We start from the raw sequence: 144,179 nt of genomic DNA, 5'->3' as shown, positions 1-144,179 counted from the left end.
TACTTTACAACCACCAAGTGGATCTCCAATGGCAGCATCAAACCCGGCCGAGACCAAAACTAATTGAGGATCAAATTCATATGCGATTGGCATTATAATATGCTGGAAGGCCATAATGTATTCTAAATCGCCCATGCCTTTCTGTGAGTAGCAAATAAAACCGATTATACAAAAAGTTCAAATGATGGTTTGTTTACAAATCTAACCTTATTCCAAGGAATGTTTACATTGAACCCAACACCAGCACCTTTGCCAACACAGTCATAGTCGCCATCTTTACTCTTGGGAAAGAATGTGGCATTGTCATAACGATGTATACTAATATATAAAACTTGTGGGTTTCCTTCAAATATATGTTGGGTTCCATTTCCGTGATGTACATCCCAGTCAACAATAAGAACTCTTTTCAAGCCATGATCGCGAATTGCGTATTGAGCAGCAATGGCCACATTATTGAAAATACAAAAACCATGTGGTACATCGGGTTCGGCATGATGTCCAGGAGGTCTGACAATGCACACACCACTACGTGCCTCGCCCGTGACAACCTTATCTACAACTTGCAGCACTGAACCCGCGGCAAGTGTGGCACATTCAAATGTTTTGGGATGGAAATAAACAGAATTGAACTTGGCACCCATATTCTGCAGTTCATCCTTTTCTCCTATGCGTCTTATGGAATTTAAATGTGATCTTGTGTGAGCCAAACAAACTTCATCGGTTGTTGCCGAACGGGAAGGCAGTTTTTGCATGCGATCTAATAAATTATAGTCTTGGTGCATTTCGTAGATTTTTTGGATACGTGCCGGTTGCTCAGGATGTCCTTCTTCATAGGTGTTGGCATGTTGCAGCATAAGTTCGTCATATACATAGCAGACTCGAACTTTCGGCGAAAATAGCTTAGTTTCTAAAAGCAAAGAAACAAAGGACTCTAACTACAAAGACTTTTGAGGTGATAATGCATTCAAAATACCTGTTTTTAATCGTTGTAATCGTTGTGCATTACATTCAATCACATCTAATGGTATTTTGGGAGCTGTATCTCTGGTTGGAAAACGCTCTGGCAGTGGTGGGCCGCCAATAAATGCACGGCTTACCTTGTGCAAATTGACTTGAGGATTAACATTGTTGATATCTTCCATGGTATATGTGCCTTGGGCTTGCAAGCACTTCCAATAAGAACGATGGGCAAATATACAATTAAGAATTGACTCTTGTATGGAGGGGCATGGTGGTTCCAATTTCTCAACTAAGGCAGGACATGGTTCGCCTAAAAGAGCCCTCAATGTTAAGGCAGCACCTTCGGCTAAGGAATCCAAACAATAACCACCTTCCAAAACTACAGCCAGGCGGGAGTTTGCCAACTTCAAAAGCGGGTTTATGAGGTGGCTATAAAAGGCGGGTGTAACTTCCATTTCGCCTTCGGGACATCCCAAAGCCGCATCATAGCCGGCCGAAACAATTATTAACTCTGGTTGAAATTCACAGGCTACGGGAATTAAAATTTGTTGGAATATGGCCAAGTAGTCACCATTAGTCATGCCGGTTTTATTCAATGGCAAATTGAAATTATAACCCAAACCGGGACCATAGCCGATTGCATCGAAATCTGATTCCTTAAGATTAGGCCAAAAGGTGCCGTGTTCAAATCGATGAATGGAAAAATACAAAACTCTGAAAAATAATAATTTGTTATTTATTGTTGGTGATTTGGTCAATTTAGGTTTTTTGTTGTATTTTTTGATTAAGCTTTAAGACCTCAGATATTTTAAGCAAATAAAACAAAGATTTTATTGCTTTTTTCTTCCCGACGTTCCGTCGCTTTTTTGGCGACTTCTTCTGGGGAATTCGTCTATTTAAATAAGATAAATTTATTTTTGTCAATCAAATTAATTCACAATAATAAACAGCCTTAAACTTACGATATAATTTTAGAGGTGTTTTACATTAAAAATAATAATAATAAAAACGCCTGAAATTGATATCTCCCACTGTTTATTTGATGGCAATCCCATAGCACGAACTGATGTTGTCGGTATCTTCTTTTAGATTCATGGTTTTCTCGATGTTTTGCTGTATTCGCAAACTTTTCCCAGAAGAAGTCGCCAAAAAAGCGACGAAACGTCGGGAAGAAAAAAGCAATAAAATCTTTGTTTTATTTGCTTAAAATATCTGAGGTCTTAAAGCTTAATCAAAAAATACAACAATAATTTGTTATTTTTTGGGTAAATTGTAAAAAAAAAACTTACCGTGGGTCATGGTAGAAAAATCTTTGAGTTCCTTGGCCGTGATGAACATCCCAATCAATAATCATAATTTTATTTACTTTCAGTATATCTAAGGCATATTGTGTAGCTATAGCCACATTATTGAAAAAACAATAACTACAGGAATAAACAGGGTAAATAACAATGAGCCTCTTTTCAGAAATTTCTTTAGAACCTACCCATTAAATTCGGCTTTCATGGCATGATGTCCCGGTGGTCGTATTATTGCCATTCCATTTTGTATATTTCCACTTATAATATTTTCTACTAAATCTATGGTTGAACCTGCTGCCAGTAACGACAATCCAAATGTGGTCTATGTTAAACAAGAAAAAACAGAAATATAAATAGATGGACATCTTGTGGCAAGAATTTTTGGCAAATAAACTTACTGGATGTATATAAACTGAGTCATAATGTGAACTAAAATCTTCCATTTTCTCATCATCGTTTACTCCTGATGTCTTCTCTAAAAGTTTATAATGTTCCTCACTGTGCAAAAGCATGACCTCATCTTTTGTTGCACGTCTCGATGATATAAGCTGGCATCGTTCGACCAAATTCAATTCTCGACAACTGAAAATAATTACGGAAATTGTCTTAACATGCAATCATTGGTTGATAAACATTTTATAGAATATGTATATTTTTGGTCGATATTTTGGAACATATTCATAGTTGGTTAAAAAAGTGGAAGTTTAACAAATAGTACGATTAATGGGTTTATAAACCTTTTTATAAACCGTTTAATTTTTGACACAACATTTGGTGCAAAAAAGAAATAAGATAAGAAACATTCATTAAATTCAGTACTTACAAGAAGTACTAAACAACTAAAACAATAAACCTACACATGTTTGTACGAATGTTAAATGTTCATTATAAATGCTAATCAACTACACATGTTCATGCACATTCCAGTAGAACTATAACGGACTTATTAAGAAAGAGTAATAAGCTAATAAAAAACTTAAAATAGAACAAAATAAAAAGAGGTATGTGTGTTGGATGTGTTGGTGTGAAGAGTTAATAAAATAACACCATTTCTAACTAAATTTTGCAAATAAGACATGACATCAGTGTCTCTGGCGGCAAATGGGAATAGTTGAAAATTCTATTTTAGAAAATGTTAACACTCGATGTAATTAGTACCGTGAAACACCTCAAAATAATGATTGGCTAGCAAACAACACATGTGATGATGGCAAAGGACCCTTGGTAACCAGAAATAATTCGATAGGCCAATCTGTGGTAAGTTGTGTTAGCCAATGTGGTCTGCTAATATAAGCGCAACCTAGTAAAAATATACAAACTTGTCAAAAAGCAAAGTAAGAACAGGATATCTTATTATGCCCTCATTCGGTCACCTACATGAATAGATCCTTCCTACGCATATATCGTCATAGCACAACAGCAGAACTCGCTTGGTTGTTGTAGCAGATACCATTCATGCTACCAAGGCACGTAAGGAGTGGTACTCGTAGTATAGAGAGAACTAAAAATCTGATTTGAGGACGCAGAGGAACGAAATGAAAGGATCTTCCCATATTTTTGTGGACTTATTAAGAACATACATATTCTCATAAAAATCATGTCTATAAAATTTATATAATCGGATCGAAACTGAATCCCGAAAAAAAAGGATTGCGACATTCTTTCAGAGGTGACCACAATGGTTTACACACAGTTAAAGAAGAAGGGGGAGTTGTGGATGTTCTTACCGAGATTCTCTTGAGATGCCATGAGCATTCATGTCGAATCACATACCCTGTGACAAAAACTCATACAAAGCGATACTCAGCACTGCCTATAAATAAATAAATATACTCTAAGTCCATAGCCAGGCAAAAAACGGCACGTGAACTAACTCTGAACTAACTCAAAACGCACTGACGAGGATGTACCGCTTATAGATTTAACAGGGATATGCCCAGCTAGACAGTGATCATGGTCATATTTTGACGTTTTTTGTATATTTTACTCACAAAAACGTATGCTTGAGGTTCTTGCACATAACTAGTCTATGGAATAATGTAAAGGCAACCTAAGTAGTACCCAAAGCAAGAAACCGAATCACACGTTACATTAAGACCATATACCGATTAGCCTTTCTCAGTTTTTAATTATGCATAGTTTTAATTTATTTTATTTAAAAATACGGTACCCAGCCCACAGGGCCAAAACGGTTCTAAATACAATAATAAAGTTAATACTCCGATAACTTATAACTAATATAATGCCTGCTCCAGAATCTGCAACTTTTTACTACGACAACAATTTTTCCTTTATGATATCGAAAAAATAGTAAAAATTAGTAGATTCTTGCAGTTCTGGAACAGACCAATTATATGTATATAATGTAAATGAAAACACCAGGAACTAGTAATTAGGACATAACTAGTCTGTAAAATCTGCCCTGCATGAAGTGGATGGACAAATGGAGAAGAACATAGAGAATTCAAAACTATCCTTTAAAAAATGTAAAGCTTGAATCTATCCGCTATAACGCTCTCAATAATTTAAGAATTTTTCTATACTTATGGAGTGGATTGATGAGATGTTAAAAAGCAGGAATATCTTTTCATACATAGGAGAAAGCTCCTTGAGGAAACCCGAAACCTATACTTTGGCTTCTACACCATTTTCATATGTAAGGGCGAAACCTATAACTCTGCGTTTCAAATTGAAATACAAGTATTTTGTTTTTGTATTTTTGAACGCACACGCAACACGCAGAGTTATAGGTTTCGACCTAAATCGAATAATTTCATTTGTAACTCGAAACATTTCGCTTGTAATCTGAAAATTCCAATTGGATTTCTTATTATTTCGTTTGTAATTTGAGAATTTCATTTGAAATTCGAATTACTTCATTTGTAATTTGAGAATTCTATTTGAAATTCGAATAATTTCATTTGTAATTTAAATTCTTTTCATTTGAAATTCCGAATCAATAACTTCGATTTACAAATAGAATAATACAAAATACAAACGGTAAAATTCAAATTTCAAATGAAATTATTCGAATTTCAAATGGAATTCTCAAATTACAAATGAAATAATTCGAAATTCAATTGGTATTCTCAAATTACTAGTAAAATGTTTCGAATTTCAAATAAAATAATCAAATTACAACAGAAATTCTTCGAATTACATGTGAAAATGGTGCAGTAATAAATTAAATTCTTGTGAGCTTCGGCCACCTGAAATTTAGGATGGTGGATTACGCTGATGAAGTAGTACTGATAAGTGGTAAATTCTTACCAATCTTGTCTGACATTAGTACAAATTGTCATTGGAGGAGCGGGCAAACCAAGGTCTTATAATAGCCCTCTATTCCGGCAATAATTCCATCCATCGATCCTGGTTCTTCAACCTCCGGATATCATGCTTCAATTCAAAGCTCGAAGATTGATGGCTTTGAAACTTCGAAAGTCAAAAATGTATCGAGTTTTACACGAAGGTTCTAAATTTCACTGACGTTCAATTTGAGAATATATGCCCTCCTCAATCAATTTTGACTTATTAAACGTAAACCCTCTCTGGACAGGTCTGGCAATACATACAGACTTATTTAAAATAGAAGAAAGCACAGGCACTAGTGGAAAAATCCAGTCATTAAAAACGCATGTATCTAAACGACAACAACATCTGCAAACTTTGTAATGTTTGCGTCGAAAAGGCGGACGACCTCAGATGGTATATTGAATCTTGATGCAGAATTTTCAAGGCAATCTGACCTGCGATCTCGCAACGTAGAACCAACCTTCTACACCCACTCGATAAGCCAGGGATGAATTTTATTGTGGGAATCATTAGGTTAGATCTCTAGCTTAGTCTAATGTGGAGATGCAGAAGAGATAGAAATGGTGAGCCGTATCCATACTATGTCTTTGTTGGTAATGCTATTATTTATCCAATTGCACTTTCGTATCGGGTGCGTTTTTTAATATTTGTCTAGTGAACGGTATCTTTACATTCATGCAATCTTCCTTTTCGTTCATTTTCAATTTCTATACTTTCTCGAAAATTACTGAGTGGCACAACAACTTACCGGTCCAAAACTCGTATAAAGCGTTCTGGGCACTCGGGATGTTTGTCATCCCAAAGGCAACGATGTTGAGACATGGATTCATCATACACCAGACCCGTGGGACGTTGTTTCATATATTTTGCATTAACAGCCTGTAGTGATTAAAAGAATTACACCAATCATTAATTATAAAATAAGACATTAGTTTGTCTATATGAATATACTTACATTTTGGAATATATCTTTAACGGTGCCATCTAATTGTGTCGGTTGCTGCATTTTCAATAGCTTTGCTTTCCGTTTTGCCTCCAGCAATGCTGCATTGGGCTTGCGATTCTCAACTGATGATTTGACCATTGCTCTCGTTTGTATTTTAGCTTTTTGTGCTCCTCGTCGTGTGACAATTGGCGAACTCTGATAAGAATAAAAATAAATTAGTGTCAACAATAAAATGTTGCTCTTCAGAAAAAATATGCAATTGATAAGATTATTTCTGTTTGTAAATCTATATTAAAAAAGTTGTAAAATAACGGTGAGAAATAAACGGTTTAGTACACCTTGTATTGCTGCCGACTATCATCAAAAGCATACAGCTCTGCTTAAAAGACGCCTTCAAACTGATTCATTCATCAAGAAAATGTTTCTTTCAATCCAGTTCAGTTTACCTTGTACTTCTCATGCTCCCACATAAATGTGAATGAACAACAGCTTAGCCGCAAGTAGTGTATTTTGTTTTGCCGCAAAATATACACAACAACTTATTGTTTGGGAGTTATGGCGTTTTTAGTTGTATTAACATTTTATTTTGTAGAGAAGTAGATACATATGTATGTATGAATATGCATATGTGTATTAATTTTAATCATCTAACCGTTACCGGTAAGTTTTCGCACTAAGAACTATAAACATTTTATTTTCCAATGTCTAAAACTGGTAGCTACTATTTTGACGTCATTATATTGTTACAGTTTCAGTGTAGTGAACATGATTAATATTCAAAATGTACGTAGATTTGTGTAGAATCTTAGTACAAATTTTGTTAAATATCTTCTAATTAAGGAATTTTGTATTCAAACAACATACAAACATATTGTCGGCGTCACGCTAAGGTGTTCTGTAATCCGCGGAAAAATGGTGCAAATATTGTGCACATGTGTATATTTTTGAATTATAGGTTTTATGGTCATTTCTTAGAATAAGAAACAGTTGATTTATTTCATAGGTATCCAACCGGTTTTATTTATTTTTTTTTGAAAATTATACCGCTTGGAATAAAATGTGTTATATTTAAGTAAAATCTCGTAATCTGACGACGATACCGAGGAAAATTTTTGATATAATGATCCGACATAGACCCTATCGCCATAGTTTCAAGCAAGCGGACAGAGCCGGATAAACCCTTGAAGTGAACCAACCCCCGGCGTCTATTGCGACTCACTGAATTTTGTTTGTACTGGGTGTCAGTTTGACAGCCGGTTGGTAGACTTTGCACCAAACGCGGGGCAAATAAACCTATATGGTTTGAACCTACCTGTAGTAACCAATACTGCCGAGTTAGAAATGCATAAAGTTTATATATCGCAGACAAAAAACTGTAGTCTACCATATACAGTGTCGGTCACAGAATTAGCACACCCCTTTGGCGAAAAATTATTTCAATCAGCTAAGAATTTTGTTGGGACAAAATTGTTAGGGCAAATTGAAATTTGTATACAAAATCCTTTTCTATAAATGTACTTAACAGATTTAATGATATAAGTGAATAGTATTATCAGCGGTTTTTTGAAAATAAAAGTTTTGTGAAAACACACACAAACTATCAAGGGGACATATAATTAGCACACCCTAAAATTTTTTAATTCAATTAATATAAAAACATTAATTTATATTGAAGTTAATTCTTATTCAAAACGAATTGAACAAATCATTTTTTGAAAGAAAAAATAATTTATCACCCCGGAATCTCGAAAAATATCCTAATAGTGGATAATATTTCGTAATGTGCACTTAAATTTCAGAAAGTCGTCAAAACTTTAAAAACAGATGTACAACTGGATCTGAAATTATTAGAATTGCTAACCGATTACCGAAATTTAAATATATAGTGCAAAAACTTTTTAAAAAGTGTTTAAGGTCGATAATTCATTCAAGAAAATGATCGATTTGGTAGGGGTTTATAGAAAGAAGATCAATAAATTTCACCCTTATGTGAAGAAGGATCAAGTTATAGCACCATTTGTAATTCAAAATTACACGTCTGAATAACACCAAAGACCTATCATTACAAAACTGCCAAATAAGCACTAAATAAACACGTAGCACATGGGTATGTTTAAAGGTAGCAAATGGGTATGTTTCTGACCATAAAGGATTTTGAGGTTTGCTGAAATTGGTTAAAATCCCTGAAAGTATACATACACTATTCAAGATAAATGTTTTCTGGATTACTGATTTTAAATTTAATTTTTTTGAGCTCCGGGTAAAATATTATATTGCTATCTAAACGATCTTCTATTCATTCGCGTATGTTTTGAAAGTTAATGAAATGGGCATAGGTCCCATAAAGATGACCACAGATTTTTCGTGATATAAAGCATGAAGTATCATTAACATTAAGTCAAGACGGATCAGAATTTACAAAATCAATAGTTTAAACCATCATATTACAGTTTTTCAAAAACAAATGACAAATTATGTGTTAAACGGAATCTACTGTTCCATGCTGCTGGCGGATACACATCACTATTCGTAGAACTACTAAGTTGAAGAAGATTATGATGTTTCAAATAGATCACTATGAACTGCATATCTCAATCAATTTGTGCACATCTGCAAAGTTCAAAAAAAAAAAAAAAACAATAAAAATGTTAAATTTTTATCAGTCCTTGGGATCCGTCCTTATTCCCGATATAATTCTCTTCTGTCACTGAAATTTCGGTGACTGGTGGAGAACAAAACCAACAAATGGATAAAAGTATTAAAAATTATCGCAAAACTGACCGACACTGTATGTCCAACATAGAGTTTCTGGTCGGGAATTCCCGGCCCGGGATTTCCCGGGAAAATTTTTTGAAATGCCCGGGAATACGGGTATTTGTATTTTCATGTATAAGTCATACATTATTTGCCTTATAGTTATTTAATGTTTGAAATATAGTAGAATGGCTATAATTCGTGCTCCGATTATTCGTAATTGCGGACCCATTGGAAAAATCGCCTTAATCGTATAAAATATGTATGTATTGGTAGTCTCGATAATTGGTGTTTGTTTCTGGAAATCGAAGTCTGTATAACCTCCTTTTTATTGGTGGCATTCTGGAAGGATATTAATTGGCTAAGATATGAAAGCTGTGATCCATTCGAATTTTTGTTTTCCCCAAAGTTATTGTTTGCAATATAAAACACTGTATACTGTGTAAGTGACAAATAGAGCATATTAGGATTGGAAACCAGTAATAACAATGGTATGTATGTTCATATAAGTACTACTCTATATAATTGGAGCCACCGTGTTGCCATTCTGAAGCCGTGTACTCAAGAGGTCAGACGTGTAAAAATTCGTTATAAACGGATTTGTTATATGATCAACACGCATTTCAAACCATAAGAATAACATACGATATGGTTGACTTTAAAAATATAATCGGACAGCACTCTTTGATATCAAGGAAACTTTGCTAGCATGGTAGTTGTAAAAATATATTTTATATAACCTCCGCTAATTAGTCAGGAATAATTGGATTATGACCATATATATAGATATTCTTGAACAGCTGCCATATGTCATATATGATTTATTGGTTCTTTCAAGATTTTGGCACAACGTCGTTTAAGATGTTTGCTATTATTTTTGACTCTATTGCTATTTTACCCTTAATATTGTTCCAAAGAGATAACTAATGACACAACTACACACAAAGGGAGTCGGTATTTCATGTTTGCTTACTCTCTGTCACGTCTATGCCCCATGAATTCGATTTACTATAGCCCCGGGAATTCCCGTGTTTCCGGGTATGAGAAATCGGGAATTCCCAAACTCTAGTCCAACATCACCTCACGCTTTTATGCATATCACGAGTTGTGGGATTCCGTCAAACCTAGTGACCAGAGGAGTATATCGTTGGCAGAGCATATTGATAGCTCCACTAATGAGCACGTCCCCACCAAAATTAGCCAGACCACCTGAGCAGAGCATGTGATACCCTACACCACTACCCCTGTGCACAAGCTTTTCACTGGTAAACATTTCATGTAGGGAATATAATCCGACTACCACTAGACATAAAATTCCTCTTTCTCTCTGGGACCCCCATAAGCAACCAAAATTTCGTGACCTTCCGATCAAAATTGCGACATGTAGCGTGATTACAAAAAATCGAAACATTGGATATATTACTGACTTTTGCGATATCTCGTTTGTTTTCGCACTTACGCCAACATACTTTGATCAATATAACGGAGATTTTGTCATCTTCCATTGACAAGCTTTCCTTTTGGAATACTCCTACCAGAAGCGGAGATATTCGCATAAGAAAAAACGTTGACTTTTCTCCACATAAGCTTTTTGATTATTCCGACTCCTGAATATTATACGACCATCACCAAACTTAGTATACTTCTTCCTCTGTGGGACCCGCACCAACTCTCGAAAAAATCGTGACGATCCGATCAAAATTGCGATCTGTAGCGTGATTTCAAAAAAATCGGAAATTTGGATGCATTACCGACTATTACGATATCTCTGTTGTTTGAACACCTACGACAACCTACTTTACGTCGTTGTAAAGGTGATATTTTCTACTTTCCTTGCCAGGTTTTACTTTTTATATACCTCCTAAAGAAACAAAGATATTGACTTTGAAATAAAACGTTGACCCTTTCTCCAAATAACTTTTTGCCCATTTCGACCCCTGAATATTATCCGACCATAATCAAAATCAATAGGCTTCTTCCTCTGTGGGAACCATTAACCCCCAAAATTTCATGACGATCCGATCAAAATTGAGACCTGCAGCGCGATTTCGAAAAAAAAAAATTAAAAGGGATGTATTATCGACTATTGCTATATCTCCGTAATTTGGGCACCTACGCCAACCTACTTTGCATCATTGTAAAGATGGGATATTCTACTTTTATAGTCAGGCTTTGTTTTTGGAAGATCCCCAACCGAAGCTGTGATATTCGTCATTATAATTAAAATCGCAAAAATGAAAAGTAGGGCTGTATTAGCGACTATTGCGATATCTTCGTTGTTTGACAACCTACTATACATCGTTGTAAAGGTGATATTTTCTACTTTCATTACCAGGTTTGGCTTTGATATACCCCTTCCCTTATAGATGTGAAGATATTCGCTTTGAAATAAAACGTTGATTTTTGATTTTTCCAAATAAGTTTTTTGCCCACTCCGACCTCTGAATATTATACGACCAATCAAAAGTGTTCTTCCCCGTGCGGGACCCTCATCAACACCCAATTTGGTGACGATCCGATCAAAATTGCCTGTAGCGTGATTACAAAGTTTAGATGGACGGACGGACACACATGGCCAGATCGACTCAGCTCGTCGAGACATTCATTTTGGTATATATAAGTATGGGTCTACGACCATTATTTCGATGCGTTACAAACTTTTTGGCCAAAACCAACTTATAATACCCTCCCCACATAGTGGTGTTACCCTACACATCCACTGTTCAAACTTCCGAAAATATAACGTACTTTTCAAAATACATCATCACTGCTGCAGCCGTTTGCCACATACCTGCAATGTCAAATTTCCCAGAGGCGGTGGTGCCTGCAAATTCTAGGCCTCCAGACGTAGCTTTGTTCGGTCCAGTCGTATCCAATGAGGAGAAAGACTCTGATTTCATATTTAACCCATTGATTTCCATACCTAAGAGTTCCACAAAAATGTATCGGGTTTCAAACACAAATTCTAAATATTACGAAAGCAACCATATTGATTGGGGATCTTGAAATTAGCATAATTCTTAGACCATAAACTGCAGATCTATACGTGAAGGGTTTGTTCTGATTCCAATGATTTATTATTTTCTTCTTGGAAATGTATGTATACTTCCCAAAATATGCGAAAGTTGCCTAAATACCCATAATTCCCTCTAGTTGGAAATCAGTAACATGGACAGGGACAACGACTCTTCTATCTCAGTCACCAATATCTCGTCGCTACCTAAGTACAAACACAACAAGGGAATTTTCGGAAGTTCAGAGGTCCATATACCGATGGACAGGAGCAAATTTCGGCTACGCAAAAAAGATTTTATTTTAAATAGTAAATTTTTTCCAAGTAAACAAGAGAATTTTCGGATCTTTAGAGGCCTATAACTCGTGAACTATACATTTCCGAAACAAAAATAATACATCGTTGGAATCGGTGTGAAAGCATAGTATTTTAAATTTTTCATAATTTTCTGCGTTGGGTCGGTAAAGGAAATATAAGCGGAAAATTTTAGAATTTTAGAAAATTTTATTTAGAGAGAAATATCTAATTTGCCACAATTTTAGACTAGGGCCACAAAAGCAATAGATCATTGGAAACGGGATAAAAATCACTATCTGGGGTATTTTTTTTAATAATTTTCTGCGATGTTTTGCCAAAGTTATAGGTTAGGGCCTTTGTGGATCTTTGGAGGCCCATAACTCGGGAAGTATACATTTCCGCAACAAAAGCAATACATGGTTGGAATCGGGATAAAAAGCACTATCTGTGGTAATTTTTTCATAGTTGCGGAAATGTATACTTCCCGAGTTATGGGCCTCCAAAGATCCCCAAAGGCCCTAACCTATAACTTTAGCAAAACATCGCAGAAAATTATTAAAAAAAATACCCCAGATAGTGTTTTTTATCCCGATTCCAATGATCTATTGCTTTTGTGGAAATGTATACTTCCCGAGATATGGGTCTCCAAAGTTCCACAATGGCCCTAGTCTAAAATTTTGGCAAATTAGATATTTTTATCTAAATAGCCGGCCTTCGGCCGGTATTTAAGACTTTCTCCTATGGACAGGTGCAAATCTCGGGAACGGGAACAAAATTTTCTTTTACATTTAATATTTTTGGAGGCCTATATCTCGGGAAGCATACATACCCTCCAACAAAATAATACATCGTGGAAATCAGTATAAATATCACTATTTGTGGTAATTTTTAAATAATTTGCTGCGGTGGTTTGCCAAAGTTTTAGACTAGGGCCTTTGTGGAAATTTGGAGGCCCATATCTTGGGAAGTATATATTTCCGCAACAAAAGCAATACATCGTTGGATTCGGTGTAAAAAGTACTATCTGTGGTAATTATACCCTACACCACTATGTGGGGAGGGTATTATAAATTGGTTTTGGCCAAAAAGTTTGTAACGCTTCGAAATAATGGTCGTAGACCCATACTTATATATACCAAAATTAATGTCTCGACGAGCTGAGTCGATCTGGCTATGTGTGTCCGTCCGTCAGTCCGCCCGTCCGTCCGTCTGTCCGTCTGTCCATCTAAACCTTGTAATCACGCTACAGGTCGCAATTTTGATCGGATCGTCACCAAATTTTGGGTGTTGATGAGGGTCCTGGAGGGGAAGAAGCCTATTGATTTTGGTGATGGTCGGATAATATTCAGGGGTTGGAATGGGCAAAAACCTTATTTGGGGAAAAAGTCAACGTTTTATTTCAAAGCGAATATCTCCGCATCTATAATGGGTATATCAAAAGCAAAACCTTTACAACGATGTATAGTAGGTTGTCTTAGGTGGTCAAACAACGAAGACATCGCAATAGTCGCTAATACAACCCATCTTTTTATTTTTGCGATTTGAGCTATAGTGACGAATATCACAGCTTTGGTTGGGGATCTTCCAAAAGCAAAGCCTGACTATGAAAGAAGAATATCCGACCTTTAAATGATTCAAAGCGGGTTGGCGTAGGTGGCCAAACAACGAAGATATCAGTAGCAAATAAAACCCCAATTTTCGTTTTTGCGATTTTAATTAAATCGACGAATATCACACCTTTGGTTGAAAATTTTCCAAAAGCAAAGCCTGACTATAAAAGAAGAAGATCCCGTCTTTACAATGATGCAAACTAGGTCGGCGTAGGTAACCAAATAACGGAGATATCGCAATAGTCGGTAATACATCCCATTTTTCTATTTTTTTGGAAATCACGCTACAGGTCGCAATTTTGATCGGATCGTCACGAAAATTTGAGGGTTAATGGGAGTCTCACAGACCGTCACCCTATTGATTTTGGTGACGGTCGGATAATATTTAGGGGTCGGAATGGGCAAACACTTAACTGGAGAAAAGTCAACATTTTATTTCAAAGCCAATATCTCTGTTTCTTTAAGAGGTATATCAAAAGCAAAACCTGGCAGAAAAGTAGAAAATATCACCTTTACAACGATGTAAAGTAGGTTGTCGTAGGTGGTCAAATAGCAAAGATATGACAATAGTCGATAATACATCCCATTCTTCAATTTTTTCAAAATCGCGCTACTGGTCGCAATTTCGATCGGATCGTCACGAAATTTTGGGAGTTAATGGAGGTCCCACACAGGACGAAGCCTATTGATTTTGATGATGGTCGGATAATATTCAGGGGTCGAAATGGGCAAAAACTTATTTGGAGAAAAGGTCAACGTTTTATTTCAAAGCCAATAGCTATGTTTCTTTAAGAGGTATATCAAAAGCAAATCCTGGGGCAAGGAAAGTAGAAAATATCACCTTTACAACGATGTACAGTAGGCTATCGTAGGTGGTCAAACAACAGAGATATCGCAATAGTCGGTAATGTATCCCATTTTCCGATTTTTGTGTAAACACGCTACATGTCGCAGTTTTGATCGGAGTTAATGCGAGTCCGAATAAGTCGGAATAAGCAAAAAGCTTATGTGGAGAAAAGTCAACGTTTTTTTCTTATTCAAATATCTCCGCTTCTTGTAGGAGTATTCCAATGGTAGAAGAAAAGATCTCCTTTATATTGATGCAAAGTATGTTGACGTAAGTGGGCAAACAACCGAGATATCGCAAAAGTCAGTAATATATCCAATTTTTTGTAATTTCTTGTAATCACGCTACCGTTGGGAATTGTGATCGGATAGTCACGAGGTTTTGGGGGTAGATGCGGGCCCCACAGAGGAAGAAGCCTATTGAGTGTGGTGATAGTCGGATAATTTTAGGGGTCGGAATGGGGAAAAACTCATGTGGAGACAAATTCAAAGTTTTATTCTTTGTGAATATATCGGCTTCTAGTGGGTGTTTTCCAACGGCAAAGGCAGTCAATAGAAGAAGAAAATATTACCTTTAAATTGGTGTAAAGTAGGTTGGCGAACGACGAATGGAGATACCACAATGCATCCAATTCTTCCATTTTTTTTTTTTGTAATCACGCTACAGGTCGCAATTTTGATCGGATGGTTACGAAATTTTGGTTGCTTATGGGGGTCCCGAGAGAAAGAGGCATATTATGTTTGATGGTATTCGGATTATATTCCCTAAAAGAAATGTTTACCAGTAAAAAGCTTATGCACAGGGGTAGTGGTGTAGGGTAACACATAGTCGGCCCGTCCCGACTATAGCCTTTGCTCACTTGTTTTTTAATAATTTTCTGCAGTGGTTTGCCAACATTTTAGACTAGGGCCGTTGTGGAACTTTGGAGGCCTATATCTCGGGAAGTATACATTTCCGCAACAAAAGCAATACATGGTTGGAATCGGGATAAAAAGCACTATCTGTGGTATTTTTTCATAATTCTCTGAGGTGGTTCGGTAAAGGAAAGATAAGCCTTTGCGGCTAAATACAAAAAAAATAATGCTAAATGTAGCTGCAAAAATGCTAAAATGGCCACACTGATTATTGTGCCATGCATGGTAGATACTTCATATTAACGTTCACTGTATAATTTTCTTTAACATGTTTGTCGTTTACCAACACTGAATTTTACAAGAACAAAATACAAAAACAAATTTTGGTGACATCAAAACAACTAAGAAATAGGACAAAATTATAGCTATTTACATATTTCTAAATATTTTACATACACATGCACATAAGTAAAATTACTTACCATCGTGTGAAAATTTGTTTCTTGTGCGTTAATTAAAAACAATCCAGACTGGCAGGAGGAGGCTGGCAAAATGGCAGGTGATTTGTTGTTGTTACTAAATAGAAATTATATTGTAAACACTCAGCACGTTTCTTAACCCGAATCCAATCCATCAACAACCACTAAACATTGACTATGATTCCTTTTGATTGCAAAAATTAGGAGAATGAGATATTTGATATAATTTAAAATCAACGCGTTTGAACTATAAAAAACAATGATTTTATGGGTATGTACGATGCAGCAAAGAGATTATTGATTTTGTAAGTTTTTTTGCTTGCTTTCTTTAGTTACACAAAATTTTTTTACAATATGATCACAAATTTTTTTAATCACAATAAAATATTTATCTTTGTATTTTGTTTATTTATTTTGGAGATTTTTGTTGTTTGTAAATTTGTTCTTAGCAACCGTTTATTTTTTCTGAAAGTTTTTAATTGTAATTTCTTTGCTTATCCCGGAAAATTCTTATACACTCACTCACTCACTCGAGACAAAACTGAAACGAGGCCGAAAGAAATGAGAAACAATAACGACAGCAAACAGAACACAACAAAGTCGTTTGTCGAATGTCACTGTTTTTTGCGTAAAACCAGACGTAAAGTGAAAGCTTTTTTAGTACGTTAAATCTAATTAATTACAAATTATTTAGCGATCCATTTTATAAATAGTTATATTACAAGCGGAATCTATATACTCCATTTTGTAGAGAAATAAAATATTGAAAATAAAAATATCACTATGCTGTTGCCTGTCAAGCTGACAGAAATCTTAAAAAGCGCCAAACGCCAAGTTGTGTTTTCAGCAAGTATGACATAATTATCAAGGTAGATGAATGGCCCGATAAACAAGGTCCTCTTTAACACAGTAGACTTCAGTGTTGAGTTTCTTGATTACCCTTTTGGATTCAATCGTATTTTTTGTAAGCAGGGTTGAATTTTGGTGGGATTTTTGTGCCAATCGCACTGTTTTACCTAAAGCGGAGATAAAGGAGCTCCTTCACCTCCGCTCTCTCCCAAAAGCTGTGAAAGTTTCGTATGACAGTTTCAAAGTGCTGCTTTAGAGTATGTGATTTCATTCACAATAGTGCATTTTGACAGCTCGAGGGATTTCATTGAAAACTTTCATGCAATTAGGCGTTTTTAGATCGAGTTCCCCACTACGGAACGCCTAATATCATGCAATTTTTCAATGAAATCGCTCTAGTGGGTTGGCACCTAATAGCCTGTTTATATTATAGTGTATGCAGGGTTAACATTCTTTATTAGGATTTATTTGAAATACCCAGCAAAAAGTTTGCATCCACGGATGCAGTTAAGTCACTAGAACTATTGCCGCTGGAGTACATCTTTTTCTATGAATTCACCTATGAATTTTACAAGAGAGCGCGCAGCTAGGATGCACTCCATTTTGCTTCCACGGAACACAGCTAGGATGCACTTCATTTTCGATCCAAATCACATCCTTTGAGGTAGTGTTTTGGATTGACTATAAAATGCAAATATCCCAAAATAAATAAAATACATTGCTTATTCGTTTAAAAAAAGAATATTAACTTTATTACATTAATACAAATTAAAAAAACCATCAATTTAATGGAGAAAATTGATCGTAATGCTTGGTTTACATTTACGAAATCCACTCGATTTCAACTGTCAATTCCATTGATTAAACATCAAATGAAATCCAATGGATTTCAGATGAGTTTTCGTTTGACGTATACACAAAGGAAATGACAGTTGAAATCGAGTGGATTTCGTAAATGTAAACCAAGCATAACTGAGTTTACTTCCTTTGCTCTGCTTTTTATGACACCGCAACTGATATTGCTTCATCATCCAAATGGTTTTTCATTTTTCCTCCAACTCTAATTCAGATTCACAAAAAAAAACTCCAACTCCACTTCAAAAATAATTTGCGTCTTGTGAATTACAGCAATGTTCGTATCTTTAAGCTGAAAACACATACAACGTTCGAGTAAAGTTTTGCGTTGGGCGTTGACAAAAAAACAACAACAACAGGGCGATGCCAACACCAAAGTCCGGCGTTGATGTGTTTGCCGGCATATAATTCAAATGAATTTGAATTTTTCGGCATCATGCCCAACAGTGTAAAAACGGCCAAAACGACACAAAACTTTACCCAAACGTTGTATGTGTTTTCAGCTTTAGTTTGTATTTCTTTATTTTTTTAAAACAAAGTCTTATAATTTTAGAAACTCTTTCTTGTGTTCAGAAAAAAAGCCTGCGACTGTAGGGATCAAAAAATTGGTTTGCTTGGCTAGGGATCTTTAAGCGAGTGCTTCTAAAATGTATCGAGCGGAGTGCATTTTTCATCGAGTCATCGAAAGATGTATTGAAATCCTAAAGGCCTGCGTACATAAGCTGCCTTGCTTTCCAGCTTCATTTCTAACATAATAAAAATAAAAGAATAAAGAGGGCCGAGCATATTTCGAACTGGGTTGCCCTTTTCTTTTTTATTCTTTTATCAGAAGCAAGCAAGGTAAGCAGGCACGGCAGCTTATGTACTCACCCCTTAACTGCTTTTACATCTAACATGAGCTCTGTTCCAGAACTAAAAAGTTTTTACAATTTTTACCACTTTTACACATTTTGCGTTTCCGTACACAAAATTTATAAGAAAATCGTTTGCGACTTTTACAACTTTTACGACTTTTACCACTTTATAAAGTACGGGAACAGGCCAATGGTTTATAAAACATGCGTCATTTATAGCTTTGTTTCTTTATGTCCAATTTACATTAGCAACGTTTTCGTCATTTGGAGCTGTTTCGTCATTTATTTGCTAAAACAGGCAACATTTTGCGTCATTTACCATACAAAAATAAATGACGATAGTTGCGTCATTTATTCTAAACAACGCACGAAAACACCATACTATTATAAGCAGCCCTGCTTTTTTGTCATAAACTACCAAAAATGCAACTGTTTTATGACATCTTTGTTTGTTTGTGTGTGTTGTAGAAAAACAAAAATACTCAAACGATGACAAAAGTGAAAATAAATGTTTAAAAAACTTGCAAAAATTATGTTTTTTTGTTTTTAGAATTAATATAAGTAATTTGATACACATTTGTGTTGTGAAATTCCTATTTCTCTGAATAAATATATTGTGTGCGTGTGTTTGTGTTATTGTATAAGTGTGTATGTGCGATTGTGTACGTAAGCAAATGACGCAAAAAAACAGATGTAAATACACTTCATTTGATTCTAGGATTTCGTAAAACGAAATCATTTAAAGTGCATATGTAAATTGGACTTTACTTTTTAATGTTAAAAATTGTAAAATAGAAAACGGTCAAAATTGCTCAAAATCGCTCTCTCATGAACAGTTTTACCAGAAAAGTAAAGGAACGAACAAATGGTAGATGGGTGAATATTGCGAAAATACTAGTTCCTGTGTCCCGTGTCATTTAAGCTGAAAACACATACAACGTTTGAGTAAAGTTTTACGTTGGGCGTTGACAAAAAACAACAACAACAGGGCGACGCCTACACCAAAGTCCGGCGTTGATGTGTTTGTCGGCATATATTTTAAATGAATTTGAATTTTTCGGCATCATGCCCAACAGTGTAAAAACGGCCAAAACGACACAAAACTTTACCCAAACGTTGTATGTTGTACTATGTTTACATTTACGAAATCCACTCGATTCAACTGTCAATTCCATTGCTCAAACGTCAAATGAAATCCAATCGATTTCAGATGAGTTTTCATTTGACGTATACACAGAGGAATTGACAGATGAAATCGAGTAGATTTCGTAAATGTAAACATAGTATTGGTCTGTTCCAGTGCAGCAAGAAACGACTAATTTTTACTATTTTTTCCGATAACATAAAGGAAAAAATGTTATCGTAGTAAAAAGTAGTAGCTTCTTGCAGGTTCTAGAACAGAGCATGTGTTTTCAGCTTTAAGCTGTAAACAGATACAACGTTTGATTAAAGTTTTGTGTCGTTTTGGCCGTTTTTACACTGTTGGGCATGATGCCGAAAAATTCAAATTCATTTGAAATATATGCCGACAAACAGATAAACGCTGGACTTTGGTATCGTCGTCGCCCTGTTGTTGTTGTTTTTTTCTCGACGCCCAACACAAAACTTTAATCAAACGTTGTATCTGTTTTCAGCTTTAGGGTTACAAATATTGAAAAAAATTAAATATTTAAGTAAAACAAATTGTCCTTTAACGAGGTCCAAGAAACAAAATAAAATATTTTACATATTCATATGCAAAAAATTGGTCGCAAGGTGCAAAACGTCCCAACCGTATTGTGTTCAAAAAAACACTGATATTCATTAATTTATTAAAATAATTTATATAAATGAGTTACGCCGAGTTATTCTAGAAGAATGAACCAAGTCAATTTTGGTTTCATAAATATAATTTTATTTTTTGAATTATGTTTTTGAGACATTTTAGTCGTGTCCCATTTTTTTTCGTCATTCCCGTGCGCCAATGTGTTTATTAAGAAAAAAATCATTTAAACCGGTGTTTTGTTTATGTGTAACCTGGCAAAGTAATGCTTGGTTTACATTTACGAAATCCACTCGATTTCAACTGTCAAATCCATAGGTTAAACGTCAAATGAAATCTCATCTGGATTTTTTAACCTATGGATTTGACAGTTGAAATCAACGCCCAACGCAAAACTTTACTCAAACGTTGTATGTGCTTTCTGCTTTAAACGTTCACATTTTCAACTAAGTCCCGGTCCACACTAGCGTGAATTTCATTAAAAAATTTCATGAAGTTAGGCATTCTTAAATCGAATTCCCCACTACAGCAATTTTATGATTTTACTCTACTATGGAAGTCAATCTAGAGACGCATAATTTCATGCAATTTTTTCAATGAAATCACTCTAGTGTGGACCGGGACTAAGGAGTCATCTCGATCGAACGATTCTTTTATCCAAGTGAGTTCTAAGTAGGAATCAAAGGATCGATTTTTGATTCCTACGTAAGAATCGAAAATCGATTTTTGAGTTCCAAATAAAAATCAAAAGATCGAAAGATCGATTCTTGAGTTCTAAATAAGAATAAAAAAAGATCGAAAGATCGATTTTTGTTTGTTTACGTATACATACAAAATAACTAATAAAGTCGTGTGTTACACTTTTACAATTTCTCGTATGAGATATCGTCCCCTCTTTGCTCATATTGGTATATTTTAAACACAGGGATACATTTTTTGTATCATGGTATCAATCGTATTAAGCAAATAAATCCTCATGAAGTGGGTTAACCCGGCAAAAAACTGTAGTGTAATGCTTGGTTTACATTTACGAAATCCACTCGATTTCAACTGTCAAATCCATAGGTTAAACGTCAAATGAAATCCAGATGAGAATTCATTTGACGTTTGAGCTATGGAATTGACAGTTGAAATCAAATGGATTTCGCAAATGTAAACTTAGCATAACAGTGCTATTCTGCAAAGCGATCCTTAATAGAGTTGTGCCAATTGAACTATATTGAACGATCTAGTTCACTACCTAGTTCAATGGACACCGGCCGTTTGTATGAACAAACTACGTATACGTAATATCACACGTTAGTTTGTATGACGTTACTCATACGTTTTTGAACTAGGACAGTGAACTAGGTCGTTCAATTGCCCAACTCTAATCCCATGATACAATGATACAAGGTAGTCTTACGCTCACAACTCACAGAGTTGTATTCGCTATGCCGTCCCTTCATTGACAAAATGATTTTGACAAACTTTGTATGTATATGTTAAAATATACATACGCATGACAGTTATATTTGAATTTTCAAATTCAAAAATATTTTTTTCTTGTATGATTTTTTTATTTTGAACGGAAATTCACAAAAAATAACATGAAGACGTGTGTTTTATGTAAAAAAAAGAAATGTGGTGGTAATGGTTCTTTTTTTACCATTCCGAAATGCGAAGACCTAAAAAGGAAATGGTCAGAGGCATGTGGAATGAAGTTCACAGGTAAAGAATATATATGTGGAGACCACTTCTTACCTTCGGATGTTATGAATTTTACAAAACGGAAATGCTTGCAGTCAGGTGCCTTACCCTTTGTGGTATCAAGGACAGATGAATCCGAAGTCCAATAGTAAGTTTTTGGAAATATTTTATTTCAGTTACTGTTTAATGTATTTGCAGTATTGAAGATGTTGTGGGCTCCAATGATTATAATGAACGATTTGAAATCCCGACCATTCCTGGCAGATCTGAGTAAGATTTTATTAAGTTTATATACAATACATACGTGCTGTACACATACAGAAGGCAGTGTGAGTCAGACAAGTTTGTTTAAGCAATAGTGCTCGTTTACCAATACAGATCTTTGCCAGATATGAAGCCATATATGGGAAGAAATTAGCCCAGTCGTCGAAATCGAATATTTTTTATTATTTATTAGACATTAATTTATGTTCGCTGTCGAAATCTAAAATAATTGGGTCAATATAATGATGAAAAATGTTTTTTGTCTTTCCGCCGCTTCCTTTAAAGAAGAGAGTGGGAACACTCATGGGGAATTTACATCCAGAATAACCCCCATTATGTTTTGAAGTATTTAGCTGCTTATGCAACACCTTCGCCATCTTGCAAGAGACCTAGCAGACTGAGGTTTCAATCCGTATGTATTCGTCCTCCCACCCAGTGCATGAATTCTCTTAATACGCTGTTCAATTTCTGCTATATCATTGTACTTCAGGTAATTACTTGCTAAAATGTCCCTTCAAGAGTGTTCTCTTGTCATTTTTTGCACTTTTACTAAGTTCGGCTTCCATCTTTTGTTATATCACACTTCTGTTGTGATCCTTGCCTGTAAAAGAAAATGGTAAACGTATTCAGCTCCTTCCGTCTATCACAGGACGATCTTGTTGCTGTGGTTGTAACCGGGTTTTTATTTAACGTTTCTAAGTCGATTTCCTGCTTATCTGCCTGAGTTCAGTAGGTTTGAAAGGACAGTTGAAATAGTGCAATGTGTTGTGGGGGCCTGTGCCACATGCTGAGCATATGCTTTGCACGGTGTCATCAACCCTTGCCCTACAGGAATTAAAGGGGCTTCACTATCCCTAGCGTAGTTTAGCCAAAACCACTCTGTTTGGTCGTGGCAGCTGCGATAGAGAGTTGTTGATGACATCTGCGACTACATCAGTGCGAATACTATTTAAACCTGCTTGATAGGCTGAAGTTCCTTCCTGGTTTAGTTGTTCGATATGGAGACAGTCATGTGACCGCAGTTACAGTCTGTCACAAAAATTAGTATACGACGTTGAAACCAAAATGTATTAGGGATAAAAACACTATAACTAATTGAAAACAACAAACAATTTATTTTTTTTTTTGATAGACACGAAGGTTGTCTTCGGTAATAACAATTAAAAGTGCGCAATATTTGCATACATTAGGAAATGTACTTTTCGAACCCAAAAATACCAAAATTTATATCGCAAAAGTTGGTATACAACAGAGAATCCTCGTGAAACTGTAAAAATATTTTTGATATTTTTTAACAAAATGAAACCAAATCTGTATTTAAGATAATCAATGACAGTTGATAATGACAGTTATAGTACTTATAGTGACAAGTCCAACCTACACTGGATCGTGAAACCCACAAAAATCGGTAATCTACAAATACAACAACTGTAGCGACAAAATTCCATGTGTTATGTCCTTTTATGAATTCTAAAGCCAATATGGGGTGATCTTGATCGAGTTTCAACTTGCCCTGTTTGGGAATTTCTTGAAGGAAACCTATACGTTTAGGGCCATTGTCCTTTTTCATATTCCCAACAAAAATAAATAGTAGGAGAATCTCAAGTTCTGTTGTAAGCCCTACAGTGATACTCCATCACCACAGACGGATATGATAGCTTTCTCTGCAGTTATAACGCATCGATTGTGCAAAAATCTTCTGAAAAGCTGTGTTCGCTTTACTTAGGACAAAAATACAACTAAACGAATCAGTTAGAAGTAGTTCATCAGACATTAGTATTACATTAGACACTGTGGACACGGGAAACGTGTCCGATACTGTTAAAAGGCAGTATAACTGTAGCGCTTACAGCGGAACTTAAGGTGGTGACAAGTGACACAATTTGTGAGAAGATTAACTCAAAACATACAAAATGCAAAATACATATGATTAAAGTCCACACGTTTGATCTATTCGACTTTACTTACACAGATCATCAAATTCAAAGTGCAAAAAAACTCTATTGATATTTCTTAATACATATCTAGGCAACAAATACGTTAACAGCTTTTCACTTTCCACTATATTTACTTACAAACCTATTTATATACGTCCATAACAATTAATTCTAGAATCGTTGCTTATGAAAATCGGATCAATGTTGAAAGCAATTCTAGAATCTTTGCTTATGAAAATCGGATCAATGTTGAAAGCAAGGAAGTTCAAACTGAGTAAGTAGAACCACTATATAACAAGCAAATTACGGACGAAATTTGCTTTTGGGGACAAAAGCCCTTGGCGAGTATATAAAGAACATCCGAAGAACAGACCAGCCGTGAGACGAACTTTTGACTTTTTGTATAGTGCATATAAGGCACCAGGAATTATTAGCATTACACTGTGCAACATTTTTAAGGTAACCTTGTGCAAACAATACGAAGATACGATTTTTTGAAAGTACAGATCCAAACGATAAGAAATGCTAGTTGGGTTTTGTTGTGTCAGATCCAGCACGGATTTTATGACCCCATCTAAACATGGTTAAATGGTGTTTGAAATACGTGTTGTGAAAGGTCAAACTCCTATTCGTTTCTGGGATAAAGGCCTGATAAATGCAAAAAGTTCAGTTTTAGCCCGGTTTAGATGAGGCCATAAACTCCGAACTGGATCTGACAGGACAAAACCCTACTAGGGTTTTTGTAGTCTAAATATGTACTTTCAAAAAATACATACTAGAAGTTGTTTGCATTTTCAGTGTTGCATAGTGTTATATTATTGATCGCTGTTGTTTTAGCGATTTCTGAAAGGACATGTCTTCAGTCAAATCAATCAATGAAGTCGATATACTATTGATTTAGTAGTCCTTTTCCACTATTTCTTTTAAGATACACGTTAACGTCATTGTTCTTTTCTTCTTTTTGGGAGACATATACTGATATTCAAAAAAGAAAATAGTATATAATCGGAGTACCATTGATGATATAAACAGTTTTGATTCGCAAACACAACTTATTTGAATAATATTTTTAAAATCCATTTCCAATTTCATTGAAATATTCACCAAAATTAGAGATAACAACAACATTGTTCCACAACATCCCATACGGGACAAGGGAGACTTCTCTCATATCAATGAGTGCACTCCGTTTCGTATTTAGCTCAATGATATGTGACCTACTGTTTATCGCCGAGTCCGAACGGCGTGTCTAAGACACCACTTTTGTAGAGAAGGTTTACATGGCTGAAATACTCAGGAAATGTCGTCAACATTACTCAGTAGTATTTTGCCACCGTTAAAAAATGTTTGATGTTGCCTGGCCGGGGAATCGAACCCCCGACTTTCTGCGTGCATACCAATTCATAATATACCCACCAAGCACTTTGACCACCAAAAGGAATTTTCCATCTCAGAACTTGAGCTATATTTTGTTGCATATTATTATTTACCAATGTCCATTTAGACCCATTCACCTTTATTGTGAAATGAACGAGGAGTTGAAAAAGTATAAGGACTTGGCAACTTCGTTGCAAAGGGAGTTAACAGAAGTTAAGATTCAACTAGAACAAGCCAATAAAGTTGTTGAATGTATGCGATCAGTTTTCACCGAAGGCCAAATTAAAAAAATTATCACACCTAAGGCGATTCATTATACCTTGGACGATATTTCAAATGCAATTTGTCTGCATGCAGCGGGACCAAGAGCTTATAATCATTTATACGGCGTTTATATTATAGTTTTTTGCAGGGTTAACCTTCTTTATGAGGATTTGTTTGAAGTATATACAATGGAAATGACATTTGAAACCCAGACCCACTGGGTTAACCTTGTTATATATAAACGGCCTATTATATCAAAAAGGATTTCCATTGCCATCAATTGCCACATTACATCGTTGGTGCTCAAAAATTAATATAAATGAAGGTATTTTAAAAGTTGCAGTGAAATTTATGGCCCATACAACAAATATGAGCCAAGAGGATAAAATTTGTATACTCGCCTTTGATGAAATGAAAATATTAGAAACGCACGAGTATGACAATGTTGGTGATTTCGTGAGAAAACCTTGTGAAACGGTCCAAGTCGTCATGGCCAGAGGTCTGTGGAAATCGTGGAAACAACCCGTTTATTATGATTTTGACAGACCAATGAAAGCTGACATTCTAAAGTGTATTTTGAAAGAACTTCGTGACGCTGGATATATTGTAGTGGGTATAGTTTCTGATATGGGCTCATCAAATAGAGCTTTTTGGAATGAGATAGGTGTCAATAAAGGTATGGTCATTCTTTTAAGTGTTTGTATTCATTATATAATAATATATCCTGCAGATCGTCCATATTTCCAAAATCCAATAAATATCCAGGAAAGGATATTTGTATTTGCCGATGCTCCCCACCTCCTTAAATTGATAAGGAATCATTACATTGATGAAGGATTCATAATCAATGATGATTTCATAACTACAAGGACTATTGTAGATTTGTTAAAACATACATCCTGTAGCGATATGTCAATAGCATACAAAATAAATAAGGAACACATTACTGTGTCTGGTACTGGTATGTACACATTTTTAAAAATTATTTAATGAAACACAAAACGATTATGTAAAAGAAGAAAAAGGGTTAAAGTTCGGCCGATAGAGGCAAACTTCTCTGTAGTAACAATCTCTTACTCATTTTTTGGTTACCGTCAAAAATCAGCAGTATTAAAACGCTTACGAAATTTGTACCGTAATTTAGTGGTCAAAACAAAGTTTTCGCCAAGTACTAGTGTAATCATTAATTTATAAACCCAGAAGATCATATTTGACGTATACGCTACACATTTTGAAATCGAGTGGATTTCGTAAATCTAAACGTACTATTTTCCTTTCGTAATTATACTCAAATCACCATTTACATACAGTCGCTCATTTACTCAAAGAGTGACGTAACTCAAAAAATGCGTTTTCAGTATTTCTATTCTTTCTACCACTTCCGATATCTCTAAAACTCGACGAGTTGCAGCTCTTTTACTACGAGTTTCAACACAAACGTTTTTGAGGTTATGAAGCACTAAAACACTTCAAATCATGCTTGATCTTGCACAGAAACGATATCTGGCTATCAGGTTGAAAATTAAGGGCCAAGTAGTTATTTTACTTTTTGTGTAATAATAATGTTTTTAGGTAGGGAAGTCAAATTTCAATCGCCAACTTAAAAAGCGTTTTTCTCGAAACAGGATTTTTTGAGATGTGCCACTTTATTAGTAAATGAGCGATATGTATAATCTGTTTTCTTTCTCTGTAATTTTAGCAAATTAGTATATTGTTTCATTGTGTTATTAGAATTTGTAATTTTATTCTACTTTTGGTAGCGCGCCAAAAAGTGAAGCTGGCAGCGCAACTCTTCTCAAACAAGACCGCAAAAGCAATTAGACGCTGCGATTTTCATGGATTTGACATATATAAACCCAAAGAGACAGCCGAATTTTTTGAGTTGGTTAATGACTGGTTTGACTTGATGAATTCCAACATTAACACTTTCAATTATCCCGGAAAGGTATATAACAAAAACATATACATATTCCCTTGTGGCATTCTAAATACCCTTTCAGGAACCGTTTGGACTTAAAATTGAACAACAAACCGAAATATTGAAAAAAAATGAAAGTACAATGGCACAGCCGATATTACCAAACAGGAACTCACTCGAATTTTTTCAAAAGGGAATAATAATGTCAAGTAATGCATTAGAAATGCTTTACGGATACCTAAAAGAAAAATACAATATGCAATATATATTGACGTACCGCCTCAATCAGGATGTATTGGAAAATTTTTTTGGTGCTATACGAAGCAGAGGAGGTATGGATGATCATCCATCTCCAAAACAATTTAAATATAGGATGAGAAAATATATTTTAGGCAAGTTTTAAATCATTCTTTTTATGCCCTCAGGCTATATGCATCTTTGATATAATGGTTGCAAACCTCAAGTATGATTGGAAGAAAGCTGTTTCCGTCCGTCCGGCTGGAGCGCAGGAAAACTCTCAAACGGATGAACTGATTTCTTCCAATATGAACTATATCGAACCTTCTCCCACTCGAAATTTGTCGCACAAGTGATTTTAAAGACAAGTCTCGTATCGCTTGGAATATGTTGTTTTTTACAGGGTATATCTCTGTCGGCAAATCTTACTGAAACTCATTAACTTTTAATATGTTGATACGATATTATTAATATATTTCAGCACGCAATACGGAAATTCTGAAGGATGGTAAGAATGTAGCAAATGATTCGACAGATTGTGTACCCCTATCGCCTGAAGCAAATGTAAATTTTTTCAAAACCGTTGACGATCATCTGGATCTTCAAAGCTCTCAGAAGGAAATATTTCAATTCGAAGATTGTATAGAACTACCTTCATGCTCAAGCGCCAGTAGGAACGATACAGTAAATGATCCATTACATCTCGACACCCCGGCACCATTAGACAACGAAGATTTTGAAGATGGCAATTTTGAAGATTGTATAGAACTACCTTCATGCTCAAGCGCCACTTGGAACGATACAGTAAATGATCCATTGCATCTCGAAACACCGGCACCATTTGAAAACGAAGAATTTGAAGATGAAAATTTTGAAGAAGTATCATCTCAGATTAATGACATTGGGCTAACCCAAGGGGACGCTCTTGAAAATGTGGCAGGCTACATAATTAAACAACTGCATTTAGTTGACTACGAAGAAAATATTAATACAAATTCGTTCGTTGACACACTTTCAAAAGGATCATTGAAGAAACCATCCCAATTTTTTTTAAATAATATACGGAGTCTTGAACGTGTCTTCATCTCTATAAACGGCTCTACCATAGATCATAATTTTAATCTCCAAAGCCGGCTTTTAAATTTGAGTCATAATGTTAATTTGTCAGATAAAATTAAGAAGTACTTCTTTAAATGCCGAATGTACTTCAGGATAAAACATCTCAATCAAAATATAAAAACTACTAAAGCAAAAAATAGATTAATAAGTCAGTCAAAACTTAAAAAAATAAAACTTTGAAAAGATGTTGTCGTACTCTATAGCTATAGTTATACACATTTTTTTGCATATCAAAACCATTGTATATTTCATTTTCAAATTTAACCAAAACCATTGTAAATTTAATTTTCAAATGTATTATCTTTATTACCTTAAAACTTAATCTACATTCATTTTATAATAATAATATTTTTCCATCTTAAAAATATACTACTGTTAATTTAATTTGTATTTCAACATTCGTTCTCATCTCTTCTATAATGGCATATTAAATAATTGCTAATAATATAATACAGTTTAATCGTTTTTCATTTTTACATTTTGTAGGCATACATATCTGCTAACTGCTTTCAGATATAAAAGGTAAATATCGTCGTATAGAATATCTACATGGTTTCTTAAAGACTCGCATCTAATAAAAACAGCTCATTTTACTAAAAAAGATAAAAACGACCAAGGAGGGATAATTCTGACTTTTGTTGGTGCCCAAATAATGTAATCTTTTTAATTTTTTACACTGCTTCAGCAATGTGAATCTCTTTTATATTAGACCACCATAAAAAGGACTGAGATTTGAATTTTTATTTCTGTAAATAAAAGTTGTTTTATTAGACAAAGAGATTATGTTGATTTTATAGTATTGTTGCATTATGGCGAAAATATTCTCACAATTAACTTAAAAACTTCCTAAATATTCAAAGGCCTTCTGCAGCATTTTAGAACGGTTGGCAGCATCTTTATTGATAATAACAGCAACGTATTTCTTATCCAATTCAATGTTGTTTTTCTTAGCGAGAGTCTTGGTACGCTTGTCAGCAACAAAGCAGATGATTGACGAACAATGGACAATGTTCGGATCGCCTCGCACACAAACTTGTGTTGGTCATCTGGGATTGTTGAGGCGAGTGAATGTAGATTAGGTTGAAATGACAAAGTAACAAGGCCACGAATATGAACAAGCTCATCTTGTAAACGCTTATAACTTCAATGCCGGGGATGTTACGGAAAGCACAAAGCAAATCTTCACCGTCGTGGTATACGGTAAGGCGCCAACGTCTTCGGCTATAATCGCGTATGGTACCACGGCCAGCACGGAGACGTTCAAATTTGTACACCTAACAAAGAGATCGTTTGAAAATGAATAAATAATTTCCAAAACTGAATTTCAAAAAAATTTATTTTATAAAGGAACGTCTTCATAAACCGAGTGGGAAAAGGCTATGTAATAACATATACCACGACCACAGTGTATAAGCTTTTCACTGGTAAACATTTATTTTAGGAGACACTAACATAATGCTAATGGAACCAAACAATCAATGAAAGTCCAAAAATTAAATATAGTTATAACTTGATGCCTTTTGTTATATGTTTTATATTTTATTACTGTCGAAAATCAGTGTAGCGTGAAAATAAGGTGTAGATGGACTCGGTTGTTGTTGTTGAGGCAGCATAGATTTGATGCAGTGTTGCCGATGACCGTAAAACATTTGGCAATCCGGTACAAATAAATCATTGATCGTTCAATCGCAAGCAACAATCAATCCTAAATAAAAACAAGTAAGAGAGGGCTATAGTCGAATGGGGCCGACCATGTTGTACCCTACACCACTTGCCTGAACATTATATTTGCACGGAATTTATTTTATATTATTGCGTCACGTGATATTTTGTTTTAAAATTTGTATTAAAAACGAAACTAAAAGCATTTAAAAATAGCATTATGTGACTTTTGCCGAATTGACCAAAGAGAGCATCAGTCAGGAATTATGAAATTACTCCGGAAAAAATGTACGGTTGTAATATGAACCGTGAAACAACCTTCGGCAAATAAATTATACAAAGTTTGCAAAAATCAGAAACTCTTTGCTAGAGTTATCATGCTGATTTGTCATTTTAGTTGGTGTCGTCAAGGTTTCTTGATGCTTTTAGGGCATTATCTCAGGAAGTATGGCCTTAACTTGTACCGCCGGAAAGAAGGACAATCATAATGATTTCAAAATTAAGTTTCGCGTACCTTATTTTGTTGGAATATGCCCCCAAGAATTCAAAATATTGAACAAAAACTAAATTTAAATATTTTTCCACCAAAATGAGGGTCAATTTCACCCGCTAACTACTAACCTATTATTATCCAAGATGATTGGCATTTTCATTGACCAAAGCTCTTACCTCGTGCAAAAATGTTTCAGCATTGAGCTATAACTGCGATATTTACCGTGATTATTATTCCACTGCACAATTAAAACTGTGGGGTCCCAGCATTAAAAACACTGTTATCTGACCACATACATCACCTAATTTGTATCAATGGAAAGGTCAAGAGTTCCACTTTCAAATATAACTTCCGTGGGTGAAAATAAGGATATAGTCATTATATTAACAATTTTACCAATTTTAACACAAACGTTTTGGTCCATTTAACATGTTAAATATAATCTGACCATTATCAGGCATATTCTTTATCGTAAATTCAAACATTACTTAAAATTTCGCGCCGATCATACTACCATGGCGGCATAGTCAAAACAAAATTGGATAAAAATTTGTTTTTGGTCACTTTCACCACCTAAATATTCCACGATCATCGGCAGAAACTTTAGGGGTCCATTCCTGTCTGAACCCGACCTCCATACAAAATTTTGTGAAGATTGGTTCATAATTGCGGCCTGTAGCGTGCGTACAATATTTAACGGACGGACGGACACACTTCCCGAAATCGCTTTATCTCGTCGAGATATGAATTACGACGAATATTTCGCGTTGTTACATGAATGTTGGGGCATGAATGGGGCAAGCATACGACCGCCGCAGAACATGCCACGGAAACGGGTAATACGTGCAACAACACGAACAACACGAGCAGTACACCATTATGCAGCAGCACACATTCAATAAATTTATAAATATAAATCCATTTATCATCTCTCCGGCATAATTACTTACCGGCTTGTTGTTGTTGATGATATCAGGGGGAATGGGTTACTTGACAGTGTTTGTCTTCCTTGATTTGCTTGTTTTCCGAATATACGGAAAACTGACCTTGATTGCGTTTGCTAAACTCTGCAATAGCTTAGCTAGAATAACAAAATAAATGTTGTTTAATGTTGTGTTCCACAATTTACTTTCGTGTCGTCAGGACGAAATGTCGATCTGAGTTTACATTTAGCTTTAATTTTAGCGAATTTCCACACAATTTCTTAATTTCTATATTTTCACAGACCGTTTTGGGCATGCTGTTCACCATTTTTCTTGGCAAGTCCTTCCAAACGTCAACCACAGAAACGTCCACCATTTACCAATAAAAGATCGAAAATGAAAACTTAACACAAATTTTCCCGAATTACGACCATATTTTCGCGATATCACTTGACTTTTTATTTCCACAATCATCATTCAATTATGTACAATAAATAAAATGTAAACAAACAGTCTTGTTGTCATTGGCATACAATTACAAAAACAACATTTATGTATACTCGACACAGGGTTGTATGTGACAGCTCAAGGACGGTTTTTTGAAATGAGATTACCTTGTATCATTGTATCATGCTCTAATCCTTAACCCCAAAAAGTGGTAAAACTGGAAGCCATTAACTGTGTTCCTTTACTTACCTGAGGTTTCCATTTTTACCATTTGTTACCATTTTTAACCTGCAAAGCGTTCCTTAACCCCGAAAAGTGGCAAAACTGGAAGCAATTTTTAAGAGAGTGACGAGAGAGAACGAAAACGGCTTTCTCTTCTACCACAGGCTACCAGAAAAATTTCTGCAGGTAAAAAATGGCAGAACTGATTTTTCGACTTTTGTTTGACGATTAAAGGGCTGTTTACACCATCTATCAATGTCGTATGAGATGTCAAATTTTCTACCTGCGAATGTTGTACACATAGTGTGACCACTATGAAAATTTTCATCTATCAAAATGATTTGGCAACTCATATGTAAATTTTTCATTTAGGGGGCGCTCTATTTGATACGGCATTCTCGTATGTAAACAAAAATTAATCAGCTGTTTTCTGGCATTCTCAAAAAAAAATTGAAAAACAAAATCTTTTAAAAAAGAAAATGGAGAGTTATGTATATTTAAATATTTAGAAAAGTAAATAAATGGTGTTTATAATGTTATTTTCAGATCGATTGGTCGAAAGAAGCAGTCTTGGAAATGATTGCTTTGTGCCAAAAACATAAATGCCTCTATAACCCCAAAAGCCTATTATACCACAACAAACATGCTAGATATTCATTTTCCTTCAACCAAAATTAAAAGGTGTGTACGATAACTTTCCCAGCAATAATTACTCAGTCAGTTCCAGCAACCTCTCTCAGTGAATTTTACTCTCTCAAGCAAGAAAAATTGCAGAAAGTTATCGAACAACATTTTGCAAAAACTTGCAAGAAAGTCAGCTGTTTCCGAAAATGTATGAAATTTGTTTTTGTTTCTTTTGATATTTTAAACCAAATGGAACAAAAACATAAATTTTAAAATTGCATTTTACTTATTTAATGCTTTAATCCTATCCACAACGCTTTATAATCTAAAAAAATGTGCAATTGTGAAATTTTCTTGGTCAAAAATGTTAACATTTCGAGTTGTTTACATTGAACAGGTGATTAAAAGTCAGCTGATCAGACTTGCAAATTTTTGCGGGAGAAATTTTCCTAGCAAAAATTAGCAAGTTCTCAGTCACAAAACTCTCCAAAAATCTCTCCAAACTCGCACACCTAAAATTTGCGCAAATTTGCAACTCAACAATAAATGTAAACAATGACAAAAACAGCTGTTTCTATATTTATAGGTTATGTCATACGAAAATAACACTTGTAGGTAAGAACGCACAAATTGAATGTTGTACGTATGACGTCAATTTTGACAAACATAGAGAATGTCGAATTGGTGAAAGAAATGACAGCTCATATGACATTGATAGATGGTGTAAACAGCCCTTAACGACGAAAAACAGAAGAAAAAGTCGAACGCTGACAAAACTAAATTAAAAACTGTGAAATAAAAGACGAAAATTGATTTTTTATGTTTCTTTTTGACATTGCTGCCAGATCTACCATTTTTCCGTTCCTTTACTTTTCTGGTAAAAATGTTCATGAGAGAGCAATTTTGAGCAATTTTGAGCAATTTTGACACTTTTCTCTTTTACCACCCTTACCATTAAAAAAGTAAAGGAACAAAGCTATTTTCAAGAGAGTGAGAGAGAGCAAAAAGGCCTTTCTCTTCTACCACAATTTCTTCAGGTAAAAAATTGTAGAACTGATTTTTCGATATTTCTGAAGAAAAAACGAACAAAAGAAAAACAGAAGAAAAAGGCGAACGATGACAAAACAAAATTAAAAACTGTGAAATAAAAGAAGAAAATTGAATTTGTATGTCTCTTTTTGACATTGCTACCATACCTGGGTGAATATTGCGAAAAGACTAGTTTTTGGTCGAAAACGGCAAAGCCCGAAAATGGTTTTAAATAACTATTTTTGGTTTGATACTGTTGTATAAGACTATTTTATGCACTAATTAGCGGGGGCATGTATATTTATGGATTTTAAAGAATTTTTCAAACGGTAGTCGCAGGGGAATGATATTTAAATATTAAATTTTGTAAGATTCATTTGTCCTTTCATTGTTTCAATTAACTACAGCCTTGACTTTGAAATTGGTCTATTTGGATATAGCTCCCAAATACAATTTAACATATTCACATTGGTGTAGGGTATCATGTAGTCGGGCCCGGTCGGCATGATCCTTTCCTTATTGACTATTTATTTTTCCTCTGCATTTCTACTTTTTCTTTATGGTTCCATGTTGTAATTGATGGTTTGTTTAAAAATCCTATGATAAATTTATTTAATAATTATCATAGATTGAATAATCTCGAATTTACATTAATTATACGCACGGTAATGATGGAAACGTGAGTATTCTTGGATTAAAATGTGCAAATGTTATTTTTTTATAAAATTTTAAATAATTAATTACAGACTAAAAAGATTAACATACACATACCATTAATTTGGAAATTATAAAATAAACAACGAAAAAAATACACACCACGGGAATGACGAAATTTCTCGACAGAAGTGAAAAATGTAGTCAGTTGTGTTAGAGCTGTTGAAGTGTTTAGTGTTTTGTGTGCATGTTCCACAAATTTCGTCATTCCCGTGGTGTGTATTTTTTAAAAGAGAAAAGTGTCAAAATTGCTCTCTCATGAACATTTTTACCAGAAAAGTAAAGGAACGGAAAAATGGTAGATCTGGCAGTAATGTCAAAAAGAAACATAAAAAATCAATTTTCGTCTTTTATTTCACAGTTTTTAATTTAGTTTTGTCAGCGTTCGACTTTTTCTTCTGTTTTTCGTCCAGTTTCGTCGTTAATCGTCAAACAAAAGTCGAAAAATCAGTTCTGCCATTTTTTACCTGCAGAAATTTTTTCTGGTAGCCTGTGGTAGAAGAGAAAGCCGTTATCGTTCTCTCTCGTCACTCTCTTAAAAATTGCTTCCAGTTTTGCCACTTTTCGGGGTTAAGGAACGCTTTGCAGGTTAAAAATGGTAACAAATGGTAAAAATGGTAACCTCAGGTAAGTAAAGGAACACAGTTAATGGCTTCCAGTTTTACCACTTTTTGGGGTTAAGGATTAGAGTTGGGCAATTGAACGACCTAGTTCACTGTCCTAGTTCAAAAACGTATGAGTAACGTCATACAAACTAACGTGTGATATTACGTATACGTAGTTTGTTCATACAAACGAACGGTGTCCATAGAACTAGGTAGTGAACTAGATCGTTCAATATAGTTCAATTGGCACAACTCTGTTAAGGATCGCTTTGCAGCTTAATAGCACTGTTACACTACAGTTTTTTGCCGGGTTAACCCACTTCATGAGGATTTATTTGCTTAATCTGCTCAAATCTGATCAGATTTGCCATACAAAAATTAAATCCTCTCATGGCTGGGTTTATTTTAAATCCGGCACAAATCCACCAAAAATACAGTGTTGTATTCGGTATTTGTGCAAAAAAATCTAAGTTGCAACTGTTTTTGCACCAGAGTTTGTCGTGTTTTACACGTTAACGATTGGTGGCACGAGATTTTTATAGTTAATAAATCTAAAGTTATTTGGAAATCATACAATTATTTTTTTTCATTAGACATTTTTTTAACAAAAAGTACGATTGATACCATGATACAAAAAATGTATCCCTGTGTGTAAAATATACCAATATGAGCAAAGAGGGGACGATATTTCATACGAGAAATTGTAAAAGTGCAACACACGACTTTATTAGTTATTTTGTATGTATACGTAAACAAGCAAAAATCGATCTTTCGATCTTTTGATTCTTATTTAGAACTCAAGAATCGATCTTTCGATCTTTTGATTTTATTTGGAACTCAAAAATCGATTTTCGATTCTTATGTAGGAATCAAAAATCGACCTTTCGATCCTTTGATTCTTACTTAGAACTCACTTGGATAAAAGAATCGTTCGATCGAGATGACTCCTTAGTCCCGGTCCACACTAGAGTGATTTCATTGAAAAAATTGCATTAAATTATGCTTCTCTACATTGACTTCCATAGTAGAGTAAAATCATAAAATTGCTGTAGTGGGGAATTCTATTTAGGAACGCCTAATTTCATGAAATCTTTTAAAGAAATTCACGCTAGTGTGGACCGGGACTTATGCTTGGTTTACATTTACGAAATCCACTCGATTTCAACTGTCAAAGCCATAGGTTAAACGTCAAATGAAATCCAGATGAGATTTCATTTGACGTTTGAGCTATGGAATTGACTGTTGAAATCAAGTGGATTTCGTAAATGTAAACTTAGCATTAGTTGAAAATGTGAACGTTTAAAGCTGAAAGCACATACAACGTTTGAGTAAAGTTTTGCGTTGGGCGTTGACAAAAAACAACAACAACAGGGCTACGCGGACATCAAAGTCCGGCGTTGATGTGTTTGCCGGCATATATTTCAAATGAATTTGAATTTTTCGGCATCATGCCCAACAGTGTAAAAACGGCCAAAACGACACAAAACTTTATTCAAACGTTGTATGTGTTTCCAGCTTAAAAGCTGTTTGGCCGTTTTTACACTGTTGGGCATGATGCCGAAAAATTCAAATTCATTTGAAATATATACCGACAAACAGATAAACGCTGGACTTTGGTGTCGTCGTCGCCCTGTTGTTGTTGTTTTTTTCTCGACGCCCAACGCAAAACTTTAATCAAACGTTGTATCTGTTTTCAGCTTTAGTGTGCAATGCTTCGCGTTTAACACTGCAACAAATAATATAGTATTGTTGTCTTGCTCTTACCAATGAAATCTGTATATTTCATGTGCGTGGTACATCAAAAAGTCAAAACAGAATTGACCTTTCGATTCCCTCTGCAAGAATCGAAGAATCATAATAGAAAATCGATCTTTCGATTCCCTATGAAGTCAAAACTCGATTCCGATTTTTAGATTCTTCAAATCAATGAATCGAGGAATCGATTACTCGAAAATCGACTTGCGTATCTCTACAGCTGACAGTTTATACCCTCGAAAAGCTATGTGTAACCAGCAAAGATTAACCCACTGGATCTATTAAACCCAGTGGGTTAACCTTCAATAGTTTAACCGGGGTAGAAAAATGGTAACCTTCAGTAAGTCCCAAATAAAGGACACATGAACATAGTTGCTAATATTGGTACATACAGCAATAGTTGCATTTTTAGGAGCAAAAAGCGGTGTTGTATATAAAAAAATATTTCGATTTAACATTTGATTTAAAACAAATCCAAGTTTTGAGTTGATTTAATTTTGTATGGTAAATCAGGGTGGATTTGGGTGGATTAAGCACATAAATCGAAATAATGCCCTTAATCATCGTATAAGGGTATAGTCTAAACGGGCTATTATGTTGTCATTTGCATAGAATAACTTTGTTCATTTTCTTTTAATAGCAAAAGAGAGAAGTTCTCTCTTCTCTCGGAAAACTGTGAAAATTGCTCTCACGTAACAAGTTCTGCACAAAAGTAAAGAAACGGAAAAATAGTAGATCTGGCAGCAAAGTCAAAAAACAAACATGGTTGTTAAAAAAAACAAACAAAATAAATTTCACTGTTTTTTATTTTTTTATTTCACTGGATTACATTTTTATTATTTTCTTTCTTTTTATTTTGCTTTGACAAAGCGCGTAGTTTTCTTTTTTCCTTTTGCCTTAATTGTCAAATTAACGCAGTTTGACAGATTTTCCACTTTTTACACAACTAAATTTGTCGAGAAGAAAGTAGTAAAAGAGAAAGCCAAAATGGCAGTTTTACTACTAAAACTGGTAAAACTTGAAGAAACTTTAAAAGGAACAAAGCTAATATCTGTCAAATAAATTAAGTAGATCCCAAAACATCTGTTTTAAATGCAAATGTAATAAGCATTTAAAACAAACATTTGGGACAATAACCTATGTCTAATTTACATTAGCAACTTTTTCGTCATTTAGAGCCGTTTCGTCATTTATTTGCTAAAACAGGCAACATTTTGCGTCATTTACCATACAAAAATAAATGACGATAGCTACGTCATTTATTCTAAACAACGCACGAAAACACCATACTATTATACGCAACCCTGCTTTTTCGTCATAAACTACTAAAAAATGCAACTGTTTTATGATGTCTTTGTTTGTTTGTGTGTGTTGTAGAAAAACAAAAATACTCAAAGGATGACAAAAGTGAAAATAAATGGTTAAACAACTTGCAAAAATTATGTTTTTTGTTTTTGGAATTAATTTAAGTTATTTGATACACATTTGTGTTGAAATTCCTATTTTTCTGAATACCCAGCAAACCAAATGTCTGATGTCCGACACGTCTGAACAATTTCGGAAGCAAAGTCGTTCAGATTTCGTTCCGATTTCTAAACGATTTTTCGGAGAGGAAATAGTTCAGATTTTGTATCGATTTCGTTCCGATTTCGGAACGAATGTCGGAAAGAAATTTCCTTTCCGAATTTCCCAAGGATTTTCTTCAGATTTCGTTACGAAATCGGACCGATGTCGATCCGACATTTCGTTCCGAAATTATGTCAACCACTTCATACAACTTTCGTTAAGATATCGTTACGATTTCGGATCAGTAGTGGGATTCTGTAACATTTTTTTCTACCGAACCGATATTGATAATTAGCGAAAATTTTCGGTTGAATTACCGAAAGTGCTATTCTGTAACTCAATGTTATCGATACAAAAATTTTATCGACGAATATCGGTAGAATGACGGAATTTTAAAGAAGATGGACGTCATTTAAAAATGAAAAGCGTATACGAAGTATATAAATTATTCTAATTTTTAAACGTTTCTTGTTATTTTAAGGAGAAATGGGAAAAATCACACTTTAAACGAAATAATGCTCATTCAAAGTTAACATAATGCAAATTTCTAATGACATTATTTAAATGACTATTGTATATAAAAAATGATTATGTTTCAAATTAAATGTAGAAAAATTCTTCTTTCTTTTAATGTTGATGCTAATCAAAACCACCAATACATTTTTATATGGGTAGCAGCTGTTACGGAATATAACCTTAAAAATATTTTGTTCGTACTGAAAATAGTCATTATTTTCTCAGAGATTTTTCCCGCAATTCTGGAGGTTTCCAAATGACCCCCAATTTCATCCATTATTTTATAAAATGTATCCATTTCCAATTTGTCATAAGCTTCCTACAACTTAGATTGAAAGGATACTCCATTTGTCGCAGAATTTTATTTTTTTATGCGTAAAGAAATGTATCTCAGCTTACCATTTTATTTGCCATGAAAAATATTCCAAAATCATTTCTTAAAAATTGATTTTCATTGATTTTTTTGTTTAAAATATGAAAATTCTTTTATGTCGGTAGACTTAACGACTCCTTTTTTTTCGTCGGTAACCGACCGATGATTTTCGATAATTACCGACATAAAAATCGGTAGAATTTGTATACAGAATAGCACTTACCGACAAATATCGCTAACTATCGACATTTGTCGTTAATTCCATCGGTAGAGAGTTACAGAATCCCACTACAGATATCGGACGTATCGTCCGAGTTTTGTTCTGATTTCGTTACGATGTCGGTACGATTGGTTTGCTGGGTAAATATATTGTGTGCGTGTGTTTGTGTTATTGTATATGTGTGTATGTGCGATTGTGTGCGTAAGCAAATGACGCAAAAAAACAGATGTAAATGCACTTCATTTGATTCTAGGATTTCGTAAAACGAAATCATTTAATGTGCATATGTAAATTGGACTCTAATTTATTTGACCGATATTCAACGAAATTGACAACTTAAAACAAACAAAAACATCCAACGTTTCAGTAAAGTTGGGCGTCGTTTCTGGGTATGTACGATAAAGCCTTAAAGGCGAGAACACAATGTATTTTTGTTGTTTATTTTTCCGCCTCTCTTCAAAGCGCAAATATGAAATTGTACTGTTTTCAATAGGACAGGCCACAACGAAGCGAGGCTTCAGGCCAGAAAGTTGAAAATTGTTGAACTTTTGAATTCTTCGCCTGGCTTCGTTTTTGGCATTTCGTTTCGACATTCAATTTTATATAAACCCGTGTTCAATCTGAAAAATAGAATTTGTCTGTAATTTTTATGTTCGGTGCTAATTATTTACGAACAATTCATATTAAAATATTTAATTTTATTTGATATATGATATATTTTAGACTGACTGAATGCAATCCGAAGAGTACGTTTAAATTCAATACAAAACACTACATCAAAAGCTGTGATTTGGATCGAAAATGGAGTGCATCCTAGCTGTGTGCTGTGGAAACAAAATAGAGTGCATCCTAGCTGCGCGCTATCTTGTAAAATTCATAAGTCCCGGGCCACACTAGAGTAATTTTATTGAAATTTTGACATGAAATTATGCGTCTATAGATCGAGTTCCATAGAAGAGTAAAATCATAAAATTGCTGTAGTGGGGAATTCAACCTAAGAACACCTAATTTCATGAAATTTTTTAATTTAATTCACTCTAGTGTGGACCGGGACTAAGTGAATTCATAGGAAATGATGTACTCCAACGGCACTTGTACTGTACACTTGTAGTGATTCAACCGCACCCCCGGATGCAAACTTTTTGCTGGGATGTTGTGAAATCATAACTCCAATTTCACAACTTCAATTTTTTTTCTGGGTCTAAGATATACCCAGCAAAAAGTTTGCAGTACAAGTGCTGTTGGAGTACATCTTTTTCTATGAATTCACTTATGAATTTTACAAGGGAGTGCGCAGCTAGGATGCACTCAATTTTGCTCCCACAGTACACAGCTAGAATTGGGCGGCACAGTTATCTGGAGGTTATATCAAAGCATGGACCTGTATACACTTTTTGATGGAGAAGATGTTTTACCAACGAGAACCTCCAGTGTCAAAATTCAACAAATATTGTCCTCAAAATATCGAACATTGAGGGGCAATGCCAAAACATTGACCAATGTCCACAATTTTTGGTGGAACATTTTTGTTAATTTGGTAGAAAGTGTGGCTTAAATCCTCAAAATACCAAAAATTGTTATATGGAGCCTATACCAAAATATTAGTCGATATTATTGCAAGTTATTAATTTCGTGCCGTTGGATCAGTGATTTCGACCACTGTCCGCCGCATTAAAATCGTTGGCTAAATAAATTGCATGGTACAAATACACAGGTAGCCGCATCGGCAATTGTTGGCAACATAAGATGTCAAAATTTGACATCAATTCAATGCAATTGACACATTATAGCTCTGTTCCTTTACGTGCAAGAATCTTCAAGTTTTACCACTTTTTACTCGAAAGGCGTTCCTTTACTTTAGACACCGTACAATTCATATGGGAGCAGTTTACAACTTTTACTACTTTTGCCGGTTTTGCTATTTTCAAAAGTAAAGGAACAGACCATATGTTACCATCAGCTGGCATGATAATGCTACCTGTATTATTGTACCATGATAAATTGGATCTAAACAAAATCGTCGATGCATCTACCTTGATTATTGCACGATCGAGTATCATATGGAAGGATCAACACAGTTCACAACAAACAATCAACGTGTTAGTGCGATTGCTTTTTTTTCTAATATACAATTTAACCGCCAAAATTGCCTTTTTAAGAAGAAATTTATACTATTGTTGGCAGAAAATGGTAAAATTTAATTACTTATTCAGATCTTTAAAAACGGACGGACCCTACTCATAAACAAGACCGATAAAGACCCCCACAGTACTCTGTTTACCTGTCCATAGGTGAAAGTTCGGAAAGTGAATGATCAAAAGCCTATACTTACTAACTGGAGATTTTAGAGTGATTCTGGACCGTAAATTAAATTTTGGTGATCATATATCTTACGTATCATGGTGATCATGTATCTTATTCAAGAGCTTTGCAACAGTACATATGTATATTATTACCTTCCAATTAGATAAAATCGATGGTGCTTTATGAACTTTGAAGCTCATTAGTGCGATTTAACTCATTTATGAGTTACCGACAAAAATTGTTAAAATTAAAATGCAAAACTATGAATGAAAGGTTCAAATAAAAGTTGACAGGACTCTTGCTATCGGTAGAACTTTACGACTACTTTTTATTCGTCGTTAACTTGCCGAAAAATAGTAGTGTTAATTACCGAATTTTTAAGCATTTTAATCTTACCGATATTTGTCAGTAACTCCAAAAATGAGTTAGAGAACTACATATCTCTGGAACCACAACAATTTATAAGAAAATTTTCTCCTTAAGATCAGATTAGGAGCGACCTAGCGATTTCTTGTCTTGAACTCAATTGTTTTACATACTGAACATACTGAGAAGTCAACATATTTCGAGAGATATGGGCCCTTGAAGTGTAACAAAAACAAAGCGCCAAATTTTTCGAGAAATTGGTTTAAGACTATTGTGCTTCCGGATTTCTGGCCCAAAATACAATTACTGCCTCTATTTCCTAGCTTCGCAAACGTCAAATTGTAAAGAAATACAAGTCTCCGTAAGTATGTCTTCGTTGTCCTTTATAATTTGATTCTTTAGTCCTGTAATTTCGCATATCTTCAAAACAATTTATACACAATCTTTCAAATCTATTGGGAAGATTTGGATGATGAATGTTCCAAAAATCGACAAAAATTGACATATTATCCTCTCTGAAAGTAATGGGACAGTTTCTATTATGTAGGCGGTTTAGTGATTGCAAATTTGTTGCATATCACATCATCATAATACATCACTTTCTTTACAGTATTCAAATTCATTATGTTTCCAATGTTTGACGTTTTAATGTTTTCCAGGTGTTCCTGAATAGAACTGTTTAGTACTAAATATATAATCGTGTTATAAAGAAGTATGTAGAATCTAACTAATCTTCATGTTTCATAAAAGTTTTATACGTATGCATATTTATTTTTCCTCAGATTAACTTGGGAAAATATACCCTGATAGATGAGAGGAAGAAGTAAACTGAAGGAAATGATTCGCTATGATTCCGGCAAATATTAAACGAGAAATTCCAGAATTTGTCCATCATTATTTGGCATTTGTCGATTGTTTTGTTGATGCCCAAAGACAGAAAACGTTTTGGGTTTTTACGAAAAATTTAAAGTTCTTCGAATTTTATCGAAAAACACTGGTGGCCAGTATAAATCTCACTAACACGTGCCTAAAAAATGTCAAAGATCAATTGATGGATTTCAAAGGACCCAAATGCCGATCATATGATGAAAACAGCGTTTTAAATTCATCTAATATTTGTATTGGGAAATATATTTTCCACACTTTAAATGCACTAAAAGTCTATGTCATCATCAAGTGCTGGGATAAATGTGTGGTAATACAGCGTTTACCCAATTTTGGTGGATATACTATAATTGGTGAATATGAAAATCTGCATAGCTTTCGAATAGCACATGGACCCGTTAAGTACTCCTCAATGTTAGAACTGGAATTTACTAGCGGATCTATATTAAAATGTGATTTTGAAAAAGAAGAAATAGACGAGAATGATTTTGAAAATCAACGTTCAGAATTAAAACAGTTATTGGATCGCATTCGTAGTTCTAAATCGGAGTTGAAACTACACGAAAACATAACCGCTCAATCATTCGATCGTTTACAAGATAGATTAACCTATGGTCTTTCATATGTGCGAAGTTTGAAATTGGAAGAGAAGCAAATGTTGGCACGTTGTGGTGATATATGGAAAAAACTTACCCCCCAAAACGATCTGGTAATCGGTATACCATTAGTAAATCAATGTTCAGCGCCAAATCTTACTATTCTTCATAACATACAACCCCTTTTGGATATTGGATCGCAGAGTGAGGAATCATCAGTATCCATTAAATATCGTTTGTATCAACTTAAAATACCATTTTATGATTTGGATAGCATCGAAACATTTCTTCAATCTGAGGATGAGCAAATTCAATTGAACACTTGGAGTTCAAGCCGGAAATGCCAGCTACTTCCAGAGTCATTTGGTATACTTGTAATGAAATTTAAAGTTTATGATGTAATCAATCTTAAACAGTGCCCAATACTGCTCCATTACGATGTATCAAAGGATTATCATTCAACTATAACCAGTACACCTTTACAAATATATTTAGGAACTTTGGATTTCCATGATATTCTATACAATCAACATACCAACTATGAATTGAACTTTAAAGCAAATACATTACATCAAGACTTTTTAGCCACAGCCATGTCTTCACTTGAGATTAATCTAAAAATAACTTTCCAATATCATAGCGATTTGGATATTTTCGAAAGATGTTTAGAAGAGAAATTTCAATATGAAAAATTGCCAGTTATAACAGAGAATATCTTACACCATACAACATTTTATAACCACACACAAAATTCTCAGTGGTATGGTTATTTGTGTTTACGCTCTAAGGAAACGGAAGAGGATGAAAATGATTACTCCATAACATTTTGGAGATTTTATGTTCCTACAGTTGAAAATGCCGTAGTTTTTATGAAACTGCTTCTGAATGACTTAGTTATGCTAAAATGTAATATTATCTCAATAAAAAGTGTTGCAAAATGTTCCGCTGAAACACAGCATGTTGGAGAATTCGAAAATGCATTAAGGGAAGAGCTTAAAAACTATATGCAACTGTATAAGGAAAAAAAATGTGATGCAAATTTTGAAGAAAAATCAAAATTGTTTGTTGAATTTTATAAAACCCAATTGAATTCAGATAAAATATTTCAACATATAAAAATGGAAAAAGAAAACACTTAAATAAACATATGACTAAAAATATCAAAACATTGTAGTCCATACGATATTTTTAAAGTTTTCAAGGATCAAAATATGCCAAATTTGACTTAACCGTTTTACATGTTTAATAGCAAGTACAGAATATACAAATTGGTCTGTTCCAGAACTGCAAGAATCTACAAATATTTAGTATTTTTCCGATAAAATAAAGGAAAACTTGTTATCGTAGTAAAAAATAGTAGTTTTTGCAGGTTCTGGAACAGGCATAATGTTATCGTACTAAAAATTAGTAGATTCTTGCAGGTTCTGAAATAGAGCATATGTATATAATTGGTCTGTTCCAGTACTGCAAGAATCTACTAATTTTTACTATTTTCTTCGATAACATAAAGGAAAAAATGTTATCGTAGTAAAAATTAGTAGCTTCTTGCAGGTTCTGGAACAGAGCAATTATGTGCCTGTACCGGTTCTCAAAACTCTTGAAATTTATAAAGGAAAAAGTGGAATGCAACTTTTGATATTTTTGGATGGGAAGTTAGTAATCTCCAGCTCTTCGAATATCCTATTAGAGCAGATTCGTCTAAAAATATGATACGTATAGTATTATATGCCTGTTCCAGAATCTGCAAGATTCTACAATTTTTTACTACGAAGACAATTTTTCCACAAATGATTTACTACACTTACCAATTGTTAATTTGTACTCAAGCCAAGTATGATCATTGTCCAGACATGATTTAACCACGGTACGTCCTTACGTGCGACAAACTTTTAAGAATCGGAATCATTTTCAAATTCATTTAATTTGATACGATACATGGCCCAATGGTCCTCCGCATGGTACAATTACAAAGGTAGATGCCTCAGCCCAGCTGATCGAATCTAAAACGTCAAAAAACTAGGAATTCGCCATGAAAAATCAAAACAAAAAACCATATTGCTTGGTTTACATTACGAAATCCACTCGTTTTCAACTGTCAATTCCTTTGCGTATACGTCAAATGAAAACTCATTCGAAATCCATTGGATTTCATTTGACGTTTCAGCAAAGGAATTGACAGTTGAAATCGAGTGGATTTCGTAAATGTAAACAAAGCATATGATTCGGTTAGTAAGAGATAGCATGTCTACAGTTTATAGACAAACACAAGCGATAAAAATAGACAACAAGAGATCATTTGGCGAAAATTTTGACAGTTTACATTACAAAAAAAAAAAGTTGCTTTGTTGTAGCAATTCGCCGGGGGCGACAAACTTTTAAGAATCGGAATCATTTTCAAATTCATTTAATTTGATACGATACATGGCCCAATGGTCCTCCGCATGGTACAATTACAAAGGTAGATGCCTCAGCCCAGCTGATCGAATCTAAAACGTCAAAAAACTAGGAATTCGCCATGAAAAATCAAAACAAAAAACCATATTGCTTGGTTTACATTACGAAATCCACTCGTTTTCAACTGTCAATTCCTTTGCGTATACGTCAAATGAAAACTCATTCGAAATCCATTGGATTTCATTTGACGTTTCAGCAAAGGAATTGACAGTTGAAATCGAGTGGATTTCGTAAATGTAAACAAAGCATATGATTCGGTTAGTAAGAGATAGCATGTCTACAGTTTATAGACAAACACAAGCGATAAAAATAGACAACAAGAGATCATTTGGCGAAAATTTTGACAGTTTACATTACAAAAAAAAAAAGTTGCTTTGTTGTAGCAATTCGCCGGGGGAAGTCCATACTTCCCGAGATATGGGTCTTGACATTTCGGGAAAGTCCTACTTTATCACCAGTACTTTATTTATTGGCACCTCTCGGATCGAGCTGAAATCTTCACCACAGCTAGTCCTTGGGACCCTGATCACAACGATATATATCTTTTCCGGGGGAAGTACATACTTCCCGAGATATGGGTCTTGACATTTTACTATTTTTACTTGGGCAATATGGGTATCATTTTAAATCTCGTGGTGAGTACTTTTCTTTGCTATTACGACTTTTGCTTCAGATTACAACAATATATATGTAGTTTCTCCAAAATTATAAGTTTTCTTTAAGTAGCCGGCCTTCGGCCGGGATTTAAAACGCCTAAACGAGACTTGTTCCTTGTTTTACACGAATAAGCCTTATATTTTATTTATTGTGGGATATTTGCAATGGCTTGCATTTTATAACATCTTTAGACTGCATTTAAATTCAATCCAAAACACTACTTCAAAGGCTGTGATTTGGATCGAAAATGGAGTGCATCCGTGATGTGTGCCGTGGAAGCAAAATGGAGTGCATCCTAGCTGCGCGCTCTCTTGTAAAATTCATTGGTGAATTTATAGGAAAGATGTACTCCAGCGGCAATTGTTCTAGTGATTTAACTGCATCCGCGGATGCAAACTTTTTGCTGGGTAAGCACGCAGCTTGTCTCTAGTTCTACACGGTAGTTGTTGTTGCTTAAATAAAGTAACTGCGTAATAAAAACTTTACGTTACAATTCAAATTTTTAAATTAACGGAAGTTTAACTAAATTAACCTTAACCTATCAGTTACATTCGTAACAATTGGCCTGTTCCCGTACTTTATAAAATTGTAAAAGTCGTAAACGATTTTCTTATAAATTTTGTGTACGGGAACGCAAAATGTGTAAAAGTGGTAAAAATTGTAAAAACTTTTTAGTTCTGGAACAGAGCTAATATCAATTTTTTCTTTATGTTATCGAAAAAATAGTAAAATTTTTTAGATTCTTGCAGTACTTCGCGAAGTAAAACAGTACATTTCTATATTGTCGTATATTTTTAACGACAAATTAAAATTGTAAAAACTTGTTTTGAAAATTCATGTTCGATCAGCTGCACATATGCATGCACATTGTGATATGTTTGAAATCAACAAAAAATTAAGCTGTGTTCCAGAACTAAAAAGTTTTTACAATTTTTACGACTTTTACACATTTTACTCGAAAAAGCGTTCCCGTACACAAAAAAGTTGTAAAATGTTCACTTCTCTTTAAACAAAAATGGCGCTGAATGTCGCTCTCTTTAAAAACTTTTTACACGACAAATTTGGGCGAGTAAAAAAATAGTAACATCGTTGCCGGCGTCTGATTGGCTGATACGCCGACTTTGACATTTGTTCCAGTTTTTTTGACGTATTTTCCATTTTTCCGTTCCCGAACTATTTCAAAAAACTTGTGTGTGAGAACAATTTTTTTGCACTTTTCTCTTTTACGAGTTTTACCATTAAAAAGTACGGGAACGAAGCTTTAGTAGCTTTGTTCCAGAACTAAAAAGTTTTTACAATTTTTACACATTTTACCCGAAAACCCGTTCTCGTACACAAAAAAGTTGTAAAATGTTCACTTCTCTTTAAACAAAAATGGCGCTGAATGACGTTCTCTTTAAAAACTTTTTACTCGACAAATTTGAGCGTGTAAAAAATAGTAACATGGAAGCCGGCGTCTGATTGGCAGATGCGCCGACTTTGACATTTGTCCAGCTTTTTTTTTTTTTTTTTGACGTTTTTTACATTTTTGCGTTCCCGAACTTTTTGAAAAAACTTTTGTTTTTACGAGTTTTACTATTAAAAAAGTACGGAAACGAAGCTAGTGTAAATAAGGGGATGTATTTCAGGATTTCGTGAAATCTAGTGGATTTCGGAGCATAATACCACAATTACATTTTTTGAATTGTCGACTTCACTGGCACTAGATTTTTCATGCCAGCAAAATTTTGAGCTGGCTGCCAATGATATGTCGAAAATGAAAAAAGAGTTGCCGAGACTATTTTTTAATCCATGTACATTTTTGTTTCTTTTAAGAATGCAAAGATTTAATGCATATTTTCAAAAAGATTAGGATTTTTTTTTTTTTTTTAGGAAACACAAATAATACGTCTTGGTAGCTGCAATATATCAGTGGTTTTTCATGCAAGTACCTATAGGTTGATAAATAATTTCCCCTCTGGGATTATACAATATTGAAAAGGCGGCAATACCAGATTCATTATGTTTATGATTGAAAACAATCTTTTTAAAACGAAATAAAATAAAAAGTAATAAAATATGTTGTGAATTGTGTTTTAAATCTGAAATATAATGCACTTTTGTGTGTTAATGCGGCTTAAAATAATTTTGAAATTGAACTTGCACTGGCATGTGTAAACACACAAGAAAACTGCATGCCAGTCGAACACTTTTTCGGCATTTTCGAGTATAATACATGTACTCAATTGGCACCAATTTACTGGCTTGTGTAACGGAAGTGTTAGGAAAAAAGTAACAGATTTTTTTTAATTTTTGAGCGGAACTTAATACTGCAATTATAGCGAAACATGTAAACTTGGTACGGTAAAAATGCGTCAAAAGAAGTAAGGGATATTAAGGACGATTCGATATGCTTTTCTAATTGCTTACAAAAATATGATAAACTAAGGACCCTTATTATATGTTTTCTTTTACTATTGGATGGATTTGAAAAATCAAAGAAACCAATTCGGAGGTATTAAAAGAAAAGTTTGACAAAATAAAATTTAATGATCACTTTTCGCTTTAAGTTAACCGGAGCGCTATAAATCTGTTCGGGGTTAGGTTTAAAAGTTGTAAAAAGTGATTTTTTTCTTTTTTATCGTATTTATTACAATGATACCGCGGCCAGAGGATCCGGCTTTGTGCGTTTCGGCAATGTTGCAGCCCTTAAGTATGGGTTATCAATATTTGGATTTTCAAGAATCGCTTTATTTGTGGTTGAATTTGGTTTTATATCATTCTCAGGCTTAACTTCCTTTTCCGGTTTTTCCGATTTTTTTTCTGGTTCTTCTCCGCCACCACCACTGCCGCTACCTCCACCATTATCATTACTTCCTCCTTCTTCTTCATTGCCGCTTTCATTCTCATCATCATCTATAGAAATTTATGTACACAGTTATCAAATATAAGATGATATCTTGTATTATTTTAAGTACCTTTACAGTCTTCCGTTCTATTGGCTACTAAATAGTGATATTCCAATTCCTCGAAATCAAAAACTTGATCTGTAGGATTTAAGGCGGCTAAATAAGTTGGAAATGCCGGCTTGCAAGCAATTACTAAGAAAGAGTGTTGTATTTAGAGAAGAATGTACTTATCACATAATTGGGGTAACATTACTTACAAGGAAACATATTGTCTTCGGTATCAAAAAGACTGTGAGTCTCAGATGTCTTTGCCAAAAATTTCGTTAATGCTTTTTCTATGTCTCTTTTTTGTGTGGCAGCCTTTTCCCTTATAGCTTCGTACTCGGTAACAGGTTGTTTGTGTGTCTACAACAATAATTACAATAATTTGAATTACTCATAGCGCTTAAATACATATACATATATAACAATCGCTTCATACGGAATGTAATATAAAACGTACAACCTATTAAAACTTACCGGTGTTCTGACATAGGCATGTGGATCTGGGAAAAGTGGCAGGTATGGTAAAATATGTGGGGGATGCTGAGACTTGGTTCCAGCCTGTAAGAGTGGCATTTGTTTGTTGGATTGTTGTTGTGGAGGCATCGATATAATCTGCCGTCCTTCGCGTTTGGCAAAAGCCTCAATACCATGCAAAGAAATACCCATGTTTACTAGAGCTACGACAACATCGCCAACAACTGGTATAGTGCGTCCAGATAGTTCACAATAACTTCTTGCAGACTGTCCCACTTCAACTAGCAAGCTTTGTAACATTTCCGTCAACGTTTCCAAACATTCCTTGTCGACGCTATCGAATCCCTTTTCCATTAGAATTTGAGAAACTGCGACACTCAATATTTTTCGCCTAGCATTACCGGTAATTTGTGTACTTTCAGATTTTTCCATTTTACTTCTTTTATCCTCTGTTTTAATAAAATACGAACGAAACAAATGAATTTTTGTTGTAAATAAACAATATAGGGAGGTTTAAGTTGAATGCATGAGCCAACCAGTGTTGCCAGTATTTGGGGTTTTTCCCCAAATTGGGGATATTTTTCGGAAATGGGGAAAGCCTAACAAATTTGGGGATTATTTTTTTTATTTATTTATTTCCATTGTAATTGAAGCCATATCATAACACATAGGCCAATTTAAATATAATTACAAAGATACCACATTATATCATATCTACTCAAAAATATGTATAATTATATATGTATGAATAATAACCTTAATGAAAAAACGTAAAAAAATAAAAAAAAACTGTACTAAGGATTTAAAAATTTAACTTTATGCTAAGTTTACATTTACGAAATCCACTCGATTTCAACTGTCAATTCCATAGCTCAAACGTCAAATGAAATCTCATCTGGATTTCATTTGACGTTTAACCTATGGATTTGACAGTTGAAATCGAGTGGATTTCGTAAATGTAAACCAAGCATTACATTACATCATAGCTACTCAGCTATAGCTCTGTTCCTTTACGTGCCTGAGGTTACCATTTCTTACCATTTTTAACCTGCAAAGTGTTCCTTTACTTTAAAAAGCATACAATTTATATGAGACCAGTTCACCACTTTTACCATTTTTTGCCACTGTTACCATTTTTAAAAGTAAAGGAACAGACCATATATGGTAAAATGGGGCGCCTTCGCCACGTTTTGGTTCAAAATGTTCTCATATCGACATCATTAAAGTTTTTTAAAATATTATTTTTGGTAAGAATATAAGCATATCTTGACTATAAGTTTTGATATATAAATGATTATAATTTTGTTTTTAAAATATTATTTTTGAGATTTTACAAAATGTCTAAAAAGTGGCGAAGCCTCCCCACCCATGGGGTAGCTTCGCCATCGACATATGACATGTATCAACGGACTCTAAAACTGGCATTTACCATACTTCCTCCTTAAATATCAACATTATGCATAAAAGGAACATGTTTTCTATTTAATAATCAAAATGATTCTAAAATGTACAAAAAGAAACATATTCTAGCCGTTGATTGAAGTAGGTACCTTGAATTTAGGCATAAAAACGAAAATTTTTCCAAATTAGATAGGTTTAGCACAATATTTTATTTCAACTTCATATTATAGTGCGGTATATCAATAGCATAAACAATTTAAGTTAAACCTCACATATTTCTCACATTAACCCACTACACCCCTAACAAGGCGTAGCCGCCCCACCCCCTACATAGTTCATAATATTAATATATTGACATTTATAATTACTTTTATCATGCAAATTATTTGGATTTATATTCTTCAGTAGTTGTCTATTAACGGTATAAAATATAATTTTGATATCACAAAAGGTATACAAGATATCACAAAATATACCTACCATGAATTTTTTTCGCAATACCCCAAAAACATGAAACCGCGTGCATCAGCAATCATATATTTGATAGAAATGCCAATTATTGTGAGATGAAAGTTCTTCGTTAAACTCACAATTTTCCCTTTAACGGCATTTCTCTAGCAGTTATAGTTATCAAGAAAATCGGCGCTGGTGAAGGCGCCCCAGTGGCGAAGCCGCCCCATGTTACCATATTACCTACACACGGTAGGATTTAATGGGGATTTTTGGACGACAAATCAAAATAATTTTTAATGAAAATACAGCAATCCTAGGTCAAATGAAGCTCATGTCTAGGTTTTCAAATCTACTACTTTACCGCGAGAATGACATTCTATTTGAATTCTGATTGATCTATACCCTGCGTTTACAAATGCCAGTATTGGTAAGACAATAGCAAAAATGCAAACATTTATAAATTTTTAAATATATTTGCTAAATAACTTTGCTATTGTCTTTCCAGTACTGTCTGTGTGTAAACGCCTAGTTAATCAGTAGTGGAATTCTGTAACTCATTTTTTGAGTTACCGACAAAAATCGGTAAGATTAAAACGCAAAATTATGAATGAAAAGTATCAATAAAAGTTGACAGCACTGTTGCTATCGGTAGAATTTAGCAACAGCTTTATTTTGGTTGTTAACTTACCGAAAAATTTCGTTAATTACCGAAATTATAAACATTTTAATTTTAACGATATTTATCGGTAACTCGAAAAATGAGTTAAAGAATTCCACTACAGATAGAAAACAAATAATAGACGTTTGTGAAACTACTAGCTGGTTTAAACTTATAGCCCGTTTAGACTATACCCTTATACGATGATTAAGGGCATTATCTCGATTTAAGTGCTTAATCCACCCAAATCCACCCTGATTTACCATACAAAATTAAATCAACTCAAAACTTGGATTTATTTTAAATCAAATGTTAAATCGAAATATTTTGATATACAACACTGTTTTTTACTCCTAAAAATGCAACTATTGCAGTATGTACCAATATTGGCAACTATGTTCATGTGTCGTTTATTTACTAGGGTTATGAATTTTTGACTTTTTTTCTCAAAAATGATTTCCTGTAGCGGGAGTGAATGAACTGTTGCCTATTAAAAATTTGCTCCAAAATTTATTTATATTAATGACTAAAATAATTTTTACTCCATTTAAATATTGAAAAAGGTCCCGCACAAAGCACTTTAAATTTATGTGATACATGGAATAAAGCTATATATAGCTCTGTTCCTTTACGTGCAAGAATCTTCAAGTTTTACCACTTTTTACTCGAAAAGCGTTCCTTAACTTCAGACACCATACAATTCATATGGGGGCAGTTTACAACTTTTGCTACTTTTGCCGGTTTTACCACTTTCAAAAGTAAAGGAGCAGACCATATGATATAAAATTATATATTTGTAATAATATGACGATAAAATTGGTGAGAAACAAAAGCTTATGTTATTCTGGATATTTCGTGTGGCTTTTACGATTGTTTTGAGTTATTTATGTGCTTAAAGTGACTCCAAAATTTTTTCCAAAAAGCTCATCTATAAAAACTTTAAAAGCTTTTTGTGCATGAGCTTTTTTCTATCGAATCACCTTGTAATTAAGATTTTATCTAATCTTATGCAAAAGCTCATCAAAATATGACACAGGGATGTGAGGTTGTAAAAAAGTCATAACCCTATTATTTACATTTTTCAAATAACTGTAAACACAAACACACAAAAACAAACAGAAGCGGAAAAATAGAAAAACATTAAATAAAAATAAAATGGATGTAGCTTTAATTTAATATAAATTGTAAACAACATATTTAATAGCAATTTGTCAGATTATTTTTTGCAGTATTCCATTCCATTTTTAATTTTCAAGCAATTCTTTTTGCAAATTCGAGTATGTATACAAAGATCAGCTGACTGGCATCTTATATCATTTTAGACTAGTCTAAACAACTAGGATTTGAAAGTTGGATTTAGAAATCGAGTCGATTTAAAATGACTAGTCTAAACGGGCTATAATAGTACATTTATATTTGACCGGATTTAACAAACCCACTGGGTTTTAAATGTCAATTCCATTGGTTATATATCAAATAAATCCTTACAAAGAAGGTTAACCCGGCAAAAAGGCTCAAATGTGTACGTCGTTTAATGGACTGTTTCACTAACACGATTCGAATACAAATTTGTTCGAATTACTGCCAATTTTCTCAATCAAACAAGCATTTCCTACAACAAAAGGAGTCTGGTAGTAATTCGAACGTATTTAAATTCGAATAATATTAGAAAAAGAAACAGGCCCTAACGAGGACGATATTTACAAATATAAAATCGTTATAGCTTTTTATACATTTGTTTATTTGAAAAAAATAAATCCCTTTTTGCCATTCTTAAAATGGAATGATGTTTTTAACTAGGGTCATCATAGCGTCATCGTTATTTAATCAAAGAGTGACACAAGTCAAAAAACCAGTTTCCAGTTTAAAATTTGACTTCCCGACTTAAAAAGATTATTATTACACAAAAAATAAAATAACTACTTGAATTATATTTAGCAAACAGCTAGCCAGATATCCGTGCAATCAGGCATGTCACAGAAACCAATTCCGATCGAAAGTGGAATTGATTCCGAATTTAGCTTCTTCAGAAAACGAAAAAATTTTTCGGAATGAAACCACTTTTGGTTTCTCAAGTGGAATTGTATTTTTTTGGAAACATGTCACTTTTAAACACTCCAAAAACACTTAATAATAAAAATATTGTTTAATTATTATATTTGTTTATCATTTTATTTAAAAAATTCGCACATTTCCATTATTTCTCAATCAAAGAAACCAATTATTAACAACGTATTGCCACATATTTTTTTCGTTGTAAATTTGTAAGAACTAAACAATGTGGCATTACGAATATAAAAGAAAGAAGAAACAAAAGAAGAAAGAACTCAAACAAGGTATTATTTAATGTTATGGTTATTACTTTGTGTCTCGATTACAGTAACAATAGAAAAATTGAAATTGCAATAAAAATTAACTTTATTTTCGCACAATCAAACTTTCTTTCAACAGAATATTTTCGCAATTCCCACTTCTACACTGTTTTCTAATCATATGTTTTTGTTTTGTTTCTTTTAATTCCTCTAATGTTGCCATATTTATACTAAATAATACGATTTTCGAAATTCATCAAATCGATCGGAATCTGAAGAAGCTAAAACAAAAAATCGAAATGAAATTACGGAATTGAAACCATTCCGATCGGAATCTGTGACATGCCTGAATATTAAGCACGATTTGAAGTGTTTTAGTGCTTCATAAACTTTTTTGCAGTGTTCGGATTTGCTGCTAGTTTTTCACAGCTGTGAAAGTGTCGCAGCATAGCCATAGCATCCAAAACAAAAACGAATGCTATTGCTATGCTGTGCTATTTTCAAAAACGAAAACAGTTGCTGTGCTATGCTGCGAACACATGAGCCCCGTTCCAGTACTTTTTCACATTTTTCCAAAATGTACGTCCTAAAATCTGGAACAAATGTCAAAGTCGGTCAGCCAATCAGAAGCCGGCAAACATGTGGCACATTTTTGCTCGCTCAAATTTGTCATGTAAACAGTTTCTAAAGAGAAAGCTATTCAGCGCCATTTTTGTTCAAAGAGTAGTGAACACTTTGTAACTTTTTTACGGGAACGCATTTCGGGGAAAAAATATGCAAAATGTGTTGAACGTATAAAAACTTTTTAGTTCTGGAACGAAGCTATAATTTTCGGTGGAACGCTTTTGTAGAAAATTTCATTTTGTTTTACTTTTTGAGTTCAAGAACAAAAAGGACTTGGAAGGAACTGAGCTAGAAGGCAGCATATTCGAAATTGTCACAGCACATAGCATAGTCATCAGAATAAAAAACGAAAACTATTGCTGTGTGCCCCAGCAAAATTTATTTGAAGTTGTTCTATGTGAAATATAAAGTGTGTCTGCGTACTCGATAATTTGTAATAATTATTACAAATTGTTACTGAATGTTGTTTTTTTTACACAAAAGAAAATGATTTGAGAGACTTGTTTTGAAAATTTTATTACTGAGAACTTGTAATTTTTACTGAAGGAATTTTGTTCAGTAACATTTTGTAGCTTTAGCAGTTGTCAAAAGTTTAAAATATTCAAATATCATAATCGTCAATATTAATCAAATTGAAAATTTGTACTGAATGTTGTCTTTTTACTTTTTTCCTTTGAGAGAGTATAAAATGCTTAACTCTCTAAAAAGAAGTTACTGAGTAATATTTACTGAGAAAGTACAAGGACAAACCTAGTATGTGTGTTCGTTTACTCAAAATTTGTACAAATTGTTACTGAATGTTGTTCGTTTACTCTACAGTACAATACAAAAGACCTTAGCCGATTACAAGAAGTTACTGAACTTGTACAAATTGTTGAGTAAACGAACACACCTAGTGATTGCATATATTTTTTGAAGCAGTTCTTGCGGAGTCGTGAAAAATGTACTCTATTTATTACATTTTAGAAGCAATAGCGTAGAGATCCCTACAAAAAATCCACTTTTTCGATCCCTACAAACAACGACTTTATTTTTATTTCTTCAAAAGATAAAAAAGTGTCTACATTTCTAACATTAGGTCTGTACGATAACCCAAAAGTTTGTGCAAATTTGTAAAAACTTTTACAAAATGCTGTTCGATAACAAACTTGTAAAGTAAAAGAGAGCGAATTTGGAGAGAATCGTGAGAGAATCTTGGAGAGTTTTGGAGGCTTTTGTTACTGAGAACTTACAAGTTTTTGCAAGCAAAATTTTCCTTGTAAGAATTTGCAAGTTTGATCAGCTTATTTAAATTCGAATGTTTTGTGGCGGACTTTGCAATTCTTGTCAAAAACATAAACATTTGGTTATTAAAATAATTACAAGATAAAAAAGAGAAGAGATAACTAAATAAATTATGAAAAACGACTTATTTTGTAAAATAACTGATTTTGTAGTTTGTGATGATTGTTTTATTTCTAAGGTATCAAATCCCAGCAAAAAGCGGCGCATCCATGGTGTAGGAGGAACACTATGTGGACAGTCAGCCATTAATTTATGATATGGAAAGAGAATTATTTTTATTTATTTATTTATTTATTTATAGAATTTATCTTATATTTAATATAAGATAAATTGGGAGAATAGCATTAGCAGCATAGGCCATCAGCTATCCAAATTTGATTACAGAGTATTTTTGGTATAATGATTATAGTACATATTAAATTCGTATTTTACAATATGAAATAAATTCAAAAACTGTGTTGACATTTACAATTGTAGGAGTTTTAAGAATATCCAATCCTTTGTTGTGCAATATTAGGTTGTGTTCTTGATGTAGAGACGGGCATTCAGAAAGGATGTGACGGACGGTGCAAACATTATTACATTTTGTACATTTGTCGTCGAAATTCCTGTTCAGTAGGTGCAAGTGCGTTGAAACTGTATGTCCCATTCGCAGTCTTGAGAATATTCTAATTTTCCTTTCCTCCAATTTGGAAGAATAAATAGGAAATAAATTTTCGGGATTTATAATGTTGTAATGGGGATGCGTAAAATCCTTGTATTTATTAGAAACATAGCAACGGATAATCAAACAATTTTCGTAAATAATCTTCGATTATTAAATTAAATCTTATCCGCCAACTTCTTGTTTGTCAAATCAGCTGACTTCTTGCACGTTTTTGCAAATTGTTGTTCGATAACATTCTGCAAATTTTTTAACTTCGAGAGAGTAAAATGATTGGAGAGATGTTACTGAGAACTTGCTGAATACTTGCATGTACTTTTTACTTGAGAAGTTATCGTACAGACCTATTAAGTCTGTCTGGTTACTTTCCAGAAGAACTTTCTCAGAGAGTAAGGGGTTTTTATTCTCTTTTGCTAGAAAATTGTAAAAAGTAAACGGACACCTTCCCTGCAAAAACCAGCAAGCAATCAGCTGGCTTGCCAAAACAGAACAATTTTTCCGCCAATAAAGGAAACAAACACGTAAGAAATGAAACAAACAAGTATATATCCACTTTACAAATGTACTCTCCATAAAACAATACAATTAGACTATGTTATTTCCACAATAAAATTGTTTTTAATGTTCACAAAAATAAAGCTGTGTTCCAGAACTAAAAAGTTTTTACAATTTTTACGACTTTTACACATTTTACTCGAAAAAGCGTTCCCGTACACAAAAAAGTTGTAAAATGTTCACTTCTCTTTAAACAAAAATGGCGTTGAATGACGCTCTCTTTAAAAACTTTTTACACGACAAATTTGGGCGAGTAAAAAAATAGTAACATGGTTGCCGGCGTCTGATTGGCTGATACGCCGACTTTGACATTTGTTCCAGTTTTTTTGACGTATTTTCCATTTTTCCGTTCCCGAACTATTTCAAAAAACATGTGTGTGAGAACAAATTTTTTGCAGTTCTCTCTTTTACGAGTTTTACCATTAAAAAGTACGGGAACGAAGCTTAAATCAACAAAAAACTAAAAACAGATGATTGACTGTTTTCAGGAAGAAGAAGCATTGCTAGTGCTTGCTAGAGGAAATTTGTCCAGCAAGAATTTGCAAACTCTCAGTGAAAGAACTGTCAAAATGCCTCTCTCGAATCGCTCTCTTTTCCTGGTCTTTTGTGTTAACAGACGACTTCCAGCAACAATTGGTACAAGTTTTTACAAATTTTAGGGTAACCAGACAGACCTATTTTGTTACAAATTAAAAAATACAAACAGTTAAGTTAATTAAAAGTTGCGAACCTTTTTGCGTAGAATGATTGGTGTTGATTTGGAGTCCTTGTCGAAAGCTGAGCTGGTGATAAGAAGACAAAATAAAAAGACAACATTCGTGTATTGACAACCGAAGTGTGAACATCACCCTCTAAGATTTTGTTCATCATTTTTCAGAAGACTGAAATTACCCATAAATTCTGTGCTCAAATTTCTTTTCTAACAACGCATTTAAGTATCATTTTGCATTTCTTTAACTTTGTTTGCCAAAAATTATTTGTTGCTACGGGCTGATTTATTGGTGTTTGTAAGCTGTTAACTGATGTACAACAACAACAAGCAAACGATCCAGATCATTCTGTAACGTATTATACCCCGTTTATATATAACCGGATTTAACAAACCGACTGGGTTTTAAATGTCAATTCCATTGCTTATATTTCAAACAAATCCTTATAAAGAAAGTTAACCCTGCAAAAAGCTCTAATATAAACAGCATGGTTGGACTGTTTGACAGTAATGCTTGGTTTACATTACGAAATCAACTCGATTTCAACTGTCAATTCCTTTGTGTATACGTCAAATGAAAACTCGTCTGAAATCGACTAGATTTCACTTGACGTTTAAGCATAGGAATTGACAGTTGAAATCGAGTGGATTTCGTAAATGTAAACTTACTATAATCGATAATTCCGAAAAATCGACAGTCAAAACTGATCGTGTGTACTCCGCTTAATAGTGTAATGGAAACATCATTTACCTCTGAGGTAAATATGTACATATGTCAACATCAGCTTTGTTCCTTTACTTTTTTAATGGTAACAGTGGTAAAAGAGAAAAGTGTCAAAATTTCTCAAAATTGCTCTCTCCTGAACATTTTTACCAGAAAAGTAAAATTTTTACCAAAAAAGAAACATAAAAAATCAATTTTCGTCTTTTATTTCACAGTTTTTAATTCAGTTTTGTCACCGTTCGACTTTTTCTTCTGGGTTTCGTCCATTTTTTCTTCATTGTGAAATAATCGTCAAACAAAAGTCGAAAAATCAGTTCTAACATTTTTTACCTGCAGAAATTTTGCTGGTAGCCTTTGGTAGAAGAGAAAGGCATAGGTGCTCTCTATTCTCTCCCACTCTCTTAAAAATTGCTGCCAGTTCTGCCATTTTTTGGGGTTAAGGAACGCTTTGCAGGTTAAAAATGGTAACCTCAGGTAAGTAAAGGAACACAGCTATCACTACAAGTGTACGGTACATTTGCCGTTGGAGTACATCTTTTCCTATGAATTCACTTATGAATTTTACAAGGGAGCGCGCAGCTAGGGTGCACTCCATTTTCGATCCAAATCACAGCATAAGATGCAGTTCTTTGGATAGAATTTATATGCATTCTGCACTTCAAGCATACTGCCCGGGAGATAGAAGGTTGCGTACGACCAAAGGTTATGACCTCCTACCTCAAAAGAGATCCCCTAACACCGGGGTGTTAAGCGACATCGTGCCCATCGGCGTTCTTACGGTTTGCAGTTAGGGTACCAGCTGTATTTGAACGGAGCCTCGTGTGATACCTGGGCACCTCAACGAGTAATTAGAGCCCTAGTAATGGTAATGGAGGGCTATGCCATGATTGTCCTCAACTCCCCTAGTAAAAATTTTCTCTATGGATAAAATTAAAAAACCCACATCAACAAAAACCAATTCACCATCAATATCGACCCTCGCTACGACAATGCACAACGCCGAACCAAGTGTGACTATAGAACGACCGCAAACATCCTTGGGCGGGGACGAGACCCTGATGACCTCGACAATGGACAGGATTAGTCGATCTCCTGGGGCAGAGAGAGACCCACAGATTGAGTCCCCTGGAACTGGGAAGACGAATCCCTTATGTCGGACGAAGAGATGGATGTTACAGTAATCCCATCTTGGACATCCCATGAACAGACGAGACCGACCCCGTTTTTCGACTCGCTCGCTCGGTTCATATGGCATATTTTGTAGTACAAAATTTTCCGTGCAGAAAAGTGGGGTTTAGAAAGAAACTGGGGCCTAATTATGTGATTCGATATCGAGTTGTTTCGACCTGAGTACTCAAAGTTGGGATGACAACATTCGTTATCGAGTAAAATTATCGAGAAATTGAGCATAAATTTGCGAGTAATTTCTCGAGGCCAAATTACCTATCGTAAACAAATAAAATGAAAGATTTCCTTATTGTCTTTTTGTTTAAAATGTAAAAATTGTTGTTTGTTGTCGTTTTATAGAAGAAAAACGATGTTAGTAAATAATTGGCAGCATTTTTTAGACAATATAACAAGAGAAATTGGGAAAAGTCCTTTGCAGTCGTTTTGAGAAATTGTGATAAATTTAGAATTAAAATGCATGCAATCATTAACCAAAAATTACTTTTGCAGTCGTTAAAAAATAAGCATTTCTGGAAAAAAGAAAAAAATATTTAATATTAATAGCCTTTATTGTATAAGGGAAGTACATTTTAAACATTTCATCCCCCGTTGTTTACCAAAGGAAATATTCTCTCAGAGAGGCTAATGCAAAACATCCACCAAACTCTCTCTCATTTATTTTGAGAGAGGATTATTAAGGTAGATGTATCAGCAATCCGTTACAACAATGTCAATAAGATTTTGCAAGAATTACAGCCAGTTTCTGTATATCGAAAGAAGAATGTGTGCAAATGAAACACGTCCAAACTCTTGTGTGTTTTTCAATTTTTGTTTTGTTTTGAAGCAGAAGCAAAGGTAAAATTATTTCGAAAACTAAAGTTTGGGCGTGTTTCATTCGCACACATTCTTCTTTCGACATACAGAAACAGGCTGTTAATAATTTTCTTATTTCCATAGCACAACTTCATTCCGAAATTATTATTGAATGTATTGTTCAACAAATTCCACAAATATTTACATTTTTCATTCATAATTTAGTTTTTTTTTTGGTTCTTGCTTTCAAAAAACACCTTTTTTACATCTACCTTCATCATATTCCCTATAGTACACATAGGTTTTCATAGTTCGATTACCGGTTACTCTCGAAACATTCGATCAACGATTTCGATCGAATCTCGTCATGCCGCTTTTTTATCGTGTCGAAATCTTTTTCACGAGCAAATACTCGATCGAATCGAATCACGTAATTAGGCCCCTGGAGTGGAAATACTCTTGGTGCTGTTGTATTATCCAAGAATCTAAACATTTTATTGCTTTTAAAATTTTAAAGGAACAATTGGTGGCAGTTGGATTTATACAAGGCAATTATCTCAGCCAGTATGGACTTAAACGTGATAAAAATTATACTGTCGTAATATGAGCCGCACGGGCCCGTTGTAAATATATAAAAACGATCCTAGGCATATCTTTAAAATGTACTTAAGCAAAAATGATAAACTTTTGTGAATGAGGTACCTTGCGAACTCTTGGAACTTGTGGTATGTTTGCAAAAAAATTACGATATATAAAGTTTCGGCTATATCGGATAAGTTTTATTGCTCAGCAGTCATTTGGGTTGTGCCGGTACGTGTAAATCATGGCGAAGTAAGAAGGTGTTACATCAGTTGCTCAAAATAACGCATTATACTACGTTTACATTTATCCAAATATGGTGGAATTGACATATGGAAACTAATGTCTGAAGAAGAATACACAGCTGACTGGACTGGGTTGTAACGTTAATGTCAAATTCCATACGATATTTTATATATTTACAGGCATGTCACAGATTCCGATCGGAATGGTTGCAATTCCGAAATTTCATTTCGATCGTTTTTGTCTTAGCTTCTTTAGATTCCGATCGATTTTGTGAAGTCAAAAAACTTAATTATTTATTTTAATTGCGTAATTAAATGTAAATTTGTTAATAAAACAACATTTTAATCATTTCTAAGTGTTTTTAGAGTGTTTTAAAGTGGCAGATTTAAGAAAAATAAAAATACAATTCCGTTTGCAAAATCAAAAGTGGTTTCATTCCGAAAAATTCTTCGTTTTTCGTATTCTGAAGAAGCTAAATACGGAATCAATTCCACTTTCGATCGAAATTCGTTTCTGTGACATGCCTGTTAGTTTCATGCACGAATACAAAGCAACTGACAATACGGAAGTCAGCCTTATAGTACGTTTATATATAACCGGATTTAACCCAGATATGCCCAATGTCCTATATATAGGACACAAAAAATTCTTGCTTTCATGACATGTCAGCTTTATCAAAGTAACGTTTTTATTTCCGACCTCAAGGATATAGCTAGAAATATATCTGGACACCATTTCGAATGGGCCCAGTACAAAAAATTTTATTTTTTTTGAGAAAAATATAGAAAAAATGAGTAAAAAATTATCATGGTCACTATCAAGCCTTGGGCATATCTGGGTTAACAAACCCACTGGGTTTTAAATGTCAATTCCATTACATATACGTCAAACAAATCCTCATGAAGAAGATTAACCCTGCAAAAGGCTATAATCAGGGTTTAAAAGCCAGCATCTAAAAACATTAGCATTAGCTGTACACTTCAACTGCTACACAATATTCACACACACGGCTAAATAAGCAACCGAACGCATATTATACCGATAACAACAGTATTGTCAACTTTTATTGATATTTTCCATTCATAATTTTGCGTTTGAATTTTACCGATTTTTGTCGATAATTCGAAAAAATGAGTTACGGAATTCCACAACTGGATGCGCAAAATTGGGCGACATCTGTTAGAACAAAAAAATGTTACAGATACATGAAAATACGTTTAATTTTTTATTAAAGTTTAATGACAAGTTTTAAACGTTTACAGCCTGTATGTAGCAAAAGTGTATGATTTGTTAATTCAGTGAAAATGCATGTTCAAAAATTAAACGACTACGAGAACAATTTAAATACAAAAATAAGATAAAACTAAGTACATATTTCGGGTGTAATAAATTTGTTGCAAATCCAGTTGCATTTGTAAAAAAGTCAACCACGTTCTGGCTCTCCAAGCCTGTTAACACATAAATGATGACAAATGATTAATATATAACAAAACAGAAGGCATACAAGCAAGTATTAGTATTTACCGTAATATTTTTATAAAATCTTCTGACATCAATGCCATATCCTGAGGCGTTAAGAATGAATACTGTCGTAGTGGACGTTTGCGTCCTTCATCGATAAGCAAACGTGTCATGTACTCTCGATTTACTTCATCCTAAACATTTAATTATCGCTTTAAAAAATATGAAATTAATTTTTATTATTTTCATACTTACTGTAAAAACATCATACTCATCCAAGAAGTAGAACGGATGATCAACGCATGACCACAAAGAAATGAGAAAGGCTACAGTGCTATATGAGCGTTCTCCGCCAGATAAAGATTTCGTGTCGGAAACTGCATTCTTATTATGATCACGTGGAATAACAGAAAGTTTAAGTGTTTTTTCTTGGTGATTAACATCTAGCGAACCTTCAAAATTGCGTAATTTCAAAATCATCTAGGAAGGAGGACAAAGAAACAAATGAAAATATCAATACCTAAAATGTGCAATTCCACTTACACTAAACGATAATTGAAGCAGCAATGCCATGTGTTCTTTTAACTTTTTCAAAAAGTCAAAACGAAATTTTAATGATTTTCTCAACTGAAAAGATATGATTAATTGAAGATGTCTAAAAACAATAGAGATCCATTACATACCGAACGAATGGAATGGCTTATATTTTCATATTTGCCTTTATTGGCTCGTAAAGACTCCTTCTTTGTCACAATAAGTTGACGCATAGATTGTGGGTCCAAACTTACAGGCTTTCCATGTTTAAGTTTTGCTTTAACTTTAGCTATTTCATCTTGGATTTTCTCTTCACTTAAGTCGCTCTCTGTTCGTTCTCCCTTTTGTACAGCTTCTTTAATATGAGCATCTAGTTTTTTTGATATGTCTTTGTGATCTGCCTGCAATTTTTTTAGATTTTCTTGAATTTCACTTAACTGAACTCGATACGTAGTATCGTTGCTATTGACACTACGGAGTTTCATTTTCTTTCGATCGACAGTAGACTGAAATTTTTTTAAATATTAATGTTGTAGTTTATTGGGGGGTAAGGTAAATGATCTACAAACCTTAAAACCTTCTATATCATTTTTTATTTCCTGAAGTTCATTCTCTTTGGACAACAGTTCTTCTTCGATTTGAATTTTTTCATTGTCAATATCCGACATTTGTTCTCTAGTTTCAATTAGTTTTTCTTCAATTGCTCCCAGCCGTCCCTTATATTCGTCCATTTCTTTTTGCTTTTTTTTTCAAATATATGCATGTATTAGTACCGTTCATAGGAATTATTGTTTTCTGTTAATCTTACCAATAGTTGAATCTCGTTGCTATAATCAGCATATTCAATGCTTTCCAATTCAGTTATTTTTTCTAAAATTTCCCTGCGCTCACTTTCACTCTTTTCCAAAAGTTGACGTTTTTCATGAATTAACTTGGTGTCTTGAGGTATTTGTTTATTCACGCGACTAAGATCTGTTTGAAGTTCCTTATATTTTGTCTCGAGATCACTCTTTTCATTTTCCAATTGCCTATAAGCGGTGATATTAATTAATTTGCTTAAAAAAAACAATCATGTTTTACATACCTAATACGTTCCTCAATGTTGACTTGTATGAAATTGGCTGGTCTAATTTTACTGGAATACATTCGATACTTCGGTTGCGGATAATATTCTAGGCACATATTTCCTTCTTTGAGAACAATGACTTTAAATAGATTGTTGGGAACGTTTTCACTATTGGAAGTAATATGTTCGGCAATTTCTTTACTATTTGTCATCAAAGTAGATTCAATGCGTAAACGATCGATAAGGCAATTCATGACGACGGCATCGGAACATTTGATTTCTTGCAAAAGCAAACGTGTGCCTTTGGGTGGATTTACACATCCGCCACTGACGTCATATACCTACAGCACGGGAATAAACAGCATATATATATTGTATGTATATCATAAAATATTTTACTTTTCAAAATTACCCTATCCGAGAATGTTGTAGTTATTATGATTGGGCGTCGACAATTGTATTTTGTAAAAATCTCTTCTATAACTTGTCTATCTTTGGCATTATTAACAAGAAATGCTCCAAGCAAAGCTTTGCCGATTGCGTTCTCAATAACATCGCGAAACTGGCTGTTTGGTACATCCACATAACTTCCAATAGGTCCTCTAGGCATCTTAGAAAATAAACCTTTCGAATGTGCATTCCGTATATCATTTAAAAGTTCAGGCATATGATTTCCGTATATCAATATTTTATTTTTAGCGCTAGCCTTTACAGTGGATATCTGCCCATTTCGCAAACCTATAAAAAGAGGAATGTGGATTAACTGAATACACCATATATTTAATTTGCATCACTTACGTATTTCGTCCTCACACTCCCGTTGTCCACGTTTAATTTCATTTACTATTTGTTCTTTCGTTGCCTTACTATCAATATGAAGTTTCAGTTCACGTTTTATATTTTCAATCATTGGATCAATGTGATTTTTGCACTGTTGACGAAGCTCAGAGATTTCATTTTGATTTTTAGCTCGTAAGGCGTCTACATCATCTTGATTGCTAACAATATAAAAATGTTGAAATGAAATAAATAAATATCCACTTCAGCTATATGAAGATTTTTAAATTTATGAGTTTTTTACTATACATAGTTCATACTCATACTTACCCTTGCGATTTATCATCTATATATTTCTTTATTTCTTCAATCTGACTCTCCAATCGCGATTTTTTCTTTTTTAGTATATCCTGTGAATGATTAAGACCTGATGTACGTTTGTTCATGTCGTCAACTTTAGTTTTCAACTCTCTGTAATGTCTGTTAACTTTGTCATAATTGCTATTTTTCAAAGTCATATCTTCTTCATCTTTCCTAAAATAAAATGAAGGAAAACCCCGTTACAGTTTATTTTAATTTATATGCGATTAGAAAATTACCTAATTTCTTGACTTAATATTTGATAAACTTGGTCCTTATTCTGTATAAGGTTTTGCAACTCACGCTCCTTTTCACTGTACTTTGCACGTTTATCAGTGACTTCTTGAAGTTGGTGTTCATACTTTTTAACCAATTGCCAAGCTAGATCAGTTTCCAAGCCATTAAGGACATCCTAATAACAAATTGTTTTCATTAAATGGGAACGTAGGTTTTGAGAATACGTTGCTAAAGAAAAAATCTAATAACCGGTTTCTATAAGATGATTCGAATTCATTTATTATTATTGTACACAAATTTTGTTTGATAGAAAGCAGGGTCTGGGGCTGGATTCTTGTTCTATGTCCCAATTTACATTAGGCGAGTTTTCTTGCGGCAATTGTCAGTTTGTGGGTGAGAGAGGGTGTTGAGAGGCAAAGGGTTACCATATACCTCACCTTTCTCTCCATCAAACTCACAATTGCCGCAAGTAAACTCGCCTAATGTAAATTGGGACTATGAAAATCAAATATGAATGAATCAAATATTTTTCAAACAACAACAAAATTGGTAGCAGTTCGAACGAACTTGAATTCGAATCGTCTTAGTGAAACAGGCCATAATAAAAAATATTTTTACCTTTAATTTTTCAAAGGACAAAAGTTCTTCCAATTTGTTTTCGTGCTCCTCTATGTCCTGCTCTTCTTTCTTTAATTTCTGCAATTTAAATAAGAAAGAGATTCTTACATATGTATTCCACACTATTTTAAATTATTGTCGCCATAAGATTTAATAAGTATACATCAGGACAGTAACATTTAAAACATCTACCTTCTATACACATTTATACATGAACGTAATATACTTACTTGTTCATAATTCTTTAATTCTTGCAAATGGCTTTTGTGAAGATGAAGCGAATCGTTTAGTTTTTCAAGTACAACATCGATTTGGGTAGCTTTTAGAAAAAGCTGATAATTTTTGGCTGGTTCTAATCTAAATAAATAATATTCGATATATTTTATATATATATTACGATTTATGGTAATGAAGTAGCTTACTCCTTTAAGAATTCTCTTGCGCTATCCTGGTTAAGGACAAACACTGGATTATCCACTTGAACGTTATGATACATAAGAATTCTATGCAAATCATCAACCTTCTTGCTGACAACATGTCCAGATTCATTTTTTATTGCGTACGATCCAGAAGACATTGAAATTGTTCTTACTATGATAATTTTATCTCCATATTCCTCGGGTTCGTATGGCTGAGGACCATCATTGGCCAAAACTATTTCAATTTTTGCAGTAGTTTCGCCATTTTTTATAAAAGCTAAAGTGAGAACTCAGTGGATTATTTACTGATTTAATTGCGTTGTTCTTAGTCAATATACGAACCTTTTGCACTTCGGGACCTGTTGGTTGTTTTAGCACTTCCTCCTAAGCCCAATACCAAAGCGGCCAAGATTGCACTTTTTCCACTCCCATTACTGCCCACCAGAAAATTTACTCGAGAATGAAATTCAACCGTTAAATTGGAGTGGCACATAAAATTCGTTAGATGCATTAGCAATATTTTTCCACAACGTTTGTCATGGATAATGGTAGTATTGGCGCGTTGGGATTGAGTCTGAAATAATGACGAACAGATGCATACCAATCCATGAGCTAACTATACATATTTTCATGACTTACCGAATTGTGTTGAGAGCCCGTATATCGACGTTTACTGGGAGGTGCTGCCTGTCCATTGTGGGCATCGTTTACTCCGCGCTTTCGAACCAAACTTAAACTCATTTCGATACCCCGCCAACTTTTAAAGGACGTGCTAACCAAAAGATGTTGCTATTTAAAATGTGCGCAATTCTGTGCTTATAATAAAATAGTTTTAACAGTATTTGAGAGTTAATGTAACAAATAATATATTTTTAAATTATTTTTATAAGCTTGCCTTTTTACAAGAAATTTTATTACAAAAGTTAAATGGAGAGGGACCTTACAGAGATCTGTAAATCTGTTATTATAAGTTGATATGGCATAAATCGATTCATTTATTTTGAATAACATTAGTAGAGTTGTATAGTTCATGAACGAACTACAGTCAACCAAAAAAGTCTACATACACCCTATAAACCTCGAGTTTTAAGGGTAATAGTACGTTTATATATAACCGGATTTGACAAACCCACTGGGTTTCAAATGTCTTTTCCATTGCTTATATTTCAAATAAATCCTCATAAAGAAGGTTAACCCTGCAAAAGGCTATAATATAAACATGGCCTTAGGAAGCATTTTTATGAAAATCTAAGTACATAGATCTATTTCATATCCCTAATCATGGTAGAATGATAAAAGGTAGTCGCATCTGTCAAATTTATATAAATACAACCCTGTATGTCTGTACGGGAGCGTGTCACATACAGAACAACAACAATACGGCATGACATTTCACAACAAAAACAAAATATAGTTTGTTTATATTTTGAAATACATACATACATATGTATGTAAAAAAACCTTTATACGTACTTTTTGTGAAAATAAAAAAAGAAAAAAAAAACAAAACAAATCATTGTTTTGTATTTTTGAAGCTGGCGCGTCATCGGATATGGAGACCAAGTGCTGAAAGATGGGCTATGAACACTTAGAATGAAAGACACAAACTGATTTCCTGGTGCAAAATATGTTCTATGTTGGCATGCTATTTGTTTGGCATGTGGAACATAGAACGGGAATTATATGAAGACAAGAGCCGAATACTTCGCTTTCCTTAAAATACTGCAAATAGTCCCCATCAAAATCTCTTGAAGAAATCCTGTTTGGCTCTCCTCAAGAAATCTTTAGCAAATTACGTTCGTTATCCTTTATGGCTCGTCAATTTGTTAGTTTTAGTCAAGTACATCTTTGTTTTTTTTTCGTACCTACTGTAAATATTAACGTTAATTATATTGAACACCAAAACACCATAGTTTTTATATCCTTTTTGGGACGTGTAAGTACGATAATTATTGTCATAATTTTTATATCCTAAAAATCTTTAAAGAAAATCTATTTTTGGTCCCTTTCAACCTCCAGGAATATACGTTTATTATGCATATTGGTCCTCCTTTTGAACTTTAAGCAAACGAAGGTACTATAAACACATACATATGTACCTATGTTTGGACGAAATCGGTTTCAGAAAATTTGGAATCGGTTTAGACGTGTATGTCCTTCCGCCTGTCTTTCTGGAACGCGCGGGAACCTAATGTTTTCACCAAGCTTAGTTTAAATTCGTAGATCGGTCCACTCCTTCCTGTACCTTCCCCAGAAAAGTTTAAACATTTTCGCTAAAATGGTTTGCACAATTAATCTCGATGAGAGCAGCCGATTTGGTCTATGCTTTGCACATCGTAATATTTATTCCAGACGTAGATAAGGATCCAATATGGCCTATATCGGTCCATTCCTTGGGGTACCTCCCACACAATATTTCAAAATTATTCTCAAATGTGCCGGTGAAGGACATGCGTCGGATTGTTTTGAAATCTTTACAGCAGGTAGTCCTCGTGGCTTATATTACGGTGTAAAATGAGTAGATTGATCCATTTGGTCCAAAGTTTACACATCGTAATACGGCTTTCATACTTACTTCAAATTTGAAAGTGGATATCATATATGGAGGTACCTATTCACAAAAGTACAAACTTTTTTCCTGTTCTCGGATAAAATTCTAAAGTTTATTTATCATAGTTTTTGAAGTTCTTACTACAATAGTATTACATTCTGTTTGGGAAGTACATTCTCCTCGAGACAGGGATGGAAAATTAAAAATTTCAAATGGTACTAAAATGGTACTTTTTCTCTCAAAAGGTACTTTTTTATAATTTAAAAAAAAATTTCTTCAGTAAAAAATACAACAACAAAGGCTTATATATATTAAATCTGAAGAATGTTGCAAAATCGTCATTCCGTCATTTGTCATTCCGTTTATAACACATCGGAATATTCGTCGGAGAACCTATAATATTCGTCGGAGATCCTATAATGTAAATAACCATGCCTGTCCGTCTGTTGAAATAAAGATACAATGTACAATCGCAATATTTTAATTAAACTCCTAGGATGTTTGGTATTGAAAATGGGCTCTACTGGTTCACGTTTCGATATAGCCCCCATACAACTGTACCTCCAGATTTTCTTTATTTTGAAGTTTTGGGCCATTTTAACATACCATAATTGTTGAAATTTGGTATTTAGTTTTCGTTGGGTCTACAAATATCTCCCCGCAATTTGTCAGTGCAGATCCACGTTCTTATATATTTAAATGATGTATTTTATATTGGATATCGGTCTAAAACATTCCTATAGAAAATTGTGGGAATAAATGCACGCTTTACTATAGCCTAGAGCTGGCAAACTATCGATAGTGTCACTATCCTTTTGATCGCTGCCGTAAAGCTTTGTTTATATTGCCAAAAAAATTTTTTGGTGGCCGATGAAAACTTTCTTTTACGTCAGTAATCAAAATTATTGTCGGACTATCGATATTTTGGTAGCACTAATTTGGCCCCCTAGAGCAGGTATTGCGATTCTCAGATTGTAAAGTACTACGATACCGCTCGATATGAAACATTTTAAATGATTAGTCTACTGTAGTGACTGTAACTTGGTATTTCGGATTCTCAATGGGTGGAAGAGCGCCACGAAGAAAATGATCAATATAGGATTCATTTCTAGCAATTTGCATGAATAAAAATTTCAACCTTGGAAGCACAGTGTGAATTTTGCATTTTCATTTCTACACAAAATTTTTCTAGAAATGGTACTGAATTGGCCGCGGGGGTACTTCGGTACTTTTTATAGTGAAATGGTACTGAAAAAAGTACTATTGTACTGAATTTTCCATCCCTGCCTCGAGATGATAGTTGCAAAAAACTACACATATAAACCAGAATAATCTCTCTTTATCCATTGGAATAACCTTGGCTGGAACGCTAATAACTATCGAGCGGAATAACCGATATTTCTTCCAAACTTGGTTTTTATTCGAAGATGGTCCAAATAAGTCCATGTTTTGGTTTAGCTCCCCATAAACGCTCACTCCGGATTTTAGGTATTTTGAAGATTTTAGCCACATCAGAACTAGGTTTACTTCTTTTATTTGTGTCACAGACTGAGCAAAGCCGACAATAAGCACTTCCGCTCGTCGCTAATAAATTTTTCGCTCCTTGGAACATTTATAAATTAAACAATTCCGTCAGAATTCTATTTGTTATATGAATGTAAGCTATTTTTCAATTATTTAACTATTCGATTTCAATTTGATGTATATATGTATTTTATAATGACAAATGTCGTTTTGTATGTGTTTGTGTACAATGTTTACCATGTCAAACAACATCAGTTTGACAATGAATGTACTTCAAATTCAAAACATGAAAAAAATTTAAATCAGCTGTTAGCATGAAATTACCTTTCTTGTTATACCATGATCCCTAATAAACAATATTACATAAAACAAAAATATATTCCATCATGGTTTAATAAGAAAGGTTAGCCAAAGCTTTATGTCAATTTAAATTTTTTCATTCGAGTATGCCTAAAACTTCAAAACAATATAAACAAACTGTGTATGTGTGTGTGGTGTTTGAATAATATGCCAAACAATTTTAAAAACAATCGAATTCAATGATTTTTAAAATTGTTTTTAGTCCATTTGTATGGAAGAAATTGGTGAGATTTGCATTGAAACAATCAGTTTATCATATTCACAACTCGATTATGTGGAGAAAACTTAACTCTTCATTCATTTTTCGCGTTTTTTATAAAATGATAAAAAAATGAATTGTAAACAAACCCACTTGTTGCTTTTATTTTGAAGTTTTAGGAATTCAAGAAAAACAAGGGTTCTATAGATTTTTTTCATTTAAATCTACCTCTTTACATATACCATGATATTCCATAATACGAATAACGGTAAATTCTATAAAAATTAAAAAACTAATAGGGAAAAAGTGTACATACACCCAATGAAATATTAAGATTACCGTAAAATTTATGGAATAAGCAATACAAATCTTACATTTTATTGATTTGTCGAATGTCTCTGGTTGTCTATGATATATTTTAGACAAAATAGGAACATATTTGTGCTTTATTTGACGTTATTTACGGTCAGACTTCGCGTATAGCTAGTTAAGGCGGACCCTTGCAGATTTCTTTGAGTTTTTCATTCTGGTAATTTATGAAACCCCAGGAAATACAGTGGGACTAATTATTTTGAGATCCTAAAGCGCTTTGAAGTTGTTCTTATGGATAATATATGCACCTGAGCCTCGCTAAATATGCGAATTCCTGAGTTTTTTCATTATATTTATAGTTTTCACAGCATTCCAAGGGTTAAATTACAAGCAAGAACCTTGGAATTACCTTGTAATATATTTTTGGACCTTAACTCAATCAGAAATGTACAACATTATTCTACAAACCCGCTCCTAAAGTTTCCAAAGCATCAAAATAAAAGCACCACCAAAGAATGCATGAAATTTGTAAGAAATTTACACCGTTAACTAATATGCCCTCGTATAATGATCGTTAGGGTCACTTGAAGCGCTTAAATGTCGGATACTTTTACATTGCTGATTCAAGGGATGCTCGAGGATTGTACTAGACCTTATTACAAGGTAATTCGAAGGCTTCTGCATGCAATTTGCCCCTTGCAATGTTGTGAAAACTATAAAATTTATGAAAGACTCAGGAATTCACATATTTAACAAAGCTCAGGAGCATATATTATCCATAAGAACAACTTTAAAGCGCTCTGGGATCTCAAAATAATTAGTCCCACTGTATTTCCTGGGGTTTCATAAACTACCAGACTGAAAAACTCAAAGAAATCTGCAAGGGTCCGCCTTAACGAGCTATACGCGAAGTCTGACATTAAATAACGGCAATTAATCCACAAATATTTTCCTATTTTGTCTAAAATATATCATAGTCAACCAGAGACATTCGATAAAGCAATAAAATGTAAAATTTGTATTGCTTATTCCATAAATTTTACGGTAATCTTAATATTTCATTGGGTGTATGTACACTTTTTCCCTATTAATTTTTTAATTTTTATAGAATTTACCGTTATTCGTATTATGGAATATATTTTTGTTGTATGTAATATTGTTTATTAGGGATATGCGATAAAACTATGTATCCTTAGGCCATGTTTATATTATAGCCTTTTGCAGGGTTAACCTTCTTCATGACGATTTGTTTGACGTATATGTAATGGAATTGACATTTAAAACCCAGTGGGTTTGTTAAATCCGGCTATATATAAACGTACTATTACCCTTAAAACCCGAGATTTATAGGGTGTATGTAGACTTTGTTGTTTGACTGTATATCACTTGAACGATTCATTGAAAAGAGCGTATGGACTAGATCAGTTGGTTAGATCAATAGCTCACTGAGCGTCGACCGAAAGATCCACGAAGAACGATTCATAAGTCCCGGTCCACACTAGAGGGATTTCATTGAAAAATTTGCATGAAATTATGCGTCTCTAGATCGACTTCCATAGTAGAGTAAAATCATAAAATTGCTGTAGTGGGAAATTCGATTTAAGAACGCCTAATTTCATGAAATTTTTTAATGAAATTCACGCTAGTGTGGACCACTACTATCTAACAATCGATATTCCCAACATTAGATATTTTCGATATAATATTTTAAAATATCGATTGCTATCGGTACTATCGTTAAGTTGCCAACACCATTCATTTGAAGAGGAAAATGGTGGAAATGTCAATGCTTTTCTTGACATTTTGCACAAATGTCATGTTAAACAATTGATTTTATTTTATAAAAATATTAAAACAATACATTTTACTTTTCCGAAAAATGTGTACGTATGACACACACAAAATCGAAAAGCAGCGACATTTCTATTTATTTCAATGAATTTTAGGTTGGGGGTTTTTGTTCAGATAATATCGATAGACACAACTATCTATCAGTATTTAATGTTTAAAAAATAATCGATTTTTTGTTGTGGCGATGTAGTAAAACTCTGGCCAACACCACTTTAAATTCGCAAAAAAAAAAAGAATCGATTTTATCGATAGTGCCATCGATTTTTTTTGCCAGCTCTAATTCATTATCTAGTTCAGCATGTCATTCACATAGTCCCGTGCCACACTACAGTAATTTCAATGAAATTTTGATATGAAATTATGCGTCTCTAGATCGACGTCCATAGTAGAGTAAAATCATAAAATTGCTGTAGTGGGGAGTTCGATTTAAGAACACCTAATTTCATGAAATTTTTTAATGAAAGTCACGCTAGTGTGGACCGGGACATATGAACAAAGTGATGCTGTCTTCTGTGATTAGAGCTGGCAAAAAATCGATGGCACTATCGATAAAATCGATTGTTTTTTAAAAATTAAATATCGATAGATAGTTTTGCCTATCGATATTATCGGAACAAAAACCCTCAACCCAAAACTCATTAAAATAAATAGAAATTTCGCTGCTTTTCGGTTTTGTGTGTGTGAGAAAATAAGCCCGTAGTCACACGTACATATTTTTCGGAAAGGTAAAATGTATTTTTTTTAATATTTTTATAAGATAAAAGCAATTCGTTATTCTCCTTTGTATTTCTGTGAACTACTTGTGCAAAATGTCAAGAAAAGCATTGACATTTCCGCCATTTTCATCTCCAAATTAATGGTGTTGACAGCTTACCGATAATATCGATAGTAATCGATATTTTAAACTATTATATCGAAAATATCTAATGTTGGGAATATCGATGGTTTGCCAGCTCTATCTGTGATGCCTTCGTAGTGTAATGAGTTTTGGATCAATGTGAAGTGTCAACTCCCATTGTAATAAAAGTAATTTTTATATAAAGAACATTTTTGACATAACATATCCCAATATATCGAATCCATTACCTATTCAATGTGCCTTGTTTTGGATAAAAAAGGAAAAATAAAAAGAAACATACTGTTACGAATGTAACTGATAGGTTTAAGTTAGTTTAGTTTAATTTCCGTTAATTTAAAAATTTGAATTGTAACGTAAAGTTTTTATTACGCAGTTACTTTATTTAAGCAACAACAACTACCATGTAGAACTCTCTTCATCATTCTAGTCGTTACATTACCTTTTGTTAATGTTCTTTTGTTTGTTTTGTTTTGCAACAATAATGTAATTATCGTTTAGTTCCTACTTCTTGTATTTCGTGTAGTTGTTTGTTGTTGTAGTTACGTCATTACTGTGCTTGTATGTATGTGAGTATGGATGTTCGCTTAGTGCGAATGTGCGTCTGTGTGTTCGCTACACAGATTCGAGTCGTTGCCATATTTCTAGATATTTCTAGACCAAGGAGATTTTGGGTATAAATAGAGTTACGAATGGCAACATTGGGTGAGTTGTGTTTTAAGCGTTGAACTGAACAGATCGGTTAAATAAGAGCTGCGTGCTAACTAGAGACTTGCTGTGTGCTTTGTAATTAAAGTCGGTTCTGAATAAGTGTAATAAAGTAAATAAAGCATTGTAGAAACGTAATCTAAAACGAACCCTGTTTTATTTGGTACAAATCGTATCGGGGAATAAAACAACGTCTACACGGACATTAGTTAAATCTAATTCCGTAACAATTGGTGTCAGCAGTGAGATTACGATCATCCTACAATGAAGTTTAAGGATCTACGAGTGGAAGACTTGAAGAAGGAGCTAAGTAAGTTGGAGTTGTGTTCTACTGGCAACAAGGCCGAATTACAAAAACGCTTGTTGGAAGAGTTCGAGCGCCGTGGAATGAACATCGACGCATATGAGTTCGACAGTAAGGAGGATGTCGAGTTATCGGCAAAGGGCGAATCCTCCGTTGAGGAAGTTTCATCGGTAGCTGCCAGTGGAGACGATTTGAAATCAATGCTGGCTATGATGATGCTGGAAATTAAGAAAATAGAAGGTAGCTCCATGGAAATGAATAAGAAAAATGAAGAAACTTCCAGACTTATGCTGGAAATGAAATCTGACAACTGTAAGATGTTAGAAGAGATGTCTAGAAAGAATGAAGAAACTTCCAGACAAAATTCCAGTAAAATGTTAGAAGAGATGTCTAGAAAGAATGAAGAAACTTCTAGACTTATGATGGAAATGAAAGCAGAAAATTGTCGAATGAGCGAAGAAAATTCCAGAAAATTAGAGGAAAAGTTGGAGGAGAACTCTAGAAAAATCACCGAAAACTTAATGGCAGAAAATTCTAGGATGTTTGAAGAAAATTCAAGAAACTTAAAAGAGGAGTTGGAAGAGAATTCTAGAAAAATTAACGAGAAACTCGAGAACATCACGATAGTGATTGAAAAGAGAGTAGAAAACATGGAGGTGCAAATTAAAGAGTTGGATAAAAAGATTCTGTCTGTTGACGAGAAATTTCTGGCCCATGACGAGAAATTTGTGAACCTGGAGAAGAAAATGTCGGAACTGGAAATCAAAGGTGGCCCAGTGAGAGCTACTCATAACACCTTAAAAATCAAGCCTACAGTGTTCGACGGCTCAACCTCTTTAAATGTGTTCAAATTACAGTTCGAGACATTGGCTGCTAGAGATTCTTGGAACGACAACGACAAGGCGGTATCACTCCTTATGGCATTGAAGGGTGATGCTGCTGACGTATTACAGAGTATTCCCGCCGCTTCTAGGAACAACTATGGAGATATAATGGCTGCTCTTGAACGTAAGTACGGTAGTGAACACAAGCAAGAGATCTACCGAATGGAACTGAGGGGAAGAGTCCAGAAGCCAAATGAGACTTTACAAGACTTTGCGGCTGATATAGAGCGGTTGGCGCAGTTGGCATATCCAGGAGAGACACATCCATTGGTGGACCGCATAAAGATTGAGACATTTGCAAGTGGTATTCGCGATCCAGAGATAAAATTTGCGACGTATGCGGCACCGATAGGAACATTTGCAGAAACCGTGTCATTTGCCCTGGCCCAAGAAACCGCGAAGATGCTGGTGAAACCTAAAGCTTACAACGTGCGGAGGCTGCAGGTTGAGGACAACAATTCCCAGACCGTTGTCGACCTGCTGAAAGATGCACTAATGCATGTGAAACGAGGGGCTCCTAGAACGAAAAAGACTTGTTATAACTGTCGGAAAACTGGACACATGGCCCGAGAATGCAGATTGCGGCAAGCAAGACCCAGATCCCCCTCACCGCCTTCAAAAAGCGACGAACAACCGGTGGCCAAGAATCTGGAAAGAGAGGCATTAGATGAATCAAATAAAGTGAATTCCGTCAATCACGAGGCGCCGCTGGCAGAGGATGAAAACGATGGTCCCACAATTTCTATAGCCATAGTCCAGCAGAAGAACCACAACTTAACGGTGAAAGGCTTCGTCAATGGTGTATTGCGTACCTTGACATTGGACACCGGTGCAACAAAGTCCATTATTAGACCGGATTTGGTAAAAGGGAAGGTATTGCCGTTAAATGGAGTCAAATTGCGGACGGCCACAGGCGAGAAGACCCCGGTGCATGGAAAGGCCTACCAAAGGCTAAGTATGGGTAGGAAATCGGTAAATTTCGATTTTATAGTGGCCGATATTGTGGACGAAGTAATACTTGGCGTGGACTTTATGATTGCCTTCGACATCAACCTGGACATAAAGCACCGTGTGATGACTTGGTCCAATGTGGAAATACCGATAAATGTGGGCTGCAACGAGAAAAGCAAGCATCGCCAAAGTGCAGAATCCGACGAGATCGCTGTAGATGTCCGTACGCTGAAGGTGGAAGCCGCTGACAATTGGCCCGTAGGAAAGTGGAAAAATCTCGCGACGAGGAGGAAAAAGAGAAGATGTACGTCGAGGAAAGGTCTATCGAAAAGCGGCCGTACAGCAAGGAAGGGCAAGTCCGATCAAGACCAGGCACTTAGGAAGGTGACCACGAAGAAAGAAGGTATAGCATCGCGATTCCTGGAGAGAAAGCAACGTCGTCCAGAAGAGCAAGAGTCCAAAGCTGACGCAGTAGAGGGTACATCTAAATCGGTTGCCACCACTACAGAACGAGAACTGCATCTAGTCAAGAGGAACAGGCTTAAGCGGGAGGCAGTGTTACCAATGCCCATACCACCGAGAGGGAACTGTGCCTATTCGGGACGAACAGGCTTAAGCGGGAGGCAATGTTACGAATGTAACTGATAGGTTTAAGTTAGTTTAGTTTAATTTCCGTTAATTTAAAAATTTGAATTGTAACGTAAAGTTTTTATTACGCAGTTACTTTATTTAAGCAACAACAACTACCATGTAGAACTCTCTTCATCATTCTAGTCGTTACATTACCTTTTGTTAATGATCTTTTGTTTGTTTTGTTTTGCAACAATAATGTAATTATCGTTTAGTTCCTACTTCTTGTATTTCGTGTAGTTGTTTGTTGTTGTAGTTACGTCATTACTGTGCTTGTATGTATGTGAGTATGGATGTTCGCTTAGTGCGAATGTGCGTCTGTGTGTTCGCTACACAGATTCGAGTCGTTGCCATATTTCTACATATTTCTAGACCAAGGAGATTTTGGGTATAAATAGAGTTACGAATGGCAACATTGGGTGAGTTGTGTTTTAAGCGTTGAACTGAACAGATCGGTTAAATAAGAGCTGCGTGCTAACTAGAGACTTGCTGTGTGCTTTGTAATTAAAGTCGGTTCTGAATAAGTGTAATAAAGTAAATAAAGCATTGTAGAAACGTAATCTAAAACGAACCCTGTTTTATTTGGTACAAATCGTATCGGGGAATAAAACAACGTCTACACGGACATTAGTTAAATCTAATTCCGTAACAATTGGTGTCAGCAGTGAGATTACGATCATCCTACAATGAAGTTTAAGGATCTACGAGTGGAAGACTTGAAGAAGGAGCTAAGTAAGTTGGAGTTGTGTTCTACTGGCAACAAGGCCGAATTACAAAAACGCTTGTTGGAAGAGTTCGAGCGCCGTGGAATGAACATCGACGCATATGAGTTCGACAGTAAGGAGGATGTCGAGTTATCGGCAAAGGGCGAATCCTCCGTTGAGGAAGTTTCATCGGTAGCTGCCAGTGGAGACGATTTGAAATCAATGCTGGCTATGATGATGCTGGAAATTAAGAAAATAGAAGGTAGCTCCATGGAAATGAATAAGAAAAATGAAGAAACTTCCAGACTTATGCTGGAAATGAAATCTGACAACTGTAAGATGTTAGAAGAGATGTCTAGAAAGAATGAAGAAACTTCCAGACTTGTGATGGAAATGAAAGCAGAAAATTGTAGAATGGTTGAAGAAAATTCCAGTAAAATGTTAGAAGAGATGTCTAGAAAGAATGAAGAAACTTCTAGACTTATGATGGAAATGAAAGCAGAAAATTGTCGAATGAGCGAAGAAAATTCCAGAAAATTAGAGGAAAAGTTGGAGGAGAACTCTAGAAAAATCACCGAAAACTTAATGGCAGAAAATTCTAGGATGTTTGAAGAAAATTCAAGAAACTTAAAAGAGGAGTTGGAAGAGAATTCTAGAAAAATTAACGAGAAACTCGAGAACATCACGATAGTGATTGAAAAGAGAGTAGAAAACATGGAGGTGCAAATTAAAGAGTTGGATAAAAAGATTCTGTCTGTTGACGAGAAATTTCTGGCCCATGACGAGAAATTTGTGAACCTGGAGAAGAAAATATCGGAACTGGAAATCAAAGGTGGCCCAGTGAGAGCTACTCATAACACCTTAAAAATCAAGCCTCCAGTGTTCGACGGCTCAACCTCTTTAAATGTGTTCAAATTACAGTTCGAGACATTGGCTGCTAGAGATTCTTGGAACGACAACGACAAGGCGGTATCACTCCTTATGGCATTGAAGGGTGATGCTGCTGACGTATTACAGAGTATTCCCGCCGCTTCTAGGAACAACTATGGAGATATAATGGCTGCTCTTGAACGTAAGTACGGTAGTGAACACAAGCAAGAGATCTACCGAATGGAACTGAGGGGAAGAGTCCAGAAGCCAAATGAGACTTTACAAGACTTTGCGGCTGATATAGAGCGGTTGGCGCAGTTGGCATATCCAGGAGAGACACATCCATTGGTGGACCGCATAAAGATTGAGACATTTGCAAGTGGTATTCGCGATCCAGAGATAAAATTTGCGACGTATGCGGCACCGATAGGAACATTTGCAGAAACCGTGTCATTTGCCCTGGCCCAAGAAACCGCGAAGATGCTGGTGAAACCTAAAGCTTACAACGTGCGGAGGCTGCAGGTTGAGGACAACAATTCCCAGACCGTTGTCGACCTGCTGAAAGATGCACTAATGCATGTGAAACGAGGGGCTCCTAGAACGAAAAAGACTTGTTATAACTGTCGGAAAACTGGACACATGGCCCGAGAATGCAGATTGCGGCAAGCAAGACCCAGATCCCCCTCACCGCCTTCAAAAAGCGACGAACAACCGGTGGCCAAGAATCTGGAAAGAGAGGCATTAGATGAATCAAATAAAGTGAATTCCGTCAATCACGAGGCGCCGCTGGCAGAGGATGAAAACGATGGTCCCACAATTTCTATAGCCATAGTCCAGCAGAAGAACCACAACTTAACGGTGAAAGGCTTCGTCAATGGTGTATTGCGTACCTTGACATTGGACACCGGTGCAACAAAGTCCATTATTAGACCGGATTTGGTAAAAGGGAAGGTATTGCCGTTAAATGGAGTCAAATTGCGGACGGCCACAGGCGAGAAGACCCTGGTGCATGGAAAGGCCTACCAAAGGCTAAGTATGGGTAGGAAATCGGTAAATTTCGATTTTATAGTGGCCGATATTGTGGACGAAGTAATACTTGGCGTGGACTTTATGATTGCCTTCGACATCAACCTGGACATAAAGCACCGTGTGATGACTTGGTCCAATGTGGAAATACCGATAAATGTGGGCTGCAACGAGAAAAGCAAGCATCGCCAAAGTGCAGAATCCGACGAGATCGCTGTAGATGTCCGTACGCTGAAGGTGGAAGCCGCTGACAATTGGCCCGTAGGAAAGTGGAAAAATCTCGCGACGAGGAGGAAAAAGAGAAGATGTACGTCGAGGAAAGGTCTATCGAAAAGCGGCCGTACAGCAAGGAAGGGCAAGTCCGAGGAAGACCAGGTGGCACTTAGGAAGGTGACCACGAAGAAAGAAGGTATAGCATCGCGATTCCTGGAGAGAAAGCAACGTCGTCCAGAAGAGCAAGAGTCCAAAGCTGACGCAGTAGAGGGTACATCTAAATCGGTTGCCACCACTACAGAACGAGAACTGCATCTAGTCAAGAGGAACAGGCTTAAGCGGGAGGCAGTGTTACCAATGCCCATACCACCGAGAGGGAACTGTGCCTATTCGGGACGAACAGGCTTAAGCGGGAGGCAATGTTACGAATGTAACTGATAGGTTTAAGTTAGTTTAGTTTAATTTCCGTTAATTTAAAAATTTGAATTGTAACGTAAAGTTTTTATTACGCAGTTACTTTATTTAAGCAACAACAACTACCATGTAGAACTCTCTTCATCATTCTAGTCGTTACATTACCTTTTGTTAATGTTCTTTTGTTTGTTTTGTTTTGCAACAATAATGTAATTATCGTTTAGTTCCTACTTCTTGTATTTCGTGTAGTTGTTTGTTGTTGTAGTTACGTCATTACTGTGCTTGTATGTATGTGAGTATGGATGTTCGCTTAGTGCGAATGTGCGTCTGTGTGTTCGCTACACAGATTCGAGTCGTTGCCATATTTCTAGATATTTCTAGACCAAGGAGATTTTGGGTATAAATAGAGTTACGAATGGCAACATTGGGTGAGTTGTGTTTTAAGCGTTGAACTGAACAGATCGGTTAAATAAGAGCTGCGTGCTAACTAGAGACTTGCTGTGTGCTTTGTAATTAAAGTCGGTTCTGAATAAGTGTAATAAAGTAAATAAAGCATTGTAGAAACGTAATCTAAAACGAACCCTGTTTTATTTGGTACAAATCGTATCGGGGAATAAAACAACGTCTACACGGACATTAGTTAAATGTAATTCCGTAACAATACATACACACAGGTTTTTCGCAGTGATAATTTCTGCACACACACAACACAAAGTTTTTTGCTAACCACTTAAATGAAATTCTAATTACAATTTTTTCCGAAGGACGTTTTATTCTAAACTTAATGCAAACTTAATCTTTCTTTATGAATGAAAAAAAAATACCTAGATTTATTTTGTTTTTCAAAATAGTAAGGCTTAGGGCTATTATTATATGAGTTCTTTTACTATCTGATGAATATGAAAACGCCAAATAAACCAATTTAGAGGCATTAAAAATATATTTTTTACTTTGAAAGTTATTGCCAAGAAGCTCCTCCTTGAAATTCAATCATCACTTTTAACTTTATGTTAACCGGAAAGCTATAAATCTGTTCGGTAAATCTAAACTATAACAAAAGAAGACTTATAATAATGGGGGTGAATCCAATGGTCGTTGTTTTAATATTCTATTAAAACAACTTTAATTTATTAGTGGGAAATATTGGTGATGTTTACCAAGGGGTAAGGCAGGAAAGACTATAGTTTCAGATCTCGCCACAGATCTTCATTAGCTCCTTTGTCGATAATTACTGTCATTTGTTAGAGATGGGACATATTTTATTTGTTGAGCATTTTATAAAAAATGCTTATTCGCCTATTATTTATTGGCCGTGATGTAAACGTAGCTATATATATATATATATATATATATATATATATAACTATTGTGATTGAGGTGACAAAATTCCTTTTCAGAGCAATTTATCACAAATTCCCTTTTGGAGCAAAAACGCTGCTCTTACAATATTCAAATAATTTTGAAATTTCCATTTAACGAATATAGCGGGCGAGATCCTCAATTTAATAATGAATTAAAAAGTGATTAGGACACAATAGTTGTGTCTTTTTACGTGATAATTAGTAATAATTATTACTAAAGTTGCAGATTTTGACAGTTGTATAAAGGAAAAGTTGCTGAAAAAAAATGTTTCAGCAACATTTAGTAAGTAAAAAGACACCCCACACGTGGACACATGTACGTGGATGTTTATAAACTATCAGGTATGTGATGAATTTCGAATCGATTTGCAATGAAAACGATTTGCCCAAATCGAGTAAATTGCTTCTAGATGTGATGGGATCCGCATCGAATTTCAATTTCACGTTGTTTCGATTTCATTAAATTCCCACAAACAAAAAACGGACTGGTGATCCCTAATCTGCAGTTTAAAGAAGAAAAATAGAAAAAAAAACACTTTTTTAGTCTTGGCGATGGCAAAAGACGAAAAAATGTAATGACAAATAAAATAAATTTGTGTTCATGTTTAAATTGGCCTATATAGAAGTTGAGTGTGGAAATTCTTGTCCAATTACAAGAGGAGAACTTTACAAACAGTGCAAACAACCAGGGTTTAAAAGCCAGCATCTAAAACCATTAGCATTAGTTGTACAATTCAACTGCTACACAACATTGACACACACGACTAAATAAGCAACCGAACGCATATTTATTTTTGTACCTTTTTGCTTATTTCGTTTTTTACGCCTAAGCACATATACAACCGACCGATGTTTTTGTGAGTAGTGTTGCCAACGCAGGAATAAAAAAGGTGTCATTTAATGTCAAAATGCCTTCATCATATGGTAGAACCTAAAAAATACCAATTATTATTGTTTAAAAATAGCAAAAAAAATATATTAAACGGCTTCAACAAAAATTCACATGTCCTTTGTACGAAAAAGTGGAATTAATTATATCGTGATTTTTAATGCATTATACTGGTAACCCTGAACTCAAACACAATTGTTTGCTGAAAACTTGGCTAATATGCCATTTAGATATGACACAATTAGCCGGATTTAGCCCATTATCTGGATTTATTTGCTAAATCCAGTCCAAATCTACCAGATTTCCCATACAACAAGTAAAAAAGTATCAGTCGGCTTTGCCGACAGAGATATACCCTCAGCCTGTGCAAATAGAAAAAATTTTTTCACAAAAAACTTATGTATTTAGGGGGTTTCAAAATTTTGGTCGTATGAACCGACAAAAATGTTGATTAGGATTAAAGCTCAAAAATTTTGCGGAAAAGGTACTTAAATGAATGGACCGACATAGACCATGGGGGTGCCATATGGGGTTTTTACACCCTTCGGGCTGTTTTCTCAAGAAGTATGGACTTGCCCCTGAAACAACTTTTACCATCGTAATTGAGGCAGCGAATGTAAGTTGCTTCAACAAAAATAAAAGTGATTCAATAGCAGGCCTTAAAGTGAACTTATCCAAAATTTTGTGTGGGAGGTACGGGATGGAGTGGACAAATATAGTCCATATTCGAACCTGATCTATATCTGGTAAATATTATGAGAATGTGTAAAGTATGGACCAAATCGGTCACTACCATCAAGAGTTATCGTTCGCTCAATTTTTCCGAATATTTTTGAACTTTTGTGGGGTAGGTACCTGAAGGAGTGGACCGATATGCCTTATCTACGAACTTAAAGTAAGTTTGAAAACAATATTACGAGGCCAAATTTTGGCCGGAATCGGCATTTCCGTTCGAGAATTATCTTGCGCTTCCACCCATAAGGGTTTGTTTTTCAACTTTCAGACTATTTTTTCAGGAAGTATGGACTTGCCCCTGAGGAAACTTGCACCTTCGTATAGGGGACAGTGAATACAAGATGTTACAACAAAAACCAAGGCGATTCGAGAGCTGGTCCTAAACTGAACTTTTCCGAAATTTTGTGTGGGAGGTACCCGAAGGAGTGGACCGATTGAGTCCATATTGGAACCTCATCTAAGTTTGGTAGAAATTACACGATGTGCAAAGTATGAACCAATTCGGTTACTCCCTTCAAGAGTTATCGTACGCACAAATTTTCCGAACATTTTCGAACTTTTGTGGGGGAGGTACCGGAAGGAGTGGACCGATATAATCCATCTTTGAACTTGAACTAAGTTTGGACAAAATATTACGAAAGCCAAATTTTGGACCGAATCGGCGGATCCGTTCGAGAGTTATCTTGCGCTCCAACCAGTACACACGGTGTCATAGGTTATTTGTAACTTTCAGGCTATTTCCTCAGGAAGTATGGACCTGCCCCTAATGAAACTTACAGCGTCGTATAGAGGACAGCGAATACACCTTGCGTAAACAAAAATCAAAGCGATTCGAGTCCAGGTCCTAAACTGAACTTTTCCGAAATTTTGTGTGGGAGGTACCCGAAGGAGTGGACCGATTGAGTCCATATTGGAACCTCATCTAAGTTTGGTAGAAATTACACGATGTGCAAAGTATGAACCAAATCGGTTATTCCCTACAAGAGTTATCGTGCGCACAAGTTTTGCGACAATTTTTGAACATTTGTGGGGGAGGTACCTGAAGGAGTGGACCTATATGGCCCATCTTCGAACTTAAATCGAATCTGGACAAAATATTTCGATACCCAAAATTTGAACCGAATCGATTGATCCGTTCGGGAGTTATCGTGCGCACCAGCCTGCCAGACAGACAGACAGACGGACGGACATTGCTAGATCTACTCAAAATTGTCTGAAACGGATATCGTACAAACATACTTGGGGTCTAAAACCATTATTTCGATGAGGCACATTTTTGGTCGTATCAAAGTGTAAATACCCTCTTTAGCCTAAAGGCTGAGGGTATAAAAATAAATCCTTCTATTGAGTGGATTTGTTTTAAATCTGGCATAAATCCTCGTATACAACTCTGTTTTTTGCAACATGTTGCTAGAAAATACAAAAAGTTGCAAGCTGGCACAAGAAACAAAGTAGATGCATCGGTGAATTGCTACACTAAAAATAATTTAAAATGTAAAAATGTGTAAACAAGGCGGAAAAATTAAATTTGTTTTGATGTACAAAGATGATTTTAATCAACCAAGAATAATATTTATGATGTCTAAACGATAAAATAATTCGTTTATTTATTATAGATGGACAAACTGCGATAAAATAATTCTTTATTTGATCTTTAGTTAGCATTAGTAGCATAATGTGCTAACATTTTCAGTATTAAATAATAAATTTTTAATTTGACGTGAGTTTTTTGAGACGAATTCAATTTACAAAAAATTCTTTTAACGTTTCAAATTCGTTCAGATGGGCATCTACCTTGGTAATTGTGCTATGAACAAAAATCAGCTGACTGCCATTTAAATCCTCCAAAATGTATATCTAAATGCAATGAGATTTGTACTGGATTTATTAAATCTAGTCGAGGATTTATGGCTAGTCTAAATGACCTATAAGCCGTTGAAACTTTGTTGCTTATTCTCTTTTCTGATATGTGTTGATCATGTGTGCTGCAAAATATGAGTATGCGTCTCCGATGCTCTTTTATTTTAGCAACAATATTAAATAGCAGCAGCGTCGCTGGCAATATTTTTGTGAAATTAGTTGCTACATGTTGCCGTTGTTCATTGTTGCTAAACATATTTCGAAGAAATTTTAGCAGGCAAAGCTGCAAATTTTCGGCGCTTTTGCTAATATGGCGTTAGCATTTTAAACCCTGCAAAGAACATATTAAGCGGACGTCTTCACTAATCTAGAGGAAAAAAACATGTTCAAAGTAGATTTTTTACCCGTGTTTTTTTATCGAAATATCAAAAATTTTCTTAACAAAATATACTAAATATAAGGCAAATAAATGTAAGTTTATCTATTCTATATCCGTTTTTAAGTTTCAAGCTTTTTTTCCTTAAAAAATTTCAAAATTCAAAATCGTTTATAAATCGACCACAAATATATGACCGTTTTCAAAACGAGAAAAATAAACGATTATCGAATTGCATCACACGTCTTTTTGATCAATTTTTCCATAGAACAAAATGGAATATGAAACCGATATCGAAAACAATGTCGGAAAATGTACATTCATCACACCTACAGTCGTTTTTGACTCGTTTTGAGCTCGAAATCGATTTCCAGCACATACCTGAATAAAATTAAATAACTATAGTCTACTTGGTTTGTTACGCGCCGGCTATCTGCTGAATAAATTCAAAGCATAAAATCGAATAAAAATGTATGAAAAATATACGAGGTCGGTTTGGGCATGGTAAGATAACAAATTTGCCTGGCTAGCTCATCCAGGAGGTAAGTTCTCAACCCGTTATTCTTCAGCGCGCGAACATATTAAAATAAACAATCCATGCCACGGAAACCAAACGTCTATTAAAAAGTAGAGTTGATTTTAAATTATATTGCACAAGGTCAATTGTGAGTCATTGTTGTATCTTACCTGTGACCATTTGTGGTATGACGAGGTCTTATGTCATACCGAGGTACACTTGTCCCACCCTGTCACCTATGACATTGTATGTACCTTTAATTTAACAATGTCCCTTAATGTGACCTTCCTAAATCCTAAAAGCCTTGGTTACCCAACATTCCTTTTAAATGCGAAGTCAGTTTAGCATTTCATATTCATAACAAAATTCATTTTATTGTACATAATTCATAATAATATTTAAGAAAAATAATTGGAATTAAAAATGAAAAATTAATTGCATATTTGCATTAATTATTAAATAAAATAAAAATTAAAAAAATAAAAATTAAAAAAAAGATGAAAATAGAAAAAGGCTAAATGTCAAAATATTTTGTTTATAATAAGAACCCCATTTTGTGCAATGGCACTAACCAAAAAGTCTATTAAAATAGCCTGATGATTGAGCTCAATAATCTAGCACTCGAAAAAATTACCCATTAAAATCATGGTAGAACAAATACAAGGTAAAGTTAATACTACAACAAATACAACTCGAACAACAACCACAAAGGAATTTGTTTTTGTTTGTAACGTTACTGCCAGTTGTATTTGTAAAAAAAAAACAAGGAAATGTCTATAAATTATTTGAATTTAAAAAACTAATAATTTCTCACATTTGGTTGAATATTTTGGAAAACATGAATGAAAATTCGTTACATTTTCAATTTTTATGGTTGCACATCATTCCACTAAATGCATAAATTCTCGCAGAAAGTAGAATTCTTGCAGAAAAGTTTGGGGTCGCTGGAAATTCATAGAAAAAGGAGAAGCTGTTTCAATGTTTTGTTTTAGAAATCAAAGAAGCAAATGTTTATTAGGGCTTTATTTTTTTTAAATTTTAACAAAATACCTCACATATTTACAAACGTTGTATCGCCTCTACAAGCGGTGATTTACTGCGCGGCTTATCGTTCGAACTTGGAGGAGGTTACATATCATTGATATGAAGAAGTCTTTCTGGGAAATGGTTTTTTCCGAATGATATATTTTTTTTTCTCAAAAAATAGATTTCCCTAATGTACATCGAAATAGAAATAAATGTATAATATGTCATATGAAATTTGACACTAACACTACAACCCAGTTCAGTCAGCTGGGTATTGCTGCTACCTTTTCTTGTTCTACCATGCATTAAAATATTATATTTGGGTCAGGTTTAAAAATGTTTGCTGGGTTGTGTTCTAATATTTGACTCTCATCTTGTTTTACAAAAACTCTAAGTCGATGGTCAGACTAGCAAGGTTTCATGAAACCAATTTCGTTAAAGTTTCTTTTCAAATTTCGTTAATGTCCACACACGTTAACGTGAAATTTAAGATCTTTGCGTGTCCTCTTTATTTTATCATTCGCGTTTGTTGTGTTTCTCATACCAATAAAAACAAAAAAGATATAAATAAACCAAAAACAACACAAAATAATTAACATTAATAATTTAATTAATATTAATAGTTAAATTTTCACTATTTCATTAATTAAATGTTATTATTAAATATATTTATGTTTATTTTGTTGTTAACGTTTGCTTGAGAAAATAAAAATGAAAGAAAATTGAAGAAAAAATCTTTGCACGAAGAACAAGAAGAGGCAACACAACAAACACAGAAAACCATGTACATGGGTTTCACTACTTCATACCCCTCGCCTATAAACTTGACGTCGCCATGTTGAAATCGTGCTAGTCTGACCATCGACTAAACTATTCTTAACTCCTAACGGGATGTTGTTTACAAGAAGAAACCTAAAAAAAAAATATGTATGTCTAATTATGTATGTACATGAAGGTCAACTAAGTACCGTTATGTACAGAAAACAAGAAATTCAGAGAAAGCAAAAATTCAATAAGTCAAAAAAATTATGTATACATATGTATTACATATTTATCAATATGTAAATATATCGTTTATGAACCATTATTTGCAGCAGGTAAATTTTTATGGAAATGGCAAAAATTAAGTCGAACAGTACTATTTTGTAATAATTTTATGTCTAAAATTTCCACATTATAATATTCTAAATTTCCACAAATCACTACATTTTAATTTCATTAATACATCACCGAATAAATTGTTTACGTGGTTATGTCTGGGTGCATGTCCCACAGCTGGGAAGGATTGATGGTTTTTTCCTTCTTCTGTGTCTATAGAGATCTGTTCCTTTGCTTGGCAGTGACGTCAATAATTCCAGAATAATGCTCGTAATTGTTGTTGTAAATTCGCTTCGCAATTTACCAATGTAAGATCAGGAATGCCCTTTACAAGATTTGGAATTTTCCAGTTTTGTTGATGTCACTATGCATTAAAACGCAAAATCAGTAAAAAAAATCACTTTGGGCAAACATGCATATTTTGCAATGCCTTACCTTGAAAATAATTCAAATTTATTGCATTAAATGCAAATTCATTTGTGAGGCTTGAGGTTTTTGCAAAATGTCACAATGTAATATTCACTTATTAAGGTTATTATTATTTGTAGATCTTCTTATTAGAATATCCCCTTTTAAAGAGGTTATGTGACAGTCTTTAACATTTGTGCACACTTTGCTAAAATATTTATTTTCACTACGGTCTGAATATGATTTTTATTTTCTTGCTGTTGTGCTCCCTTTGCTGATTATTAATAAATGATCACTGTGATGGCTGGATCGTGTTTCACATTTACACATACGTATGTGTGATAGTGAATGTAATTAGACTTACAGTGGTGCCAAACTCCAGTGTTGCCACTACGCCATCTTTATGTTTGACGTAGCGTATGGCGTCAAACATGTTAAGGTCTACACACATTTGGTGCGCCACAATAAAATAAGGGGATCCGTTTCAAAACTGCTTCGTCTCAAGATCTATGATCGTAGAACGAACAGGCAGGATAGCCGGAAAAAAACGTGTGGCTCGACCCACGAAGCCGGGCTCTACTAAAGTCAGAAATATGGCTATGCTATGCTCGAAGATCCGGGCATTACCTATTGCAAACACCGAAAGGCATTACTTTATATTGATAAAGACGTCGCCCTGGCACTGCAAAGGCTGTCTTTTCCTTAGAGGTCTCAGACAGTTTTATTTGAAAATAAGCGTCTTTAAGGTCTATCCCAGTTATATAATGAGTGTCTTGAAGACGACTCAATAAGCCGTTAGTATGAGGAAGTGGGTAGGAATCCTTTTTAGTTAAGGAATTCAACTTCCTACAATCAAGACAAAGTCTTATTTTCCCAGGCTTCCTAACTGTAACTATGGGACTACACCAAGGAGAGTTTGATTCCTCTATTACACCGAGGTCTAAAAGTCGATCTAACTCCTCGTAAACTTCTGCTTGTCTAGGGGGCGAAAGGGGGTAATGCTAGGATTTGACAGGAGTTGCATCTCCAGTGTCAATATGATGCTCAATATGTTTTGTGCAACCAAGCCCTAGCTTTTCGAAAGATGGGAAGTCTAAAATTCTGGTGTCGAGTTCAAGTTTTTGTTCTGGGGTGAGGTCGTGAAATAAAGCGTCTTTATTTTCTTTTATCTCCAAGCATGAAATGTCGGGTATAATCTTGGGAGCAAGGGTATATGCTCTCCAAAAATCCACTTCAAGATATCCCTCTTGAGATAAGGTCGGAACTATATAAAAGACGATATTTTTCTTCACACCTTTAAATATCACTGGAAGTGAACAAAACCAAGAACTTCATTCTTCGTACCATTTGCTGTTGAAATTTTAGATCTTAATCTTTCCAATTTAATATTGTTTTTCTTTATAAAGTCTAAGCTACCCTTTCCTAAAACAGATACATTTGTCCAGAGTCTAGCAAACATAGAATGTCATAATCAAAAATTGTAATCCTGGCATATGGTCTACCATCATCAGAAGTAGATAAAAATTACGATTTAATAGCTTTTCTAAATATTTTTCTTTTCTTGTACCTCTCTCTACATTTTAAAATCTGCCACGAAGGCTGTATAATTTCAAGTTTAGTTTCATATTTCGACTGTGAATGGTGTTCAGAAGACAAATGTTCCTGTGGAATATTTTCTTCTGACTTAAAATCTGACTAGGTCGGGTTACAGTAATTTGGGATTTATTTTCTTGAAATACCTTTTCGGCCTTTCTAGCAATGTCCCTAAGCTCACTTAAGTCCTTTGGGCTGGCTATGAAAAGCATAATCTTAAGGTCAGTATTCACATTTTTCTTAATAATGTCTATTACTGAAGTATCAGGTAATGGTTGACCAAGCCGTTGGTTCATTTGGACTATTACTGAATGAAAGTCATCATAACTTTCTTTAAAATGTTGCTTACGAGTAGACATCCTTATAATTACCTCATGATCACTTTCAAGATTTCCAAATTCGCGGGTCATGGCAGCTTTGAGCTGAGGGTAGGTCAAACCTGGATTCTGTTTTGTGTACATCCAGTACCACTCATCAGCTTTTCCATTCCGGAAAACTTGAAAATTTACCATTAGATGATCATATGGGCATTGAGACCTTTCCGTAAGGGTATCTATTTTAAATAAAAAGTCCGAAACACTACCTGTACCATTGTATGTGATACTAGCAAATGCCCGCTACTTCGTATGCGGAAAGGAAACGAAATATATATAAACAATATTTAATACCGGAATGGTGAATACTGCAGATTCTGTTGTACTAAGACCTATTTTTATTACCAATATTTTTTTCGATTGTAGTCAGAATTTACAAAAAAAAAAAAAAAATCTGCCGTATCGCATCCCTACACAACTACCATATTTTTTATTTCGAATTTCCAAAACTAAGTATCATATTGCAAATTTCAGATTTGACTCCTGGTTTTAACCCTTCACTAACACAGCATTCCCTTCCAGTACGAATTTCCAAACACTAAACTTTATCTCACCCTTTCGCCCAGAACCCGAATAGGTCCGTTAAATTTTCGGCATTCAAAATGGTCATAAAAATCCACGTTTTCGTATATCCCCGTATAACGGTACCTCTCGACTTAGTGTATTTTAAAAGAAGAACAAATCTATATTGTCCAATTTTCTTTAAATTTGGACCTTGAATACTCAGAGGATATAAAAGTTTAATTTAAAAAATCTCCACTTCAATCCACGTTTATTAGAAAAGATATTTTGAAGATTTAGAGTATTTTGAAGATCTTCTGCACATTTTCCAACCGAAATTCGGAATTTGTGGCATGAAGGGCTAGAAAACTTCTTTACAAAAAATTGTAGTTAATGTGCACGGGTAAGTCAACCGTATATAACGGAAAATTTTTTGGAGGCATTTCAATTTAGGATTTTTAAATATCAGGGGGTAAATACCTTCTAGTTAACAAAATTGTCGCATTGGACCACGTTTTCAAATTTACATACCAAAGCGGTCAGAACAATAAACATTTTTTGAAAAGATACTTCACGTTTGACTACTTAATCTCAGTACATTATTTAGAATCTCCTTGGCGTTAACATCAAATCAATGGAACAATATTCAGTACAATTTTTCAAACTCAGAACTTTGTCTCAAATTTTAGATTGACCTTCATAACAAATATTTTTCCATTTCGTATTTTTTGTACAAATAGGTACCCAACTTTTCGTACACATAGGTAAACGTTTCAAAAATTACTTCAACATATATCCTAACCCTAATTCACTTTTCCAGTCTTACCAGTTCCCCTGAAACCCATTTGAGGACTATTTAGTAGTTTTTGTATAAATAAGTACGAATTTTCAAAACGTCCTTCCTACCTCTACTCTAAACACCAATTGCTACCCTAATACCGAATTTCAAAATTCCAGTTCTACCCTTTACAAAATCACAAATTGTACAAAATTCTATACCATATAGCAACTACCAAAAGGTACCAAATGTTGTACCATTTAGCACTTTTCGTACACGATTTTCCAAAATGTATTTTCATATCTCAGCTATATCCGTTCACCTAAACGCAAATTATAGCGAATGTAGTTCCATTTAGCACTTTTCCATAAGTACGAATTTCCAAAACTACGTCAATCCTACACTCCAACAATAATCTGTTCACGCCAGTACAAATTATAGCGAATTTCGTACCATTTAGTACTACTTCGTGCACATTAGTACGATTTTCCAAAGCTACCTCTATATCTCAATTCTATATTCCAACAGTAATCTTAATTCCAAATTTCAGGATTCCAGCTCTTCAAATCCAAATCATACTAAACTCACTACCATTTACGACTTTTCGACCTTTGGCACATCTTTCTTACTCTTCATCAGTGACCCCCATTCCAAATTTCAGGATTCCAGCTCTATTCGTTCACCCAAACCCAAATTGTAATAAAATTTAGTACCATTTAGTATTTTTCATGCACTTATAGTTCAAATTTCTAAAAACCTTTCTTTGTTACTCTCCATCAGTGACCCTCATTAGAAAATTCAGGATTCCAGCTCAATCTATTCACCCAAATCCAAATTGTACTAAATTTAGTACCATTTAAAACTTTTCATGTACTTATAGTTCGAATTTCCAAAAACCTTTCTTTGTTACTCTCCACCAGTGACCCTAATTTCAAATTTCAGGATTCTAGCTCCATCCGTTCACCCAAATCAAAATTGTACTAAATTTAGTACCATTTAGTACTTTTCGTACCCTTGTAATTCGAATTTCCAAAAACCTTTCTTTTTTACTCTCCATCAGTGACCTTCATTCCAAATTTCAGGATTCCAGCTCTGTTCGTTCACCAAAACCCAAATTGTACTAAATTTAGTACCATTTATTACTTTTTGTAACTTATAGTTCGAATTTCAAAAACCTTTTATTTTTACTCTTCATCAGTGATCCTCATTCCAAATTTCAGGATTCCAGCTCTATCCGTTCACCCAAATCCAAATTGTACTAAATTTAGTACCATTTAGTACTTTTCGTGCACTTATAGTTCGAATTTCTAAAAACCTTTTTTGTTACTCTCCATCAGTGACCCTCATTACAAATTTCAGGATTCAAGCTCAATCCGTTCACCCAAATCAAAATTGTACTAAATTTAGTACCATTTAGAACCTTTCGTGCAGTTTTAGTTCGAAATTCCAAAAACCTTTCTTTGTAACTCTTCACCAGTGACCCTAATTTCAAATTTCAGGATTCCAGCTCTATCCGTTCACACAAATCCAAATTGTACTAAATTTAGTACCACTTAGTACTGTTCGTACCCTTATAATTCGAATTTACAAAAACCTTTCATTGTTAGTCTTCATCAGTGATCCTCATTCCAAATGTCTGTATTCCAGCTCAATCCCACCCAAATCAAAATTGTACTAAATTTAGTACCATTTAGTACTTTTCGTACCCTTATAGTTCGAATTTCCATAAACCTTTCATTGTTACTCTTCATCAGTGACCCTAATTCCAAATGTTTGTATTCCAGCTCTATCCGTTCATCCAAATCCAAATTGTACTGTATTTAGTACCATTTAGTACTTTTCGTATACTTTTAATTCGAATTTCCAAAAACCTTCCTTTTTTACTCTCCATCAGTGACCTTAATTCCAAATTTCAGGATTCCAGCTCTATTCGTTCACCCAAACCCAAATTGTACTAAATTTAGTACCATTTATTACTTTTCGTACACTTATAGTTCGAGTTCCAAAAACCTTTCATTTTTACTCTTCATCAGTGATCCGCATTCCAAATTTCAGGATTCCAGCCCTATCCGTTCACCCAAATCCAAATTGAACTAAATTTAGTACCATTTAGTCCTTTTCGTTCACTTATAGTTCGAATTTCTTAAAACCTTTCTTTTTTACTCTCCATCAGTGACCCTCATTCCAAATTTCAGGATTCCAGCCCTATCCGTTCACCCAAATCAAAATTGTACTAAATTTAGTACCATTTAGTACTATTCGTGCACTTATAGTTCGAATTTCCAAAAACCTTTTTTGTTACTCTTCATCAGTGACCCTAATTTCAAATTTCAGGATTCCAGCTCTATCCTTTCACACAAATCCAAATTGTACTAAAATTAGTACCATTTAGTACTTTTCGTACCCTTGTAGTTCGAATTTCCAAAAACCCTTTGGTACATCTTTCTAACTCTCCATAAGTGACCCTCATTCCAAATTTCAGAATTCTAGCTCTTACCGTTTGCCTAATACAAAGGGTACCATATTTAGTACCTTTTAGTACTTTTCGTACACTTCTAGGTCGAATTTCCAAAAACCCAGCCTTATCTCACCCCTACACACCAACAGCAACCTACACCCAAAATTTCAACTTTCTAGCTTCAGCGGTTTCGTCTGGGCGTTGATGAATCAGTCAGTCAATCAGTCAGTCAGTCAGTCACTCACCTCACTACTCTTTTATATATATAGATTCCAATCTTTAAGATTTTTCGAAAATCCAGAAGAAAAGTTTGAAGGTATGCTCGTATTTGGAGAAGGTAAGTCCCCATCAATTCTGTTGTCAGAAGTCGCTCTAGAACCCGTAGGTTGGCTTAATGTCTGTCGAATCGAGCTAATTTCTCTCCTAAATTCTTCCTGAGTTTCCCTCATAACTTTTCGGAAATATAAAAGGAGTGACTGTGAGTCAAGGTCCTGATTATCAGGGCGTTTTGTCAATGGTGGAGGAGGTCTACCAGATCCCACGTTATTTTCTTCTGACGCCATATTTGGTGGATTATTTAAGTCTTCAGACGAATCAGTATCTTCTGACTCAATAGATAAAAATAATGATTTACCTCGACCTCTAGTGGAAGTAGCAGACGTATTTAAAATATTTTTAGAATTTGCTTTTGTACTGAAAAGTTCTGCACTACTACCTCTATTGTAAATTGTAGTAGTTGGAGAACCTCTACCTCTAGTACTGGAAAATTGTGTATTTAGTGAACGGTTACTTGATGTACTGGAAGTCGATCGTGTAACACGTTTGCTCATATTAAAAAAAATGTCATAAAATAACTTTAAATGTATTAAAGTTTTCAAATAAATCGAAAATATTTCATAAAATTTCAAGGAATGTTGAGTAACAATACTATTAAGTCTTCAGGTCACACACAAAAGAATTGCAAAGATACCGAAGTATACTGTCTATTCTATATGACTTGAAGAAATTTATTGATGACTCCAAGCGAAATTAATTTATATTCAGAAATCTGCTGATCTATTTTATTATTCTAATGCTTTAGCCTTATGTCCTAACATTGACCAGCGTCTATTGTCCAATATCTTATAAAAGACCAGACAAAAGTCTGAAGGAAAAGTCAAGACAAAATCGATTTACCTAGTAATGATTCCTTTATGCAACATAAACTGAACTACTCTTAGTCGTCAGTTTGGACTCTAAATTCCTCATCAAAAGATAAAAAGATCTAGGCATTTAAAATCCTAAATCTGAATACGGATATATTTATTTCAATTTATGTCAATTTTACCAAGTATATACAGGTCCCAGTAAAAAGGTCTTATATAAATGACAAAAATATCCATAAATAAAAAAAAAAACAAATATGTCACTAAAATGTTCCAATAGAAGTCACCTGTATATGATTCAATTAGAACAATCGATAATAAGAACCAATCAATGACTCAGAATTTTTAATTTGTTCAAAGAACTGATTTTTCGAAAAAGGTGCAAAAATAATTTAAAATCAAAAGGTCAAAATACACAAAATGCATTTCGTTGGGCGCCATATATGCTGCGCGCCGGCTATCCGCTGAATAAATTCAAAGCATAAAATCGAATAAAAATGTATGAAAAATATACGAGGTCGGTTTGGGCATGGTAAGATAACAAATTTGCCTGGCTAGCTCATCCAGGAGGTAAGTTCTCAACCCGTTATTCTTCAGCGCGCGAACATATTAAAATAAACATTCCATGCCACGGAAACCAAACGTCTATTAAAAAGTAGAGTTGATTTTAAATTATATTGCACAAGGTCAATTGTGAGTCATTGTTGTATCTTACCTGTGACCATTTGTGGTATGACGAGGTCTTATGTCATACCGAGGTACACTTGTCCCACCCTGTCACCTATGACATTGTATGTACCTTTAATTTAACAATGTCCCTTAATGTGACCTTCCTAAATCCTAAAAGCCTTGGTTACCCAACATTCCTTTTAAATGCGAAGTCAGTTTAGCATTTCATATTCATAACAAAATTCATTTTATTGTACATAATTCATAATAATATTTAAGAAAAATAATTGGAATTAAAAATGAAAAATTAATTGCATATTTGCATTAATTATTAAATAAAATAAAAATTAAAAAAAATAAAAATTAAAAAAAAAAGATGAAAATAGAAATAGGCTAAATGTCAAAATATTTTGTTTATAATAAGAACCCCATTTTGTGCAATGGCACTAACCAAAAAGTCTATTAAAATAGCCTGATGATTGAGCTCAATAATCTAGCACTCGAAAAAATTACCCATTAAAATATTATATTTGGGTCAGGTTTAAAAATGTTTGCTGGGTTGTGTTCTAATATTTGACACTCATCTTGTTTTACAAAAACTCTAAACTATTCTTAAACTCCTAGCGGGATGTTGTTTACAAGAAGAAACTTAAAAAAAATATGTATGTCTAATTATGTATGTACATGAAGGTCAACTAAGTACCGTTATGTACAGAAAGCAAGAAATTCAGAGAAAGCAAAAATTCAATAAGTCAAAAAAATTATGTATACATATGTATTACATATTTATCAATATGTAAATATATCGTTTATGAACCATTATTTGCAGCAGGTTAATTTTTATGGAAATGGCAAAAATTAAGTCGAACAGTACTATTTTGTAATAATTTTATGTCTAAAATTTCCACATTATAATATTCTAAATTTCCACAAATCACTACATTTTAATTTCATTAATACATCACCGAATAAATTGTTTACGTGGTTATGTCTGGGTGCATGTCCCACAGCTGGGAAGGATTGATGGTTTTTTCCTTCTTCTGTGTCTATAGAGATCTGTTCCTTTGCTTGGCAGTGACGTCAATAATTCCAGAATAATGCTCGTAATTGTTGTTGTAAATTCGCTTCGCAATTTACCAATGTAAGATCAGGAATGCCCTTTACAAGATTTGGAATTTTCCAGTTTTGTTGATGTCACTATGCATTAAAACGCAAAATCAGTAAAAAAATCACCTTGAAAATAATTCAAATTTATTGCATTAAATGCAAATTCATTTGTGAGGCTTTGATGTTTTTGCAAAATGTCACAATGTAATATTCACTTATTAAGGTTATTATTATTTGTAGATCTTCTTATTAGAATATCCCCTTTTAAAGAGGTTATGTGACAGTCTTTAACATTTGTGCACACTTTGCTAAAATATTTATTTTCACTACGGTCTGAATATGATTTTTATTTTCTTGCTGTTGTGCTCCCTTTGCTGATTATTAATAAATGATCACTGTGATGGCTGGATCGTGTTTCACATTTACACATACGTATGTGTGATAGTGAATGTAATTAGACTTACAGTGGTGCCAAACTCCAGTGTTGCCACTAGGCCATCTTTATGTTTGACGTAGCGTATGGCGTCAAACATGTTAAGGTCTACACACATTTGGTGCGCCACAATAAAATAAGGGGATCCGTTTCAAAACTGCTTCGTCTCAAGATCTATGATCGTAGAACGAACAGGCAGGATAGCCGGAAAAAAACGTGTGGCTCGACCTACGAAGCCGGGCTCTACTAAAGTCAGAAATATGGCTATGCTATGCTCGAAGATCCGAAGCATGGTATTTACCTATGTAATTTCCCTTAAGGTCTTCAATGTCATATAGGGCATTACCTATTTTCTTCCGAATTCGGCATTTGACATATTTTGGATTAAATTTCGCATTAATAGCATTTTTAAAATCACTTTGTGAGTGATTTACCCTAAAAACTTCCTGTCCTTCAACAAAATTAATCGGTCTGACTCTAGTATTATAGGTCTTAGCAGCTTTCTCGTGAGCTAGGTCAAGATTCTTTCGAATTTTATCACGTATATTTTGTAGTCGGTCTGCATTCTGAACTATGGTATCATCGTTCAACATATTCAATTGATTTAAAATCGAATAAGTCGAACCATGTAAAATCATATTTTGACCAAATGCCGCAAAATAAGGTGAAGTCTGAATAGCAGAATGATAATCACTGCGTAGTACCGATAAAATTCTATAAATGTCTCTATCCCAATTTGTATGGTCAGAGTCATCTTTAAGGAAAAGTCTAATCTTCGAAATAATTTCTCTATTTGCTCTTTCGGAGGCATTCGCCTGCGGAGAGTTAAAAACCTGTTGTTATGTGGGTAATTCCATAAAGGGATAGGAAATCTTGCATCTCTTTGGAGACAAACTGTCTACCATTGTCACTGTGGACATATTGTGGAACACCGAAAGTGCAAAAGAGGTAATTCTGGAAAAAATCAATGACGTTTATAGAAGTAGCCGATCTCATAGGCTTCAGAAAAATAAATTTAGTGAGATGATCAACCACAATGAACAACTGACAATTTTTCGATTTACTACATGGGTAAGGACCCAAGAAGTCACAATATAACCTCTGAAAAGGTCTAAAAGTAATAAATTGTTCACCCATTGGTGGTCTAGAGATCCGATTATTCGGCTTAATCATCTTACAATCATCACACTTCCTGATAAGATCTTTAACATCACGTGCCATCCGTGGCCAAAAGAATTTTTGTCTCAGTCTATAGAGTGTTTTGTGGTAACCTCCATGGCAACCTTCTTCATGAGCTTTATTAATAATGTCATGAGTCAAGGTCTGGGGTAGCCATATCCTCCAAAGACTCTCTTCGGTTTCTTCTCCATCACGAAATTTAACTCTTTTGTGGATCACATTATTAGAAACCCGAAGGTCAGGTAATGATTCTTTGTCCCAATTTACATTGGTCGAGTTTACTTGCGGCAATTGTCATTTTGTAGGAGAGAGAGGTGAGACATATGGTAACCCTTTGCCTCTCAGCAACCTCTCTCACCTACAAACTGACAATTGCCGCAAGTAAACTCGCCTAATGTAAATTGGGACTTTATTTTCCAGAATGTTATTTTTCAATTTCGAATAATCAGGGCTGTCAAATTCGGGTGACGTGAGGTCTATGTCAGGTGGAGCTAAATTAAGGTCGAGTTCATCGACATCAAATCTTGATAAAGTGTCTGGAACTACGTTTAACGTACCTTTCCTATGCTCCATCTTAAAATCAAAACCTTGGAGCTTGAGGCTCCATCTAGCAAGTCTACCAGAGAGGGCCTTTTGACTCATGAGCCATTTGAGGCTTGAGTGGTCGGTCACAATTTTGAAAAGAAGTCCTTCAATATAAGGTCTGAAACGATGTACACAAGTGATGGCTGCAAGGCATTCAAGCTCTGTCACTGTATAATTGCGTTGAGCCTTATTCAGCTTTTGGGACACAAAAGCAATTGGGTGTTCTTTTCCGTCATCATCGACTTGATAGAGAACACCGCCTACCCCTACTCGTGACGCATCACACTGAACTACGAATTCTCTATTAAAATCTGGTTGAGCCAGTACTGGTGCACTTGACAAGGCCGCTTTTAATTTAGAGAAAGAGTCAATGGCTTCTGGTGTGAGCTTAAAAGGTTTATTTGACTTTTGAAGGCAGTCTGTGAGAGGTCCAGAAAGGTCAGAAAAATTATCGATGAAAGCACTATACCAATTAGCCATGCCAACAAAACGTCTAACTTGGCGTGGGGACTTTGGGAGAGGAAAGTTAACAATAGCCTCGACTTTGTCGGGGTCAACCTTCAAAATTCCACCTCCTATCCTATAACCAAGATATTTTATCTCTCGTTGACAAAAGTTGCTCTTTTTCACATTAATTGTAAGGCCAGCTGATTTTAGGCACTGAGCTACTTCGGCTAACAAGGACATATGGCTTTCAAAGTCAGGACTACATACGAGGAGGTCGTCTAAATAAATAAAAACTCGGTCTCTTATCATTGAAGGTATAGTTTTGTCCATAAGACGGCTCATAGTCCATTGCAAACACCGAAAGGCATTACTTTATATTGATAAAGACGTCGCCCTGGCACTGCAAAGGCTGTCTTTTCCTTAGAGGTCTCAGACAGTTTTATTTGAAAATAAGCGTCTTTAAGGTCTATCCCAGTTATATAATGAGTGTCTTGAAGACGACTCAATAAGCCGTTAGTATGAGGAAGTGGGTAGGAATCCTTTTTAGTTAAGGAATTCAACTTCCTACAATCAAGACAAAGTCTTATTTTCCCAGGCTTCCTAACTGTAACTATGGGACTACACCAAGGAGAGTTTGATTCCTCTATTACACCGAGGTCTAAAAGTCGATCTAACTCCTCGTAAACTTCTGCTTGTCTAGGGGGCGAAAGGGGGTAATGCTTGGATTTGACAGGAGTTGCATCTCCAGTGTCAATATGATGCTCAATATGTTTTGTGCAACCAAGCCCTAGCTTTTCGAAAGATGGGAAGTCTAAAATTCTGGTGTCGAGTTCAAGTTTTTGTTCTGGGGTGAGGTCGTGAAATAAAGCGTCTTTATTTTCTTTTATCTCCAAGCATGAAATGTCGGGTATAATCTTGGGAGCAAGGGCATATGCTCTCCAAAAATCCACTTCAAGATATCCCTCTTGAGATAAGGTCGGAACTATATAAAAGACGATATTTTTCTTCACACCTTTAAATATCACTGGAAGTGAACAAAAACCAAGAACTTCATTCTTCGTACCATTTGCTGTTGAAATTTTAGATCTAAATCTTTCCAATTTAATATTGTTTTTCTTTATAAAGTCTAAGCTACCCTTTCCTAAAACAGATACATTTGTCCAGAGTCTAGCAAACATAGAATGTCATAATCAAAAATTGTAATCCTGGCATATGGTCTACCATCATCAGAAGTAGATAAAAATTACGATTCAATAGCTTTTCTAAATATTTTTCTTTTCTTGTACCTCTCTCTACATTTTAAAATCTGCCACGAAGGCTGTATAATTTCAAGTTTAGTTTCATATTTCGACTGTGAATGGTGTTCAGAAGACAAATGTTCCTGTGGAATATTTTCTTCTGACTTAAAATCTGACTAGGTCGGGTTACAGTAATTTGGGATTTATTTTCTTGAAATACCTTTTCGGCCTTTCTAGCAATGTCCCTAAGCTCACTTAAGTCCTTTGGGCTGGCTATGAAAAGCATAATCTTAAGGTCAGTATTCACATTTTTCTTAATAATGTCTATTACTGAAGTATCAGGTAATGGTTGACCAAGCCGTTGGTTCATTTGGACTATTACTGAATGAAAGTCATCATAACTTTCTTTAAAATGTTGCTTACGAGTAGACATCCTTATAATTACCTCATGATCACTTTCAAGATTTCCAAATTCGCGGGTCATGGCAGCTTTGAGCTGAGGGTAGGTCAAACCTGGATTCTGTTTTGTGTACATCCAGTACCACTCATCAGCTTTTCCATTCCGGAAAACTTGAAAATTTACCATTAGATGATCATATGGGCATTGAGACCTTTCCGTAAGGGTATCTATTTTAAATAAAAAGTCCGAAACACTACCTGTACCATTGTATGTGATATTCCAATCTTTAAGATTTTTCGAAAATCCAGAAGAAAAGTTTGAAGGTATGCTCGTATTTGGAGAAGGTAAGTCCCCATCAATTCTGTTCTCAGAAGTCGCTCTAGAACCCGTAGGTTGGCTTAATGTCTGTCGAATCGAGCTAATTTCTCTCCTAAATTCTTCCTGAGTTTCCCTCATAACTTTTCGGAAATATAAAAGGAGTGACTGTGAGTCAAGGTCCTGATTATCAGGGCGTTTTGTCAATGGTGGAGGAGGTCTACCAGATCCCACGTTATTTTCTTCTGACGCCATATTTGGTGGATTATTTAAGTCTTCAGACGAATCAGTATCTTCTGACTCAATAGATAAAAATAATGATTTACCTCGACCTCTAGTGGAAGTAGCAGACGTATTTAAAATATTTTTAGAATTTGCTTTTGTACTGGAAAGTTCTGCACTACTAGCTCTATTGTAAATTGTAGTAGTTGGAGAACCTCTACCTCTAGTACTGGAAAATTGTGTATTTAGTGAACGGTTACTTGATGTACTGGAAGTCGATCGTGTAACACGTTTGCTCATATTAAAAAAAATGTCATAAAATAACTTTAAATGTATTAAAGTTTTCAAATAAATCGAAAATATTTCATAAAATTTCAAGGAATGTTGAGTAACAATACTATTAAGTCTTCAGGTCACACACAAAAGAATTGCAAAGATACCGAAGTATACTGTCTATTCTATATGACTTGAAGAAATTTATTGATGACTCCAAGCGAAATTAATTTATATTCAGAAATCTGCTGATCTATTTTATTATTCTAATGCTTTAGCCTTATGTCCTAACATTGACCAGCGTCTATTGTCCAATATCTTATAAAAGACCAGACAAAAGTCTGAAGGAAAAGTCAAGACAAAATCGATTTACCTAGTAATGATTCCTTTATGCAACATAAACTGAACTACTCTTAGTCGTCAGTTTGGACTCTAAATTCCTCATCAAAAGATAAAAAGATCTAGGCATTTAAAATCCTAAATCTGAATACGGATATATTTATTTCAATTTATGTCAATTTTACCAAGTATATACAGGTCCCAGTAAAAAGGTCTTATATAAATGACAAAAATATCCATAAATAAAAAAAAAAAACAAATATGTCACTAAAATGTTCCAATAGAAGTCACCTGTATATGATTCAATTAGAACAATCGATAATAAGATCCAATCAATGACTCAGAATTTTTAATTTGTTCAAAGAACTGATTTTTCGAAAAAGGTGCAAAAATAATTTAAAATCAAAAGGTCAAAATACACAAAATGTATTTCGTTGGGCGCCATATATGCTGCGCGCCGGCTATCCGCTGAATAAATTCAAAGCATGAAATCGAATAAAAATGTATGAAAAATATACGAGGTCGGTTTGGGCATGGTAAGATAACAAATTTGCCTGGCTAGCTCATCCAGGAGGTAAGTTCTCAACCCGTTATTCTTCAGCGCGCGAACATATTAAAATAAACATTCCATGCCACGGAAACCAAACGTCTATTAAAAAGTAGAGTTGATTTTAAATTATATTGCACAAGGTCAATTGTGAGTCATTGTTGTATCTTACCTGTGACCATTTGTGGTATGACGAGGTCTTATGTCATACCGAGGTACACTTGTCCCACCCTGTCACCTATGACATTGTATGTACCTTTAATTTAACAATGTCCCTTAATGTGACCTTCCTAAATCCTAAAAGCCTTGGTTACCCAACATTCCTTTTAAATGCGAAGTCAGTTTAGCATTTCATATTCATAACAAAATTCATTTTATTGTACATAATTCATAATAATATTTAAGAAAAATAATTGGAATTAAAAATGAAAAATTAATTGCATATTTGCATTAATTATTAAATAAAATAAAAATTAAAAAAAAATAAAAATTAAAAAAAAAGATGAAAATAGAAAAAGGCTAAATGTCAAAATATTTTGTTTATAATAAGAACCCCATTTTGTGCAATGGCACTAACCAAAAAGTCTATTAAAATAGCCTGATGATTGAGCTCAATAATCTAGCACTCGAAAAAATTACCCATTAAAATATTATATTTGGGTCAGGTTTAAAAATGTTTGCTGGGTTGTGTTCTAATATTTGACACTCATCTTGTTTTACAAAAACTCTAAACTATTCTTAAACTCCTAGCGGGATGTTGTTTACAAGAAGAAACTTAAAAAAAATATGTATGTCTAATTATAGCTCTGTTCCAGAACTAAAAAGTTTTTACAATTTTTACCACTTTTACACGTTTTGCGTTCCCGTACACAAAATTTATATGAAAATCGTTTACGACTTTTACAACTTTTACGACTTTTACCACTTTATAAAGTACGGGAACAGGCCATATGTATGTACATGAAGGTCAACTAAGTACCGTTATGTACAGAAAGCAAGAAATTCAGAGAAAGCAAAAATTCAATAAGTCAAAAAAATTATGTATACATATGTATTACATATTTATCAATATGTAAATATATCGTTTATGAACCATTATTTGCAGCAGGTTAATTTTTATGGAAATGGCAAAAATTAAGTCGAACAGTACTATTTTGTAATAATTTTATGTCTAAAATTTCCACATTATAATATTCTAAATTTCCACAAATCACTACATTTTAATTTCATTAATACATCACCGAATAAATTGTTTACGTGGTTATGTCTGGGTGCATGTCCCACAGCTGGGAAGGATTGATGGTTTTTTCCTTCTTCTGTGTCTATAGAGATCTGTTCCTTTGCTTGGCAGTGTCGTCAATAATTCCAGAATAATGCTCGTAATTGTTGTTGTAAATTCGCTTCGCAATTTACCAATGTAAGATCAGGAATGCCCTTTACAAGATTTGGAATTTTCCAGTTTTGTTGATGTCACTATGCATTAAAACGCAAAATCAGTAAAAAAATCACCTTGAAAATAATTCAAATTTATTGCATTAAATGCAAATTCATTTGTGAGGCTTGAGGTTTTTGCAAAATGTCACAATGTAATATTCACTTATTAAGGTTATTATTATTTGTAGATCTTCTTATAAGAATATCCCCTTTTAAAGAGGTTATGTGACAGTCTTTAACATTTGTGCACACTTTGCTAAAATATTTATTTTCACTACGGTCTAAATATGATTTTTATTTTCTTGCTGTTGTGCTCCCTTTGCTGATTATTAATAAATGATCACTGTGATGGCTGGATCGTGTTTCACATTTACACATACGTATGTGTGATAGTGAATGTAATTAGACTTACAGTGGTGCCAAACTCCAGTGTTGCCACTAGGCCATCTTAATGTTTGACGTAGCGTATGGCGTCAAACATGTTAAGGTCTACACACATTTGGTGCGCCACAATAAAATAAGGCGATCCGTTTCAGGTTGGTCATAAGTTTTACCGAGAAGCTCAAGAATCTTGTCGTGATGGTATCCCAACCAACCAACCCATTAACTAATTCCCTAAAAGACGTTTCCGAGGATATGCGTTCCAATATGGGCCTATGGTTTTGATGAAAATGAGTTTAATGCTCAGGTGGGTATTTCTTTTAATTATCATTTATTTTACTTTTACCCACAAGGAATCATTTGTTTATAGATTGGTGATTGTATTAAGGAGTTGCCTTAACGGTCATTGGAACACAAACATGGCTGGTTGTTGGTAATGGGTCATGCCTTTAGTCGCATTATTCAGAAATATAAACAATATGAGGTGGAGAAATACTATCAGAATTGGTCACAATTTGTGGATGCCACCAAATTTATAGGTAAAGGCCTGGAGTCTGTGGGAGCACTTCAAAGAAAATATAACTATTTTTTCTTTTCAGCTGAATTCTTGGTGAAAGGACCTCAGGATTTACTCATATCAGCTGCTGCCAAATGTTTTTCTATGATAAGCAAATGGACTGTCATACCAAAAACATTTTTGAACTCCCCAATACGTCTTGTACCCGAACCAAATTCCACATTGTCGCCAATCGTGTTCTGTGTGGCTTTTGGCCGTTATCAAAAATTGCAGCTATTGACCAGCAGTACTCAACAAGAAGCAAATGTTGCAATGTGCTCTTACCGAGCTGTTGTCAGACGATAGTGGTAAGTGTTAATTTTTTTTGGAAGAAGTCTGTTTTATGGGTTGATAATGGAGAGAGAAGAGCTTTTTATCTTAGAACTGTCCCAAATCATGCATCTTCTTTCGAGACAATTTTCAATATATGAAGCGTTCCAAATTTAAAGACCAACATACTTTACAGATTCCCCACACCACACACCATAGAAGTGCCCTCAGCAATCTCCTGCTCCTCCTCCACCTCAACATCATCTTCAATGGAATTTCCCTCCACCATAAAATAATAAAAAAATATTTTGGAAAATGTTGTTGTTGCACGTGGAAATTGGAAAAAATATTTTGGATTATTTGGAAAAAAATATTTTGGAAAATGTTGTTGTTTCACGTGTAAATTGGAAAAAAATATTTTGGATTATTTGGAAAAAAATATTTTGGAAAATGTTGTTGCACGTGTAAATTGGAAAAAAATATTTTGGATTATTTGGAAAAAATATTTTGAAAAATGTTGTTGTTGCACGTGTAAATTGGAAAAAAATATTTTGGATTATTTGGAAAAAAATTATTTTGGAAAATGTTGTTGCACGTGTAAATTGGAAAAAAAAATTTTGGATTATTTGGAAAAAAAATATTTTGGAAAATGTTGTTGTTGCACGTGTAAATTGGAAAAAAAATATTTTGGATTATTTGGAAAAAAATATTTTGGAAAATGTTGTTGTTGCACGTGTAAATTGGAAAAAAAATATTTTGGATTATTTGAAAAAAAAAATATTTTGGAAAATGTTGTTGTGGCACGTGTAAATTGGAAAAAATATTGTTTGGATTTTGAAAGTGAAAAAAGTGAAGGACGTTTTCAAAACATGAGTTCGACGGAAAATATTGTTATGTGTTTATTGGACATTCTGCATCGCTGTATGGAACTTTTAGAAGATATCGAAGAAACTAACAAGAAATTGCTGGAGGTTCTATTAAAGGTAATGAAAAAAATGGAAGAAAGGGATGAAAATCAACACCATCAGCAGCAGCAACATAACGTCAATACATCACTGAATACAAGTTTTACTCCAAATAACAGCGCCAACTCTTACCGAATTCTGTTAATTATTCGGAAGACTCAAATTCAAACTCCTGCAGTACAGAACTGGATCACAATAATATTGCCACCTTAACGCCACTACCCATGGGTGCTGGTTCGGATACAGAACGTTCAAGGGACTCATTGATATCGAATAAATCGCAAAAGAATAAAAAGTCCATTAGATGTGGTGCGGCGGCGGCGACAAGTGGAACAATGTGCATTAAGCCATCAACATCTGGCAGTGCGAGGATAGGAACCGCTTCCAAATCGCGTAAATGTTAACAGCTATCGATCTATGAAGCCTCAATCAAATGAAATGGGGACCAAAGATAAACAGCCCAATCATAAACATCATCTCACCGTGAGTTTTCTCACTCTCGCCTCCTCCCTTATTATAAACATCATAAGGGAGAACAAAACTCACGTTCGTGAGAAAAGTAGCTATCATAAATGTCAAAAAAGTGAGAATGTGAGGCAATTTTCTCTCACTACAGAATTCAAGGTGAGTTGAACAAAAAAATGTAAATATGGAAATTTTTTATAGAAAAAATCGACGAAAACGAATATTTTGCATTTGTAATGACAATTAATTGCATTTATTTGTGTTTTACGTTGAAAGTAACAAATAAAAAACAATTAGAAATTCTTTTGGCAACTGTACATGTTCATCCGTGTTTTAATGAAGCAAGGAAGACCTCAATCGGGTTTGGCGTCATTTGGAGGCGGAGTTGAAGTTGGCCAATATTTTTCAGATATGGGAAGCGGTTCAGAATCATAGGATGACAACAAGAATGGGAGAGGACCCAATCAGGAGCAACCCCTTTCTGCAATTGTTGTTCCTCGATAGAACAATGTGCATATTAATGTACATATGCATGTAGGTACTATCGTAAGTGCCTTTGAATTGTTCTTTGTTCGCTAAGGTTCCCAGCAAAATATTCGATGCCAAAAATGCTATTTAAACATGAGTGCAAGTGAAATGTCACCTTTTTACCTCCTTCGCCCATTCTTTTTACAAGACCGTTACCCACCAAAAGATCCAAATCATTTTGGATGGCATCAAGAAGAAGTCAAAATATGAAGTATTAAATTCATAAAGTTAAATATAAAAGTATGTATTATAAATAAAAACATAACAAAAAGAAAGATAACATTATGAAATTGGTTTAAATGTTGAAGAAAGGGATTTAATTGAATTGTACTTAGCATTCATAAAATTGGTCCTAATGCTGGTAATGTATTTATTTACAATTCTTGAAATTCCTTCAAATGCTGAAGATGGGATCTTTCACAACTTCATTTGAACTAATACAAAAGATCCAGTGAGATATTGGCATTGCATGGAACAACTTCCACAAAATTTTGCTTGATTTTCTTTGTATTCCTCAGCGCTTGTCGTTTCGGCCATCATCCAAAATGCAATATTAAACATTTTCATTTCTTTTTGCCATTTAATGACCTTTAAACGATGTTTGATCACTTTTTGCAAATTGCAGAAATTCTTCGTGCGTAAATAAACAATTTTTACATATTTGTCAAAACAAAAAAACAGCTGTTACAGATGCTGCCACATGTCAAACATTTAGTAATTTTTTATCAATTACCAAGTATTTTTAAAGTGGATTGTTGATAAAAAGTATTTTTTGTTTTAGAAATATTAATTTAATTTAAAATATATGGCCTGTTCCCGTACTTTATAAAGTGGTAAAAGTCGTAAAAGTTGTAAAAGTCGTAAACGATTTTCATATAAATTTTGTGTACGGGAACGCAAAATGTGTAAAAGTGGTAAAAATTGTAAAAACTTTTTAGTTCTGGAACAGAGCTATAGTAGTGTTTTATAAAAATTACGATTATTTAGATATTGCAAAATCATTTGTAAATAAAATAACGATATGGCAACACAAATTATATTTCAAGGGTTCACAAAATGCGGCACTATTTTCAATTTTCCAACTTGTGAACCCTTCTTTACTTTTTTCGCTCCTCCCTTGTCATTTGTGATAGGTCGAGACGTGAGAAGTGAGCTGCAACTCACTCGTGAGAAGCTCCCTACGTGAGTATTCATGATTGCTATGAATAATTCAAAAGTTGTGGACGAGGCTGTGGTCCGAGTTTCTAGAAACAGTATTGCAGGTTGTAATGCTGATTTAAACGATCTTGATATTATGGGCTCAACAAGATCTGCATCTTCATCACCTTCAGTGGGTGCTATGATGAAATTTGAAAGAGAGAGGATTCATAGCCCATTGCTCTTCGGTACAGATTCCGAAGAAAGCGATGGGATATGTACTCCATGCACCCCCTCACCTGCCTGCTCACCGATGCGAAGCCCACTTGGCCCCTCACCGATGCGAAACCCACTTGGCCCCTCACCGATGCGAAACCAACTTGGCCCCTCACCTGCTTTTAAACCTGAACCCACAACATCCAATGTCCACGGTTTGCGTGCCCCCACTCCCCGTGAAGGTAAGAAAAAATACACTTTTAACTAGAATTTTCAGTAAAATCTTTATTATAGGAATTGTGATTCTTTCATAAATAAATTGTATGACCCTTCCAAACTGTCGGTGCATTCGATGCAGGCATCGAATCGAGCCTTTGCATACTCCATGTTAGATAATGTTGGCATAGGTCCTATTCGTCGTCTTACATCTTTCAAGAATTTTTCAATTGTATGATGACTTGTGAGGTATTGATAATACACATTACCGTGTTCATCAAACAATTTTTCCCATACAATCAATGTGGTGTATAAATTGCCCCTGTTTGGAAAATCGAGTGTTTCCAGGAACGATTTATATTGTCTGATAATCGTTCTTTTATGTTCCAGTGATCTTCCTCACACTTTTAGAATTCTTAATAATTTTGTATTTATAGATACGAATTTAAATATATTCTGTAAGTCCTTGTCAGTGGTATTCAAGCGCGATTTCTCCTCAAGTTCAGCTGCACAGGCGTTGTTAAAAATTTTTTCGTATTTCTCAAATGAAAATGTATGGTAGTTGTAAGAAGAAAGTCCTTCACAGCAAGCTTATGCCAAACGACCAATTTATTACAGCGTACTTCATCAGATAGGAATTGTCCTACTAAATTTGAAAATAAGTGGACCATGTCAATAATAAATAGTTTTCCACGATATTCGAAATTATGAATAGAATAATTTGGTACCAATCCCATGTGCTCGCTAGCAGCATCGCAGACGTTGGCAACAATTATAACGCCGATGTTTTCTGCTGCATCATAAATACGGCATAGCATTCCGTTGACATCCGCTGTGGTGTAATTGACCCTGTTTTCAATCAAATCCATTCAAATGAAGAGCATCCATTTCGATTTCATGCCAGTTAAGAGGAAAGCATATACAAAGCATCGAATGACAGCATGCATTTTTTTATTTCTTCGCTTTTACCAGCGAAGAAGTCGAACAAATCTTTCCGCGTGGATTCTACAAACCCCATCCTGTTCCACGGGTAGTAGGAACGCTCAACAACATAAAATGGTGGTGTACCAAGAACAATTTGGTCCATGTCATACTTTTTTCTGGATTCTAAGGCTTTTGTCATTATAATCCTTTTTGGGTTTGTTTTTGTTTCCAAGTCATATTGCTAATGTAGAAGAAAATAATAATATAATAAGATTCATCTATCCGCCACCAAAGTCGAATTTCCAGAACTACTTAAATCCTACATTACAATAGATCTCTTAATAGAATATTTCCCCTTCGTCGAATACAAAGGGTACCTTATTTAGTACCTTTTGGTACTTTTCGTACCCTTCTACTTCGAATTTCCGAAACCCCAGCCTTATCTCACCCTACACAAATTATTTTCCCCTTCTTTTTTGCAGAAAAGGATAAAGAAAGATTGTTCTGGAAAAAAAAACAAAAAATTGTCAACAGCCGGAAAGGGTGTACTTATAACGCAAAAGGTTATAAGCATAGGATAGAAGATGCAATACAAATGATTGATACAACCGGCGCCGCTGTCTACAAGGCGGCCCTTACATATGGCATCCCTGCATCAAGCTTATATAGGCACTATAAAAAATTCATCTCAAATAAAAAACGACTCCACCCTCCTCCATCCATGGTTCAAAATATGCTATCGAAGATGAAGGGCATCGGGAGTCTTCGCCACCGGCTATATAAAATCCTTTTGTAACTTGTAATTTGAATAATTCCGTTTGTAATTTGAATTTACTATTTTGTAATTTGAATAATTACATTTGTGATTTGAATAATTCCGTTTGTAATTTGAATTTACTCTTTTGTAATTTGAATAATTACATTTGTGATTTGAATAATTCCGTTTGTAACTTGTAATTTGAATAATTCCGTTTGTAAGTTGAATTTACTCTTTTTTAATTTGAATAATTACATTTGTGATTTGAATAATTCCGTTTGTAACTTGTAATTTGAATAATTACATTTGTAATTTGAATTTACTCTTTTGTAATTTGAATAATTAAATTTGCAATTTGAATAATTCCGTTTGTAATTTGAATTTACTCTTTTGTAACTTGTATTTTGAATAAATTCACGCATCAAATTTTGGCTCTTAGACTCCAATTACTAGGATACTCATGACATATACGAGTTCTATAATCCTGTTATTATCTTGTTGCGCGTTCGGATTATTAAAAAAAAACACCCAAATTCCGGCTTCAAAATGTTACCATCAATTTTAGATGTATGCAATGGATATATCTAAAAATCATACACTACTATTACGTTGGCTATGCAGTATTCTGTGATTTTATTCTTTGGGCATAGATAGGTCTACAAAATGTAAGGTTAAGCCAGAAATCGGAAGGGAACATAAAAAACGTGTTGGCTTCAACCAATTTTTACATTTTGCCAACACAGCTTCCACAAAAATTAATTTTCATGGTCGACATTATGGTAACCCTCCTAAAGCACTAAATTTGAGTTTAACCCCCTGTTTTTGTAACTATTTTTTGTTCGTTCGTCTATATTCGTAATAATTTGGGCATCCATAACTCTGCCCCTAAATGACATACAGATCTAATTCTTCGTAAACACGTTCTATATATAGTTAAGAATTCGTCATTCAAAAATCAGCGTTCCACATTTGCGCTAAGGCGAGTAAATCGATCTAAAAAATTTGACAATTCGTGTGAGAACATAAAGGGGGTTATCATGAACGGCAATTCCCCGTGAATTTTTTCACTTTCTCCCTTAAGTTGCAACGGCGGAAAAACAAAACTCACGGGGAAATTTCATTCACGATAACCCCCAAAATTTTTTTGCAAAAACTGGGGGTTAGAATGTATGTCTGAGTTTTGAATATTAATTGTTTGAAAAAGCTGCATCTTACAACAGCAACAACGTTAGCAACACTAGCCTCACTGATTTTTTACTTACAATTTGACAACTTTGTCTTTACTACCAGAAGCCACTTTGGAATCATCAGGGGCCCAATATACAGCTAAAACTTCATCATCATGTCCGGGTAATACTTCTGCCAATTTCTTTGTTTCCACACTCCAAACTGAAATATTAATATATTTTGAATGTGCTTCAACTTGACTTACTTATCTGGCCCATTACAGAACATTTGTTTCGTAAGCCGAACTAAGAATAGATTTCAAATTCTCTCTGTTTTTTGCTTCACTATGACTACGGACATATAAACCTACATTTTAGTGTACAATCTTTGCTTCCACTAAGAAGTAATGTAGAATCTGCTGACCATGCCAATGTGTAAACTGCCTCAACATGACCACAGAAATTGTTTAAGAATTGTCCATCGTTGGCCCGCCACAGACATACAGATTTGTCGCATGATGCTGAAGCTATTACTTTTGCGTTTGGTGAATATTTAACATCATTAACAACATCTAGATGATCAGTCATTCGATGTACATATTTATTTCGATTCGATACACATAGGTACAAAGTATTATCCGAACAATATACCAATGAATCAATGTCATCAGGACACACTTGTTTGTAACGCTCCAATGCAATATTTTGTAATTCCTCCTCTGAAAGATAAAAAGAAATAAATTTATCTTAAGATATGACGATTCCTCGTTTGTGTTAACCTACTCTTTATGTCACAATATTTATTTTCCTGGAAAGGACCTGTTCATAGCACGTAATCGGTATTGAGGGCAATATTATTTACCCTATGAGGATGGCCAGTAAATGTACGATAAAGTGATCCATCCGCTGCACGCCATATTTTTAACGTTTTATCTTTCGATGATGTATAAATTAATCCTGCTCCTCCCCAACGCACGGCTATGACTGCAGCTTCATGAACTACAAAAACATTTACAAAAGTTAAGATGAAATATAATTATTAACCCCACTTTCACTTACTCCACATTTCCATACAACATTCTCCCAATACTGTGTCCCAAATACGACAATCACAATCACTACTGCCGCTTATATGCTGTTTATATTAGAGCTTTATGCAGGGTTAACCTTCTTTATGAGGATTTGTTTGAAATATAAGCAATGCAATTGACATTTAAAACCCAGTCGGTTTGTTAAATCCGCTTATATATAAACGGGGTATTACAATTTTACGAAATAGTAAGGCTTATACTATGTTTACATTTACGAAATCCACTCGACTTCAACTGTCAATTCCATTGCTCAAACGCCAAATGAAATCCAATCGATTTCAGATGAGTTTTCATTTGACGTATACACAAAGGAATTGACAGATGAAATCGAGTGGATTTCGTAAATGTAAACATAGTATTACGGCTATTATTATATGTGTTCTTTTACTGTCTGATGAATTTGAAAACGCCAAATAAACCAATTTAGAGGCATTAAAAATATATTTTTACTTTGAGAGTTATTGCCAAGAAGTTCCTCCTTGAAATTCAATCATCACTTTTAACTTTATGTTAACCGGAAAGCTATAAATCTGTTCGGTAAATCCAAACTATAACAAAAGAAGACTTATAATAATGGGGGTTAATCCCATGGTCGTTGTTTTATCTATTTTGGTATGAAAAACTATATAAATAACAAGTATTTTACCCTTGCATAACACTGATCCAAAACCAAAGAAATATTTTGTGCACCATAGGCTGCTCCTTCTCCAAGATATGAAAATATCTTAGCTAAAATACTTAACATATACTCAAAATTAAGTTTAGAAACGCATTTTGTTTTGTAATTTTTTACTAGGTTGTAAAACTCCATAACCATTTGATCTGATGCGTAAAGTTTGCATAACAAAAGGAATGTAATCTTAATTTCAAGTAGTGATATGGAATGTCGTCGATGCCTGTTATGAAGGAAAGTAAAATAGTTTTATGCCAATTAATCATTCAATCTTACTTACGGGTCAAATATATTCCAGAAGAAATTCGATAAAACTGCAGTTGCAGATTCCAAAGAGTATGAAGACACTTTTGTAAAATGTCCCAATTTTTCACAAGCAAAGAAAATATCGTGTATCAATGATGTCAGCTGAAATGGTGGCACCATTAGGTTCACATCGTCATGTTGTAATCCATGTCGATCCATTACAGCCAACACCAATTTATATGGTATATTAGCTAGAACCAAATATATATTTTTTATTATGTCCAACATTTTTTACTTATTTACCACATACTGAATAAAATTTTCTGCAATTTAACAAATTTTGCCGCACATCGATACACTGTGAATTTATATACCTCAAATTCCGCCTGAAGTTCATTCATTATATTGGTTAAAGTTGGAAAATTCATGCCACCGACACCTGTAGATCACAAAGGGAAGTGTTAAAGGAACGGGAGGTCATTTAAAGACAGTTCAATAACTCACCATATTTTTCCTCCATCTTTTCTTCTTTAGTAAACTAAACCAAGTAGACTATAGTCATTTAATTTTATTGTTTAAAAACATCCACGTACATGTATTGTGCCCTAATCACTTTTTAATTCATTATTAAATTGAGGATCTCGCCCGCTATATTCGTTAAATGGAAATGTCAAAATTATTTGAATATTGTAAGAGCAGCGTTCTTGCTCCAAAAGGGAATTTGTGATAAATTGCTCTAAAAAGGAATTTTGTCACCTCAATCACAATAGTTATGTCGATATATATATAGCTACGTTTACATCACGGTCAATAAATAATAGGCGAATAAGCATTTTTAATAAAATGCTCAACAAATAAAATATGTCCCATCTCTAACAAATGACAGTAATTATCGAAATTAATTATGATTGGCAAATATATAAAATATAAAAACAACGACAACTAACTATTTTGAAAAACAAAGTAGAAGTCGTCAACCCAAATGAAAAAATGCCAACCCTCCTAATTGTGAGACCGGGTACCGTCGAAATTTTGTTTATTGCTATAGTATGCAATACCAACAAATTAGTTATGTATGTGTTTTTCGCTGAGAATCAACGAACGCATAGCAGTGGGAAAGATTTGGTTTTGTTTGCAAGTGAAGTTGCTCGAGTTTAGGTAGTGCCAAAGAAATTCAAGATCAGAGAGTTTCTTTCCACACGTATCTATCTGAGCGGGCAATTGACACTTGTGTATAAAAAGTTTCTTGTTGAAAAACAAGAAACAAGGGAACTAATGAAGATCTGTGGCGAGATCTGAAACTATAGTCTTTCCTGCCTTACCCCTTGGTAAACATCGCAAATTTTTCCAAATAATAAATTAAAGTTGTTTTAATAGAATATTAAAACAACGACCATGGGATTAACCCCCATTATTATAAGTCTTCTTTTGTTATAGTTTGGATTTACCGAACAGATTTATAGCTTTCCGGTTAACATAAAGTTAAAAGTGATGATTGAATTTCAAGGAGGAGCTTCTTGGCAATAACTCTCAAAGTAAAAAATATATTTTTAATGCCTCTAAATTGGTTTATTTGGAGTTTTCAAATTCATACTAATACTATGTTTACATTTACGAAATCCACTCGATTTCATCTGTCAATTCCTTTGTGTATACGTCAAATGAAAACTCATCTGAAATCGATTGGATTTCATTTGGCGTTTGAGCAATGGAATTGACAGTTGAAATCGAGTGGATTTCGTAAATGCAAACATAGTATTAGGGCTATTATTATATGTGTTCTTTTACTATCTGATGAATTTGAAAACGCCAAATAAACCAATTTAGAGGCATTAAAAATATATTTTTTACTTTGAGAGTTATTGCCAAGAAGCTCCTCCTTGAAATTCAATCATCACTTTTAACTTTATGTTAACCGGAAAGCTATAAATCTGTTCGGTAAATCCAAACTATAACAAAAGAAGACTTATAATAATGGGGGTTAATCCCATGGTCGTTGTTTTAATATTCTATTAAAACAACTTTAATTTATTATTTGGAAAAATTTGCGATGTTTACCAAGGGGTAAGGCAGGAAAGACTATAGTTTCAGATCTCGCCACAGATCTTCATTAGTTCCCTTGTTTCTTGTTTTTCAACAAGAAACTTTTTATACACAAGTGTCAATTGCCCGCTCAGATAGATACGTGTGGAAAGAAACTCTCTGATCTTGAATTTCTTTGGCACTACCTAAACTCGAGCAACTTCACTTGCAAACAAAACCAAATCTTTCCCACTGCTATGCGTTCGTTGATTCTCAGCGAAAAACACATACATAACTAATTTGTTGGTATTGCATACTATAGCAATAAACAAAATTTCGACGGTACCCGGTCTCACAATTAGGAGGGTTGGCATTTTTTCATTTGGGTTGACGACTTCTACTTTGTTTTTCAAAATAGTTAGTTGTCGTTGTTTTTATATTTTATATATTTGCCAATCATAATTAATTTCGATAATTACTGTCATTTGTTAGAGATGGGACATATTTTATTTGTTGAGCATTTTATTAAAAATGCTTATTCGCCTATTATTTATTGACCGTGATGTAAACGTAGCTATATACATATCGACATAACTATTGTGATTGAGGTGACAAAATTCCTTTTTAGAGCAATTTATCACAAATTCCCTTTTGGAGCAAGAACGCTGCTCTTACAATATTCAAATAATTTTGACATTTCCATTTAACGAATATAGCGGGCGAGATCCTCAATTTAATAATGAATTAAAAAGTGATTAGGGCACAATACATGTACGTGGATGTTTTTAAACAATAAAATTAAATGACTATAGTCTACTTGGTTTAGTTTACTAAAGAAGAAAAGATGGAGGAAAAATATGGTGAGTTATTGAACTGTCTTTAAATGACCTCCCGTTCCTTTAACACTTCCCTTTGTGATCTACAGGTGTCGGTGGCATGAATTTTCCAACTTTAACCAATATAATGAATGAACTTCAGGCGGAATTTGAGGTATATAAATTCACAGTGTATCGATGTGCGGCAAAATTTGTTAAATTGCAGAAAATTTTATTCAGTATGTGGTAAATAAGTAAAAAATGTTGGACATAATAAAAAATATATATTTGGTTCTAGCTAATATACCATATAAATTGGTGTTGGCTGTAATGGATCGACATGGATTACAACATGACGATGTGAACCTAATGGTGCCACCATTTCAGCTGACATCATTGATACACGATATTTTCTTTGCTTGTGAAAAATTGGGACATTTTACAAAAGTGTCTTCATACTCTTTGGAATCTGCAACTGCAGTTTTATCGAATTTCTTCTGGAATATATTTGACCCGTAAGTAAGATTGAATGATTAATTGGCATAAAACTATTTTACTTTCCTTCATAACAGGCATCGACGACATTCCATATCACTACTTGAAATTAAGATTACATTCCTTTTGTTATGCAAACTTTACGCATCAGATCAAATGGTTATGGAGTTTTACAACCTAGTAAAAAATTACAAAACAAAATGCGTTTCTAAACTTAATTTTGAGTATATGTTAAGTATTTTAGCTAAGATATTTTCATATCTTGGAGAAGGAGCAGCCTATGGTGCACAAAATATTTCTTTGGTTTTGGATCAGTGTTATGCAAGGGTAAAATACTTGTTATTTATATAGTTTTTCATACCAATGTAGATTTTGGAAGAGTAATCTTTTATTCATTATACTAGTGTCACAACCTATCTGGGCTAACAGACTATCAATTTCTTTGCCTGTGGACGACGACACAAACACGATTCCTGATCTATGCTAATCTTATTGCTCTCATTAAGCGAATCGAAGATACCGAAAGACTTATACATCTTAACACCTGTGCATCGTGTAGTTTAGAGAAAATAACCGGAATACGATTTAAATGCCAGACGTGTAAGGATTTATCACTGTGTCTGAAATGTTTTGCCACTGGCTTTACAAATCATAAACATGGAATTGGTCATCGCATGTATGAAGTTTTTACAGAAGTAAGTTCTCCTATAGTTATTTCAATAGATATTACAAATTTATTATTATTCCCATTCCAATAGGATATACCACCGAAAAAGTTTTCATACTATTTGTCAAAATTGTGTACTGGAGCATTTTGCACAGCGAAAAAGTCCAATGAAGAAAGCAAAGGTTTTGCGAATGAAACGATGACACAGAACGACACAGAACTTGTAACCATAGCCACAAATAGATCATCAAATACATCGACAATTAGTATTAAGGCGTCTAAAGCTAAACCAATTTCAGTGCAAAAATCTGATATTGGAACAGATGAGAAGGCAAATATGCATGTTGATCAAACACAAAAGTCAGATGTTGATGGTATGAAATTAATGTTTGTTGTCTTCTTACCGTTAAATTCTAAAATATATCTATGATATCGTTTTCAGCCTCCATTGCTTGTCTTACTACAACCGCATCCACAGCTGTAAATGTTTCAGAAAAATTGCAAAATATAATTGATAAACTTATGAATCAAAATGAGTAAGTACAACAAATTGAATTTATAATTATATTGTCCCTGAAATGAGTCGAGCATGGTACAGTAAAATTTCCAATTGTATTGGAGTTGAGGGTACAATCGGGCATGCTCTGAACTTCACCGTGCATCCATTTCACATTACACATTCACTTCACCTGTGAAAGTAATTGCGTTTCTGTATTTCACGTGAAAAGAGATTTCATATTTCACGAAAGAACTTTGGAAAACTTTATTGGAGTACAAACTTTATCATTATCAATGGAAAAAGTATCAGTCTGTGTTGGCGCATCAACAAATACACATGCGTGTGTGGGCATGTACGCTTTGTTCGTTTGATTGTTTACGAAACAGACGAACGAACTTCTACAAGAGCAACAACATGTTGAATTTGGTACTTTAAGAAAAATACATTTTTAAATCATATTTTGTTAACCCAGATATGCCCAATGTACTATATATAGGACACAAAAAAATTCTTGTTTTCATGACATGTCAGCTTTGTCAAAGTAACGTTTTTATTTCTGACCTCAAGAATATAGCTAGAAATACATCTGGGCACCATTTCGGAGGGGCCCAGTACAAAAAAATTTAATTTTTGTGAGACAAATATAGACATTTGTAAAAAAACACATTAAATTTTAGTCTTATGCAGTTTTGGTAGAAAATTTCAATTAGTTTCTTTAAAAAATAAGGATTCACTCAGCTCTCGCCATCAATATTACAGTGTGAGGAATACACCTCAACTAGGTGGAAAGTGTGTTGCAGAACAGCTTTCGGTGTGTTCGATACACGTGAGGTGCAGAGGTGAATGCCAGAACATGCCCGAATAATTGTTTTAAACAATAGTGTAGTATTTAGCACGCGTAGTATTTGCACACAGAACAAAAGTAAAAACAATAATAAGAAACTTTCACTTCTAATTCATCCTAATATCTAATTATAACATCTTTTTTGCAAGAGTTCGATATTTTATCAATTTTGCTAAAGAGATTAACTGTAATATTCCACAAATATAACAAACACCTCACCAACATTTATGTAATTGCAGAAAAGTAGAAATCCAGCTTAAAAATATTGACACATCAACGGCAGATGAAATTTCAGTCTTCTTAAGGAAACATCAACAATTTCTAAATGATATTATATCGGAAATGAGAAACTTTTCGGTAAGCCTTGAGTGAGTAGACATCTGATTTTGCATATTTTTCTGATATTTTTTATTTATTTTATATATCGATGCCTAACTTCCTCAAACTCGTATCGTAAAAAATAAAATTTTTGAGGAGAGATAAAATGACCCTTTTTGGATAGATCGAGGTTTTAGAAAATGTTTAAATGCAATTATTAGGGAATTAGATGTATGTACCCAACTTTCTAATAATTGCGTTTTAACTTTTTCCAAAACACCCACAAAGTATCCAAAAATTATAGTTTTTTATCTTTATATTTTAAGATACGAGGTGGTGGAAGTAATGCATCGCACATTTGCAAATAATATAATAAAATACATGTATACCAGAATTGTTCTTTTTAAAATTTTTGAAAAATACGCAAAATCCGATGTCTACCTATGAGTGTGGATTAATAAAATGAAGCTTCCAAAAGTCAATACCAAAGTTTTTAATTTACAGCAAAACTCATCGGAAACCATTAAAACATTTCCAACTTCAAGTACACCAAATCGTTGGGGTTACATTGCAAAAAGTCCAAATATGGATAATGTAAGCGCAGTTGTGAATGTCCCAGCAATAAGTGGAGCGAATCCAACGATTGGCTACATATCTAAAGATAATTTAACACATTCAAGTAAGTATAACGTATATTTACATAATTTTCCCATTTAAAAAGAGTCTATTTTCAATTTAATTTTTTAGTTAATGGAGCAGATATCAACCGCACATACCTAGATGCTAATAAATCCGACTACTCTATAAATGATTTGAGTTCATGGTTCAATCAAAGGCGATTCTCATCACTACCTCCTATTTCACTTAGTTCGAATCAGCAAACACTTTCTGTTCTAGCCGAAGTGCCCTCACAAGACGAACTCAATTATTATGGCGTTACTGCACGTGAAACGGAAATGACAAACTTTAAACTTTTATTAAATAAAGTAAAAGAAATTGTTGATGATTCCCACAGTGACAATACGGATTTATCCGAAGCAACCCAAAACTTAGAGAACGTATTGGATTCAATAATAAACACGGCAGAATGTCGCAGAATAATCTTGAGCTAAATTATAAATTGAATTCATGTAATAATAATGTCTAGCATAAGAAAACTTGCAATGTATGAAATACTCCAAGTTGTATTAAACTGTATTGTGGCCTTTTCAATCAATTAACTATTTTTATGTTATTTCCAATGAATATGAAGGGTCACACATCATTAAGTGTCGTCACTGGAGTCGTGGAATGTTTATTTAAATACGCTATCGTCCGAGACTAGGGCTTGTCCATATCTAGTTAAGGTAATAGTAGTGCGAACCCACACAACAATTTTAGTTCACAGGATAATATAACGAATACTCATTATTTTACATTACACTTAAGGCGGCCATCAGACCATCTGCTTTTTCATATGTATGTTGTCACTTTGGGTATACTAATATACAGAACAGCTGATTCATACATGTGAAAAAGCAGATGGTCTGATGGCGGCCTAAGGGGCAAACCTATCGAGCATGTTCTGGCATTCACCTCTGCACCTCACGTGTATCGAATACACCTAAAGCTGTTCTGCAACAAACTTTACACCAGAAATCGGCACACAAAAACAACAATTTTGGTGATGGCTTTAACCTCCGTTAACTAACGCCTAAGGAAGTGGGCCAAGAGTGATACTCTTAACTTAACTGCGGAAAAAATCAACAATTTGAGCAAACACTGTTGTTAGTGCATGGTTTTTCAATTAATGAGTGGAGACAGAAGCTTTCTTTGCTTGCTTGCGAGTAAAGGGCTGCGGAATGTTGCTTTACACCACAGCTGAGCAAAATCGAGAGAGAGTCAAATTTGAGGGAGAATTAATATTTAATTTTTCTTGATTTTTCATTACTTTTTTCAACATTTTTTAAACATTAATGTTGTCTAAAATCGTCCACAATGCAAATTATTAAAAAATATAAATAAAAAATTGCATAAACTTTTGTTTATGGTTCACAAAAAAAACTAAGAGTACGTTTTCACAATTTGCCTGTGTGCTACACAGGCGTGCTCACCCCTACTTTACACCTAGTTGGGGTTTATTCCACACACTGTAATTTTGATGGCGAGAGCTTAGTGAATGCTTATTTTTTAAAGAAACTAATTGAAAATTTCTACAAAAACTGCATAGGACTACAATTTAATGTGTTTTCTATTAGCATTTAAAAAAAATATTTAATTTTCTTAACAAAATATGATTAAAAAATTTATTTTTTATTTTATTTATTTATTTTATTTATTTGCTTTGCAATTGAAGCCAATTTTGAGGCCAATTTATATAATTACAAAGAATCCACCTAAATATCATAGCTACTCTAAAAACAATTTCATATATATAATTCATCTTAAATCTAGAAATTGGAGATCTAATTATTTTGGTTACAATTATATTCTTTAATTTTTTTTTTTTTTAATTCTTCATTACGTCGTAGCTACTCCAATTTTAAAGCAACAGATTAATAATAAGTATATCGTATAAGTTATTATGGTTTTTCTTAACCCTTTCGGTGCTTCTTTTTTGTTTTTGATCTGAAAAATATATTTTTCCAATTTTATATATACTTAAGCCCACTATATGAATAATCAAAACTAATTTTTTAACGTTTTGTTTGGAAAAGTGTTTTTTGGACACTATGCCATATGGCATAGAATGTATTTAAAGGAAAAAAAAAAAAAACAAAACTAAAATAATCAAGTTTTTCATTAAATTTCATCTTATAGAAGACCAGGAGGCCTTATAGAAGAGGAAGAGGTCTTCTTATAGAAGAGCAGGACGTCTTCTCATAAAAGAGCAGAAGGTCCTCTCATAGAAGGACAGGATGTCTTCTCCTGGAAGAGCAAAAGGTCGTCTCATAGAAGGACAGGATGTTTTCACATAGAAGAGTAGGACGTTTGCATATAGAAGGGCAGAGGGTCTTCTTATAGAAGACCAGGATGTCTTCTTATAGTAGAGCAAGAGGTCTTCTTATAGAAGAGCAGGAGGTCCTCTCAATGAAGAGCAGGAGGTCCTCTTCTTGAAGAGCAGGACGTCTTTTCATAGAAGAGCAGGACGTTTGCATATAGAAGGGCAGGAGGTCTTCTTATACAAGAGCAGGAGGTCTGCTCATAGAAGAGCAGGACGTCTTCTCGTAGAAGAGAAGGACGTTTACATATAGAAGGACAGGAGGTATTCTTATAGAAGAGAAGGAGGTCTTCTTATATAAGAGCAGGAGGTCTGCTCATAGAAGAGCAGGACGTCTTCTCACAGAAGAGCAGGAGACCTTCTTATAAAAAACCAGATGATCTTCTCTCAGAAGAACAGGGGCCTTCTTATAGAAAAGCATAAGATCTTCTCATTGAAGACCAGGAGGTCTACTTATAGAAGACATGAAGGTTTGTCATAGAATATCTGGAGGTCTACTATTAGAAGATTTGGGGGTCTTCACATAGAAGGTCTTCTTATAGAATATCTGGAGGTCTTATAGAACACCTGAATGTCATTCTATAGAAGAGCTGGAGGTCAGCTTGTAGAAGACGTGGGGCCATCTTATATAATATCTGGAGGAGTTATTTTAGAAAATCTGCATGAGTTGTTATACATCATCTGGAGGTTTCCTTATAGAAGACCTGGAAGTCTTCGTATAGAAGACCTGGAAGTCTTCGTATAGAAGACCTGGAAGTCTTCGTATAGAAGACCTGGAGGTCTACTTATACAAGATCTGGAGTTCTTCTAATAGAAGACCTGGAGGTCTATTTATACAAGATCTGGAGGTCTTCTTATAGAAGATCTAGGGGTTTTACGATAGAAGATCTGGGAGTCAAACAAAGTAAAACATTTCCGTTGGGAAAAATCTATGCCATATGGCATAGTAAGAAATATAAAAAATCTGGCAGCTCCATTGAACTATATTTAGGATCTTTTTTTCGTTTTAATTATTAAGGAAATGATTACTGAATTAAATACAAAAAGTTAACAAAAAAAATATTTTTGTTAATAAAATATATAAAATTATAAGATGGCATTTTCATGCAAATTTTAAAGCGAACGAGGAGCGCTTGCTCTTTAAGACATAACAATGTATAGGGTCCACCAATCAAAAATTTTTGTCGAATTATTTTTAGATAACACTTCAGGGACAAATACAAAAGGGTTAAAGTACCAAATTCAACATGTACGCGCTCTTGTAGAAGATCGTTTCTTTGTTTACGTCTGTTTCGTAAACAATCTAAAGAACAAAGCGTACATACCCACACACACATGTGTATTCGTTGATGCGCCAACAATAGCTGTGTCTGGTTACCCTAAAATTTGTAACAATTTGTACCAATTGTTGCTGGAAGTCGTCTGTTAACACAAAAAACCAGCAAAAGAGAGCGATTCGAGAGAGACATTTTGACAGTTCTTTCACTGAGAGCTTGCAAATTCTTGCTGGACAAATTTCTTCTAGCAAGCACTTGCAAGCTCTTCTTCTTCCTGAAAACATTCAATCAGCTGTTTTTAGTTTTTTGTTGATTTATGTTTGTGAACATTAAAAACAATTTTATTGTGGAAATAACATAGTCTAATTGTATTGTTTTATGGAGAACAAATTTGTAAAGTGGAAAAATACTTTTTTGTTCCATTTTCGTTTTTATTTTTAATAAAATACAACGTGTTTGCTTCCTTTGTTGGCGGACAAATTGTTCTGTTTTGGCAAGTCAGCTGATTGCTTGCTGGTTTTTGCTGGGAAGGTGTCTGTTTACTTTTTAAAATTTTCTAGCAAAAGAGAATAAAAACCCCTTACTCTCTGAGAAAGTTCTTGCTGGACAATTCTTGCTGGGAAAGTAACCAGACAGACTTAATGTGTACAAATGCAAAAGAGCTTAAGGCCTGCGTACATAAGCTGCCTTGCCTGATAGCCTTGCTTTTCTGCTTCATTTCTGACATAATAAAAATAAAAGAATAAAGAAGGCCGAGCAAATTTCGAACTGGGTTGCCCTTTTCTTTTTTATTCTTTTATCAGAAGCAAGCAAAGTAAGCAGGCGAGACAGCTTATGTACGCAGGCCTTAAGTCGATTGCAAGAAGTTACTGGACTTGTACAAATTTCATGGTAGAACAAATATAAGGTAAAGTTAATACTACAACAAATACAACTCGAACAACAACCACAAAGGAATTTGTTTTTGTTTGTAACTTTACTGCCAGTTGTATTTGTAAATAAAACAAGGAAATGCCTATAAATTATTGGAATTTAAAAAACTAATAATTTTTCACATTTGGTTGAATATTTTGGAAAACATGAATGAAAATTCGTTACATTTTCAATTTTTATGTTTCCACATCATTCCACTAAATGCATAAATTCTCGCAGAAAGTAGAATTCTTGCAGAAAACTTTGGGGTCGCTGGAAATTCATAGAAAAAGGAGAAGATGTTTCAATGTTTTGTTTTTGAAATCAAAGAAGCACATGTTTATTAGGGCTTTATTTTTTAAATTTTAACAAAATACCTCACATATTAACAAACGGTGTTTCGCCTCTACAAGCGGCGATTTACTGCGCAGCTTGTCGTTCGAACTTGGAGGAGGTTACATATCATTGATATGAAGAAGTCTTTGTGGGAAATGGTTTTTTCCGAATGATATATGGTAATATTCAAAAAAGTTTTACAATCGTTGAAGTTGAGGTTCACCATTTAATAAGTCGCGAACTGTTGATATGTTTTATAAAATATGGATACATTTATATTAATTGAAGTGTTTTAGCCAAGATCTCATAATATGGACCATAACAATTAATTTTCGTGGAAGCTGCGTTGGTGGTAATATAAAAAAATGGGAAAAATGTGTTGAAGTAATCAAGTTTTTTTGTGTTATTTCTTGATTTCTGGCCAAACCACGCAAAATTCAAACCTGTGCTCAAAGAAAGAACTAAAGAATACCCATTGGGAAACATGGTTCTAGTGCATGACTTTTCGATATATACACTACATCCCACTAAAATCGATGCTGACATTTTGAAGTTTTGATTTCAGTGTTTTTCGAATTTTTCTTATAATTATATGGTGCAACTGGATAATATTGATATATTCGATGTATATCTCATGAGTGTGCTCCCTACAGCTTCCTAGTAATAGGAGCCCAAAGGCCAAAATTTGGTGCATAAATTTTCTGAAAAAACCAATTTTTTGGCTTTAAAATTTACAACTGTCGTACAGGTACCCCTGAACCCCGCGTGATTTTAGTTTTTTTACGTGCCGGATCTAATAAGACCTTTCGCGTTCGAATCCATCCACTAAAACGCCGGATATATATACCTTGAAAGTAGGAAATTCTGCAAAAATATATTTTGACAATTCCGCGAATTGAACCGCGATTTTCTTTGATTATTTTTACATAAATGTAATCCTTTATACGCGATTATAATATTTGCCAAAAAGAGGTGTCACAAATTACAAAGATTCGGGAGTAATATCCCTATTTATCCCAAAATAGAATGTGGTGGCACATCCGCAGTTCTTGACGAATCTGTCTAAAATAATTTATATTGACGTATTTTTAATAGGCGGCCATTTAAATCGGATGCACCTTATAATCATATGCACATCGCGCAATTTTTGCCCACTTGAATGTTTTTTGAATAGTAAGATGCAACTGATGGCACACTTTGGCCGCTGAATGAAACATGGGAAAATCCATGCATATTGATAGACATAGACTCCCTGTATCCGAAAAGCACATGCACCTCAACTGATTTAAACGGATTCGCGAATTACACGCTTTTTAACTTTTGTGTTTTTTCTTTGATTGTGATTTCAATATTACTCTGTACTTCTTATTTCTATTGCTTATCACAGAAAGCAAATATACTTTCATGATGACTAATTACTTTTTTCGTAGAAGTTTAAGCAAAATACTTCAGGATTTGGATGGAAATTTAGCGAAATAATGGAATAACTACCAACATTTATTTTTCAAATTTTTAGTATTTAACCAAAAATATATTTTTGAAATAATTTCCAACAATAAGTTTCCGTTCTTTGTTGTTGCTGTAATATGCAAGTTATAAGCGCGATCTTTATAATTTTGGTCTCACATTTTTCTACGCGTTGTCTAGATTCTGTACGTATTTTTAAATTATTTTTTTTTAGAGATTTTTTGGCCTCTGATTTAGAATAAATAAAATTTATTCCAAGATTTCTTCAATATTTTTTGATTTTCCGCGAAAATAAAAATAAATTTAGCAAATATTTTAGCATCTACGGATAGATATCAAATGCTGCTAACGATTCATATATACATGTTCTTATTACAGCACAATAGGAATTTTTAAATATTTTTTCTTTACAAGAGAGTATAACCGCATATAACTTTTGAGTGCAGCATCCAATTTTGTGAACGCGAACAGATTTGAAACCACGATTTTTTTCTAAACCCATGTACCAAAAATGGCGGATGTGCTCGCCAAAAAAGTTTTTAATTTTTTTCTATGTAATTGTAAAGGAAATTTGAAATTTACCATATATATTTTATTTCTCAAAAAATATATGTCCCTAATGTACATCGAAATAGAAATAAATGTATAAAATGTCATGAAATTTGACACTAGCGTTACAACACAGTTCAGTCAGCTGTGTATTGCTGCTATCTTTTCTTATTCTACCATGTACAAATTTGTACAAATTGTTGAGTAAACGAACACATCTATTTTTTTATTGTTAAGATAAAGTTTGAAGCTGTAAAGGCCTGGGTACATAAGCTGCCTCACCTGCTTGCCTTGTGTGCTTCTGATAAAAGAATAAAAAAGAAAAGGGCAACCCAGTTCGAAATTTGCTCGGCCTTCTTTATTCTTTTATTTTTGTTATGTCAAAAATGAAGCAGGAAAGCAAAGCAATCAGGCGAGGCAGCTTATGTACGCAGGCCTTAATAAAGCTTTCCAAAGTTCTTTCGTGAAATATGAAAGCTCTTTTCACGTGAAATACAGAACATCAATTGCTTTCACAGGTAAAGTGCATGTGTGATGTCAAATGGATACACGGTGAATTCCAGAACATGCCCGTATAACTCTGCGTGTTGCATGTGCGTTCAAAAATACAGAAACAAAATACATGTATTTCAAATTGAAATACCTATAACTCTGCGTGTTGCTCAATTTGAAATACATGTATTTTGTATTTTTGAACGCACACGCAACACGCAGAGTTATAGGTTTGGCCTTAAAAAAAATTGTAGAGACAGTTGGATTACTAAAAGTAAAGGCATTGGAATCAAAAACGTGATGACTTTTTGGTATAAGAGGTAAACGCCGTTTTCAAGTATTTACATATTTATTTTTTTTTTCAATTTTACATTTTCGGGGGACATATCGACGCCTCCAAACAATAGTATGCTAAGTCGACTTAGCATGTTTTCAAGTTCTTTACATTTTTATATTTAACGTCCTTTAACTTAAATTCTGTCAAATTTTGGTAATAATCGGACAATCCGAACAGAAGTTATAAACAAATATTTACTTAGCATAGTACTGAAGGTCAAAGAAATTTCCAAACTTTTAGAGCTTGTCCTGCAAAACTCACTGTTCAGAATTAGCAAACTATTTTTTGGAGGTGTCGAACGTCCTTTAACTTAAATTCTGTCAAATTTTGGTAATGATCGGTCAATCCGAACAGAAGTTATAAATAAATATTGACATAGCATAGTACTGAAGTTCAAAAAAATTTCCACACTTTGAGAGCTTCTCCTGCAAAACTCACTTTTTAGACTTAGCATACTATTATTTGGAGGTGTCGATATTATACCTCTCATGGCAGAAGATTTCCAATGGGAGAATATCTCTTCCCAGAAGTTTTCCAATATCGGCCCATGTTTTGTTATAAACAGTATATAAAGTATTATACAAAAATATGACTACTCCAAAATGTGGACCTAAGAGCATTTCTAACTCGGGGAATCTAAAGTTTTTGAAAAACCCTATTCGATATAAACAGCGCTACAAATGGATAACATGCTTTTTACTTACCAATTCACGCAAATGCAGTTACAAATTTTTCATTCCGCAGCAATGAAATGAAAAACTAAAAAAAAAATGTATCTCTTGTATGTTTCTAATTCCGAAAATAGTAAACGAACATACAGCTTTGGTCAAAAATGGCAATGTTCCAAAAAATTGATCTGCCTTTTATTTGAAATTCATATTTCGTTAAAAATCGTTACGATTCCTTTCCTTATATTTCTAGAACTTATATATAAGAAAAATATAGCAATTAAAAATGTCAAATGTTGAAAACAATTTTACCATATTTTCATATTTCATAATGACTACTACTATCATTATCGAATCGCAAGGTATTGCCCATTTACAAAACCTTATATCGGCCTTTGTTGAAAACATGATGTGCTGAACTGAGTTTCAACAATTCTTCTTTGATAAGGCGGGTAATTTCTCGCTTAGCCTTTTGGACAGCTAATTCACTGCAACTTTCTATTGCCAAATACAATTTACGTTCGCCTTCGGGAGGATTCTTTCCTGGTGGAACATATGTTCCACGCACTGTCAGACCAGCTTCGGAATATTCAGATATTTGTGCCAACGCCTCTTTTGATGTTACCTTCCAACGTGCCTGTTGCGGGAAATCGTTAATTTCAAGTTCTTCTTCATACTTTGTAAAAGAATTCGCTTGATTGGGCAAAAGACCCGCTGCAACACTATCCTCGTCATCTTTAGGTTGATAGTTAAGTTTATTATTGAGTTTGGCAGCCAACTGTTCTACTACGGAACGGGCAGTAATCATTGGCTGTGTAGCACTGGAACCCTTAAGTATGGCTTCGGCTGCAACTTGTGTACAGGCCTTACCGTCAGCACCCAAATTCTTGTTGGTACTAATTTTTGATGCCAATCGTTTGGCTAATTCAAGCTTGTCAGAACCAACAGGATTGGAGCCCACAACATTGTTGCCACCACCAGCAATGACTGTACTGCCAGCCGCAGGAGTACTGGCTACTATGGTAACGGCTGGTGTAGGCACAGATGTATCCTTTACAGTACGTTTTGCTGCAAAAAGCTGCTCTATTTGTTGATCAATATCGTTCTCAATGTCTTCTTCGTCATCTGAATCGGCCAGACCCAATGCTGCCTTTTGTAGCTTCTTGCTTTCCTTAGCCGCATTGGCCTCTTGTTCATCAAATTTAAAACCTTTTCCACTAAAACCACCACCAGTGTGTACTTTCTTGCCTTCAGCTTCCTGGCCTGCTTTATATTCATTCCATAGTTTCTGCAACTCTTCAGGAACGGCAGTTTCCGATTGTTCTAAAGCTCTAATGATATCGCCGGCATAACGACCTTGATCATATGTTAAAAATGTCCATGCGCTACCTTTCTTTCCTGCTCTACCTGTTCGGCCACATCTGAATAATAATGAAAATCGTCAGTATGTTGGATTTGAAATTAAAGTATATAAAATAGAATCATTTAAATGGTAACATACCTGTGAACATAGTCTTCATAATGATTGGGCACATCATAATTTACAACTAAAATCAAATCCTTGACATCTAAACCGCGAGCAGCTACTGAGGTAGCAATTAAAAGACGCACCTTACCAGATTTAAAATCTAATATCGTTGAGTCTCTGTCGAATTGATCGATTCCTCCGTGCAAACTCATACAGGGATATGAGGCCTTCATGAGGTCTCTTAGAAGAATATCGGCATTTTCTTGTTTATCAACAAAGACAATAATGCTACCCTTTTCTTGGTATATGCCCAATAGTTCCAACAGTTTGAAGAATTTGGCATCGTCTTCCATAACGGCTACATGTTGTTCTACATCTTTGCAAACAACGGACCGTCCACCGACTATAACTTCAATTGGTTTCTTAAGAATACGACGTGCTAATGCCTCCATTTGTCTTGGAAAGGTTGCACTAAACATTACAGTTTGTCGATCTGGCCTTACATTATCAATGATACGCATTACCTGAGGTTCAAAACCCATATCAAACATACGATCGGCTTCATCCAATACAATGTATGTAACTCGTCGAAGATTCGTGACTCGACCTGAATTAGCAGCCAACATGTCGATCATGCGTCCTGGGGTACACACAATTATTTCGGCTCCACGTTTCAGTTCGGCGATTTGTTCAAACATGCCTGTACCTCCGTAAACACAAACAACCCGCAAATTTAAGCTCTTGGAAAATTTGCGTATATCCTTGCCGATTTGCATGCACAATTCACGAGTTGGTGCCATTATAATTGATATAGGTCCATCGCCATCTTCCAGTTCCGGCTGATCGAGGATGTGCCTAAACATGGGTAAAATGAATGCTAGCGTTTTGCCACTGCCAGTTTTTGCAATACCTATTAAGTCTCGTCCAGACATAATTGCCGGAATCGCTTGGCACTGGATAGGAGTAGGCTTGTCGAAGCCTAATTTACGTAAAATATCCATTTCCTTTTTGCTGACACCGCACTGCGCCCAAGTCTGCATGAAAATATAAAAAATGGAATTAATAAGAAACACTTACTTGTGCAGAACACTTAAAGTGAATTGAATTCAATATTTATACCTTGATCGGTTTGGGACAACCTTTGCCCTTAACCTGCACTCCCTCCAATTCGGCCCGATACTTTTCTACCTCCTGTTGTGTCATGCGGGCCAATTCGGGCACCTCGACATAAAAGTTTTTACGGAATGGGGCATATTCTACTCCAGAGTGGTCTATTTTGGGTAAATCTTTACGATGCTTATTAGCCAAGCTGGCGGCAGTGTCTTTTATATCTTCCAGTTCTTCTTCGCTGGAATATTCCAAACTATCCATATTCTGTTCTATTAATTCGCCCTTATTTTTATTGACAGTCGATTTCTTTTTGGCCATACCAGTGAGAATAACAACACCCTGTTGTTTTTTTGGCTGGGTAATGATATGATTGACTTGTCGGACTTCTTTGGCAACCTCTTGCATGTAAGCGTCAAGTGGATCGATTTCGTCGGATTCTTCCGCTGCCTTTGTCAATTCTTTAGCAGCAGCCTCCGCTTCTATTTTGGAATATTCTTCCTCCTCTTTGACCTTTTTCATCTGTTCAACTTTTAGTTCTTCTTCCTCCCTCAATGCTTCGATCTTAGCTTTGGCTGCAATAACGATACTCTTCGTTGACTTCAATCTGTCTACCTTTTCATCATCATCGTCATCCTTCGGTTTTTTAATACGATGGAATTTTGAGGGTGGTGAATCAGGTTCTTTACTTAAATCAACAGTAGTAATAGAATTGTCTTCTTCCTCAGACTCGTCTTCCAGACTCCATTTTTTGGAAACAATATTTGTGCTAGGCGGGGGGAGTAACGACTTCAAGTCTTTTTTGTTGGCTTCCAATTCCTTAAGTTTTCTTTCTGCGCGCCAACGTTCAATGCGTTCTCGACGTTTTGTCATTTCAAGTTCAAGGCGCCTTTGTTCCTCTTCTTTATCAATTTCTTCTTCTTCTGGCGAGGAACTGCTAGAATCTTCATTGATGACTATTGTTGTTGGTGCAGCTGTTTTTGCCTGATTTTGCTCTATATCCTTTTCACGCATAAGTTCTCGTTGACGTTCCCTTTCCCTGTCCCTTTCACGTTCACGGTCTCTTTCACGCTCTTTCTCCCTTTCACGTTCTCGTTCCCTATCCAATTGACGTCTATAAGTGATCAGAATTTGGGGTAAATTATTTGCAATTGTTATAAATGAATGAATTTTTTTATGAATTTTTTACTTACAACTTTTCCCGTTCATACTCCTTTATTTTTGATTGGGAAGGAGATTCTCGTCTGCGTTTTTCGTCCCTTCTACGATCAAAATCGCGATGATCACGCTCGTTGCGATCACGTTTTCTGTCATCTCGATTGCGACTGCTTCCACCTCCACCATTACCATTTCGGGATGATCTGTCCTTTGGTGACCTAGATCTACTCCTTGAATATCTACGTTTTCTCTCGCGGTCCCGTTCGCGTTCCCTTTCGTAATCACGATCTCTATCACGTTCTCTGTCCCGGTCCCGATCACGTCTAAAAGAAAATACAAGGTATTATTTATTTTATAATACTAGAGAAGATGTGAATCCAAACAATTTGACAAAAAAGTAATAAGCTTCAATCTATCTGTGTTTCACACCAGGAGAAAAATTTTGATATCCGACCAAAGCCGGTTATTTTCTATTCCAAATATTGTTTGGAAATAATTATGTGAAAATTACTGATTGAGAACCTCCTCATTTCCAGCAAATGTTATCCAAAACGCAAAATGTATTGGTATATTTTAAAGCACATTTCATTAGCGTCCATGCCGTACTTACCCGGAGCTGCTTTTCGACATGCTTTTTTCAGTAATATTCTACTTTGGATTACTATTGCACCAATAATAAAACCGTATTAGATTTGATTAATAATTGTTATTTTTATATTATTAAATACTTTTATTTCAATAGAATGATTACAATTTACAATTTGCAAACGATTATAAAGCAATTACAGATGAAAAGTAGATGAAACGTGTGAAGTGAAACATGGGAAAAAGAGCGGACTAGGTAAAAGTAGGAAATGACCGATAAAGATCAGGAATCAAAACAAAAAGTCTCAAGGGTTCTGTGGATTTAGATTGAAAAATGGGTAGCCAGATGGATCTATAGATCGAAAGTTGGAGGTAGGCAGATGAATCTATAGATCGAAAGGTGTATGTATCCAGCATGGAACAATAATACAGGTACAACGGCCAAAACAGCTGATTATAACACTAGTGCTCTGTTCCTTTACGTGCCTGAGGTTACCATTTTTTACCATTTTTAACCTGTAAAGTGTTCCCTTACTTTTAATAGCATACAATTTACATGAGAGCAGTTTACCACTTTTACCATTTTCTGCCACTGTTACCATTTTTAAAAGTAAAGGAACAGACCATAGTTGTCAAAATAAATTATTCTAAATAAAATCACGCACAAAAGGCAACCATGCAATTCACAACAATGCGTTATTGTGAAAAAATTTTAAGTTTGGTATGGCTAATGGCCATGGTACAAATACACAGGTAGCCGCATCTGCAATTGTTGGTAACATAAGATGTCAAAATTTGACATCAATTCAAAGCAGTTGACACATTGTGTTACCATCAGCTGGCTTGATAATGCTACCTGTATTATTGTACCATGCTAATGGCACAATTATTGTTATTAGCTCTGTTCCAGAACTAAAAATTTTTTACTATTTTTACCACTTTTACACATTTTGCGTTCCCGTACATAAATTTTATATGAAAATCGTTTACGACTTTTACCACTTTATAAAGTACGGGAACAGGCCAATTAATGAAACACCTTCTTATTCCACCATGGGTCCCATGGTACAATTATTACAGGTAAAAGCAAGTATTGTTGTACAACAAACGTAACAACAACCACATAGAGATTTGTTGTTGGAAGTAATACAAGTGTCAAAGTCTTTCCATCCAAAAAGTAAATAAAAATATGAAATGTCAACATATTTTGAAGTTTTACGAATATTGTTTTTAGTTTTTTAAAATATAATTGTTTAAAGAGAATTAATAAGACGCTTTGTAGTTTGTAATTTTAACGTTTCTCTACCTGTCTTCTTAGCGGGAATTCGTATTAGCGGTAGGTTTTACTGTTAATAACATGTCCAGAATGAAAAAGAATTATTTGTTTAAATGGAATCTCTGAAGCCCAGGATTTAAAATCGTCAAGAAAAGTTCTCAAACAGAGTGATTGGAAGCACAAGAAAGAAATAACACAAGAACCACATCATAATGCAGTCCAGTTCTATTTAAAACACAATGATGCGAGACCATGCCCAATTATATGTTCTCCGGCAAAATCAGATGATTTTGATTTGAGCTGCCAAAATTCATATTTGTCATTTGAATTCGCTGTGAGGTATTGCAATGTCGAACTGTATAGAAACAGGTAGATGTATCTCGAAAAAAGAAAACAAATAAACTTAATGTTGTAAACGTAAAATGTCAACATTTGTTGTGTTTGTATGAGAATTTAATTTACAATAACTTATTTTAGCAGTTCAAGTTCGATCAGCTGGTATTTTCTGTCTCGTCAAACAAAAATAACTACGGTTATATCTATTTTGTATGTATCTACCTGAATTGACAGAAAAGAAATTCGCCTCAAAATTTTTTTCGCCTCTGTTTATGAATTTTGACTTTTAAAATCTTCGTTTTTCTTTGAATTCGCTTGATGGAGGCCTATTATTGGGCCATGTGCGAGACAAAACAGAAGCATTCCGCTTTTCTGCTTTGCCCTTGGAAGAGAAGAGTACTTCTATACACAAACGTTATACTATTTTCAACAGGGCCAGGATGGCCATCAATGACATAGAGAAATACCAATCATGGATAACAAATATACAGGCATGTCACAGAAACGAATTCCGATCGAAAGTGAAATCAATTCCGTATTTAGCTTCTTCAGAAAACGAAAAACGAAGAATTTTTCGGAATGAAACCACTTTTGATTTTGCAAACGGAATTGTATTTTTTTTAATTTGATACTTTAAAACACTCTTAAAACACTTAGAAATAATAAAAATGTTGTTTTATTAACAAATTTACATTTAATATCATATTTAAACTAAGTAATGAAGTTTGCCAGTTTCACAAAATCGATCGGAATCTGAAGAAGCTTAAACAAAAACGATCGAAATGAAATTACGGAATTGAAACCATTCCGATCGGAATCTGTGACTTGCCTGATAATTGCAAATTACGGCACCATTGCTCCGACAAATAGACACTCCCAGCTACTTTTTGAAACATAAACAAATGAAATAGACGAAAATTCTGACCTTTATATACGTATTTATTTAAAAAAATAATAAATAAAAGTTAAAAAGCATAGAGTTAACAAAGGAATATGTCCAGTCGGAGTGACTTATGCAAAGGTAAGAATGTGTAAAGAAACTAGATGAGTAAACGCCAGGACTTTTCAGAAGGTTAACATGAGAAATGCTCTGGATCTGGAACCAAGTTGTGTCGTCTTGTGGCCGATTGGAACCCACTATCTTTATCTATCTTCTGCACATTAGTCACTTTTGTTAGTAGTGCTTGTATAATAGGCCATTTAGATATGACATCATTAGCCGGATTTAGCGCTTTATCAGGTTTTATTTGCTAAATCCAGCCAAAATCTACCAGATTTCCCACACAAAAATAATAGTACGTTTATATATAACCGGATTTAACAAACCCACTGGGATTTAAATGTCAATTCCATTGCTTATATTTCAAATAAATCCTCAAAAAGATGGTTAACCCTGCAAAAGGCTATAATATAAACATGACCTAAATCCTCGTATTGAGTGGATTTGTTTTAAATCCGGCATAAATCCTCGTATACTACTCTGTTTTTTGCAACATGTTGCTAGTTGCAAGCTGGCATAAGAAACAAAGTAGATGCATCGGTGAATTGCAACAATAAAAATAATTTAAAATGTCAAAATTTGTAAACGGACAAATTAAATTTGTTTTGATGTACAAAGTTGATTTTAATCAAACAAGACTAATTAATATTTACGATGTCTAAGCAATAAAACAATTCTTTATTTGATCTTTAGTTAGCATTATTAGCATAATGTGCTAACATTTTCAATATTAAGCAATAAATTTGTAATTTGTCGTATGTTTTTTGAGACGAATTCAATTTACAACAACTTCGTTTAACGTTTCAAATTCGATCAGATGGTCTGATGCATCTACCTTGGTAATTGTGCTATGATCAGCTAAAATCAGCTGACTGTCATTTAAAACCGCCAAAAGGTATATCTAAATGCAATGAGATTTGTACTGGATTTATTAGATCCAGTCGTTCCTTTACGTTCAAGAATCTTCAAGTTTTACAACTTTTTACTCGAAAAGCGTTCCTTTACTTCTGACACAATACAATTCATATGGGAGCAGTTTTAAACTTTCACTACTTTTGCCGGTTTTACTATTTTCAGAAGTAAAGGAACAGACCAATTGTCAGTTTTGAATGACAGCTTTGTTGTTGCTTGCTAGTGTGGCCGTTCATTTTTGTCATTCATCATGCAACCACTAAATATTTTGTGGTTGCTGGACGGTTGGACAGTTATCGATAATTGCAAAAAATCGTCATTCAAAACTGACAATGTGTACTGTACTTTATCTGTGTTCCTTTACTTACCTGAGGTTACCATTTTAACCATTTGGTACCATTTTTAACCTGCAAAGCGTTCCTTAACCCCGAAAAGTGGCAAAACTGGAAGTAATTTTTAAGAGAGTGAGAGGGGAGAGAGAGCGAAAATGGCTGTCTCTTCTACCACAGGCTACCAGCAAAATTTCTGCAGGTAGAAAATGACAGAACTGATTTTTCGACTTTTGTTTGACGATTATTTCACAAAATGGACGAAAAACCAAGGAAAAAGTCGAACACTGACAACACTAAAATAAAAACTGTGAAATAAAAGACGAAAATTGATTTTTTATGTTTTTTTCTGACATTGCTGCCAGACCAGTGTAATAAAGTTAATATTCTTGTTTACACGAATAAGTAATGTATTTTATTTATTTTGGGATATTTGCAATGGCTTGCATTTTATAGCATCTTTAGACTGCATTTAAATTCAATCCAAAACACTACATCAAAGGCTGTGATTTGGATCGAAAATAGAGTGCATCCTAGCTGTGTGCCGTGGAAGCAAAATGGAGTGCATCCTAGATGCGCGCTCTCTTGTAAAACTCATAGGTGAATTCATAGGAAAATATGTACTCCAGCGGCAATTGTTCTAATGATTTAACTGCACCCGCGGATGCAAACCTTTTGCTGGGTTACAAAATAAGTCGTTTTCCATAATTTATTTAGTTATCTCTTCTCTTTTTTATCTTGTAATTATTTTAATAATAGCTATATTACATTACGTGTATTTCATGTGTATGTTTTGAATTTGTTTGTCCTCGTGTAATTCTTTGTGTGTGCGAAAAATGACATTTTACATATGATTTATAATTTTTGCTATTACACCAGTATATGTTTTTTGTGCGACATAACCTATAAATGTAAACAAATCCTTTATCAAATCTATTTATTTAAGTTTTTTTAGACCGTGTTTAGACACTCGAACTGGAAAGAAAATTGTTCTTCTCAATTTCTTTTAAAATTTCCTTGTTGTTTAGACACGGAAATCATTTTTGTGTCAATTTTATAATTTTTCTTATTCTTCTTCACACTCATTTTCTCATTGCGCCGTTCAAAAACAAAGCCAAGGCAAAATTGTAATGAAAAGTAAAAATGGACGTGTGTGATAAACAATTAATTATTAAAGGAACCATTGAATTGCATTTTAATTTTGACATTTCCACTTATTTCGAATTGTTTTTGCTTAAAAAATAGTTTTTCCTCCAAATGGTTTTTTTTTCAATTGTCTCCGCTGTTGTTTGTTTCTCGACAGAGAAAATAAAATGAAAGAAAATGCAAAAACAAATCTGCAGCCCACTTCAGGTTGTATATTCCTCTCTACTACCTCGCCTATAAACTCAATTTTCTTTCCCATCAACTTTCCCTGTATAAACAGGGACTTAAGAAATTATTTCTTTCAACAAATTTTGCAAATTTCTGCTTTCATCGAAACAAACAAATCAGCTGTTTTCTATTTATTGTACATACAAAAATAGGAAGGGCTCTAAAACGAAAAAGTTACACATGGGTTCACACATCATTCTGATAGATGATATTTTTTGTATGGATCACACTAGCTGTGTTCCTTTACTTACCTGAGGTTACCATTTTTCCCATTTGTTACCATTTTTAACCTGCAAAGCGTTCCTTAACCCCGAAAAGTGGCAAAACTGGAAGCAATTTTTAAGAGATTGAGAGTGGAGAGAGAGAGCGAAAATGGCTTTCTCTTCTACCACAGGCTACTAGCAACATTTCTGCAGGTAAAAAATGGCAGAACTGATTTTTCGACTTTTGTTTGACGATTATTTCACAATGAAAAAGAAAATGGACGATAAATAGAAGAAAAAGCCGAAAGCTGACAAAACTAAATTAAAAACTGTGAAATAAATGACGGAAATTGATTTTTTATGTTTCTTTTTGACATTGCTGCCAGATATACCATTTTTCCGTTCCTTTACATTTCTGGTAAAAATGTTCATGAGAGAGCATTTTTGAGCAACTTTGACACTTTTCTCTTTTACCACCCTTATGCCAAGTTTACACTTGCGCTCCAAAATCCGCTGGATTTCACGAAATCATGAAATACACCCCGGTGTTTACACTTATATCCCGGTTACACTATTGAAGGTTAACCCACTGGGTTTAATAGATCCAGTGGGTTAATCTTTGCTGGTTACACTTAGCTTTTCGAGGATATAAACTGTCAGCTGATGTATGTTTACGTATACATACAAAATAACTAATAAAGTCGTGTTTTACACTTTTACAATTTCTCGTATGAGATATCGTCTCCTCTTTGCTCATATTGGTATATTTTACACACAGGGATACATTTTTGTATCATGGTATCAAGCGTACTTTTTGTTAAAAAAGTGTCTAATGTAAAAAATAAATAATTTTATGATTTTCAATTAACTTTAGATTTATTAACTCCATAAAATCTCATGCGACCAATCGTAAACGTGTAAAACACGACTAACTCTGTTGCAAAAACAGTTGCAACTTTTGGTAATTTTTGAGTAGAGTTGTATTTTTTTGCGCAAATACCGAATACAACACTGTATTTTTTATGGATTTGTGCCGGATTTAAAATAAACTCAGTCGTGAGAGGATTTAATTTTTGTATGGCAAATCTGGTCAGATTTGACCAGATTAAGCAATAAATCCTCATGAAGTGGGTTAACCCGGCAAAAAGCTGTAGTGTAACCGTGCTATTATTTTTTGTTGATTTCAAACATATCACAATGATAAAGGTAGATGCATATGCGCAGCTGATCGAACATGAATTTTCAAAACAATTTATTGTAAATTGATTTAATCGTCAAAAATATACGACAATATAGAACTTTACAACTTTATTTGGAAAATTATCGTAAAATTATCTATATATCGTATTAATTGTGTATGGTACAAACAAATGGAAAAATAAAAAAATATTTTATCGTTGAGACATCATAATAATATATTTTGATAGATAAAAGTTTTGCTCAAAACCTGCAAAATATTAGTACTTGCAGTAGTTTTTCCATTTAGTGCTAAAAATGCGTTCCCGTACTCCGAAATCTAGCAAGACTTGCACTTCTCTTTAAACAAAAATAGCGCCGAATAACACCCTATTCTCCTGTTTTCTGCCATAAAATATTGGCCTAGTAGAAACTAGCTGATACGTTGATTTTGACATTTTTGCTGGAGTTTTTGCAATTTCCGTCATTTTTCCGTTCACGTATTTTTTACGAAATTTGTATCATCATAAATTGCTTATGACAATTCGGTCTATTTTCTAACATTACCATTAAAAAAGTACGGGAACACATTGAAAAATAGCATTGTAACAATGTAATTTAATATTTTTTCACATTGTTTACAAATTTTGATATTATCATTTTTTGTTCCAGCAATTCGCACATCTACCTTGTTTATTGTGATACGTGAAAAGTGTTGCAAATTTTGGTACTTTTTTAGGCAAAAGCAAGGTTGTATATCATGTGTACTGTGATTTCGATGTTGATTTCGCTGAAATCACGAAATGAGATGATTTCATTTTCGTATGCGAAATCATGATAAATTTTGCTTGATTCCGCGCGAAATCACGAAACATACACATGAAATACAGGTAATGTAATGTAGCTATAACCAAATGTTTATGTTTTGGCTTAAGATGAGTTTAAGCATTAAGCTCGGATCGATACCAAATTTTTTCCACATGTAGGTCTCGTTATCCTGATCAAATATATATAACATTTTTTGCGGAAGTCCATACTTCTCGAGATATGGGCCTCCGAAGTTCCGAAAATTCCCTTGTTAAATGTCGGTTACTTAGAGAAAATTTTTAATTTAAAAGAAAATATTCCTCCCGTTCCCTTGATTGGCTCCTGTCCATAGCAGAAAGTCTTAAATCCCCGGCCGAAGGCCGGCTATATAAAAAAATTATAATTTTTTCCGAGCTTAATGCTTAAACTCAACTTGCTCCTATGTTTTTGCCAAGAATTGCAAAGTCCGCCACGAAACATGCGAATTTAAATCAGCTGATCAAACTTGCAAATTCTTACAAGGAAAATTTTGCTTGCA

The 144,179-nt window shown here is 34.4% G+C and overlaps 8 protein-coding genes across 22 annotated transcripts in view; 3 read left to right on the top strand and 5 right to left on the bottom strand.

Annotated features, from left to right (window-relative positions):
• Positions 1 to 16,921, bottom strand: part of HDAC6 (histone deacetylase 6) — a 19,329-nt gene extending 2,408 nt beyond the window's left edge. For 2 of the 10 annotated variants that reach the window (XM_073976770.1, XM_073976776.1), the window contains exons 1-10: positions 16,892 to 16,916; positions 16,377 to 16,557; positions 6,529 to 6,714; positions 6,322 to 6,452; positions 2,660 to 2,843; positions 2,447 to 2,583; positions 2,250 to 2,384; positions 974 to 1,674; positions 207 to 907; positions 1 to 141 (exon numbers count right to left, since the gene is read on the bottom strand). The exon at positions 1 to 141 is cut by the window's left edge. In XM_073976770.1, coding sequence (XP_073832871.1) covers positions 1 to 141; positions 207 to 907; positions 974 to 1,674; positions 2,250 to 2,384; positions 2,447 to 2,583; positions 2,660 to 2,843; positions 6,322 to 6,452; positions 6,529 to 6,714; positions 16,377 to 16,379 — 2,319 coding nt within the window. In that variant the 5' untranslated portion in view covers positions 16,380 to 16,557; positions 16,892 to 16,916. Of the gene's footprint in view, positions 142 to 206; positions 908 to 973; positions 1,675 to 2,249; positions 2,385 to 2,446; positions 2,584 to 2,659; positions 2,844 to 6,321; positions 6,453 to 6,528; positions 6,715 to 6,857; positions 7,004 to 16,376 lie in introns of those variants that run through there. The other 8 variants (XM_073976772.1, XM_073976771.1, XM_073976768.1 and 5 more) reach the window with 8 other exon arrangements.
• Positions 3,481 to 45,964, top strand: LOC141398949 (uncharacterized). 3 transcript variants are annotated; one of them, XM_073976785.1, is made up of 4 exons: positions 42,711 to 42,837; positions 43,435 to 43,678; positions 43,977 to 44,029; positions 44,100 to 45,964. In XM_073976785.1, the coding sequence occupies exon 4, from the start codon at positions 44,165 to 44,167 to the stop codon at positions 45,935 to 45,937; it is 1,773 nt and encodes a 590-aa protein (XP_073832886.1). In that variant the 5' UTR covers positions 42,711 to 42,837; positions 43,435 to 43,678; positions 43,977 to 44,029; positions 44,100 to 44,164; the 3' UTR covers positions 45,938 to 45,964. The 3 variants fall into 3 exon arrangements, with proteins under 3 accessions (XP_073832887.1, XP_073832885.1, XP_073832886.1); XM_073976786.1 differs by lacking the exons at positions 42,711 to 42,837; positions 43,435 to 43,678 and adding an exon at positions 3,481 to 3,518; XM_073976784.1 differs by lacking the exon at positions 43,435 to 43,678 and having other exon boundaries at positions 42,699 to 42,837.
• A 4,550-nt stretch (positions 45,965 to 50,514) lies between these two features.
• On the bottom strand, positions 50,515 to 51,844 carry Taf8 (TBP-associated factor 8). The gene is made up of 4 exons (XM_073976789.1): positions 51,317 to 51,844; positions 51,055 to 51,202; positions 50,867 to 50,989; positions 50,515 to 50,804 (listed from the first exon to the last, which is right to left on the bottom strand). The coding sequence occupies exons 1-4, from the start codon at positions 51,746 to 51,748 to the stop codon at positions 50,539 to 50,541; spliced, it is 969 nt and encodes a 322-aa protein (XP_073832890.1). The 5' UTR covers positions 51,749 to 51,844; the 3' UTR covers positions 50,515 to 50,538.
• Positions 51,845 to 60,759: 8,915 nt separating this feature from the next.
• Positions 60,760 to 109,128, top strand: LOC141398953 (proteasome-associated protein ECM29 homolog). Its single transcript, XM_073976791.1, has 6 exons — positions 60,760 to 60,857; positions 60,916 to 61,174; positions 108,178 to 108,329; positions 108,393 to 108,561; positions 108,622 to 108,886; positions 109,045 to 109,128. The coding sequence occupies exons 4-5, from the start codon at positions 108,459 to 108,461 to the stop codon at positions 108,882 to 108,884; spliced, it is 366 nt and encodes a 121-aa protein (XP_073832892.1). The 5' UTR covers positions 60,760 to 60,857; positions 60,916 to 61,174; positions 108,178 to 108,329; positions 108,393 to 108,458; the 3' UTR covers positions 108,885 to 108,886; positions 109,045 to 109,128.
• SMC6 (Structural maintenance of chromosomes 6) lies at positions 64,708 to 131,965 on the bottom strand. 4 transcript variants are annotated; one of them, XM_073976781.1, is made up of 18 exons: positions 131,947 to 131,965; positions 69,617 to 69,749; positions 69,320 to 69,551; positions 68,981 to 69,254; positions 68,789 to 68,915; positions 68,559 to 68,636; positions 67,943 to 68,115; positions 67,674 to 67,877; positions 67,365 to 67,564; positions 66,979 to 67,304; positions 66,585 to 66,907; positions 66,309 to 66,528; positions 66,070 to 66,240; positions 65,650 to 66,006; positions 65,510 to 65,593; positions 65,222 to 65,446; positions 65,030 to 65,160; positions 64,708 to 64,953 (listed from the first exon to the last, which is right to left on the bottom strand). In XM_073976781.1, the coding sequence occupies exons 2-18, from the start codon at positions 69,716 to 69,718 to the stop codon at positions 64,929 to 64,931; spliced, it is 3,252 nt and encodes a 1,083-aa protein (XP_073832882.1). In that variant the 5' UTR covers positions 69,719 to 69,749; positions 131,947 to 131,965; the 3' UTR covers positions 64,708 to 64,928. The 4 variants fall into 4 exon arrangements, with proteins under 4 accessions (XP_073832882.1, XP_073832883.1, XP_073832880.1 ...); XM_073976782.1 differs by lacking the exon at positions 131,947 to 131,965 and adding an exon at positions 115,319 to 115,414; XM_073976779.1 differs by lacking the exon at positions 131,947 to 131,965 and adding an exon at positions 69,873 to 70,009 and having other exon boundaries at positions 69,617 to 69,787.
• On the bottom strand, positions 116,083 to 117,914 carry LOC141398952 (uncharacterized). The gene is made up of 6 exons (XM_073976790.1): positions 117,737 to 117,914; positions 117,543 to 117,671; positions 117,267 to 117,483; positions 116,960 to 117,209; positions 116,282 to 116,392; positions 116,083 to 116,221 (listed from the first exon to the last, which is right to left on the bottom strand). The coding sequence occupies exons 1-5, from the start codon at positions 117,750 to 117,752 to the stop codon at positions 116,375 to 116,377; spliced, it is 630 nt and encodes a 209-aa protein (XP_073832891.1). The 5' UTR covers positions 117,753 to 117,914; the 3' UTR covers positions 116,083 to 116,221; positions 116,282 to 116,374.
• On the top strand, positions 119,937 to 124,108 carry dah (discontinuous actin hexagon). The gene is made up of 10 exons (XM_073976783.1): positions 119,937 to 120,114; positions 120,180 to 120,308; positions 120,368 to 120,584; positions 120,642 to 120,891; positions 120,969 to 121,259; positions 121,323 to 121,605; positions 121,674 to 121,767; positions 122,814 to 122,931; positions 123,397 to 123,571; positions 123,640 to 124,108. Exons 1-10 carry the CDS (start codon positions 120,099 to 120,101, stop codon positions 124,002 to 124,004), a joined length of 1,938 nt encoding a protein of 645 aa, XP_073832884.1. The 5' UTR covers positions 119,937 to 120,098; the 3' UTR covers positions 124,005 to 124,108.
• Positions 131,966 to 132,063: 98 nt separating the features above from the next.
• Positions 132,064 to 136,546, bottom strand: Prp5 (pre-mRNA processing factor 5). The gene is made up of 5 exons (XM_073976767.1): positions 136,254 to 136,546; positions 135,679 to 135,966; positions 134,498 to 135,599; positions 133,412 to 134,412; positions 132,064 to 133,331 (listed from the first exon to the last, which is right to left on the bottom strand). The coding sequence occupies exons 1-5, from the start codon at positions 136,271 to 136,273 to the stop codon at positions 132,284 to 132,286; spliced, it is 3,459 nt and encodes a 1,152-aa protein (XP_073832868.1). The 5' UTR covers positions 136,274 to 136,546; the 3' UTR covers positions 132,064 to 132,283.
• Positions 136,547 to 144,179: the final 7,633 nt, after the last annotated feature.

Source organism: Musca autumnalis, unplaced genomic scaffold, assembly GCF_047663935.1.
Source record: "Musca autumnalis isolate F117 unplaced genomic scaffold, ASM4766393v1 scaffold_3, whole genome shotgun sequence".
Lineage (NCBI taxonomy): Eukaryota > Metazoa > Arthropoda > Insecta > Diptera > Muscidae > Musca > Musca autumnalis.
Note: the sequence above shows the minus strand (reverse complement) of the source record. Positions and strands in the feature narration are given on the sequence as shown.

Excerpts from the sequence above, each read along its gene's own strand:
- LOC141398949 (XM_073976786.1), top strand. The coding sequence starts at position 44,165 with ATGATTCCGGCAAATATTAAACGAGAAATTCCAGAATTTGTCCATCAT.
- Taf8 (XM_073976789.1), bottom strand. The coding sequence starts at position 51,748 with ATGGAAAAATCTGAAAGTACACAAATTACCGGTAATGCTAGGCGAAAA. Across the intron at positions 51,203-51,316 it reads ATGCCTATGTCAGAACACCG|ACACACAAACAACCTGTTAC; the intron begins GTAAGTTTTAAT and ends TTATTGTTGTAG. Across the intron at positions 50,805-50,866 it reads TAGAACGGAAGACTGTAAAG|ATGATGATGAGAATGAAAGC; the intron begins GTACTTAAAATA and ends AAATTTCTATAG.
- SMC6 (XM_073976781.1), bottom strand. The coding sequence starts at position 69,718 with ATGAGTTTAAGTTTGGTTCGAAAGCGCGGAGTAAACGATGCCCACAAT. Across the intron at positions 68,916-68,980 it reads GCAAGAGAATTCTTAAAGGA|ATTAGAACCAGCCAAAAATT; the intron begins GTAAGCTACTTC and ends TTATTTATTTAG. Across the intron at positions 68,637-68,788 it reads AATTAAAGAATTATGAACAA|AAATTAAAGAAAGAAGAGCA; the intron begins GTAAGTATATTA and ends TTTAAATTGCAG.
- LOC141398953 (XM_073976791.1), top strand. The coding sequence starts at position 108,459 with ATGGGTCATGCCTTTAGTCGCATTATTCAGAAATATAAACAATATGAG. Across the intron at positions 108,562-108,621 it reads GGATGCCACCAAATTTATAG|CTGAATTCTTGGTGAAAGGA; the intron begins GTAAAGGCCTGG and ends TTTTCTTTTCAG.
- LOC141398952 (XM_073976790.1), bottom strand. Across the intron at positions 117,484-117,542 it reads ATTGCAGAAAATTTTATTCA|CTAATATACCATATAAATTG; the intron begins GTATGTGGTAAA and ends ATTTGGTTCTAG. Across the intron at positions 117,210-117,266 it reads TTCTGGAATATATTTGACCC|GCATCGACGACATTCCATAT; the intron begins GTAAGTAAGATT and ends CCTTCATAACAG.
- dah (XM_073976783.1), top strand. Across the intron at positions 120,892-120,968 it reads TGGATCAGTGTTATGCAAGG|TGTCACAACCTATCTGGGCT; the intron begins GTAAAATACTTG and ends TCATTATACTAG. Across the intron at positions 121,260-121,322 it reads TGTATGAAGTTTTTACAGAA|GATATACCACCGAAAAAGTT; the intron begins GTAAGTTCTCCT and ends CCATTCCAATAG.
- Prp5 (XM_073976767.1), bottom strand. The coding sequence starts at position 136,273 with ATGTCGAAAAGCAGCTCCGG. Across the intron at positions 134,413-134,497 it reads GTTGTCCCAAACCGATCAAG|ACTTGGGCGCAGTGCGGTGT; the intron begins GTATAAATATTG and ends ATTTTCATGCAG. Across the intron at positions 133,332-133,411 it reads TATGAAGACTATGTTCACAG|ATGTGGCCGAACAGGTAGAG; the intron begins GTATGTTACCAT and ends ATTATTATTCAG.